The 144,179-nt window shown below is 34.1% G+C and overlaps 1 protein-coding gene, 1 long non-coding RNA gene and 1 pseudogene across 2 annotated transcripts; 1 reads left to right on the forward strand and 2 right to left on the reverse strand.

Annotated features, from left to right (window-relative positions):
- Window positions 1-1,329: 1,329 nt before the first annotated feature.
- Window positions 1,330-3,697, reverse strand: LOC149567117 (uncharacterized). Its single transcript, XR_016361604.1, has 2 exons — window positions 3,591-3,697; window positions 1,330-2,801 (listed from the first exon to the last, which is right to left on the reverse strand). It is a non-coding gene; the product is annotated as an uncharacterized LOC149567117 (long non-coding RNA).
- Window positions 3,698-4,674: 977 nt separating this feature from the next.
- LOC149567118 (uncharacterized) lies at window positions 4,675-70,546 on the forward strand. Its single transcript, XM_089820318.1, has 7 exons — window positions 4,675-5,587; window positions 44,136-44,382; window positions 44,499-44,692; window positions 44,777-44,887; window positions 44,960-46,713; window positions 47,067-47,145; window positions 70,024-70,546. The coding sequence occupies exons 1-7, from the start codon at window positions 5,279-5,281 to the stop codon at window positions 70,189-70,191; spliced, it is 2,862 nt and encodes a 953-aa protein (XP_089676444.1). The 5' UTR covers window positions 4,675-5,278; the 3' UTR covers window positions 70,192-70,546.
- Window positions 70,547-141,048: 70,502 nt separating this feature from the next.
- LOC149567119 (sulfate transporter 3.1-like) lies at window positions 141,049-143,270 on the reverse strand (annotated as a pseudogene).
- Between the last annotated feature and the right edge of the window lie 909 nt (window positions 143,271-144,179).

Raw genomic sequence — 144,179 nt, forward strand, 5'->3', positions numbered from 1 at the left:
ATAGTGGCTTGCCCACTATCAATAAGATAAGATATCTTATCTTTCCCATTGTCATAGTGGCTTGCCCACTATCAATAAGATAAGGTGTCTTATCTTCTCTATTGTCATAGTGGCTGCCAACTATCAATAATCTTATCTTCCCCATTGTCATAGTGGCTTGCCCACTATTAATAAGATAAGGTATCTTATTTGCCCATTATCATAGTGGCTTGCCCACTATCAATTAGATAAGGTTTCTTATCTTTACTTTTGTTAGAGTTGCTTTTAGTATTTTATCCATTAATTTCTTATCTTACAAGTTGTCACAATCACATATGACAATTTAAGATAATTACAAGTGTAATACAAATATGATATCAAGGTTGAGACATATTCCCAACATTCTCCCACTTGTCGAACACCTTGTAATATTCAAACTGATGAAATTATATCATCATAGCCATCCATGAAACCACATAAAGTTTAATGCATGCTCTTGCGTTCCAACTAGACACTTGTCTAAAGAACACAAGCATAGGATCTCAATGATAACAAAGGCTCCAAAATAATGCCACCAATCTACTATTTTTATGACCTATACAGAAGCATAAAAAATATCAACTTCTTAGCCCAACACATCTGCAAAGTAATTCTTTAAAAAAAAGGGTAAAATATTAGCCAAAATAACATCCAAGCTGATTGCTCCAATCTTACTGATAAATCCCCAAGATTGGAAATAACATTCATAACAAATGCTAACCCATCCAATCACTCATACCTCAAAGGTATCCAACATCAGGAAATCTCAAATCTAAAAGACCAAAGGCATATTGAGTATACCAATAACAACACAAAGAAATTGTAACCAGGTAGTACCGAGGACCATCCACAAACATATGCAAATCATGTAGCAAAAATATTACAAGAAACATCTCTCTCATCTAGTCTCCACATCTCTCCCATGTTCTCTATATCCAATAAAGAAAAGAGATAAATGAACCACCATGTTATCACCAAAAAATAATAAATTAAAAGTGATAACATATGACCACAAAAGAGTGACCACCATAGCTTCAATGAATCTCAAAAAACAATCTCTTGTGAACCCAAACATCCAAGAAGATAACCAAGACCAAAGAGAGAACCTGCAAAGCATGAGCATGTAGCCTATCCTTCTACAAATACTTCTAAATGTTAGCTCTATAAAGTATGATCTCCTTTACAACCCCAAGAGAAAAGCCACAACGACATCCAAAACTGCTCAACCTTAAGGGATCAAACATAGCATGCTATCATGAATCTATATGGATGTACGCCTTTTCAAAGAAATTCAAACAACTCCATTTGGCATTTTAGGAAATCAACCCACTGCCATCTCCTATTGTCATCATAAATGAAAATACACTTCACGGAGATAACCATGTTATCCATCTCTCATAATGAATCCTCCAAAACCATCTAACTACAACTCAAGATTCATAAATATGAAAGAAAACATAAATCACCTGAAAGTAACATTGGGTGATACCTCTCAAGTGATAAAATGTCAAGTAGACCAAGAGTGGAGAATGAGAATGCTCCTCCAAGATATGCAAGTCACACATGACTTATCTAAGAACAATCTCCTCATAGGTCTCTATTGAACTCACATCCAACCAAGGTGTAGGTTTCTCGGACTTCTTGCTAAAATCTCATCTAGAGTATCCATTTCAACTATATGTCTCTCATATCAAGACAACTCTAGCCTCACCTAAGTCTCCAAGTATCCACAAGCACCTGTAATCAATCACTCCATGCAAAACTCCATTACAACATAACACTATCATGAAGTATCGAGAAAATGATCAAAGTACTCGATACTAAGAAATTAAACCAAGATCAATGTCAAAGCTCCAACCATGGAATAAGGAACATAAACATGACATCATGATCTAAACCATATCCTCCAAAGAGATAACATGCTCTATGTGATCATATCAAATAACTGTATCATGTCACAACTCTAATTTGGTAATAAAGAGAAAACAATGACATAAAAGCCACCATGATAACATATCAAATAAAATCATAAACAACATCTCTACCAATGACCCCTTGAATCCTAAAGATGTCAACATCTCCAATTACATGAAGATACCATCTCTAATTAGCGAACCAACAAATATGAACAATTCTTCTACAACAATGGGATCTATGTCATCCTCCAACATCTATAACACTAAAGAAGATCATCCATCACTGTGTGATGAATAAATACAACCACTACTAAAGATCCCATTGAAACATGATACTGAGCTCTCCAAGCATATGACACAATGTCTTCCAAATCTGAAAATCATCCAAGTCCACACATCACATTGAGTGATGCCAAGATTTTCAAACTAAGGAAATTCATCATGTTATAGGACACTGTAACCGACTATCCAAGTACTCACTTATCATCCATTCTCTTATCCCAAAGCAACCACACTAATGCACAAGTGACCACAAACAAGGCCAGCTAACAAACCTGCACCGACACTGAATCAAATCTGGTGGATATAGATAGTCCACATCCAAGTTATCCCACTACAATTAAATGGGTGGCCTACCCACCTAATTGCATAACTTGTAGATCCAATCATTGCAACATGCAAAACCACTATCATGTTAGTGACATGTTCAAATGAGATCAAAGAGAATAATCATGTAGACAACATGACTAAAACACCAAATCAACCATAAATCTGATTTGCCATTTATGTCCACATCGAGCACCATAGTCTAGGAATCTAACACAATATCACCATAGAAATGTTGAGTGACTGATCACGTACCAAAATCTGCATGCAGAGAAAGAAATACACCTCCTTCATCATGCACAAAACAAGCATGCATGTAGAACTAAAACTATCTCATCTTGTAACATCCTGAAGAAACCAGGACTAGATAACAGCTCTTCAGTAGATCTACAAAAAACAAAATATTTTTTTTCCTTCTCAGAGTACACAAAACCGGCAAAGCCATTGTATCAAAGAGCACCTATGCATGTAGAACTACAACTATCTCATCTAGTAACATCCTGAAGAAACCAAGATCTAGAAAATAGCTCTTCAGTAGATCTACAAAATATCACAAGTTTTTCCTTAAGCATACAAAACTAGCAAAGCCACCGTGCTGAAGTTCACCCATGCATGTAGAACTACAACTATCTGATCTAGTAACATCCTGAAGAAACCAAGATCTAGAAAATAGCTCTTTAGTAGATCTACAAAATATCACAAGCTTTTCCTTGAGCATCAAAGACCAGAAAAGCCACCATGTTGAAGAACACCTGTGCATGTAGAGCTACAACTATATCATCTAGTAACATCTTGAAGAAACTAGGATCTAGATAATAACTATTCAATAAATCTACAAAATATCACAAGCTTTTCCTTGAGCACACAAGACTAGCAAAGCTACTGTGTTGAAGAAGTCTCATGCATATCCACATCCACTTCACAAATCAAGCCAACTGTTAAAGAACACTATTGCTCTGATACCAAATGCTAGGAAAAATTCAATAAGAACTAGATAACTTAATAATAAATGGATGAAAAAACATGCAAATCATAACTCCAAAACTTTACATGGAGAAACCCATATGGGTAAAAACTCCACCACCAAAGCTCCAACACTTTATTGCCTCACAATGATAGGATTACATTGCTACATTCATGCATTGCTCTAACTTGCTCTAAGTTTCTCTAATGCTACAAATACAAGCACTGAATATATAGCCACGAGAGAAACCATAAATCATTTAAAGAATGATTTCTCAATCCACTAAGATAAGGAATCTTATCATCTCTATTGTCTTAGTTCTTGTCCACTATCAATAAGATAAGGTGTCTAATCTTCTCCATTGTCATAGTGGCTTGCTCACTATCAATAAGATAAGGTGTCTTATCTTCTCTATTGTCATAGTGGCTACCAACTATCAATAAGATAAGGTATCTTATCTTCCCCATTGTCATAGTGGCTTGCCCGCTATCAATAAGATAAGGTATCTTATTTGCTCATCATCATAGTGGCTTGCCCACTATCAATAAGATAAGGTTTCTTATCTTACTTTTGTCATAGTTGCTTTTACTATTTTATCCATTACTTTCTTATCTTACAAGTTGCCACAATCACATATGACAATTTAAGATGATTACAAGTGTAATACAAATATGATATCAAGGTTGAGACATATTCCCAACACATGATTAGCTATTTTAGTCTATACATGTGTTATGCACTATAGAAATCACATGAAGAAATGACAATTATGTCAATAAAGACATCACATGAAAGAATGTTTGTTAGATGTCAATATACTCCATTATGCTCCAATGTAGATGAAGAATCATGTAAGAAAATGAAAATTGTATTTCGAAAAAGACATCACTTAATGTTTGTTAGATGTCAATATACTCCAATATGCTCCAATGTAGATGAAGAATCATGTAAGAAAATGACAATTGTATGTCAATAAAGACATCACATAAGAGAATATTAATTGGATGTCAATATGCTCCAACGTAGACTTTTCTAGAGTTGATTTTACCAATAAAACAAAAGTCACAACAGAGTTTTGTTTAAAATTCCAAAAAACAGTTAAAATTTTTGTTCATCACCAACTCACCGTCTTAACATGGTTAAAACAACAACAAAAGAGGAAAGAAATCGCAACAGGGCAATAAATCTCAATTTATGGAATGAAATCACCTTCCGCGTAAATCTCGAAAAGTTAATATGAATGCCAACCATTGCGGCGCCACCGTAGCAGTTGTCAGTTAGTGGAGTACACCAAGCTGCGCCCAAATTCTCCCCTTTATAAGTGCCGATCTTGTGAGACAGTTACTACATACGAACCAGAAGGTTTTTGAGTGCCTGTCAGGCTCTGTTAATTGGGGAAATGCCCAACCATGAAACTTTTTAAGGCTTCTTCAATGCGTTTGATATGTTGTAATAGTGAAAGAGAGATTTAAAATGGTGTATTGGGGAGGAAAAGATTTGAAACTGGTGTAAAATAGAGAGATAGAGATTTACTGGGGAAATGCCCAACAAAGAATCCTTTTAAGGCTTCTTAATGGGTTTGAAATTGTGTGATAGTGGGACGGAGATTTGAAGATTGTGTAATATGGAGAGCCAGATTTGAAAATGCTGTAATATAGGGAGAAAGATTTGGTAATGGTGTTTAATATGGAGATAAATACTTGAGAATGGTGCAATATGTAGGGGGAGAGGTTTGAAAATGCTGTAATGATAGAGGGAAAGATTTGTTCGAGAAATGACGGAGGAAAGGGAAGATGGTGTACGGTTGGAGTTTAAGTCCGGGGATGGCGCATGGTATGATGTATCTCTGGCATTAGAAGGTACAGACCTGCTTGTCCATTACCTTGGGTTCACGGCAGAAGATGACGAGAGGTTCTGCGTTGAAGATTTTAAGTGTGTTAAAGATTTGAGGGTTAGGTTCCGATTTTCATCGCAGCAGCTGCAGGACGAGAATTGCGGGAGTATCAAGGAAGGCACGATCATCTGTGCCTCTTTTTCCAGCAACAATGAGGACAACCGGTTCTACGACGCCATTGTGCAAAGGGTCTGTTAAAGTTCTCATCCAGTTGATTTTTTCTTTTTCTTTTGCATAATTAATTTCGAATGCTAATGACAGGAAAGGGGGTGATGGTTCCGTGTGTTGGATACTTGCTTCTGGTCTTAAAATTTTTTGTTGCATTTTCTCTTTTTTGACTCTGCAGGAGTTGAATTAAACACTCTATTTGTGTAGTTTCTGTTACTTCGATTCAGTTTACACGGTAAGATAAAAGCAATTGTGAACTGGGCATGCGGACATATATGTGAAAAGTGTTCCTAGGGCATTCTTTTGGGGAAACCGTTTCATTGGCCTTTATTCTTATCTCGCGCTTTCAGGCTTATATTTGTAACTTCACCCGGAAATTACTTCCTAAGATTTTGCGCTTTCAGTTTTGCGCCAAGATCATGTTATTGTTGTTTCGAGTTCATATTTCTTAATGTCAGGGTATTTCTTCGATGCCGCGAGGTCTTTGCTTCCGACAATTTATTTGCATTGAAGTTCATTTATTGTTCTGCAGGGGCTATTTTCCCTCGTTTGGGTCCAGGGTAAGCACCCTCTTTTTGATAAGCTACAAAGAGGGAAGCAGAGGGTTCACCTGAAGAACTGAGGCCCGCCTTTTTCTCGGCCCAAAACCTCGTGGGGCACCTTGAGAGGGGTTTGTCGAGGGCATCTGGAAAAACTCACCTCGAGAGGGGCTTGGAGAGGGGTTACGGAAGAAAAGGGATATGGGAAGGTCTCTACGTGTCTAACTAGTCCTTGCCTCACAAGAGAATTTCCAACCTTTTTAAAATTTGGAGCATGATTGTGAGGAAATAATCCATGAAATACTATGTTAGGGAGAAAGATCTAGAGGAGAGGAAATAATCTAAAGGAGAATCGTGGGCAATCAAAGTGCTAGAAAGACGGTTGGGGTGCGCCCTATGCTATGACGGGGTGGTAAGAGGAGGCCCGTGGCTATACAGCCACGAAAATGCACTTTCTTTACATTGCTTTTTCCAACTTTTGAAAAAATTAACTAAGTCCTCTCCTTCGTATGAAAGTGCATTTTCGTGGCTGCATAGACGTTGCCTAAGAGGAGGGTAATGGAGGGGATTCTTGTTCTTGACGTCTCTTCAATGGCTACAAAGTTCATGTACTTATTTTTTCATCTTCCTATTTGTGTGTAGCAGGTCTGCAACTTTGATTTCTCTTCAATGCTACAATAATCTTTACCTTGAATGCCAAGTGCTGATGAGAAAGTATGTGATAATCTGCAATATATAAGTCTGCCGATTCTAGGACTGCAAGTATGTTTGTTATTGATATTGCCTTGTCCATCGAATAGTTTATATTTATAATGTATGAGTCATGTTCCTATAGGGGCATGACTCTACGAGGCCAAAGTACACATTGGGTCATGACCCTACACAATCGGTTACTAAGTCAACCGATTATAATCCACGATAACTTATCATGCTCGATAATGCCATTTGATACACTATTATTTTGACTAATGCTAAACTTCAACACTCCCTCTATAGCAAGGGAGAAGTAATAAAGAAATAAGAAAACAAAATATCTACACATCACATATTTTTTGACACTACCACTCTAAAAAATAGAGACTCGTCAAATAATTTAAATCACCATGCTATGAACACTATCATAGCATATATTATGATCTCTAATTGTCCGAAACAATATCTAGAGTAATTATAATGCATTTGTTATTCATGACTTCTGGCATGTTTTGAACAAACTGTCATAATAACAGGCCTATCATTTGTAAGATCATCACCTTACAAAGATTACCTTCTGAATATATGTCTCTGAAAGATCGTCATCTGTCATTACATCTCTAACGCAACTATTCAACTTAGAAACATAAACAAACATAAATTGAAACTTAAGTTCACTATTCAAAAATTACAATTTGATCATATCTGTATGCGTGAATATGCGGCCTCTGCTAACACACACACTTCAACATGGCCATTGTATGCAGATTCATCACAGAATGAACATTGGATTGTTCATCCGAAAATCAGCCTGCAAAGCGACCTGTTGCTTTCTATCTAAAGGGATTTTGCCTGTTAATATCCTCAGAATCAAGGTGCAGGCAACCAGACCCTGTAAGAACGAAGGATTTGAATGCAATTTAAGCTATATGAATGTGCAAATAATCTAGATGAAGTACAAGCAATTAATCTAAGAAATAAAAGATATTAAACTAAAAATGTATGCATTATCAAGCTAGATGAATCTAAACTAAGAATGCAAGATGTATGTAAAAATATGAGCAAATGTGAGTATGAATTCCAGCAGCGATTCGATGCAAATTCTCCAAATTCATCCTCGAAAATGAAGAGATGAGGGTCTCTTAAATAGACTTTCCTGAAATCCATCAACGGTTGAGATCAATTCGGATCAACGGTCAGGATTGAAGATGAGGTTCAGTCATAAAGGGAGATTCCAAAATTAAAGGGAGTTAACAGATTTAATTTGAGTAAAATAAGGAGTTAACTGATTTAATTTGAGTAAAAAAAAGAGTTAACTGATTTAACTCATTTTTGATCAATAGTGAATTGAAAATTTTCCTTTTTGAACTGAAGAGAGATTTTGTTGAGATATTTAATTCAATAAAATGAGATATGCTATCATAATTATTTTTTTCTATTTAATTAAATAATTTTTAATTAATTAGAGACATTTTTCTTATTTAATTAAATAACTTCATTTAATTAATTAGGAATGACTTCCCATTTAATTAAATAACTTTGTTTAATTAATTAGAAGTAAGTACTCCATTTAATTAAATAATTTCGTTTAATTAATTAGAAATAATTTTCTCATTTAATTAAATAATTACATTTAATTAATCAAGATAGGCGTATTTATTAAATTAAATAAATTTAATTCCATAGTACATTAGCCTTAGGATATAATTTAATTTAATTAAAGTATAAATACTTAATAATTAAATTATAATTAAATCAAGTAGGTTTAATGCGACTAATATGAGTACCTATTATAGGAATTCAATAAGAAATATGATGAAAATAGATTAGGGTTTTCTGCATCTGACAATTAAGTCAAGTAGCGAATAGCAAAATGAGAATTGCCTATTAGAATAGGTCTTTAGGATTGATCAGAAATAGACCAGAATTGGTTGAGATGGCAATGAGCCAATTTTGGGGTATTACATTTTGCCCCTCTTTGAATGAATGTGCGAGCAGTACGTTCAATTCAAAGAAAATCAGAAAGTATGATGCAAAGATGAGATTGGTTCCGAAGTTGATGACACAGAGACCAATTGATAAGCTTTTAAGGATTATCTCTAAAACAGAGCTTAATCCCAAGGAATCCAAGTAGAGCACCTAGATACCTAAGATTAATAGCATTTAAAAGACTATCTCCAGAACGAAGCGTAATCTTTAAGGATCCAGACAGAACATCTAGATACCTGAAATTGATAGCATTTAGAAGATTATCTCCAGAAGAGAGCTTAACCTTCAAGGATCCAGATAGAACACCTAGATACCCGAGAATAATAGCGTTTAGAAGATTATCTCCAGAACACAGCGTAACCTTCAAGGATCCAAATAGAACACCTAGATACTTGAGATCGATACAAGATAACGATGTCTAATCATGAGTCATAGAATCATCCCCAGAACGAGGTTTGATTCTCAGGAGTCGGGGTTTAGATTGTCCCAATACATGTCTATCGAACTTTGAGAAGAGTTGTTATAAGGTTCATCAATTGATGAAAAGATAAGATAGATGGCAAAGATGCTAGATAGAAGGGAACAAAATGCCCCAAGTGATGAGATGCCCCAAGTGACTAGGACATAAGATGGGTACTAGATGCCCCGAGCAATAAGTATTTAATGATGTAATCATCTTGCCCCCGCGGGAGCGAAATCGAAAGATGACACACCAAAAATATGATGTGAGGCAGTATATCATGAGATATAGAAGAAATTTGAGATAAAGCAGAATATAGAAGAGATCAGAATGATTAGAAGAAATATAAAGAGATTAGAACGATCTTGAAGAAATATGAAGAGATCAGAACGATCTGAAGAAATATGAAGAGATCAGAATGATCTGAAGAAATATGAAGAGATCAGAATGATCTAAAGAAATTTGAAGATATTAGAATGATCTAAAGAAATTTGAAGAGATCAGAACGATCTGAAGAAATATGAAGAGATCAGAATGATCAAAAGAAATTTGGAGGTTGATTCGAAGTGATTTCGAGATCCAAAAGACCAAGTTTGAGTTGAAAAGATTCCAAGAATTGCAAAGTATCAGAAAGATTTGGATTGCACAAAAAAAAATTTAAAATGCATTTTGAGCCACTTAAGTGTGTCAGATTTCGAATTCGATCCCGAAAAATGGGTTCAGAGCAACCAAAGTAGCCAAGAGCGTGATTAATCAATCATTTGTGCAGTTCGTGAAAGAACATGATACTTTGAAGAGATCAGCAATCCCACATCAGAGAAGGTGAAAGTAGATTTGCAATTGAATCGCATGCTTATGCAAGTGAAGTATGCAATGCAAGACTATGTTAAATGCAACCCTAGGTCTAGTTATCAAGCCTCGATGATTTATCATCACTGGATATAAAAGAAAGCTAGTATATTATACAATTCTCACTGACATTGCAATCATGGAAATATATGAATATAACATACGTTATTGGTTTGTCGGGATTAAATGTAAGCATTCGAGGCACAAGAAGCCAGAATGACCAGAACATTTGTCCCTTTTAATGTAGCAAGTTAACATAAGCATCAAAGCATAGATGCTAGGATGACCTAAATGTTGCTTGCATAACAGACACACCAAACACACGGGAGATCCCTCTTATGCTAAGTATTCAGTATTCATTCTGTCCGCAACGACCTTTGCGTTCGTTACCCGATACAGAAGTATGCTAGATATACTCGCAGTGACCCGTACGTTCACTTAGCAAGACGAGTGTCAATATTTACTGTAGCATGAAGAGTTCACTCCAATAAACAAGGAAAAGAACCAACATTATTGGCGTATTCATATAAAAGGAGTCGAGGTACACACGACCATCCAATACGAGATGGAGGCTCTTATAGTGGACACCCCTCTTATAGGAATAGATCAACTTATTGGAACTAAACCGCAAACAGAAAGCAAAAAAAAAGATCATGCCCCCAGTCATTACTTCTCTAGTCCAAGATGACATCATCGAGTTGTTCGAGGGGATAAGATAAAACAAAACAAAGCAATCAAAGAAAATGCTTAGCATATCCAAACAAGTATATCATTTTTGAGTTCAATGTTTTTGGATTGATGTCAAGTGTCAATGTCCAGAACAAGTTTGAAAGAAATCTCATCAGTAGGGTGACAATAGTAGGCAAACACAGTCAGAACGACTGGTGATTGAGGACAAAGAGGAATCTTCACGATGAAGAACCTAAAGAGGACTAAATGACAGTAGACAGACATAGCCAGGACGACTGGTGACTAACGCAAAAGAGATCTTTCATAAAGGAGTCTAGAGACATGAACTTAGCAACAGTAGGCAGACACAGTTGAAACAACTGGTGACTGTTGCAGAAGAGATTCTATAAGGAGAATCTGGAAGACAGTGTCACTAGCAACAGTAGGCAGACGCAGTCAGAACGACTGGTGACTGTCGCGATGGAGATTCTATGAGAATCTCGAAAATAGTGACACTAAGTCATCTATCTGCGAGATGCTCAAAGTATCCTCCCCACCTACAAGGAATCCGTCTTAGAGAGGAGTTTCACTAGGAACCCACTCCCTCAAGATCCACGAATAGTGTTCATGGGGGCTTAATTACTATGTGTGTACAGATGTTAATTCCCGAAAGCAAATATATTCAAAAGCAATAAACAAGCACAAGGTGGTACGCTTAACGCTTTAACTAATGCGAGGTGAGTCCAAAGATGTGAAACATTTAACCCCTCACATAAGCCAAAACGAGTCCACAACTCAAAAATTAGTGAGTTCTAGAAAGCACAAAAGGGTTGCCTTGTGGAGCAGTTAACGCTTATGTCCTGTAGACCCCTCCCCTTTAACGTGGTGCTGATCTTGCAACCACAGGGTGGAACGAGGGGCGGACGGATTAGCGAGTCCAATAACCCAAGATAGCTAATTAGATCTATCACTAATAACTAAGCCTGCTAGATGAAACTAATAGAGATCACAACCTAGTATCAAATTATGCATGTGTTGTAAAATGAGAACATGGAAGGAAATACACAGAAGCTTGACACAAGAGATGTTCGTTTTAGCTCCAAATGAGGTGTTATCAGTCAAAGAGAATTACTTGGTAATCCTCGCAACGCGCTTAGTAGATGTTTTACCTGTTTTTAGCAACTTTATCACGCTTTTCCAATTGTCCTACAAACCGCTGTTATGTTGCAAAAAAAATCAGAAAAATGGAAATAAAGATGCTTAGGAGAAAACATGTTGGTGAAAACTGAAACTTAACGATGGGAAAATAAAATTTCACTTCTTTTTTTTCATTTTTATACCCATAAAAAAACTTAGGAAATGCTAAAACCTATGAAAACATCAAAAGTCAAAATTCGTTTTATACTCTTTTTTTTTTTTTTTTTTTTGTTGTATTATTTTTTTTTTATTTTTTTTGGAAAATTGGAAAAAAGCTGTCTTCAGTATTGCTGTCCCAAAAAAAACAGAAAGCATGAAAAAAATCAGAAACAGTGAGCACTTAGCAGAAAAATCAGAAAACACGAAAATCAATGCAAAAATAGTAGAGTTTCATGCAAAATTTCTGACAGAGCTGCGCGAAGTTATTTTTGTCTTGCACGAAATTGTTTGGAGCCTGCGCGAAACTGTTTTCGGCCCGCGCGAAGAAACAAGTGCTGTGCGAGATTTCTGACAGAGCCGCGCGAAGTTATTTCTGTCTCGCGCGAAACTGTTTTCGGCCCGTGCGAAGAAAAAAGTGCCGTGCGAAATTTCGCGTGCTCAGGAACTTTCTAGCGCGACCCGGAGAGAATCTTCGTGCGAAAATGAATAGTCTCGCGCGACGATTCCTGAATCTGTACGAAACAGTACGGATAGAGAACAAAAAAATGATTAAAAAAATAGAGAAAGAGGCCAAAAAAAATGATTTTCGTGCCCCACTGTGGGCGCCAGAAATGTATGCGTGAATATGGCCTCTGCTAACACACTTCAACAAGGTCATTGTATGCGGATTCATTTCGGAATGAACATTAGATTGTTCATCCGAAAATCAGCTTGCAAAGCGACTTGTTGCCTTCTATCTAAATGAATTTTGCCTATTAATATCCTCAGAATCAAGGTGCAGGCAACCAGACCTTGTAAGAATGAAGAATTTGAATGCAATTTAAACTATATGAATGTGCAAGTAATGTAGATGAAGTACAAGCAATTAATCTAAGAAATAAAAGACATTAAACTAAAAATGTATGCATTATTAAGCTAGATGAATCTAAACTAAGAATGCAAGATGTATGTAAAAATATGAGCAAATGTGAGTATGAATTCTAGCAACGATTCGATGCAAATTCTCCAAATTCATCTTCCAAAATGAAGAGATGAGGGTCTCTTAAATAGACTTCCGTGAAATTCATCAATGGTTGAGATCAATTCGGATCAACGGTCAGGATTGAAGATGAGGTTCAGTCATAAAAGGAGATTTCCAAATTAAAGGGAGTTAACAGATTTAATTTGAGTAAAATGAAGAGTGAACTGATTTAATTTGAGTAGAAAAAGGAGTTAATTGATTTAACTCATTTTTGATCAATAGTGAATTGGAAATTTCCCTTTTTGAACTGAAGAGAGATTTTGTTGAGATATTTAATTTAATAAAATGAGATATGCTCTCAGAATTATTTTTTCTATTTTAATTAAATAATTTTTAATTAATTAGAGACACTTTTCTTATTTAATTAAATAACTTCATTTAATTAATTAGGAATGGCTTCCTACTTAATTAAATAACTTTGTTTAATTAATTAGAAGTAAGTACTCCATTTAATTAAATAATTTCGTTTAATTAATTAGAAATACTTTTCCCATTTAATTAAATAATTACATTTAATTAATCAAGTTAGGCGTATTTATTAAATTAAATAAATTTAATTCCATAGTACATTAGCCTTAGGATATAATTTAATTTAATTAAAGTATAAATACTTAATAATTAAATTATATTAAATCAAGTAGGTTTAATGCGACTAATATGAGTACGTATTATAGGAATTAAATAAGAAATATGATGAGTGCAGATTAGGGTTTTCTGTATCGGACAATTAAGTCAAGTAGCGAATAGCAAAATGAGAATTGCCTATTAGAATAGGTCTTTAGGATTGATCAGAAATAGATCAGAATTGGTTGAGATGGCAATGAGCCAATTTTGGGGTATTACATTTTGCCCCTCTTTGAATGAATGTGTGAGCAGTACGTTCAATTCAAAGAAAATCAGAAAGTATGATGCAAAGATGAGATTGGTTCCGAAGTTGATGACACAGAGACCAATTGATAAGCTTTTAAGAATTATCTCTAGAACAGAGCTTAATCCCGAGGAATCCAAGTAAAGCACCTAGATACCTAACATTGATAGCATTTAAAAGACTATCTCTAGAACGAAGCGTAATCTTTAAGGATCCAAACAGAACATCTAGATACCTGAAATTGATAGCATTTAGAAGATTATCTCCAGAAGAGAGCTTAACCTTCAAGGATCCAGATAGAACACCTAGATACCCGAGAATAATAGCATTTAGAAGATTATCTCCAGAATGGAGCTTAACCTTCAAGGATCCAGATAGAACACCTAGATACTTGAGATTGATACAAGATAACAAGGTCCAATCATGAGTCATAGAATCATCCCCAGAACGAGGTTTGATTCTCAGGAGTCGGGGTTTAGACTGTCCCAATACCTGTCTATCAAACTCTGAGAAGAGTCGTTATAAGGTTCATCAATTGATGAAAAGATAAGATAGATGGCAAAGATGCTAGATAGAAGGGAACAAAATGCCCCAAGTGATGAGATGCCCCAAGTGACTAGGACATAAGATGGGAACTAGATGCCCCGAGCAATAAGTATTTAATGATGTTATCATCCTGCCCTCGCGGGAGCGAAATCGAAAGATGACACACCAAAAATATGATGTGAAGCAGTATATCATGAGAAATAGAAGAAATTTGAGATATAGCAGAATATAGAAGAGATCAGAATGATCAGAAGAAATATAAAGAGATTAGAACGATCTTGAAGAAATATGAAGAGATCAGAACGATCTAAAGAAATATGAAGAGATCAAAACGATCTGAAGAACTATGAAGAGATCAGAATGATCTGAAGAAATATGAAGAGATCAGAATGATCTAAAGAAATTTGAAGATATCAGAATGATCTAAAGAAATTTGGAGAGATCAGAACGATCTGAAGAAATATGAAGAGATCAGAATGATCAAAAGAAATTTGGAGGTTGATTCTAAGTGATTTCGAGATCTAAAAGACCAAGTTTGAGTTGAAAAGATTCCAACAATTGCAAAGTATCAGAAAGATTTGGATTGCACAAAAAAAATTAAAAATTTATTTTGAGCCACTTAAGTGTGTCAGATTTCGAATTTGATCCCGAAAAATGGGTTCAGAGCAACCGAAGTAGCCAAGAGGGTGATTAATCAATCATTTGTGCAGTTCGTGACAGAACATGATACTTTGAAGAGATCAGCAATCCCTCATCAGAGAAGGTGAAAGTAGATTTGCAATTGAATCGCATGCTTATGCAAGTGAAGTATGCAATGCAAGACTATGTTAAATGCAACCCTAGGTCTAGTTACCAAGCCTCGATGATTTATCATCACTGGATATAAAATAAAGCTAGTATATTATACAATTCCCACTGACATTGCAATCATGGAAATAGGAATATAACATACGTTATTGGTTTGTCGGGATTAAATGTAAGCATTCGAGGCACAAGAAGCCAGAATGACCAGAACATTTGTCCCTTTTAATGTAGCAAGTTAACATAAGCATCAAAGCATAGATGCGAGGATGACCTGAATGTTGCTTGCATAACAGACACACCAAACACACGGGAAATCCCTCTTATGCTAAGTATTCAGTATTCATTCTGTCCGCAATGACCCTTGCGTTCGTAACCTGATACAGAAGTGTGCTAGATATACTCGCAATGACCCGTACGTTCACTTAGCAGGACGAGTATCAGTATTTACTGTAGCGTGAAGAGTTCACTCCAACAAACAAGGAGAAGAACCAACGTTATTGTTGTATTCATATAAAAGGAGTTGAGGTACACACGGACATCCAATACGAGATGGAGGCTTTTATAGTGGACACCCCTCTTATAGGAGTAGATCAACTGATTGGAACTAAACTGCAAACAGAAAGCAAAGAAAAAGATCATGCCCCCAGCCATTACTTCTCTAGTCGAAGATGACATCATCGAGTTGCTCGAGGGGATACGATAAAGCAAAACAAAGCAAACAAAGAAAATGCTCAGCATATTCAAACAAGTATATCATTTTTGAGTTCAATGTTTTGGGATTGATGACAAGTGTCAATGTCCAGAACAAGTTTGAAAGAAATCTCATCAGTAGGGTGATGACAGTAGGCAGACACAGTCAGAACAACTAGTGACTGAGGTAAAAGAGGAATCTTCACGATGAAGAACCTAAAGAGGACTAAATGATAGTAGATAGACACAGCCAGGACGACTGGTGACTAACGCAAAAGAGATCTTCCATAAAGCAGTCTAGAGACATGAACTTAGTAACAGTAGGTAGACACAGTTGAAACAACTGGTGACTGTTGCAGAAGAGATTCTATGAGGAGAATCTGGAAGAGAGTGTCACTGGCGACAGTAGGCAGACGCAGTCAGAACGACTAGTGACTGTCGCGATGGAGATTCTATGAGAATCTCGAAAATAGTGACACTAAGTCATCTATCTGCGAGATGCTCAAAGTATCCTCCCCACCTACAAGGAATCCGTTTTAGGGAGGAGTTTCACTAGGAACCCACTTCCTCAAGATCCACGAATAGTGTTCATGGGGGCTTAATTACTATGTGTGTACAGATGTTAATTCCCGAATGCAAATATATCCAAAAGCAATAAAAAAGCACAAGGTGGTACACTTAATGGTTTAACTAATGCGAGGTGAGTCCAAAGATGTGGAACATTTAACCCCTCACATAAGCCAAAACGAGTCCACAACTCAGAAATTAGTGAGTTCTAGAAAGCACAAAAGGGTTGCCTTGTGGAGCATTTAACGCTTATGTCCTGTAGACCCCTCCCCTTTAACGTGGTGCTGATCTTGCAAGCACAGGGTGGAATGAGGGGCCGGCGGATTAGCGAGTCCAATAACCCAAGATAGCTAATTAGATCTATCACTAATAACTAAGCCTGCTAGATGAAACTAATAGAGATCACAACCTAGTATCAAATTATGCATGTGTTGTAAAATGAGAACATGGAAGGAAATACACACAAGCTTGACACAAGAGATGTTCGTTTTAGCTTGAAATGAGGTGTTATCAGTCAAAGAGAATTACCTGGTAATCCTCGCAATGCGCTTAGTAGATGTTTTACCTATTTTTAGTAACTTTATCATGCTTTTCCAATTGTCCTACAAACCGCTGTTATGCTGCAAAAAAAATCAGAAAAATGGAAATAAAGATGCTTAGGAGAAAACATGTTTGTGAAAATTGAAGCTCAACTATGGGAAAATAAAATTTAACCTTTTTTTTTCATTTTTATACCCATAAAAAAGCTTAGGAAATGCTAAAACCCATGAAAACATCAAAAGTCAAAATTCGTTTTATACTGTTTTTTTTTTTTTGTATTATTTTATTTTTATTTTTTCTTAAAAATTGGAAAAAAGCTGTCTACTGTATTGCTGTTCCAAAAAAAACAGAAAGCATGAAAAAAATCAGAAACAGTGAGCAGTTAGCAGAAAAATCAGAAAACATGAAAATCAATGCAAAAATAGCAGAGTTTTGCGTGAAATTTTTGACAGAGCCGCGCGAAGTTATTTCTATCTTGCGGGAAACTGTTTTGAGCCTGCGTGAAACTATTTTCGGCCCGCGCAAAGAAACAAGTGCCGTGCGAGATTTCTTACAGAGCCGTGCGAAGTTATTTCTGTCTCACGCGAAATTGTTTGGAGCCTGCGTGAAACTGTTTTCGGCTTGTGCGAAGAAACAAGTGCCGTGCGAAATTTCGCGTGCTCAGGAACTTTCTCGTGTGACCCGGAGAGAATCTTCGCGCGAAAATCAACAGTCTCGCACGACGATTCTCGAATTTGTACGGAACAATACGGACAAAGAACAAAAAAATGATTAAAAAAATACAAAAAGAGGCCAGAAAAATTGATTTTCGTGCCCCACGGTGGGCGTCAGAAATGTATGCGTGAATATGTGGCCTCTGCTAACACACACACTTCAACATGGTCATTGTATCGGATTCATCCAGGAATGAACATTGGATTGTTCATCCGAAAATCAGCCTGCAAAGTGACTTGTTGCCTTCTATTTAAAGGGATTTTGCTTGTTAATATCCTCGGAATCAAGGTGCAGACAACCAGACCTTGTAAGAATGAAGAATTTGAATGCAATTTAAGCTATATGAATGTGCAAGTAATCTAGAGGAAGTACAAGCAATTAATCTAAGAAATAAAAGACATTAAACTAAAAATGTATGCATTATTAAGCTAGATGAATCTAAACTAAGAATGCAAGATGTATGTAAAAATATGAGCAAATGTGAGTATGAATTCCAGCAGCGATTCGATGCAAATTCTCCAAATTCATCCTCGAAAATGAAGAGATGAGGGTCTCTTAAATTGACTTTCTTGAAATCCAGCAACGGTTGAGATCAATTCGGATGAATGCTCAAGATTGAAGATGAGGTTCAGTCATAAAGGGAGATTCCCAAATTAAAGGGAGTTAACAGATTTAATTTGAGTAAAATAAGGAGTTAATTGATTTAATTTGAGTACAAAAAAGAGTTAACTGATTTAACTCATTTTTGATCAATAGTGAACTGGAAATTTCTTTTTTTGAACTGAAGAGAGATTTTGTTGAGATATTTAATTAAATAAAATGAAATATGCTCTCATAATTACTTTTTCTATTAAATTAAATAATCTTTAATTAATTAGAGACACTTTTCTTATTTAATTAAATAACTTCATTTAATTAATTAGGAATGGCTTCCCATCTAATTAAATAACTTTGTTTAATTAATTAGAAGTAAGTACTCCATTTAATTAAATAATTTCGTTTAATTAATTAGAAATACTTTTCTCATTTAATTAAATCATTACATTTAATTAATCAAGATAGGCGTATTTATTAAATTAAATAAATTTAATTGCATAGTACATTTGCCATAGGATATAATTCAATTTAATTAAAGTATAAATACTTAATAATTAAATTATAATTAAATCAAGTAGGCTTAATGCGACTAATATGAGTACGTATTATAGGAATTAAATAAGAAATATGATAAATGCAGATTAAAGTTTTCTGCATCTGACAATTAAGTCAAGTAGCGAATAGCAAAATGAGAATTGCCTATTAGAATAGGTGTTTAAGATTGATCATAAATAGACCAGAATTGGTTGAGATGGCAATGAGCCAATTTTGGGGTATTACATTTTGCCCCTCTTTGAATGAATGTGCGAGCAATACGTTCAATTCAAAGAAAATCAGAAAGTATGATGTAAAGATGAGATTGGTTCCGAAGTTGATGACACGGAGACCAATTGATAAGCTTTTAAGGATTATCTCTAGAACAGAGCTTAATCTCAAGGAATCCAAGTAGAGCACCTAGATGCCTAAGATTGATAGCATTTAAAAGACTATCTCCAGAACGAAGCGTAATCTTTAAGGATCCAGACAGAACATCTAGATACCTGAAATTGATAGCATTTAGAAGATTATTTTCAGAACAGAGCTTAACGTTCAAGGATCCAGATAGAACACCTAGATACTCGAGAATAATAGCATTTAGAAGATTATCTCCAGAACGGAGCTTAACCTTCAAGGATCCAGATAGAACACCTAGATACCTGAGATCGATACAAGATAACAAGATCCAATCATGAGTCATAGAATCATCCCCAGAACAAGGTTTGATTCTCAGGAGTCGGGGTTTAGACTGTCCCAATACCTGTTTATCGAACTCTGAGAAGAGTTGTTATAAGGTTCATCAATTAATGAAAAGATAAGATAGATGGCAAAGATGCTAGATAGAAGGGAACAAAATGCCCCAAGTGACTAGGACATAAGATGGGAACTAGATGCCCCGAGCAATAAGTATTTAATGATGTAATCATCTTGCCCCCGCGGGAGCGAAATCGAAAGATGACACACCAAAAATATGATGTGAAGCAGTATATCATGAGATATAGAAGAAATTGTAGATATAGCAGAATATAGAAGAGATCAGAATGATCAGAAGAAATATAAAGAGATTAGAACGATCTTGAAGAAATATGAAGAGATCAGAACGATTTGAAGAAATATGAAAAGATCAGAATGATCTGAAGAAATATGAAGAGATCAGAATGATCTAAAAAAATTTGAAGATATCAGAATGATCTAAAGAAATTTGGAGAGATCAGAACGATCTGAAGAAATATGAAGAGATCAGAATGATCAAAAGAAATTTGGAGGTTGATTTGAAGTGATTTCGAGATCCAAAAGACCAAGTTTGAGTTGAAAAGATTCCAAGAATTGCAAAGTATTAGAAAGATTTGGATTGCACAAAAAAAAATTTAAAATGCATTTTGAGCCACTTAAGTGTGTTAGATTTCGATTTCGATCCTAAAAAATGGGTTCAGAGCAACCAAAGTAGCGAAGAGGATGATTAATCAATCATTTGTGCAGTTCGTGAAAGAACATGATACTTTCAAGAGATCAGCAATCCCTCATCAGAGAAGGTGAAAGTAGATTTGCAATTGAATCGCATGCTTATGCAAGTGAAGTATGCAATGCAAGACTATGTTAAATGCAACCTTAGGTCTAGTTACCAAGCCTCGATGATTAATCATCACTGTATATAAAATAAAGCTAGTATATTATACAATTCGCACTGACATTGCAATCATGGAAATATGAATATAACATACGTTATTGGTTTGTCAGGATTAAATGTAAGCATTCGAGGCACAAGAACCCAGAATGACCAGAATATTTGTCCCTTTTAATGTAGCGAGTTAACATAAGCATCAAAGCATAGATGCTAGAATGACTTGAATGTTGCTTGCATAACAGACACACCAAACACACGGGAGATCCCTCTTATGCTAAGTATTCAGTATTCATTCTGTGCGCAACGACCCTTGCGTTCGTAACTTGATACAGAAGTGTGCTAGATATACTCGCAGTGACCCGTACGTTCACTTAGCAAGACGAGTATCAGTATTTATTGTAGCATGAAGAGTTCACTCCAACACACAAGGAGAAGAACCAACGTTATTGGCGTATTCATATAAAAGGAGTCGAGGTACACACGGCCATCCAATACGAGATGGAGGCTCTTATAGTGGACACCCCTCTAATAGGAATAGATCAATTTATTGGAACTCAGCTGCGAACAGAAAGTAAAGAAAAAGATCATCCCCCCAGTCATTACTTCTCTAGTCGATGATGACATCATTGAGTTGCTCGAGGGGATACGATAAAGCAAAACAAAGCAAACAAAGAAAATGCTCAGCATATCCAAACAAGTATATCATTTTTGAGTTCAATGTTTTGGGATTGATGTCAAGTGTCAATGTCCAGAACAAGTTTGAAAGTAATCTCATCAGTAGGGTGACGACAGTAGGCATACACAGTCAGAACGACTGATGACTGAGGTGAAAGAGGAGTCTTCACGATGAAGAACCTAAAGAGGACTAAATGACAGTAGACAGACACAGGCAGTACGACTGGTGACTAACGCAAAAGAGATCTTCCATAAAGGAGTCTAGAGACATGAACTTAGCAACAGTAGGTAGACACAGTTGAAACAACTGGTGACTGTTGCAGAAGAAATTCTATGAGGAGAATCTGGAAGAGAGTGTCACTGGCGATAGTAGGCAGACGCAGTCAGAACGACTGGTGACTGTCGCGATGGAGATTCTATGAGAATCTCGAAAATAGTGACACTAAGTCATCTATCTGCGAGATGCTCAAAGTATCCTCCCCACCTACAAGGAATCCGTCTTAGAGAGGAGTATCACTAAGAACCCACTCCCTCAAGATCCACGAATAGTGTTCATGGGGGCTTAATTACTATGTGTGTACAGATGTTAATTCCCGAAAGCAAATATATCCAAAAGCAATAAAAAAGCACAAGGTGGTAGACTTAACGCTTTAACTAATGCGAGGTGAGTCCAAAGATGTGGAACATTTAACCCCTCACATAAGCCAAAACGAGTCGACAACTCAGAAATTAGTGAGTTCTAGAAAGCACAAAAGGGTTGCCTTGTGGAGCATTTAACGCTTATGTCCTGTAGACCCCTCCCCTTTAATGTGCTGCTGATCTTGCAACCACAGGGTGGAATGTGGGGCCGGTGGATTAGCGAGTCCAATATGCCAAGATAGCTAATTAGATCTATCACTAATAACTAAGCTTGCTAGATGAAACTAATAGAGATGACAACCTAGTATCAAATTATGCATGTGTTGTAAAATGAGGACATGCAAGGAAATACACACAAGCTTGACACAAGAGATGTTCGTTATAGCTCCAAATGAGGTGTTATCAGTCAAAGAGAATTACTTGGTAATCCTCGCAACGCGCTTAGTAGATGTTTTACCTGTTTTTAGCAACTTTATCACGCTTTTCCAATTGTCCTACAAACCGCTGTTATGCTGTAAAAAAAATCAGAAAAATGGAAATAACGATGCGTAGGAGAAAACATGTTAGTGAAAACTGAAGCTTAACTATGGGAAAATAAAATTTAACTTTTTTTTTCATTTTTATACCCATAAAAAAGCTTAGGAAATGCTAAAACATATTAAAACAGCAAAAGTCAAAATTCGTTTTATACTCATTTTTTTTTTTTTTTTTGTTGTATTATTTTATTTTTATTTTTTCTGGAAAATTGGAAAAAAGCTGTCTTCTGTAGTGCTGTTCCAAAAAAAACAGAAAACATGAAAAAAATCAAAAACAGTGAGTAGTTAGCAAGAAAACTAGAAAACACGAAAATCAATGCAAAAATAGTAGAGTTTCGCGCAAAATTTTTGATAGAGCCGCGTGAAGTTATTTTTGTCTCGCGCGAAACTGTTTTCGGCCCGCGCGAAGAAACGAGTGCCGTGCGAGATTTTTGACAGAGCCGCGCGAAGTTATTTCTGTTTCGCGCGAAACTGTTTGGAGCTTGCGTGAAACTGTTTTCGGCAAGCGCGAAGAAACAAGTGCCATGCGAAATTTTGCGTGCTCATTAACTTTCTTCTGCGACCTAGAGAGAATCTTTGCGCGAAAATGAACAGTATTGCGCGACGATTCTCGAATCTGTACGGAACAGTACGGACAGAGAACGAAGAAATGATTAAAAAAATACAGAAAGAGGCCACAAAAATTGATTTTCGTGCCCCACGGTGGGCGCCAGAAATGTATGCGTGAATATGTTTCCTCTGCTAACACACACACTTCAACATGATCATTGTATGCGGATTCAACCCGGAATGAACATTGGATTGTTCATCCGAAAATCAGCTTGCAAAGCGACCTGTTGCCTTTTATCTAAAGGGATTTTGCCTGTTAATATCCTCGGAATCAAGGAGCAGGCAACCAGACCTTGTAAGGATGAAGGATTTGAATGCAATTTAAGCTATATGAATGTGCAAGTAATCTAGAGGAAGATCAGGCAATTAATCTAAGAAATAAAAGACATTAGACTAAAAATGTATGCATTATTAAGCTAGATGAATCTAAACTAAGAATGCAAGATGTATGTAAAAATATGAGCAAAGGTGAGTATGAGTTCGAGCAGCGATTCGATGCAAATTCTCAAAATTCATCCTCCAAAATGAAGAGATGAGGATCTCTTAAATAGACTTTCCTGAAATCCATCAACAGTTGAAATCAATTCGGATCAACGGTCAGGATTGAAGATGAGGTTCAGTCATAAAAGGAGATTCCCAAATTAAAGGGAGTTAATAGATTTAATTTGAGTAAAATAAGGAGTTAACTGATTTAATTTGAGTAGAAAAAGGAGTTAATTGATTTAACTCATTTTTGATCAATAGTGAACTGAAAATTTCCATATTTGAACTAAAGAGAGATTTTGTTGAGATATTTAATTTAATAAAATGAGTTATGCTCTCATAATTACTTTTTCTATTTAATTAATTAGAGACACTTTTCTTATTTAATTAAATAACTTCATTTAATTAATTAGGAATGGCTTCCCATTTAATTAAATAACTTTGTTTAATTAATTAGAAGTAAGTACTCCATTTAATTAAATAATTTCGTTTAATTAATTATAAATACTTTTTCTATTTAATTAATCAAGATAGGCGTATTTATTAAATTAAATAAATTTAATTCCATAGTACATTAGCCTTAGGATATAATTTAATTTAATTAAAGTATAAATACTTAATAATTAAAGTATAATTAAATCAAGTAGGTTTAATGCGACTAATATGAGTACGTATTATAGGAATTAAATAAGAAATATGATGAGTGCAGATTAGGGTTTTCTGCATCTGACAATTAAGTCAAGTAGCGAATAGCAAAATGAGAATTGCCTATTAGAGAATGTCTTTGGGATTGATCAGAAATAGACCAGAATTGGTTGAGATGGCAATGAGCTAATTTTGGGGTATTACATTTTGCCCCTCTTTAAATGAATGTGCGAGCAGTACGTTCAATTCAAAGAAAATCATAAAGTATGATGCAGAGATGAGATTGGTTCCGAAGTTGATGACACAGAGACCAATTGATAAGCTTTTAAGGATTATCACTAGAACAGAGCTTAATCCCAAGGAATCCAAGTAGATCACCTAGATACCTAAGATTGATAGCATTTAAAAGACTATCTCCAGAACGAAGCGTAATCTTTAAGGATCCAGACAGAACATCTAGATACCTGAAATTGATAGCATTTAGAAGATTATCTCCAGAAGAGAGCTTAACCTTCAAGGATCCATATAGAACACCTAGATACCCGAGAATATTAGCATTTAGAAGATTATCTCCAGAACGGAGCTTAACCTTCAAGGATCCAGATAGAACACCTAGATACCTGAGATCGATACAAGATAACAAGGTCCAATCATGAGTCATAGAGTCATCCCCAGAACGAGGTTTGATTCTCAGGAGTCGGGATTTAGACTGTCCCAATACCTGTCTATCGAACGCTGAGAAGAGTTGTTATAAGGTTCATCAATTGATGAAAAGATAAGATAGATGGCAAAGATGCCAGATAGAAGGGAACAAAATGCCCCAAGTGATGAGATGCCCGAGGTGACTAGGACATAAGATGGGAACTAGATGCCCCGAGCAATAAGTATTTAATGATGTAATCAGACTGCTCCTGTGGGAGCGAAATCGAAAGATAACACACCAAAAATATGATGTGAAGCAGTATATCATGAGATATAGAAGAAATTTGAGATATAGCAGAATATAGAAGAGATCAGAATGATCAGAAGAAATATAAAGAGATCAGAACGATCTTGAAGAAATATGAAGAGATCAGAACGATCTGAAGAGATATGAAGAGATCAGAACGATCTTGAAGAAATATGAAAAGATCACAACGATCTGAAGAAATATGAAGAGATCAGAACGATCTGAAGAAATATGAAGAGATCAGAATGATCTAAAGAAATTTGAAGATATCAGAATGATCTAAAGAAATTTGGAGAGATCAGAACTATTTGAAGAAATATGAAGAGATCAGAATGATCAAAAGAAACTTCCAGATTGATTCGAAGTGATTTCGAGATCCAAAAGACCAAGTTTGAGTTGAAAAGATTCCAAGAATTGCAAAGTATCAGAAAGATTTGGATTGCACAAAAAAAAAGTTTAAAGTGCATTTTGAGCCACTTAAGTGTGTCAGATTTCGAATTCGATCCCGAAAAATGGGTTCAGAGCAATCAAAGTAGCCAAGAGGGTGATTAATCAGTCATTTCTGCAGTTCGTGAAACAACATGATACTTTGAAGAGATCATCAATCCCTCATCAGAGAAGGTGAAAGTAGATTTGCAATTGAATCGCATGCTTATGCAAGTGAAGTATGCAGTGCAAGACTATGTTAAATGCAACCCTAGGTCTAGTTACCAAGCCTCGATGATTTATCATCACTGGATATAAAATAAAGCTAGTATATTATACAATTTCCACTGACATTGCAATCATGGAAATACGAATATAACATACGTTATTGGTTTGTCGGGATTAAATGTAAGTATTCGAGGCACAAGAAGCCAGAATGACCAGAACAATTGTCCCTTTTAATGTAGCAAGTTAACATAAGCATCAAAGCATAGATGCTAGGATGACCTGAATGTTGCTTGCATAACAGACACACCAAACACACGGGAGATCCCTCTTATGCTAAGTATTCAGTATTCATTCTGTCCGCAACGACCCTTGCGTTCGTAACTTGATACAAAAGTGTGCTAGATATACTCACAGTGACACGTACGTTCACTTAGCAGGACGAGTATCAGTATTTACTATAGCATGAAGAGTTCACTCCAACAAACAAGGAGAAGAACCAACGTTATTGGCGTATTCATATAAAAGGAGTCGAGGTACACACGACCATCAAATACGAGATGGAGGCTCTTATAGTGGACACCCCTCTTATAGGAATAGATCAACTTATTGGAACTAAACCACAAATAGAAAGCAAAGAAAAAGATCATGCCCCCAGTCATTACTTCTCTAGTCGAAGATGACATCATCGAGTTGCTCGAGGGGATACGATAAAGCAAAACAAAGCAAACAAAGAAAATGATCAGCATATCCAAACAAGTATATCATTTTTGAGTTCAATGTTTTGGGATTGATGTCAAGTGTCAATGTCCAGAACAAGTTTGGAAGAAATCTCATCAGTAGGGTGACAATAGTAGGCATACACAGTCAGAACGACTAGTGACTGAGGTGAAAGAGGAATCTTCACGATGAAGAACCTAAAGAGGACTAAATGACAGTAGACAGACACAGCCAGGACGACTAGTGACTAACACAAAATAGATCTTCCATAAAGGAGTCTAGAGACATGAACTTAGCAATAGTAGGCAGACACAGTTCGAACAACTGGTGACTGTTGGAGAAGAAATTCTATATGGAGAATCTGGAAGAGTGTTATTGGCGACAATAGGCAGACGCAGTTAGAACGACTGGTGACTGTCGCGATGAAGATTCTATGAGAATCTCGAAAATAGTGACACTAAGTCATCTATCTGCGAGATGCTCAAAGTATCCTCCCCACATACAAGGAATCCATCTTAGAGAGGAGTTTCACTAGGAACCCACTCCCTCAAGATCCACCAATAGTGTTCATGGGGGCTTAATTACTATATGTGTACAGATGTTAATTCCCGAAAGCAAATATATCCAAAAGCAATAAAAAAGCACAAAGTGGTACACTTAACGCTTTAACTAATGCGAGGTGAGTCCAAAGATTTGAAACATTTAACCCCTCACATAAGCCAAAACGAGTCCACAACTCAAAAATTAGTGAGTTCTAGAAAACACAAAAGGGTTGCCTTGTGGAGCATTTAACACTTATGTCTTGTAGACCCCTCCCCTTTAATGTGGTGCTGATCTTGCAACCACATGGTGGAACGAGGGGCCGGCCGATTAGCGAGTCCAATAACCCAAGATAGCTAATTAGATCTATCACTAATAACTAAGCCTGCTAGATGAAACTAATAGAGATGACAACCTAGTATCAAATTATGCATGTGTTGTAAAATGAGAACATGGAAGGAAATACACACAAGCTTGACACAAGAGATGTTCATTTTAGCTCCAAATGAGGTGTTATCAATCAAAGAGAATTACTTGTTAATCCTCGCAATGGGCTTAGTAGATGCTTTACCTGCTTTTAGCAGCTTTATCACGCTTTTCCAATTGTCCTACAAACCGCTGTTATGCTGCAAAAAAAATCAGAAAAATGGAAATAAAGATTCTTAGGAGAAAACATGTTAGTGAAAACTGAAGCTTAACTATAGGAAATTAAAATTTAACTTTTTTTTTCATTTTTATACCCATAAAAGAGCTTAGGAAATGCTAAAAGCTATGAAAACATCAAAAGTCAAAATTCGTTTTATACTCGTTTTTTTTTTTTTTTGGTTGTATTATTTTATTTTTATTTTTTCTGGAAAATTGGAAAAAAGCAATCTTCGGTATTGTTGTTCCAAAAAAAAAGAAAACATGAAAAGAATCAGAAACAGTGAGCAGTTAGCAGAAAAACCAGAAAACACGAAAATCAATGCAAACATAGCAGAGTTTCGCGCGAAATTTCTGACAGAGCCGTGCGAAGTTATTTTTGTCTCCCGCGAAACTGTTTGGAGCCTGCGCGAAACTGTTTTAGGCCCGCGCGAAAAACAAGTGCCGTGCGTGATTTATGACAGAGCTGCGCGAAGTTATTTCTGTCTCGCGCGAAACTGTTTGGAGCTTGCGTGAAACTGTTTTCGGCCTGCGCGAAGAAACAAGTGCGGTGCGAAATTTTGCGTGCTCAGGAACTTTCTCGCGCGACCCCTAGAGAATCTTCGCGCGAAGATTATGCATCTTCGCGTGAAAATGAACAGTCTCGCGCGACGATTCTCGAATCTGTATGGAATTGTACGGACAAAGAACAAAAAAATGACTAAAAAAATACAGAAAGAGGCCAGAAAAATTGATTTTCGTGCCCCACGGTGGGTGCCAGAAATGTATGCATGAATATGTGGCTTCTGCTAAGACACACACTTCAACATGATCATTGTATGCGGATTCATCCCGGAATGAACATTGGATTGTTCATCCGAAAATCAGCCTGCAAAGCGACCTGTTGCCTTCTATCTAAAGGGATTTTGCTTGTTAATATCCTCAGAATCAAGGTGCAGGCAACCAGACCTTGTAAGAACGAAGGATTTGAATGCAATTTAAGCTATATGAATGTGCAAGTAATTTAGAAGAAGAACAAGCAATTAATCTAAGAAATAAAAGACATTAAACTAAAAATGTATGCATTATTAAGCTAGATGAATCTAAACTAAGAATGGAAGATGTATGTAAAAATATGAGGAAATGTGAGTATGAATTGCAGCAGCGATTCGATGCAAATTCTCGAAATTCATCCTCCAAAATGAAGAGATGAGGGTCTCTTAAATAGACTTTCCTGAAATCCATCAACGATTTAGATCAATTCGGATCAACGGTCAGGATTGAAGATGACATCATCGAGTTGCTTGAGGGGATACGATAAAGCAAAACAAAGCAAACAAAGAAAATGGTCAGCATATCCAAACAAGTATATCATTTTTGAGTTCAATGTTTTGGGATTGATGTCAAGTGTCAATGTCCAGAACAAGTTTGAAAGAAATCTCATCAGTAGGGTGACGACAGTAGGCAGACACAGTCAGAACGACTGGTGACTGAGGTGAAAGAGGAATCTTCACGATGAAGAACCTAAAGAGGACTAAATGACAGTAGACAGACACAGCCAGGACGACTGGTGACTAATGCAAAAGAGATCTTCCATAAAGGAGTCTAGAGACATGAACTTAGCAACAGTAGGCAGACATAGTTGAAACAACTGGTGACTATTGCAGAAGAGATTCTCTGAGGAGAATTTGGAAGAGAGTGTCACTGGCGACAGTAGGCAGACGCAGTCAAAATGACTGGTGACTGTCGCGATGGAGATTCTATGAGAATCTTGAAAATAGTGACACTAAGTCACCTATGTCCTGTAGACCCCTCCCCTTTAACGTGGTGCTGATCTTGCAACCACAGGGTGGAACGAGGGGCCGGCGGATTAGTGAGTCCAATAACCCAAGATATCTAATTAGATCTATCACTAATAACTAAGCCTGTTAGATGAAACTAATAGAGATCACAACCTAGTATCAAATTATGCATGTGTTGTAAAATGAGAACATGGAAAGAAATACACACAAGCTTGACGCAAAAGATGTTCGTTTTAGCTCCAAATGAGGTGTTATCAGTCAAAGAGAATTACCTGGTAATCCTCGCAACGCGCTTAATAGATGTTTTAACTGTTTTTAGCAACTTTATCACACTTTTCCAATTGTCCTACAAACCGCTGTTATGCTGCAAAAAAAATCAGAAAAATGGAAATAAAGATGCTTAGGAGAAAACATGTTAGTGAAAACTGAAGCTTAATTATGGGAAAATAAAATTTAACTTTTTTTTTTTCATTTTTATACCCATAAAAAAGCTTAGGAAATGCTAAAACCTATGAAAACATCAAAAGTCAAAATTCGTTTTATGCTCACTTGTTTTTTTTTTTTTCTCTAAAAAATTGGAAAAAAGCTGTCTTCTGTATTGCTGTTCCAAAAAAAATAGGAAACATGAAAAAAATTAGAAACAGTGAGCAGTTAGCAGAAAAATCAGAAAACACGAAAATCAATGCAAACATAGCAGAGTTTCGCGCGAAATTTCTGACAGAGCCGTGCGATGTTAATTTTTTCTCGTGCGAAACTGTTTGGAGCCTGCGCGAAACTGTTTTTGGCCCGCACGAAGAAACAAGTGCTTTGTGAGATTTCTGAAAGAGCCGCGCGAAGTTATTTCTGTCTCGCGTGAAACTATTTGAAGCCTACGTGAAACTGTTTTCGGCCCGCATGAAGAAACAAGTGCCGTGCGAAATTTCGCATGCTCAGGAACTTTCTCGCGTGACGATTCTGGATCTTCGCGCGAAAATGAATAGTCTCGCGCGATGATTCCCTAATCTGTACGGAACAGTACGGATAGAGAACAAAAAAATGATTAAAAAAATATAGTAAGAGGCCAGAAAAATTGATTTTCGTGCCCTACGGTGGGCGCCAAAAATGTATGCGTGAATATGTGGCCTCTGCTAACACACAGTTCAACATGGTCATTGTATGCGGATTCCCCTCGGAATGAACATTGGATTGTTCATCCGAAAATCAGCCTGCAAAGCGACCTGTTGCCTTCTATCTAAAGGGATTTTGCCTGTTAATATCCTCAGAATCAAGGTGCAGGCAACCAGACCTTGTAAGAACGATGGATTTGAATGCAATTTAAGCTATATGAATGTGCAAGTAATCTAGATGAAGTACAAGCAATTAATCTAAGAAATAAAAGACATTAAACTAAAAATGTATGCATTATTAAGCTAGATGAGTCTAAACTAAGAATGCGAGATGTATGTAAAAATATGAGCAAATGTGAGTATGAATTCCAGCAGCGATTCGATGCAAATTCTCCAAATTCATCCTCGAAAATGAAGAGATGAGGATCTCTTAAATAGACTTTCTTGAAATCCATCAACTGTTGAGATCAATTCGGATCAACGGTCAGGATTGAAGATGAGGTTCAGTCATAAAGGGAGATTCCCAAATTAAAGGGAGTTAACAGATTTAATTTGAGTAAAATAAGGAGTTAACTGATTTAATTTGAGTAGAAAAAGGAGTTAACTGATTTAACTCATTTCTGATCAAAAGTGAACTGGAAATTTCCCTTTTTGAACTGAAGAGAGATTTTGTTGAGATATTTAATTTAATAAAATGAGATATGCTCTCATAATTACTTTTTCTATTTAATTAAATAATCTTTAATTAATTAGAGACACTTTTCTTATTTAATTAAATAACTTCATTTAATTAATTAGGAATGGCTTCCCATTTAATTAAATAACTTTGTTTAATTAATTAGAAGTAAGTACTCCATTTAATTAAATAATTTCGTTTAATTAATTTGAAATACTTTTCCCATTTAATTAAATAATTACATTTAATTAATCAAGATAGGCGTATTTATTAAATTAAATAAATTTAATTGCATAGTACATTAGCCTTAGGATATAATTTAATCTAATTAAAGTATAAATACTTAATAATTAAATTATAATTAAATCAAGTAGGTTTAATGCGACTAATATGAGTACGTATTATAGGAATTAAATAAGAAATATGATGAGTGCAGATTAGGGTTTTCTGTATCTGCCAATTAAGTCAAGTAGCAAATAACAAAATGAGAATTGCCTATTAAAACAGGTCTTTAGGATTGATCAGAAATAGACCAGAATTGGTTGAGATGGCAATGAGCCAATTTTGGGGTATTACAATATCAAGTTTACCTCTGAAATATTCCAATTTAATATTGGCAAGAGGTTCAGTGAGAATATTTGTTGTTTGCTCATCAATCTTGATATATCACATCTCTGATGCAAAAGCTGAATCTATAGATAACTGATTTATCTGAGGACAACATTGCATATGTCACTTTATGTATTCGAACTTTGAGAATGTATCACCCTCCCTTTGATTCCTCACTATGAGATTCTTGTTCCACTTTATCTATTTGTTCAACAACTTAAAATGTAAGATTTTCATCCTTTTCATACTTAACTTCTGCTAGGGCTGCTTGAATTTTCTCCCGTTTTGGACATAATGAGTGTGATTGAATTTATCACATTTTAAGTATTGTACTTTGGACCAATCTCTTTTCTTGTATGATTTGGTAAATCTCTTGTTGTCTGGATGAATTCCCTTTCTTTTTTCCTTTATTATTGGTATTGGCTTGAAGAGCTTAAAATTCTCCCGCTTGATTTGAAATGATTCCTCTCATAATTAATCTTGACTCTTCTTGAGTGCGTTCATTTTTTGAGTAGTTCAAACTTAGGAAGATCTGATCGAGAACTTAGTCCATGAATAAATGTCTCCCAAGACAATAGTAGTCCTTTTGGGGCTATAATGCTAAGTTCGTTGTCATCTACTTCATTTCCAATGGTCGCAAGTTGATCTTTTAATTCTGAGATTCTTAGGAAATAGGACGTAACAGTTTCTCCATTATTCATCTTGACGTATAGTAGATCTTGCTTCAATGTCAACAATTAGCTAGTATTATTGATTTCAAAGGTGTTCTTAATAGTGGAGAACATCTCAAATGCTCTAGAAAGACTAGAAATAGAAGGGAGAATATGATCTTTAACGGAGTCTATAATAATTTTCATGGCCTTATTGCTGAGCCTTTTTCATGTCATTTTGTCTGGATCATTCTCAAGAATCGCTTTGTTTGATTCTACATAATCTTCTAATTCCATTTCTCTTAGAAATATCATGACTCGAATTTTCCATGAAGAAAAATTTGATGACCCCTCCAATCTATCCTCTACTCTTACGTGGTTGACCATTTTAATTTTGAGAATGAAATTCTAAAATGGCTAAGTCTGAAATTTTATATTAATTTTGAATAATAAAATTTCTTATCAATATGACTTTGATACCATGTTAATGCATAGGATCTCTGATAGAAATTATATCAGACTTCTATATCAGACTTGTACTTTTTCTTCCTATTTGTGTGTAGTGGGTTTGCAACTTTGATTTGTCTTCAATGCTACAATAATCTTTATCTTGAATGCCAACTGCTGATGAGAAAGAATTTGATAATCTGCAATATATAAGTCTGCTGATTCTGGGACTGCAAGTATGTCTATTATTGATATTGCCTTGTCCATTGAATAGTTTATATTTATAATGTATGAGGAGTCATGTCCCCGTAGGGGCATGACTTTACGTGGCCAAAGGACATGTAGGGTCATGACCATCGGTTACTAAGTCAATTGATATAATCCACGATAACTGATCATGCTTGATAATACATTTGATACATCGCATGATATGTTGATGGTAATAATAAGATGGAGCCCGATACTTGATCAGTGATAATAGATGTTTCAATATCAATATCAATATCAATGCACCCGATATGAATCGGTGATAGTGATAAGAGAAGCCCATTCTAAATCATAAACATGTAACTCTTATATATATGCATATCTATATATGTATACATATGCATATAATCATGTGTGTGTGTGTGTGTGTTTGTGTATCAGTTTGTTTACAACATATTATAATTAACAAGTTTCAGATGCTCTGTATTACTTTGACTGATGCTAAACTTCAACATAGTGAACAAACACAAGATCATTCAACTTTTTTGTTGTCACTTGTTGCGTTTCTTTAAGTGTATATGTTTGAACATTCTCCAATTGTGTTTTGCATCTTAAAGCACTAGATAGCTGACTCAAGATACAAATTACAATTCTTTGTAGATTTGGCACATTATTGCTAAACATCTCCCACCATACATCTGTAATAAGAAATTTTTAAATCAGTTCTATAACTTTGACTTTATCAATCTAGATTCTAGATTCTAAATTGGTAAAAAAAATTAGAAATTAAAATTAGAAATCATAAATTTTTACCAGGCATCAATTTTGTCCGAGATTTCTTGCATAAGTCCCATGCAAATAGGCCTCCTTGTGCTTTCTTATACATCTTTATCTCACAGACTATAATTTTTCTAAGAGTTTCATTGGGTGACATTCTCTCTATAACATCATAGAGTCCACTCCACACCTTGTCATTAGGTTTTAAATTTGGGCTAAATTGGTATGTTGGATTAAGAAAGTGGGTAGCTGCATCTATAGGTCTATGAAGTAGATTGTGCCATCGGCTTTCAATAACATCCCATAGAAGATCATATTTATTTTGATTCCCTACATAAAAAGCTTGAATGGTCTCTTTTGTCCTATTTGTTCTCTCATAAATGTAACCCATTGAGGGCTTCTCTCCATCAACAACCTGTAGGATGATAATAAGAGGCTTTATGAGCTGCAATCATTGTGAAGAGCAAAACATTAAGCTTTAAGTTTTACTTTTAAAATTGAACAATGTGAATGTCATTGAAGTTATAAACATAAACAAATGTTTAAAACTTTAACAAAAGTGGTGAAAACCCGATTAACCACCTTAGTAGTTGCATTGAGTTTTGCATTTCAATCCAACTTTTGATGAAAGCAAAGATTATAACGTGAGAAAAGTTGTTGTAAATCTAGTAACCCCTGGATGGGACAACTATTTTTTCTATGTGTTGCCTCATAAAATTAAGAATCCAAGTATGATGATATATGAATTTATAAATATTTCTTGCTTGCTCTACACATTTTTGTATCCAAGGAATTTTATCTAGATCTTCTAACATGAGGTTAATGCAATGGGTAGCACAAGGGGTCCAAAACAAGTGGTGGTGCCTCTCTATAATAAGTTTACCAACAACAACATAATTTTTTGCATTATCTATCATAAGTTGCAGTATATTCTTCTCATGCACCTCCTTCAACACTTAATTACCTCACAAAGGTACTCTGTATTTTTGGTCTTCCTCAAGGCATTAATTGATTTCAAAAACATTGTGGAACCTGAGAAAAGATAAAGAAATTTAGTACAATCACAATGATAATTCAATTTACTATTAACTTACTATCTAACTTTTAAAGTACAATATTGAATTACCTGATGAGGAGACAAGAAAATTCAACAATGTTCTATTTCTTCTATCCATCTAGCTATCGGTCATGATGGTCCAACCCTTGCTGCCCATACTTTATGTTGTTGCTCAATTTCAACTTTTACATCAGCCACCAAAGCACTTGGTCAATACTAAACAACTCAACAAATATGGAACAACTTGGCAACCATTGGAACTCAACACTAACAGGTGGAATGAACAAAGATGAGTAGAATAGCAAGGCAACCCAAGATGCTCCTGTGTCAAACAATCGGGGTTGAAAGAAATGATTCTCTTGAATCATGTAGGTGTCACAACTTGAATTGAATCTAACTCAAATTGAGAAATCCATGTAGCCTCTTCAACTGGTTTGTTCTTCCACTTTTCCTTCATCACTTCTCTTCTCTTCACCAACATCCCTCTAATCTGATACTTCTCTGGGCTGCATTCTAGTAACAATCTTAGAAGGTGTTTTTCTAGTACTCTTATTTACAAAATTATTATATGCAAACTCAGCTTGTGCCAATACCATATTCCAATTACTCGGCTTATCTTCAACTAAACATTTTAACAAATTACCCAAGCTTTTATTCACAACCTCTGTCTGTTCATTTGTCTGTGGATGGAATGTAGCACTAAACTTCAACTTAGTATCCATCTTTCACAAAGTCCTCCAGAAATAACCAACAAATTTACTATTTCCATTAGAAATAATACTTTTTGGTAATCTATGCAATCCAACAATCTCTTTTAAGAAAATCTCAGCAACATGCACAACATTTGATGTCTTCTTACATGGTATGAAATGTGCCATCTTAGAAAATCTATCCACAACAACAAATATGGAATCATACCCTCTTACTGTTGTAGGTAATCAAAGAACAAAATCCATATTGATGTCACTCCAAGGTTTCCAGGAACAAAAATAGGTGTATACAATCTAGTTTTCTAATTTACTCCTTTTGCAACTGGACAAATTCTACAACTCTTTACAAACTTTTGAACATCCTTATACATTTGTGGCCAATATACTTATCCTTAAGCAAAGTCAATGTCTTATCAATTCCAAAATGTCCAGCCAATACACCACAATGCTTTTCCTTAATTAATTCATTCTCATAGAACTTCTTGGTAAGCACAACTGAATTCCTTTGAACAACATACCTTCCTGGATGAAATGCTCATCATACTTACTCAATTGACTTGATAGATTTGGTGCTTTGCACTCTCTCGATGCCTCAGAGAAATTAGGCTCAATATCATACAACTCCATCTCATCAAAACCAAGAACTTCAACCTTCATCTCGATCAACAAATAACGTCTTTTGCTCAATGCATCTGCAACTTGGTTAATAACTCCACTCTTATGCTTTATCACAAATGTGAAACTCTGCAAATACTCAACCCACTTCATATGTCTTTGATTCAACTTATGTTGACTTTCTAAATATTGTAAAGCTTTATGATTAGTGTACAGCACAAATTCTTTTGGAAACAAATAATGTCTCCACTTCTTCAAGGCTTGAACAATAGCGTAAAACTCTTGTTCATATATAAAATATTTTCTTTTAGCATCATTCAACTTCTTATTGAAGAAAGCAATAGATTTACCTTCTCGAGTCAACACAACTCCTATTGCACTACCATTTGAATCACACTCAACTTGAAATACTTTATTGAAATTAGGCAAAGCCAATACAGGTAACTTAGCAACTTTTTATTTCAAAGTCTCAGAACTCTTATCAGCTCCATGCATCTATTTGAAATCATTTTTTCTCCTCTCATAGTTTTAGTCATAGCATTACAAATAGTACTGAAATTCTTTAAAAACTTTTTGTAGAAACTAGCCAAACCATGAAATGATCTTACCTCACCCACATTCTAAAGTGTAGGCCATTTTAAAATTGCTTTAACTTTCTCAGGATCCATTCACAAACCATCAGTTGAAATCACAAATCTAAAATACACAATCTCGTCTAGCATAAAGGAGCACTTTTTCAAATTAATCAGCAGCTTTTTCTCTTTCAATTTTTGCAATACTTTTCTAATATGCTTAAGATGTTCTTCCTTAGTTTTACTAAGTATTGGAATATCATCCAAATAAACAATCACAAACTTACCCATGAATCTCTTGAGAACTTCATTCACCAATCTCATGAAAGTACTTGGTGCATTAGTCAGACCAAAAGGCAATACCGACCACTCATACAAACCGTCTTTTTACTTTGAAAGTAGTCTTCAATTCATCACCTTCTTTGATTGTGATTTGATGATTACCACTCTTCAAATCAGTTTTGGTAAAATACTTTGCTTCACTTAAACAATCCATTATGCCATCCATCCTTGGCATAGGAAACCTATATTTCACTGTTATCTGTTTACCGTACTGGAAAATAAATGAACGCATACAGACAATGGAACACGAACAGCAAAATTCTTTAGATTATTCGCATATGCCAGAACATTACATTATGCTTCATAAGATGAATGATTAATGATAGGAGATAGAAAATGATTCACAATGATCCCAAATGGGATATAAATACTATCTGCCGAACCTTCCCGAAGGAGTCCGTCGGCCACAATCATTATGTCCACTGCAAACTATTTACCTGTCGGCTACAAAATACAAAACACCGACGACAGTCATTCCGTCGGCTACAGAAACACCGATGGGACCATCCAGTCGGCTGACACCATCCCCCCCAAAAAGAAAAGTCGTCTCCTGACGACTAACAAAATATCTGAGACAATTTAACAAACAAAATACATTAACGGACTAATGACAACAAGATAAATCTGCTTCTGACACATCACTGTCACCTTCGTTCTGTGCTTGTAGCCTCTGCTAACACAACACTGCCTCCTTAATGAAGCTGACCTTGCTAGCCACCTGTACTGCTTTCTCTATTTTCAATTCCTCGGTACCCTGAGCCAAGTGTTGCTGCACTGCCTCCAACTGGATGATTAGCTCCTCCCGAGCTCTCTACGCATCCTCCAAGACAGCCTCTCGGCCAACACGTACTCCCAGTGACTCTGGTACACAGAAAGTCCATGCCCGCAGCAACTTCAACTCTTCTCAACTGGTCAGACTCCCACGACTGATATCCGCAACGACTGGGGGTCTAGGGGGCAACACCCTCGGCGGGGTCGAGGGGCAGCGCCCCATGTGGAAGTGATGTGACAGAACCAAATTTTTCTTGTTGTAGTCACTTTGTTAATGTATTTTTGTTGTTAATTTGTTTTAGATATTTTGTAATTGTCGTCTGGAGATGACTTTTCTTTTTGGGGGGGATGGTGTCAGCCGACTGGATGGTCTCGTCGGTGTTTTTGTAGCCGACGAAATGACTGTCGTCGGTGTTTTGTATTCTGTAGCTGACGGGTAAATAGTTTGTAGTGGACATAATGTTTGTGGCCGACGGACTCCTTCGGGAAGGTTCGGCGGATATTATTTATATCCCGTCTGAGATCATTGTAAAGGATCATCTTCTATTATTCATTGGAGGAAGCATAATGTAATGTCTGGCATATGCGAATATAATTTTGCTATTCTGTTCCATTGTTTGTATGTGTTGATTTCTTTACCAGTACGGTAAACATTATCTTGTTAATATCCTTGGAATCAACACACATTTTCCATTCTTCATTCTTCTTAGGTGCCAATATAGTAGGTACATCACATGGACTTGAGCTTTCTCTGATCAAACCTTTCTGCAACAACTCCTGCACTTGTTTTTTAAGTTCTTCATTTTCCATAGGTGTCAATCTATATGCTGCTTTATTTGGCAAACTAGCTCTAGTAATCAGATCCATACAATGACTTATACTTCTTATTGGTGACAAACCGTCAAGTATATCCTCAACAACAATCTCCTTGTACTCATTTAGCAAGTTTTCAATTTCTACTGGCACTTGGCTAACAATGTTAACTTATGCTGTTACTCAACCTTTATTGTCTTCTTTCACTCGACCTATATCTGTCGCTCGATTATTACTATACCTTGATGCTTGGCCATTACTACCACAACTGGGCCCTCTAGGAATGATAGCAAAATAGACTTGGTTCTTTTTCATCTCCTTCTCAAATTGTTTTCCATTAACCATGCAAACTCTAACAGTAGTACAATTCACTTCACCAAGATCTTCAATCGAAGGCAACAATATTTTCTTTTCTTCATTCACCCAAATTGTATATCGATTTAATCTACCATAATGTACAACATGTCTATCATACTGCCAAGGTCTACCCAACAGAATATGACAACAATCCATAGGCATAATATCACACAAAACTTCGTCAAAATAGTTTGTAATCTTGAATTTCACAACACATTGCTCACCAACAATTTATGCTCATCCTTGACCCATGAAACATGATAGGGTTTAGCGTGTCTCAACCTCTACAATTGCAACTTTGTAACTAGCTCTTTTGATGCCAAATTTGTTGAACTGCCATTGTCAATAATCACTTTGCAACATTTTCCTACCATCTTACATCTGGTCTTGAAAAGACTTCTATGAATAGGTTCTTCATCAACTGTCTTATTACACAAATTTCTTACCATCAAGTTTTCTCCAACATCAAGTCCACAAGGTGAACCCTCGAGATATCCTTGAATGACAACAGTTCTATTACCTTGTTCATTTTCACCAGAGTACCTACACTCAAAGGATCTATGCTCTTTGTTGCCACATCTTAAACAATTACCATGAAAACCTCCTCTGGAATAAGAATTACCTCGTCCTCGGAAAGAACTACAACCTTTTTACTCAGTCTTGCCTTTATCCTCATTTTTCCATTCAGATTTGCCCTTATCTTGCACAGAATTGTCAGATCTGCCACCTTCTCCATAAGATCTATCTCTTCCTCTTTGGAATCTACCATCCCTCCTTCTTTGTCTTTGCTTACGCTTCTTGGAATCTTTCAAAGCATATTGATATGCTTCTTCCACACCAATTTCACAAAACTTATCTCATTTTGAATTTCAGATTTCAATCCATTTAGATACCTATTGACTTTCTCAACTTACATCATCCCCATGTTCAGATCTGATGTCCAATCTATAGAATTCCTCAGTATACTCTTTCACAGTTATGGTTTTTTGACTCAAATTTTGCATCTTTCTCAACAAGCTAACTTGGTAATCAGTAGAATAGAACTTTTGCTTCACTTTGTTCACCATTTTCAACCATGTCCTAATCTTCTCTTTTCCTCTTCTTTGTCTATCAATTTGCAAATGCTGCCACCACATTGAGGCATGACCTTTCAACTTAGTGACTACAATCTTCACCTTCCTATTATCAAAAGTGCCTTCAAACTCGAAAAAGTTCTCCATATCAAAGATCCAATCCAACACAATATTGGTGTCCAATTTTCCATCCTAAGGAACAACTTCCACAACAAGCTTTGAATGTGCCCTAGACAACACTCGCAACAATCTTTCCTCATCTTGATTTTCCTTGGGTTCTAGATTAAGGTTTGGTGCCATTGCTTCATCATTACTCACATTATCCAGATGTGCTCCTCTCCTCTAGGCCGTCTCCACAATGTGTAATCTGGCTGCAATTTTTCTCAACATGTCCATAATAGCAGTGTCAACATTTCCTCTATCTTGTACCATCTTGACAAACAAGTTCTTGCAAGATCGTAACCGCGTGTAAGTTATAGGTCAAATCTACAGATCTTCCACCCTACAACCAAATCCAACTTAGGGTTTTACATGATCCAATCTCTTTAAGGACGAACCTCAAGCTTTGATACCACCTGACACAGAGTGACCTAAGCAACTAGGGCCAAAGGCACACCTAACTATCCAATCACCTTGTTGAGTAAACACAAGCAACCAACACAAAGAACAATGCCAAAGAGAGAAGAAACAACAATTACTTTATTGATTCATCCAATTATCAACATACATGCCCAACTGTAAGGCCTTTTGGGTTACGGCCAATACAAAGATTCAACTTCATGATCCATGATCTCTAGTAACCCAACTCTTAATTCGCTCCACCAAAATCATTTGCTTGAAACTCTCTCTAAGTGACATCTAACCTAAACTTAAACACCCCTATTTATGCTTGCCAAATCGGCCTACAGAAGATTCTAGAGCTTTACATCATAGAAGGCTGACCTCAAAACGGTCTGCACACATCCTAAGACAAGATCCTTATATTAAATTCACGATCCAAATTAAATACACAAGTCAACTTACACTAAGAACTAATCACAGACGAACTCGGTCAAAGAAGGAACTGAACATCAACAAACATTGGATTCAGTCGGCACGTGAAGGAACACTTGACCACCAAAGCACTTGGTCAATACTAAACAAGTCGGCAACAACTGTAGCTCGACAACCACTGGAACTCTGCACTAATAGGCGGAATGAACAAAGATGAGTAGGATAGCAAGGCAATTCTTGATGAAACTAGATGTAGGGGCAAGGGTTACAGATTTGATAAGGTAGTTTAAATGCATAGAAGAAGGAATACACACTACAATCGACACTACTCGTGTGGAATTGTAAGCACTAGTTAGTTGTACATTTTATGATGTTATACTCTCCAAACAAACCCAAACATTTTTCTATTTTTTGTGTAGAGGTATTTGGAAGCATCCAAAAACAAGTAGGTTGGCATGTCCTTATGTACTTCATTTTTTTATATTTATAATTTTATTATTTTGCATTAGTTTTTACATTTCTAACTTCTGGGCTAAACCAATTATTTGAAGAAAAGAGTTGGGTATTTTCCTTATTCTAAGTATTCTTTGTTGTGGTGCATTTGAGATGCCAATGCGCTGACTAACATCTACATGGCACAATGGTAATCTTGCTTGAGATGCTTAGACTTGATGAAAAACTCCCTGTCGTTTGTACTCTATGTTTTTGTGAACTTTATTTAGATATCTTCACTAGTTTAACTTGGTCGAGATATTTGAATGTATGTTGTGAAATTGGTTCTCAAAGGAACATGATTTCTTTCTGTAGTTGGGTATTTCACATATTTTGAGCATTCTTTATTGTGGTCCACATGAGACTACAATGCGCTAACAAACATCTACAAGTTGCAATGTCAGTCTTGCTTGAGATGCTCAGATCTAGGTGAAAAACTCCCTGTCGTTTGCACTTTATGTTTGTGTAAATTTTTAATTAGATATTTTCACTAGTTTAAGTCATTGGAGACATTTGAATGTATGTTGTGAAATTGGTTCTCAATTAACAAATTATTTGAATGTAGGTATGTGAAATTATTTGTAGAGTTGTTTTTCCTTCATTACATGATTATTTGTGCATTTTGTGTATTATTTTAATTTTATAATAGGGAGGTCTTTGCATTTTTTTCTTTTTGATGATTAATACTTGTTATCTCTTGTTAGATTTGTTTTGGAGTTTAGTGCTAACCGATGCTATGCTTGTGAATACCTTTGGATGTGTATTATTGTCATTTGTAGGTTGTTTGAGATTTAATATTGATGACTGTGGATTGTTGAGGATGAATGACATTGTTTTTGTAAGCTAATTTAGTTTCCTCTCTATTTTAATCATCATATACTCTTTGTTTGACTCAACTAAGGTATTCAAGTTGTGGAAGAGCTAGTGTTTTGATCAAAGATGAAATTTATGCTTGGTTCTATTTTGCAAGAAATGACCTTTTCTATTCCTGTTCTAGGTGTGCTTTAAGTTCGTTAAAATAAACAAATGAAAATATGGCGAGCTGACCAAGTTAAAAGGAAGATTGACATAAACACAATGCACAATTTGTTTTTCTCTACAAAGTCTCTTGTTTCAGTTTGAAATGCCTTAACCATTGAGCCTCTTTTGGGAGGTCTTCTTCTTCGATAGAGGGTGTGCTAATTGGAATTCACACTCATTATAGTTCCTAAAAAGGCTACAACTCTTGGAAGTAGATGAAATATTGTAATATATTTCTGTAGAGGAGATTCTTGATCATATGAAAATTGCTTGTTTGTTTCAATACCCGCTAAAGTTGAATTAGTCACCATTTCAAATAGATTGCTACCTGTTTTAAAAAATCAAAAAGTTTTGAATAAATAAATAACTGCAACTTACAATAAGTATAAATTAATAAAGGTCAAAACAAACATTAATAAAGCGGGATTCATTTTAGTTGATTTTTTTGAAATCCTGAAACAATTCATCAAAAACTTAATTTAATTTGTTAAAAAACAAAAAACATTAGCCAAAATATGTACCTTAAGAGGACTAGATCTCCTTTGAGCAAGTTCTATTCATCCTTGTGGCATTTTGTGATTGATCTCCCTGGGAAACACCAACCACCTTTAATTTTCTCGATTTGATTGTGTATTTGTTTATAGTTCTGTGATCCAAAACGTTGATGCTAAAAATACATACACAATGATGATGGTTCATGGAGTGTGATCCAAAACTTTGATGCTAAAAATACATACACAATCGAATCCAGAAAATTATGTAATATTTAGAATGGATTGTGGAAATCTGATATCACTGATGAATATAATAATGGCTTAGCAAGAGTGTGTTGTGGAGAAATGGTATTATCCTTTCTGTTTATAGAATGTGAAGGGAGAGTTTTAGGTTTAGGCAACTTTTTCAGGGTCTTATTTTGTGTTTCTTTTTTCTTTTATAAAATTGTGGCTTGTCATGTCTTGATTCATGTGTAATTGCATGAGCAGCTAAGAAGCAACCTGCTCACCTTTGGTAACCCATGGGTGGCATACCAATAAGGAAGCTGGTGCAGCTAGGGTACTTCTTGTTTGCTCTTAGGGTGGTCCCATTGTGACTGCCACTTTTTGGGCAACTCGACATATGTCTGGGACCCAAAACACAATTACTGGGCAACATAGCCTAAAAGGCTAAGACTATAATTTATAATTCATCATCGTATGCAACACAAAGGTTTTCTAGTATATGAAACCTTGAGATGTGCAATCTGCATGCATTATAAGGCATGATATGTTAAATACCTTCTTCTTTTAATCTTGCAATTAATGTACAGAGGGTTGTTGCTTATAACATCAATAGCCTGAATTTGTTTGCAGATTTCGAGGTCTAAGCATCATCAGAAAGGTGGAGAGGAAGTGTGCAGGTGCACTTTTGAGGTTTTGTGGAAAGATGGCCCTTCTGTAAATGATATTACTAAAATCAAATGCGAGAACATTTGCCTGCTGACATCGGGAAGCATTGAAAGGCATCCAACAATTAAGGCATTTCTGAAGCTAATAGAGGAAAAAGATGCTCAATCTTTTCGCAAAAATATTGTAAAGAAAAAGGCAGCCAATGTCAAAGGTTGTTTTACCTTAACTTGCTATTATTGCATTTACTTTCAATGGCTGAAAATTATATTTTGTTGAAATATGACTGGAGTAAGAGTGTTTAACATGTTGCTTTTTAATGTATTGTAGGAAACAGTGCAACAAACTACAATGGCAAACCAGGAGAACATGTAAAGACAGCAAGTAATTTTGTAAATATTAACGGTTTTGAAGGTAGTTGTACCATATCAGGACAGGAGAGACTAGAAAATCATTTAGACTCATTTAAGCAAAATGTGGGACCCAAGACCACAATGGAGGCAGTATTCTCTGGCGTAAATGAGGTATACTATGTTTTTTTCATTTGTGAATTTGTTCTATAGTAGTTCTCATAAGTTTTTGTAATGCATGTTGTAAAAATTGTTTAGGCAGCTGCTAGCACTCCTTATATGCCACCCATGCAATCACAATCTTGCAATATGGAGGAGCTGACTAATGACAGGTTAAATGCTGTAGATAATGATGCCATTGATTGTGAGGTATTTCTTCAAGAACATATTTCTAGTTCCAAGGTTACAAGCTCTCAAACTAATATATGTAGGTCATTGCAGGCAAAAACCAGGGAAAAAGTTAAAAAAACTACTGTTGAAGCCCCTCTTTGCGAAGCTAGTGAAAGTGCTAATGAAGCTTCTCACTGTGAGATGATTTTCATTGAACAAGAAGAAACACAGGTAGATTCATTGCACACAGAAAGAAAGGAAGAAAAACTTAACGTGGATCTTAATTCAAAAATTGAAATGGAGGGAGATTTGTTTGACATTCCTTCTCAGAGTGAGGCATATCTTAATCAACAGGAAGATATGCATGCATATCATGCAGTTTCTGCTTGCACAGGTATCAAAAGACCTCCATGTTATAAATTTGTAAAGATGGATGAACAAGTTATAGTGGAAGAGAGTAGAAACGATGAAGAAATTAGGGAGAAAAAGAAAGTCCTTGCTTCTTCCTGGGGTAAGGGTAAGCGGCAGAAACATATAAACAATGAATTATATACTGGTGACAGAAAAGTCCAGGACCATAATCAGACAAGTGAAAATATAAATACTTCAAAGAAGATACAAGATGGTAATGATTTTAATGGAGTCGATTCATTAAGCTCCAGCTATTTGACACCACATCTGAAAAACAGTGCAAACCATGTTCCAATAGAAACTCTCATCTTCTCTGCAGGTATGGACAAGGTGGATGCCTTGAAGGGTGTTATCAACCATGTGAAGCTTCACAAGGAAGAGGAAAGCTTACCAGTATTTTTGTTTGTTGAAGAAAACAACCATGACTCTTTGAGGAAGAAAAGCGATAAGGATATTCTGGACTTAAATAGGCAACCTGATAATAATGTAATACTTCACAAGCAAGAGGAAAGCTTACCAGGATTTATGTCTGTTGAAGAAAACAACCATGACACTTTGAGGAAGAATTGCGATAAGGATATTCTGGGCTTAAATAGGCAACCTAATAGTAATGTTAAACTTCACAAGCAAGAGGAAAGCTTACCAGGATTTATGTCTGTTGAAGAAAACAACCATGACTCTTTGAAGAAGAAATGTGATAATGAAATTCTGGACTTAAATAGGCAACCTGATAATTATGTTCAGCTGCAGGAAGGTTTATCTACAGCAGAAGAAATAAATGAAGGCTGCAAATACAGAGTCAAGTTTGAAGGTCAAAAGAATCCATCTCCCATTGACAAAGATCACAACAACCACTATGCCTCTGAAAAGAGCAATTTTTGCTATTGTTATTTTTCACATGTTACTGATATGCCCTCATGTGATTGTCAGCAAGATTTTGAAAGGTGCCAATCTCGTTTGACTTCCAAAGAGTTTGAAGCACATCCTGCAGAGTGCAAATGCTGTGATCTACATAGTTGCGATATAAATACATCTTCAGAAGATGAGTCATTTGATGTGGAGGTAACCAGCTGCAATTGTTGTGGAAATTATTTGAAACCAATTGTATGGAGCAATAGACCAAGCACAAGGACTCACAAGGACCCTCAAGAGGCTATATGTGGAAGCAAAGGTGCTGGACTTGTACATTGTAGTGAAGATATAGGAGCTGAAGATAGACTTTTCTATCACTCAGAAGTTCTGCTTTTGGATAATCTGGAGAAGGATGTGAGGCCTTCTGATGTGAAGAAGGTTGTGGCTTGTGTGACTTGTGCGGTTCAAGTCTATATTTTTCCAAGCCTAAAATTTGAACAGTTCACAAGAGGGTTTGTATGGTTCCAAGATAATTCAAGTTTGATGAAAGCTCTTGCCTTGTTGCAGAATGATGATTTTTTTTTCGTATCGTCAAAAGGAAGGTATGCAATCTGTTACTGGTAACGACTTTGACCTGCATTGCAATGCAAACTATAAGAAGAGTTTTCTTGTTTCAAGTCTAATGCATAAACATAGATGCCTGAATTACGCTTTGATATTATCTGCAAGTTTGAACTGGTGTCTGAAGATATTTTGCAGAATTTAATGAAATGTAATTTTGATATTCTTGTATATAAGTTATTACGGAATCAGCATTTTTCAGCTGGATAATGTATGGAATTGAAATATCTTTTGTTGTATCATTCTAACATATAGATGTGTATTTTGTTTGCAACGAAGTTGCTTTTGAGCATTGAAAAACAGTTGCATGTTATATCAATTCTGTGTTTTGCAGGCCTTGGGTTGCCCTACTGATACATATAGACGATGAAGTATGCAAAGACATCTTTGAGGGGTATGATATAGAACCAGAGGTAACTATGACTCTCTTACTCATCTTTTTCACAAGCAAGGTGTAGTTTTTGTTTAGATTAAAGTGCTTGCTAATTACATGATAGTAATGGCACACTCTTTGACATTTAGCAAACTGAAATTCTTTTTGTACGAGATATTGATATACATGTCTTTTCTTTCAGAATCAAATTCAGTTCAGCAAATTCCTTTGTTGTTTTTATCTTTGTAATATTTGTGTTGGGTATGTTGTGAGCATGTTTGAGTTTTGGCCATAGGACATTACTTAACAATGCAGTAGTAAGAATATTTAGGGCATTGATAATCCTGCATAAATAGGTTTAGTGGCTTTATCAAGCCGCTGTAGTAGAATTGATAGACATGTCATGCCAAGGAGGGTAGACCATCTTTATTTCAGATAGGGTGCTTGACTTTTCTGTATGCACCAATGTCCTTTAGATGTGAAATGCTTTGCCAGAATGTCCCTATGGCAGCATGACAATTGAAGAGTGCTCATGTTGTTAAGCCATCACAGTGCATGTTCTCTCTTTAGCTGCCATAAATATGAGTGTATATGGTCATTGAACAGGAGCTTTCTCACATTGCTTATAATGGAAGGAGGGTCACCTCTTCTTTGCCTTAACTTGAACTACCGGTGATAGCAATGGTTTTGGGACTTGAATAATTTGGAAACAGTTCTGTAATGCCCCGTCAAGGGATCCAAAGAATTAACCTAGAATTTCACTAAGATTGGTAGCAATTTTTTATTTTTTATTTGTTTAACATGAAAGTAAATACCACATATAACTTATGCATAATAACGGAAGCAATAGCAATGCCCATATGAAATTAAACATAACATACATAACAGATTACATTCTTTAAGATCCCTTAACGTTGAATTACATCTAAACAACTAACATTAATGAATCCATCTAGTACAACATCCGCATGAAATAATAATGATAAGTCCAATGTTCATACATTACATTTCAAATGCTCAATCATCCATTGTACATGTCACAGGGTATGAAAAAGCTCAAAAGAATATACATATGTGAAATAAGATACATCATCCTATTCTAATCCATGATACATCAAAGTAAAGATAATCACATGATACACATGATACATCATCATAGAAGATATACATCCATCATAAGGATCAAACATAATAAACTAAGTGCACGGTTCCTCCCAACCGTAAATAGCATCATTAGACCATCGTGGATCCTAGCCATTCCTCCGTGCGTAACATTCCAAATCACCGAAGAGATCATCAGTATTAACATAGTAGGAATGTCACTCCTAACATATACTATATCATATGCAGAAAGTAATCTAACATGCAAATAAAAGCATAAGATAACATCATCTAACATATGCTAATCATCAATGAAAGGTTACATATCCACCATCATGAAGGACGCATCAGTCATGATGTCTCAATGAATCTCAAATGATAAGAGTGGAAAAACACTACCATCCGACCGCATGGTACCTAAGTGGTCCACTCTCACCATGCTGAGGAGATAATCTCAAGTCCCAAACAGGCTATCCAAAACACATAGCATAAATCTCTGCAAGTCCGGGAATCCTAAAAGTATACTAACTCAAAGGTTCCAGACCCAAAATCCGACATCTAATCCCAGAGGCACACAATGATATGTAGGAACCTACTATGCAAGCAGGAAAGTGTCATTGCATTTATCACGTACAAGTTACTCTGGCAGTTAGCTAAACTCCATGGATCCATATTGATCTCATGCGGCCACCAGTATCCTCTCATACTGACAAGGCATACTATGGAATGCAAGGTCGTAACCATGCGTTCTCACTACTCCCATCCTAGTCTATACAAGCACTCAAGGCATGGGCGAGAACCAAAACACTTATCTTTTTAGGTTCATTTAGTTAGTATTAGGTGTGAATGTCATCACTTATTAATCCAACTTACAATGAGTTACCTTGGCAGCCTCTTAGGGCCTCGGCCCCCATTGCAAGCCATTTCCCAACACTACATGCAGATATCCTACCCTAAGCTCATGGAATCATAAATCTCAAAATCACAAAAGATAATCCATAATAAAAATCATCAAATATGCATAAAAGCATCAAATCTCCATGAGCAAGCAATCCATAGAAAATCATGATCACAACAGCTCTCTATTGGCAACTGAAGTATCACTGATAATCAAAAAGTATCCATTGGTTCTCAATAACCAAAATATATCTCAATCATACTGATCGAAGACTCCAAAATGGTTGAGTCAAGCATGTCACAACATGACATTATCAAGAGTAAATCCACATTTCAGTCCCATCATGGTGACTAGAAAATAACCAAGGATAACTGATCGATGACCAAAAATGGTTAAGTCAAGTGTCTCATACATAAGAATCTCAACTATAACAATCAGTAATTACAACCAATACATAGAGCATTCCATCACATAACCATGGTTGGGTTTATAAAGATCGAGATTAAACATCATTATGACATCACAATCACATAACCCCCAAGTCTTTGGTAGATGTCCTATAACTGGTCAACACTAGTCAACCCAAAAACCCACAACAATAGCATAAAAAATACACAATGCAAACACATGTTTTGGTTTTGCTAAATTTACAAACTTGAATTTAAATGTAAAGGTCTCAGTTTACGTTTTCCAATTTAAATATCAAGTGGAGAAATTTCACGTTTTACTTAACCCATGTATTGTATCGACAGATAAAAGTTTCTCCCCAAAAACCGTTAAACTCAATTTTCTAAATGTTCTAAATGTCTTTTGTATACGCATCTTGTTGATAATGACCCCCATCATTTTCAAAATAATAATTGAAATTCTTTTCATATTCCTCTTTCCAAATTAAAAGATTAAATTGATCCTATATTGCTCAACATTATAAAATAATTTGTTATTGAAGAATTACTCTTTAAATTCCAATCATCTATCAATATATTAATTATTTATTATTAATAATGTATATACATATATATACTTCTATATATATATATAAATTTACAAAACGAATTATATAAAAAATCGAATTAATAAAACATATGATAATCGCACATTACACACGGCGAGTTTAATAAGTGTCGATCACAACACAGACACACACACACACACACACACACATATATATATATGACCTGCGGATTGCAGGGTACACTGCGGTCGCAGGTACACTGCAGACCGCATAGGCATTGCCGTCGGCGGGGGTGGGGAAATAAGTCCCTCTCGCCCATTCCAATTTTTTTATTTTTTATTTTTATATTGCTTTTTTTTAAAAACGCTTCCCTCCAATGTAAATCGCAATGCGTTTAACATTCGCTCGTTGTGAAATATATGTCATTCGACTTTTATATATATATATATATATATATATATATATATATATATATATATATATATATAGTTTAATCAAATATCACAACATATAGACACACACACACACACACATATATAAAATTGTATATATATATATATATATATATATATATATATATATATATATGTGCATATATGTATTCAAATTTTAAAAATATAAACATACATATACACAGTATATAAATTCCAATTCTCAGAGTTTTTCTATAAACTTTTGATTTCAAAATTTACTCAATAGTTGATCTAATGGCTTGGCTGCAATTTAATCCCTAGCCCCGTGTTCTTTTCTATGCATATAAGATTTTCAAATAAATTTAACTACCCATATTGAGAATGCATACAATAAAAATAAGAAAATCCTCAGAAGACATATGGAAGACACGAAGAAGACAGGGAATGCAAGATGCGGAAATAGCATAATTAAAATCACAAGAATCTACTCGGATTCTGATGCCAATTTGCTCTTCCTCAGAAAACTCGCAGAGCAAGCTCCTCCCTCTTTCAGAATTCTCGAGTCCTCCAATGCTCCAATTGCTCTCCAACGCTATGTCTAAGCTTCTAGGAATGCTTGAATATAAAGAGCTCTCAGGAAACCTCTAGAATGCTTTTAGAAACAGCTAGAAGGTGTCACCAACTAAGCATGGGTCTTTTCCAACCTTCGAGATGAGCCATAGGGTTGTAGACACCATGTGCTTAATTGATGCACTAACCTCCGTGTTGTTGACATATGAGAAATGAAAAGGTGCGTTAATTCCCATGCAAGCTTATAACTCCAATTTACTTTTTTATATAATTTTTATTTAAATATTTATAACTTTCATTTTAATTTTTTATAACTTTTATTATTATTATTTATTTATTATTTTATAATTATTATTAATTTTAATTTTTAATTTTCTTTTATTTAATTCATTTTTCCTTAATTAATTCTCATTTAATTAATTATAAACAAAATATCAAATATCATGATATTTTATATTAATTTTCTCAAATAATTAATTAATTAAATCTATTTATTAAGACTTAATTAATAGAAAATTCACCATAGACCTCCAAGATAAAATATGAAAACCCATCATAGAGCAATTCACACAAAATCAGTCTAAAGGGTTAAAAATCACGAATTATGTCATCCGACACATTCGGTAGGTAAAATATCCAGATACTTGTCCTACCTCACTAGGACAATTGGCTTAAGGGTTTGGGATTTGGACTTGAGAATTTATCTCTCTTCTCTTATCATTGAGATAGTATAATAGGGTACGCTCATCTTGGGAATTCAGGGAAGTCGATACCTAGTACCTGCAATCTGCAGAAAAATCATGCATGTACATACAATATATATAATGCTAAGCTAAACAGACAATGGCAGGAAGTGGTGAATCGTGTAGATCCCGACTAAGCAGGTGACTACGACTCCCTTCTTTAACCATATCAGAAATGCCATACAATATGAAAACACGCACACCATACACATGCAAGTATGGGGTAAGTATCCATAATAAAACACATGAGATAATAAACCATCTAACTAATCATCAACAATAACTGAAAGCAATGTAATGATCATCATGCATACATGAAATGTAAACTCTAAATGATCTCATCATATAACCACTAAATCCATAACATAATGTCTGATAGTCTCAAAACAATACTATTAATCCATCAACATAAAACTAGTCCAACATAGTCTGATAATAATAGCAACAATGTCCGAAAAAGATGTGAACGAGGGCAGGCACTACATCCACCCCCCCTTGGGTTAGGCTTATTCTTGGAAGCCTACAAACAAGTAGGGATATGACTCCTGTAATCTAGCTGCATCCTCCCATGTAGCTGAAGAATCATTAGTAGGGTCCCATTGGACCCTTACTTGCTCGATGGTTCGACCCCTGAGGGTCAACTCCCGCTGCTCCAGAATACGAACCGGCTCCAAAGCCATCTGCCCGTCCTCTACTTGCAACGCATTCCAATCAAGAACATGTACAATATCAGGAATATACTGCCGAAGCATTGAAATGTGGAAAACATCATGAATACGAGCTAGGCTGGGCGGTAGAGCAAGGCGGTAAGCAACTTGGCCAATCCTCTCTAGAATCTCGAATGGTCCCACAAAGCGAGTTGCTAGCTTAGAACCCTTTCCATAATGGATTGGACTCTTTTGCGGACGCACTCTCAAGAAAACCTTATCACCAATAGCAAACTGCTTATCAGTGCTATGAGCATCAGCATACTTCTTCTGTCTATCCTGTGCCGTAGTCAAGTGCTCACGGATACGCACTACCTGTTGCTCCATATCACGAAGCATCTCAGGACCCAACAGGATGCGATCCTCAAAGCTGTCCCAACTCAATGGTGTACGACAGGGACGTCCATATAATGCCTGAAATGGTGCCATGCCAATAGAACTATGATACCCGTTATTGTAAGCAAACTCCACTAGGTAGAGATAGTCCTCCCAATGTGTCTACCTATCCATCACATACATCCGTAACATATCCTCCAAAACCTGATTCACCTTCTTTGTCTGACCATCAGTCTCTGGATGATATGCCGAATTGAAGTTTAACTGTGCTCCAAGCTCATTGCAGCGATGTCCAGGATGTGGATGTGAATACAGGATCCCTGTCAGAAATAATCTTTCTAGGAATACCATGTAATCTCACAATGTCACGCATGAAGACATTAGCTACAGAAGCTGTTGTGTAGGAAGACTTGATCGGTGAGAAATGCGCCACCTTAGTCAACCGATCAATGGTGACCATGATAGCATCATGATGTCGAACAGTCATAGGTAATCCTACTATGAAGTCCATGGAGATGATATCCCACTTCCAAGAAGGAATGAGATTTGGCTGCAAAAGTCCAACCGAGTGCTGATGTTCTGCTTTAACTCTCTGACACTCAAGGCATCTAGCCACAAAATCAGCATTGTCTCGCTTCATCCCTGACCAAAAGAACAAACGTCTCAAATCAGCATGCATCTTCTTGACATCTGGATGTGCTGAGTAAGGTGTACGATGGGCTTCTGCTAGAATCAAGGTGCCAAGCTCATCCAGTAATGGCACATAAATCCTCCCCAAATGTCTTAAAAGACCATTTGATTCTCGAACGTAACCTGCAAACCTACCTTCCAAAGGTCTTCTTGAATCAATCTCTGTGCACACTTCCCGATACCAAGAATCCATAGGAAGTGCTTGAAGAATCCGACTCCTCAAGTCCACACTAAGAGTCATCGATGATACCACGTCTCCTGCGACTCAAGGCATCCGCCACCACATTCTCCTTACTTTGAATGTACTTAACCTCAAAATCATACTCGCATAGAAACTCCATCCATCGCCTTTGGCGAGCATTCAAATTAGGCTTAGTGAAAATGTATTGAAGACTACGATGATTGCTATGTAGCTCGAATCTGTGCCCCAACAAGCAATGTCTCCACCTTGTCAAAGCATGAACTATTGTTGCTAACTCAAGATCATGCGTAGGATAATTTAACTCATGATCCTTGAGCTTGCGTGATTCATACGCAATCACTCGTCCATTCTGCATCAACACTGTCCCAATCCCTTCAAGAGAAGCATCTGTACACACCATGAAATCACCTTTTGGATCCGGTACGACTAAAATCGGTGCACTGGTCAAAAGCCCTTTGAGCTTCTAGAAAGCTTCCTCACATTTCTCTGTCCATACGAACTTCTTTCCTTTCCTCTGAAGAGAAGTGATAGGATGTGCTATCCTAGAGAAGTTTTGGACAAATCTGCGATAATAACCAGCTAAACCTATGAAACTATGAATCTCTGACACATTAGTCGGTGTCGGCCAATCTATTATCGTTTGAATCTTTGCAGGATCCACTGAAATACCATCACCTGAAATGACATGCCCTAAATACTGAATCTCCGATTTGAAGAATTCATACTTAGTTGCATTGGCATAAAGCTGATTATCTCTCAAACACTGCATACCAACCGTAGGTGTTCCTCATGCTCCTTCTGAGTCTTAGAATATATCAATATGTCATTAAGAAACACAAGTACAAACCTGTCCAGATAAGATCGAAACACACCATTCATCAAACTCATGAAAACCGATGGAGCATTAGTCAACCCAAAAGGTACCACTGTGAACTCATAATGCCCATAGCGAGTTCGAAAAGCGGTCTTGTGAATATCTGCTTCCTTGATGCGAAGTTGGTGGTATCCTGACTTAAGGTCAATCTTGGAGAATACTGTAGCTCCCTTGATCTGATCAAATAAGTCATCAATTCTAAGCAAAGGATACCTGTTCTTAATCGTCACCTTATTCAACTATTTGTAGTCGATACAAAGGCGCAAAGCACCGTTATTCTTCTTCACAAAGAGCACTGGAGCTCCCCATGGTGATACGCTAGGTCTGTCATGTCCCCATTTTGGAGGCAATTTGATTTAATTAATTTAATTAATTAGGTTCTCCAAAATAATGAATATTTTATGAGGATGACTAATTAATTATTTTAATTAAATAAATAAGTGGTATTAAGTTAATTATTTATAAAGTTATCAAATAAATAAATATTAAAAGGTAACTTTATATTTAATTAATTTAATAAAGTGACTTGAATTATAACATATTTTATAAAGTCACTTAATAGATAAAATAAAATAATGTTCTAGAAGCTTCTGGAGAAAGTGGAGGAAAAAGAATAAATAGGCACCCCGGGCTTCATTCTAATCATCCAGATTTGTTGTTGTTGATGTTGATGTTTGTTGATGTGCATTGTGGAGCTTAGGGTTTCTGCAGTAGTCACAACTGGCCATTGAGAACGAAAACTCTCAATTGGTACGCAATTTTGAGGGTGTGAAATATCACTTGAATTATTGCAGCTGGGAGGAAGATACTTCAGTCTTCTATTTGTGCTACATTGAGAAAAAATATTTGAGTACAAAAAGCAGTTCAAAAAAGCAGGCCGAAAAAGCAGTTTGAAAAAAGCAGGCCGAAAAAAGCAGGCCGAAAAAGCAGTCTGAAAAAAGCAGGCCGAAAAAGCAGAACCGGAAAAGCAATCCGAAAAAGCAAATTCGAAAAAACAAAGAAAATCATTACAGCGATCTACAATCAGGGGCGGCAGCTAGAGAGGCACGACTTGGGCACTCGAGGAGGTTATTTTCTGTTCAGTGGTATTGCAATACATCTATTCTCTAAGGCGGCTTCATATGCCAAGTCTGATGTGTATTTTCATAGTTGCCTTTTACTATAGAGTGCTGTTGTAACTGTCATTTCATATCAGACCTATCATTCATTAATAGATACATCATTCATTTTTACATTTCTCACAATGGTATCAGCAATCCATGGCTTTAGTTGTATTTAATCATGCATGTGAATAGCGTACTGCTATAGGGGAGTATTGAAGTTAGACATTTAGTATTGCATTAGTTTTCATTGGCAGCTGTAGGTGCATATTACTTTACCAACAATCATCATATTTTGATATCTTTGTAAATGCCAAGAGTCTTGGCTAACTTAGTATGAATATTGTATTGGATACTCATTCTCAATCAAGGAGATACAATTGCTGGTCATTAATAGTTGTCTTTGAGCGTTAATATATCATTTTTTATCAGCCAGTTAGCTTGCATACCAACTGTTTGTTAAAATACCAATTGGCTGTAGGTGATCATTTTCATGATTAGAACTCATATATGCATTCACTATTGCCAAAATTAGTTGCATATTTATGTTAGGTCATTGCTTAGACAATTTGGAGTCTTTTGTAAGCATTCTCTTTGAGGCAAATCCAAACAAGAATCATTGCAGCAATCTAGAAAGTTATATCAGTCAGAGGACCCTTGCTTGCAAAGTGTTTGACAGAATGTCAAACAACTGAAATATAAAGTTTTTTGGTGTTTGAAGAAGTTATAACCTATTGGGGTTATTACAAGGTCGAATGCTCCCTTTGGCTAGAAGTTCCTCAAGCTGAAGACGTAGCTCACCCAATTCCTGTGTAGTCATGCGATAAGGAGCTTTAGAGATAGGCTCCGCTCCAGGAATCAGATCAATGCTAAAGTCAATGTCCCTCTTCGGAGGCATGCCAGGAATCTCACTTGGAAAAACATCAGCGTACTCCTGTAAAATCGGGTGATCTAAAGTCTTCCTTACAGGATCTTCCTTATCAAGATCATTTACCATAACAACAAATATCTGACATCCCTTACGGAAACTTCGCTTGAATTGCATAGCACAAATCATCCGCAGAGATATAGGCCTTGGTATCCCAACTATCTTCACATCATTCCCTTGGTCATCTTGGCACATAATAGTCTTCTTCCTGCAATCTATACTAGCTCTATGAGATCCAAGCTAGTCCATGCCTAAAACCATATCATAGAAACCAAGGGGTATGACTCGAAGATCCACTGCAGTATCAAAGCTTCCTAAGCTAAGCCCGCACTTATGAACTACAGAATTTGTGGAGACCTTAATGCCCGAGGCTAGTTCCACTTGCCAACCATGATCTTGCTTCACTGCATCTAGCTTACACTTAGAAACTATAGATGGTGAAATAAATGAATCTGTAGCTCCTGAATCAAACAATACTGAAAGAGATATACCTCGAATAGGACTTGTGGTCTTAACCACTGTTCCCTGCTGATTTTCTTGACGGTGATCAACTGCTGCAAAAACTCTATGGGCTCTACCTGCATCACCCACTGTAGGCTCTGAAACTGTAGGCCTAGGTCCTGAAAATTGAGGTGCTCGTTGTGGACACTGAGCTGCATAATGTCCAATCTGACCACATGAAAAACATTCTGTATTCCTGCCAGATCCTCTACCCATAGGTGGTACATTTGATTGCTGGCGACTGTTCCTGCTAGCAAAAGACTGGCTACTCTGAGCTGGCTAATTGGGCTGATTTTGTTTATTGCGTTGAGCATTGCAGTTGTTCTTGGAATTAGAACCTTTGCCACCACCTTGAGTCTGAGAATTCGATCCCTTCTGTTGCTGTGTTTGTTGAGACTGTTGCTGATACTATTTCCCCTTAGAAAAAGAAGGCTTCTTGTTACCACTTGAATTGTAATTGCCTTTAGATCCTGAAGCTGTTGGCGCTCCTACAAAACCTCCTTGACCAAGGTTGACACTTTGCTCAACAAGGATAGCTTGGCGTACCGCATCCTTGAGGGTTTTTGGCTCAAATACCTTGACACCTCCAATTATACGGTTGTTCAAACCCCTAATAAAGTGTTGTGTCAACTGAGCTGAATTTTCAGTGAATCCTGAAAAAGACATGAGCTCATAAAACTTACGCTCATACTCGGTCACTGACATAGTGTACTGTCTGAGATTATGAAATTCATCTGCCCTTCGCTGTTTCCATTCCTTTGGTAGGAATCATTCACAAAAACTCTCTAAGAATAGTTCCCACGTGACACTGCTCATATCAATTCCCAGCTTCTTCTCCTCAATTGTCCACCAAGTGGCCCCAAAATTCTCTAAATTTGTGATCGCAAATCTTGCCTTAACATTGCTGTCGAAATCTTGCATGGCAAAAATCTTGTCAAGGGAAATAAGCCACTGCTTGGCCACATAACCAGAACCTTGCCCATTGAAAGGCTTGACCTTGGATCTTGAAAGATCTTTCATCTGAGTGGACACAATGGACCTTTGACAATCCTTCCGAGGACTCCTAGACCTAGGTCTATGCTCTTGTTCAGTCTGATGCACTTTGGGCTGTTCTTGAACAGGAGGTAGATGTTCTAGAATAGTCTGCATCATTTGTCTCAAACCAACCTCTTCAGACTCAGCTTGGTCCTCTCTACGGCTCTCTTCTTGCTGCCTAGTAGTGTGCTCTTCCCTGCTCTCTATATGAGTCGATCCCTCGTGGGCAGACTCATGGACACTGATAGCTCTGCCACGACCACAGCCTCTAACAGAAGACCTAGTCCCAGATACCATCCTACAACAGTACAAAGTACTATTACAATCAAAGGCACATGTTTGCAATAGACTAAGTTCAATACTATGTTTAGGTTTAAGTAAGATTTTCCAGATTTGAAACTAAGTGTTGAAGTATGAAAAATATACAAGTAACAGTTCAAGTTCTGTTTCGGTTCACCTAGTTTCAAGTTTGAAAAAAAATACACTTAATAGTTCAAAGTTTTAGTTGTTCCAAAATATACCCAGAGCTCCCAATGTAGAAACTTGGGCTCTGATACCAAATGTAATGCCCCGCCAAGGGATCCAAAGAATTAACCTAGAATTTCACTAAGATTAGTAGCATTTTTTTTTAAAATTTTTATTTTTAACATGAAAGTAAATACCGCATATAACTTATGCATAATAATGGAAGCAATAGCAATGTCCATCTGAAATTAAACATAACATACATAACAGATTACATTCTTTAAGATCCCTTAACGTTGAATTACATCTAAACAACTAACATTAATGAATCCATCTAGTACAACATCCACATGAAATAATAATGATAAGTCCAATGTTCATACATTACATTTCAAATGGTCAATCATCCACTGTACATGTCACAGGGTATGAAAAAGCTCAAAAGAATATACATATGTGAAATAAGATACATCATCCTATTTTAATCCATGATACATCAAAGTAAAGATAATCACATGATACACATGATACATCATCATAGAAGATATACATCTATCATAAGGATCAAACATAATAAACTAAGTGCACGGTTCCTCCCAACCGTAAATAGCATCATTAGACCATCGTGGATCCTAGCCATCCCTCCGTGCGTAACATTTCAAATCACCGAAGAGATCATTGGTATTAACATAGTAGGAATGTCACTCTTAACATATACTATATCATATGCAGAAAGTAATCTAACATGCAAATAAAAGCATAAGATAACATCATCTAACATATGCTAATCATTAATGAAAGGTTACATATCCACCATCATGAAGGACGCATCAGTCACGATGTCTCAATGAATCTCAAATGATAAGAGTGGAAAAACACTACCACCCGACCGTGTGGTACCTAAGTGGTCCACTCCCACCGTGCTGAGGAGATAATCTCAAGTCCCAAACAGGCTATCCAAAACACATAGCATAAATATCTGCAAGTCCGGAAATTCTAAAAGTATACTAACTCAAAGGTTCCAGACACAAAATCCGACATCTAATCCCAGAGGCACACAATGACATGTAGGAACCTACTATGCAAGCGGGAAAGTGTCATCACATTTATCACGTACAAGTTACCCTGGTAGTTAGCTAAACTCCACGGGTCCATACTAATCTCATGCGGCCACTAGTATCCTCTCATACTGACAAGGCATACTATGGAATGCAAGGTCGCAACCATCCGTTCTCACTACTCTCATCCTAGTCTATACAAGCACATAAGGCATGGGCGAGAACCAAAACACTTATCTTTTTAGGTTCATTTAGTTAGTATTAGGTGTGAATGTTATCACTTATTAATCCAACTTACAATGCGTTACCCTGGCAGCCTCTTAGGGCCCCGGCCTCCATTGCAAGCCACTTCCTGACACTACATGCAGATATCCTACCCTAAGCTCATGGAATCATAAATCTCAAAATCACAAAAGATAATCCATAATAAAAATCATCAAATATGCATAAAAGCATCAAATCTCCATGAGCAAGCATCCATAGAACATCATGATCACAACAGCTATCTATTGGCAACTGAAGTATCACTGATAATAAAAAAGTATCCATTGGTTCTCAATAACCAAAATATATCTCAATCATACTGATCGAAGATTCCAAAATGGTTGAGTCAAGCATGTCACAACATGACATCATCAAGAGTAAATCCACATTTCAGTCCCATCATGGCGACTAGAAAATAACCAAGGATAACTGATCGATGACCAAAAATGGTTAAGTGTTTCATACATAAGAATCTCAACTATAACAATCAGTAATTACAACCAATACATAGAGCATTCCATCACATAACCATGGTTGGGTTTATAAAGATCGAGATTAAACATCATCATGACATCACAATCACATAACCCCCAAGCCTCTGGTAGACGTCCTATAACTGGTCAACACTAGTCAACCCAAAATCCCAAAACAATAGCATAAAGAATACACAATGCAAACACATGTTTTGCTTTGCTAAATTTACAAACTTGAATTTAAATGTAAAGGTCTCAGTTTACGTTTTCCAATTTAAATATCAAGTGGAGAAATTTCACGTTTTACTTAACCCATGTATTGTATTGACAGATAAAAGTTTCTCCCCAAAAACCGTTACTCAATTTTCTAAATGTTCTAAATGTCTTTTGTATACACATCTTGTTGATAATGACCCCCATCATTTTCAAAATAATAATTGAAATTCTTTTCATATTCCTCTTTCCAAATTAAAAGATTAAATTGATCCTATATTGCGCAACATTATAAAATAATTTGTTATTGAAGAATTACTCTTTAAATTCCAATCATCTATCAATATATTAATTATTTATTATTAATAATATATATATATATATATATATATATATCTATATATATTTATACATATATATAAATACATATACATATATAATTATTAATTTACAAAACGAATTATATAAAAAATCGAATTAATAAAACATATGATAACCGCACATTACACACAGTGAGTTTAATAACCGCCGGTCACAATTTATATATATATGACCTGCGGATCGCAGGGTACATTGCGGTCGCAGGTACACTGCAGACCGCAAGTACTCTGCGGTACAGCAGTCCGCATAAGCATTGCCGTCGGCGGGGGTGGGGAAATAAGTCCCTCCTGCCCATTCCAAATTTATTATTATTTTTTTAATATTATATTGCGTTTTTTTAAAAATGCTTCCCTCCAATGTAAATCGCGATGCATTTAACATTTGCTTACTACGAAATATATGTCATTCGACTTTTAATTATGTATATATATATATATATATATATATATATATGTATATATATGTGTGTGTGTATATATATAGAGTTTAATCAAATATCACAGCATATAGACACACACACACACACACATATATATATATGCATATATGTATTCAAATTTAAAAATACAAACATATATATACACAATATATAAATTTCAATTCTCAGAATTTTCCTATAAACTTTTGATCTCAACATTTACTCAATAGTTGATCTAATGGCTTGGCTACAATTTAATCCCTAGCCCCGTGTTCTTTTCTATGCATATAAGATTTTCAAATAAATTTAACTACCCATATTGAGAATGCATATAATAAAAATAAGAAAATCCTCAGAAGACATATGGAAGACACAAAGAAGACAAGGAATGCAAGATGCAGAAATAGCATAAGTAAAATCACAAGAATCTACCCGGATTTTGATGCTAATTTGCTCTTTCTCAGAAAACTCGCAGAGCAAGCTCCTCTCTCATTCAGAGTTCTCGAGTCCTCCAATGCTCCAATTGCTCTCCAACGCTATGTCTAAGCTTTTAGGAATGCTTGAATATAAAGAGCTCTCAGGAAACCTCTAGAATGTTTCTAGAAACAGTTAGAAGGTGTCACCAACTAAGCATGGGTTTTTTCCAACCTTCTAGATGAGCCATAGGGTTGTAGACACCATGTGCTTAATTGATGCACTAACCCCCGTGTTGTTGACATATGAGAAATGAAAAGGTGCGTTAATTCCCATGCAAGCTTATAACTCCAATTTACTTATTTATATAATTTCTATTTAAATATTTATAACTTTCATTTTAATTTTTTATAACTTTTATTATTATTATTTATTTATTACTTTATTATTATTTTATAATTATTATTAATTTTAATTTCTAATTTTCTTTTATTTAATTCCTTTTTCCTCAATTAATTCTCATTTAATTAATTATAAACAAAATATCAAATATCATGATATTTTATATTAATTTTCTCAAATAATTAATTAATTAAATTTATTTATTAAGACTTAATTATTAGAAAATTCACCATAGACCTCCAAGATAAAATATGAAAATCCATCATAGAGCAATTCACACAAAATCGGTCTAAAGGGTTAAAAATCACGAATTATGTCATCCGACACATTTGGTAGGTGAAATATCCAGATACTTGTCCTACCTCACTAGGACAATTGGCTTAAGAGTTTGGGATTTGGACTTGAGAATTTATCTCCCTTCTCTTATCATTGAGATAGTATAATAGGGTACGCTCATCCTGGGAATTCAGGGAAGTCGATACTCGGTACTTGCAACCTGCAGAAAAACCATGCATGTACATACAATATATATAATGCTAAGCTAAACAGACAATGGCAGGAAGTGGTGCATCGTGTAGATCCGGACTAAGCAGGTGACTATGACTCCCTTCCTTAAACCATATCAAAAATGCCATACAATATGAAAACACGCACACCATACACATGCAAGTATGGGGTAAGTATCCATAATAAAACACATGAGATAATAAACCATCTAACTAATCATCAACAATAACTGAAAGCAATGTAATGATCATCATGCATACGTGAAATGTAAAGTCTAAATGATCTCATCATATAACCACTAAATCCATAACATAATGTCTGATAGTCTCAAAACAATACTACTAATCCATCAACATAAAACTAGTCCAACATAGTCTGATAATAATAGCAACAATGTCCGGAAAAGATGTGAACGTGGGCAGGCACTACTTCCATATGATAGGATGAGTAGAAGTGCAATAACTATTTAAATATCATTTAATGGTCCATACAATGCAGATTCATAGGGCCATTCCTTATATGTCAAGTGAAGATGAGTCAGAGGGCTCCACCTCCACCTCTTTGCTGTGCTATATCACGTTCATGATATGATATTTGTACTTAGAATTGGTTAGCAACATATTTATTTCAAATCAGTGATGTATGACATATCCAAGGTTCCTATTCAATCTTTAGTTGATGGTGAAACCATTGAATCTCCTCTTATCATGAGATTGTATCTACACAAGTTTTGAATCATAGACTGCATGAAAAGGTGATAAAATGCACAGCTTGAAAAAATATCAGCGATAGTAAAATAACCATTTATGTTGATGGGCATTTAACTTTCCTAGTTTAGGGTAGTTCTGTGCTACACGAGGAAATAGTAGGATTTGCACAATGAAGTAGTAGGATTTGTTAAATTTCAAACCAATCAGAAATTAGGGACACAATGTGAGAAGATCATACAACCATCATCACATTTCTAGTTGCCTTTTACTTTCTAAATAATTCAAATTTATTTGTCAATCTTCAATATGAAGAACAAATATGCTAAGTTGCTGGTTTGGGCCAAAAAAAATCTGTTTGGTTTGTGAGAGTGTGTGTGTGTGTCTATATATATATATATATATATATGCATTATATTATATAAAAAAATAAAATAAGAGAAACAATATTTAGGACTTGGCTTGACTGCTAATGTGGTTTCCAGTTATTCAATATATATTTCAGTTGTGTGATATTTTAAGTCATCTTTGTGTTGGATTAATTCAATTGCTATTGATATTTAGTATCACATATTTTACTTAATTAATGTTAAGCTTGAATATGTGTGTGTGTGTATTTGTGTGAGCTGTACCATGTAATTTCTAATTATATCAAATTGCAGTTTACTAATGATACTGTTTTACCGTCTTGGTTGATTGCATCTTATAACAGTACCATTAATAAATTACAATTTGATATAATATATAGACAAATAAATTAAGGCCTTAATTAAGGCTCATGTTGGCTTAAATTGCGGTGTGTGTGTGTGTGTGCGCGCGTGTGTGCAATAGAATAATGAAAAAATATAGTTGTTTGTGTTTCTAACATACTTTGTGGTCTCATGGGCTGTGGGTCCACACGGGGTTCTTGAGGGTCCTCCTGGCTTTGTGGAAAGTCTGGGCAAGGTCTGCGCCACGGACTTGATTGGATGATCAAATCAACATGCTAATGACATTATCAACTTATTGACCACGATGATGGATTTTGCACCTTAAGCACACAACTTCCTATAGATGGAATTGCATTGCTTCTTTAATAGTGCTAAAATTTAGATATAAAGGCAAATAACAATATCTTCCTATTATGTTTGTGACCGGGAATACAATCATGAAGTAGCTGAGTTACATTTTTACACTCCACTTTGCTCACTGTTCAATAGTTGCTGATTTTAGCAACTCTCCTGGTATGCTCATGACGTGTGCATCTTTTCTGTACCAGCTAGGGTGGTTGTCCATGGGCAGTTCTATATGATTGCATATCATTTTATTTTTTCCAGTCAGAATATTTGCCTTCAAGAATTAAGGCTCCAAATCTTTAATTCTCTTGGTGAATGCTTTGAAATGTAATTTGGGTGTAGCCTTGTTCATATTCACCCATGCTCTGGTTTAAAATGTCATGTCATATCCATGCGTGGCTCTGTTCCTGCATCCCAAGTGCCTTAGTGAGTAGGATTGTCTTCGCTGTGAGGGTGCATAATTTTTTTTCCTTAGTAAATTTAACTTTTAAATTTCCACCTTTATTGTAGTAGGGACGTTGCATTGTGTTTACTTTTAAATATGTTATTTTTTGGTCGTTTTAGTTGTGCTGATTCCAGCACTTCATTCCTCTTTAATCCAGCACACTTTCACCATATTTGGAGACTTTTCAGCTTTTAAAGTTCCTTTCTAAAGACTAATCCTAATGATTGCAATGATCTGTTTCAAAAATGTTTTTTGGAATCTTAGAGAGTAGAGATTAGATAGGTTGGTAAAGTTAGGAACACATATTTGTGAAGTGAATTCTTCCTTTTAGTCTTAGGGATCTATCCTTTCAAGATGCTAACTTTGTTTCGGGCCACTAATTCCCACCATATAACTATGTTCACGTCTCCCAAAGAAGGGGAATGTGAAGATGTTCACTAATTAGAGACCTTTTTCATTTCTCTCTGTATTGCTACACAACTTACATCGTTAGAAAATTTCTTGGGTTTGTTGCATTGAACCTTTAACTTTTGCAGACTCATCTAAAATCTATTTGATAACTTTGGGTTTTCCAAACATACATGTGCCATTAAAAAGTTGCTTATGGGTCTAGGTGTCCACCTTGGAGATGTTTTTATGGCCTTGAATCATCGTGGGACTTGGATGTTGTTAGTGTCTGGCCAAGAGACTTTGTGATTATACCTAAGAGGTAATCTGAAAAAGGATTTTCTTTCCTGATGTCTTTAGAGCCTTGGAGAATCTTGTTGGGTTAATGTGGATGCGACAATCAGATGCATGGGTGCACAAAATTGTTTTTTGGATTTTGGATACATCTATATATATAATATACATATAATATACAAAGAAATGCAATAAATATACAAAACTAAATCATTTGATTTTGGGTTTGGAATCAAAAAGTTCAAGTACCTCAGTTACCTAAGCTAGGTCTTAGAAACCCAACAAGCCTAGCTATTAATACATTTGAAGGACAACGACTTTAACCACATCTTTTCACAAATAATGGGTTAGCAGTGAAAGATGATTCCTCACCTCAGAATGGAATTCCTCACCTCAGAATGGAAGACTTCACAGTTTCAAATGGTGGGACAACTCAACAGAATCAGAAATTAAATTTGAAAACTACACCTGACATGCATAAATCAATATAACATATAATTTCATCAGACAGTTGGGATTCTTTCCTGCATCTCCAAACAATGATAACATAGTTCATTTGGGTAAACTTGACTGCCCAGGTATTATGCAGTCAACTTGTGGCTTTCTCGATCTGGCCTCGAGACTTGCTTTTGACTAGATAGCAGAAATATTTAAATTGATGATGCTAAAACTCCGCAACATGGTTAAAGATTGTTGCCAAGAAATAGAAAAGATAAAATAAAATGCTCAAGATCAAAGAGTTTTTTTATTTATACTTCAGCGACAAATGTATGCAATATGGAAAATTATCAATCAAGTTTGATAATCCTATTTGAGATGAGAACTGTACAGTTCTTATAGAGACCAAGTAAGTTCTTCATAGAGGCATTCTTGATTGAATGTTGGAATTCCAAAGTGGAACCTAGAGAGATTTTTAGAGAATCTTTTATATATATATATATATATATATGGTCAAACATATGCATATCTTAGAAATAAGAGACTTTGTCAAAGGTGGGATCTCTACCAAGTAGTGTTGTAAGAGCATAATCAGAGATCCAAGAGGCCTTAGGAAAGGCACTCTTCATATTACGGTTGCCTAATTGAGAAGTAATTCTCTTAGATGGTTAGGTGATTTGAGAAGATTCTTTCTGAAGGATTGGGAGGGGTTAGTAAGGGATAGTATTTAGATTGATATTTAATGATCTCATCATTTTTTAGCCGATAGGCTATATCTTAAAATTACTTTTTGGGCCGGAAAATTGTCAGCCTTTACTGCAAAATTGTCAGCCGTTACCATTAATTATTTAATTATTTTCCAACAAGTTTTATCTCACTCCAATTTTAATTCTTGTATTTAATTTATAAATTAATTTATCTATACTTTAAACTCTTATTTTTTCTATTTATTTAGAAAATTAATTAGTTGTTATTTCCACTTTTAACTCATGTTTTTTTTTAAAAAATTTAATTTTGATTTTTAAAATTGATTGAAGTTTTAGTTTTTAAATTATTATTTTTAGTGTAGTTTTTTTCGCTTCAAATATTAATTTTTAGTTTAACCAATAGGATATTTGTGGGAGTTTCTATTGTTTTACTATATTTTTAAATATTTCTCATATTAATTTTATATTAATTTTTGAAGATTTTTTAAAATAATTATTTTATTCTAGACTTTAAATTACGATTAGCAAGATTGAAGTTTTCATTTTTAAATTGTTTTAATTTATTTTTTAAATTAGTGTAATTTTTCATTTAAATATTGATTTTTAATTGAGTGAATATGATTTGATATTTGTGGGAGCTGGAAATTAAAATTTTGACCGAAAATTTGCACGTGTGGTCGAAAAATTGAAAATCCTTCTCGTTAATTATTTATCGGCCAATTTTTATCTCACTCCACTTTTAGCTCATATTTATTAGTTGTTATCTCCACTTTTAACTATTGTTTTTTTTTCTTCTATTTATTAGTTGTGATCTCCAAATTAAGTAACTTCTGATTTTTAAAATTGATTTAGATTTTAGTTTTTTAATTATTTTAACTTATTTTTTTATATTAGTTTAATTTTTTTTTTAAATATTATTTTTTAGTTTCTATAATTTATTTAGTCAATAAAATATTTATTAGATATATTATTATTTTTATTTCTCTTATTAATTTTTCATAATAGAGTTTTTGATGAATTTTTTTAAATGATAATTTTTTTCATATTTGATAAATTTAATTTAAATAAATAATATTTAAGCCTAGAGGTTTTCTACTGTGGCAATCTTCAATGTAAACATTTTTCATTTTGAAAAAAAATTGACGTTCATTTACATGTCAGAAAAACAAAATAGAAATAGACTAAATATAATTATAATCAAAATCGTGAAAATTACAGAGAGGAAATGGAAGTAAAAATTTGGTAGATCAAGAGTCTTGAATCATTTCCTCATGCCTCTTAGACTCACATAAATATGCGATAATGAAAATTATGGGATTATGGAAATAGGTGCCTCGAAAAGGATGAATATCTCTTGGCTTATTTTATATATGCGATGATGAAAATCATGGGATTATGAAAATAGGCTCCTCGAAAAGGATGAATATCTCTTGGCTTATTTTATATATATATAATATATATAAGCTAGTTATTAATCGATTTAAAAGATTTTTAGTAAATATTATGTTATTTAAATTAAAATTTATTAATAATTGAATTTGTTAACATAAGATTATAATTTAAATATCTACTTTTAACTTTTTCTTTTCTTTTCTTATTTATTTAAAAAATAATTACTTGTGATCTCCACATTAGATTATGTTGTGATTTATATTTATTAAACTTTTGATTTTTTAAATTGATTTAGGTTTTAGTTTTTTAATTACTTCAAATTTTTTTTTTATTAGTTTAATTTTTTTTTTAAATATTTTTTTTTCAATTTTTATAATTTATTTAGTCAATAGAATATTTGTTAGAGGTGTTGCTATTTTTCATTTTTTTTTTTTTGTATTTTTCTTATTAATTTTTCGTAATAAAATTTTTGAATTTTTTTTTACAATGATATTTTTTCATATTTGATAAATTGAATTTAATTGTAAAATATTGAAATTATTGAACACGTTTCTTAAACAATATTCAAATTTCGTAAATATTGTAAATTTTAAATTTTATATCTATGTTTTAATCTTCAACTTCTTTAAAAAAATATTTTCATTTTTAAAAAACTTATATTTACATTATTTAATGTTCATTCTACATTTTTCTTTTAAAGTTCATCTCCTATCGGTGCAAGTTACTTTATTCTAGACTTTAAATTACGAATAGCAAGATTGAAGTTTTCATTTTTAAATTGTTTAAATTTATTTTTAAGTTAGTATAATTTTTTATTTAAATATTGATTTTTAATTTAGCGAATATGATATGATATTTGTGGGAGTGGCTACTTTTAAATATATATTTTTAAAATATTTTTCATATTAATTTTTCATTAAAAAAAAATTACGGAAATTGTTTTTAATGTATTATTAAATTCTGTACATATTTTGTGTGTGTTACAGACAACCCAGGATTTTGGGAAAATTGTTTGGTCTCTTAAACCCCATCCTCATTATTGAATTGAATTTTTTTATCATTTTAACATGACTGGTAATACTGGTACAATACACGCTTGTGAAATGTTCTTGACCCGGAGCTATGAACTGCCAAGGTCACAGGTGGGGGGACTTCATCCCCATATAACAAAGCCGAGACTGAATCAGTGACCAAGCACTACTTAACCAAGCAAGTGGCGAATCCCCCATCCCCAAAACTCTTAGAACACTTTTGAACCAGGTTCTTATAAAAATATCTTCTACCAAAAGTAATTCTTCCCATATCTCACCCCTACTAACTTATTTGTTCAGTTTCTATTGGTGCTAGTTAAAATTCTCATATTCGAATGTCTTCACAGACCTCTGGTTCAAAGATAAAATTGAATTTCATTAAAAGTATAAAATCTAATTTCGAGGTCCATTACTTTTGTTGCATTTTTTCATTGTGGGTATAGTAATTGATATTGTGTTTTTAATGATAGATACGTAGAATTAGAAGTTTTGTTCTAGAAAAATTTCATTTGTACGATAATCCTGCTGCACATGGATTTTCTGGTTCTAGCATTTTTTAGCGATAGGTATGTCTGCTTATGTAGTGAACTTGTGTTTTGAGATATATTCAGAGAAACTTTGATTTTCATCACGAAATAATTTATTTGTGGAGAATCCTCTTTGTTCAAGTAGAAATCCATGTTTCTGAATGTAATTCAATGTTCAGTCACGTTTGCCATGTGATTTTAATGGTGAATTTTAATATCATATTATTTATGTTGTAATTTTTTAAAGTATGTGTTCCTCAAGTCCTTTGTTGGTGGTGTTGTTGCAGGACTGTCAACACTGTTGCTCAAGGACGTTTCCTAGTAAGATTTTGCGTGTGAATAGAGGGACAGACGAATATGAACAAGCAAAGAAAAGGAAAAAGCTGTTTCTAGAATTTAAGGAACATCTTGCAATTCTTCATAAAAGATTAGGGTTTGAGGAGTGCAGCTTATAGCGTGGCATGGCAAGAACAAGAAATGGTGGTCTGAACCACTGAAATTTTGACTGCGTGAAGAAGGAAGCCAATGTACATTATATTTCTGTACAGCGATGTGGATGGATCAGTCTCGGAAGAAGGTGGGCATTTTGAGCTCTGTTGCTTTAGCAGAGGTGGACATTAAAGACCAGTTTCACTTTCATTTCTCCTCAGAAAACGCTCGCTTCAGATGTGCATTATTTAAGTTAAATTTTAGATTAGTAATATAATTCGAGAAGTTGAAATATCTTGGGCGAGGTTTTGATTACGGTTATGATCACAGATTGATTTGTTTGATATTTGCAGTAAATTCAGGAGAAAACATTTAAAAGCATACCAATTTTTAATTCATGATTTTTTCACAGCTCATATAATCAATTTCCATGGCTTCTGGATTAGACCCTGCAAATTTTTGCTCCAATGATGGATCATAGCATTTGATCCAAAATGTGGGCATCGAAAGTTCAAAAATTCACATGGCCTAATCCAAAAGCAAATTGCCATATAAATCTGTTAAAAAAGTCTTAATTTAAAAATATATATAATTCACTTTAAAAAAAAGGTGAGCTAGTCCTTTAGAAACAAACACCAAAACATTTGAATAGAAAATTTAAGAACAATTTGATCTATAAAAAAATAAAAAATAAAGAACAAAATATTTGAAAAGAAAATTTAAGAAACAATTTGATCTATAAAAAGAATAAAAAGAATTAGAGGGATAAGTTGGTTTTGGATGAAATTAGATGGCTTTGACCCCATCCTACGAGTTAGATTTTGATGCTATTGAGAATATTTTGAAGTTAAGTTTGTATAGTTTAATCGAATAGTTTTTATCATAAGAATAATAATTTGAAATTTTTATTAACATATGTTTATCCACTTTATTATTTTTTTAACGATAATTTGAGAAAATCTTTTTGATGGGGACTTTGTTAGTTCGTGCTATGGGTAGGAGTACTTATGCATTCATGAAGAATTTAAAAGTTTATATGCAACTTACAATGTGTATAGCTATTTCTCATTTTTCCTTATTTTATAAATGACATTTTGTACTTATTCTATTGCTCCATACTATTTTTGGTAGGGAGAAAAATTAATTTTCTTACACAAAAATTACATACATTTTTCAATAACAATGATGTCATGCATCAATGCTAGCTTTATCTTTTTCACAATTGTGACAAATTGATTAGTTTCCAAAAAGTAATTATTTTATCTTCCACCTCACTATTAAGACATAAATGCATGTTTAATTATTTATCGAAGATTGTAAATATATCAATTTATTATTTTTAACATTTTGTCCGTCTAAGTTTATTTAAAATCTTACTTAAAAACTAATTATCATATCATTTTAAAATATATTTATTTAATTTTTTTAATAATAATTTAAAATTATTATTATTCTAATTTTAAAATAAATTTTTAATTCTAAATTATAATTAAATGAATAAATAAATAAAATATATTTGTAAAAATATAATTATTTGATAATTTTTTACTAAAATTATTTATAAATTTTGCTAAAAGAAAAAAATTAAAGTTTTTAATGTTTTATATTTTCTATTTTAAATATACTTATTAGTTTTACATTGTTCCTTTTGTCAATTGTAAAATGTTAACTTTTTTCACACTATGTTTAACTAGCTATTTTTTCATCTTGTTTTACAATTTACTTTTTAAAATAATATATTTGAATTTATATTTTTTATTTAAATATTTCTTAAAATAACATAATCTTTAATCTTTTTTTTTTAAATTCTATTTCAACTATCTCTATTTAGTGTTCATTAAAAAACATGTTATTCTCTCTCTTTTAAATTTTCTCATATCTTTCATTTCTATCTACAAATCTCTGTTATCATTATCTCTCTTTTCAATTTGTCTTAATATATATAAATTTCCATTTTCCTTCTTTTCTAACTATTATAACGAATATATCTCTTTCCATTTTCCTTCTTTTCTAACTATTACAACGAATATATCTTTTTTCACTCTCTTAATATATTTTACTCTCTAATTTCCTTCTTTCATAATTAAAAAACTTTGACACAATGCGTCTTTTGTTCTCTATTGTCATTAGTACTTTGTTTTTTGGATTATACACTTGTTAATTTATACATTTAAAAATAAATAGAAATTAGGATAAATAATAAATTAATATGTTTTCTCTTACAAAATTTAAATTTGGTTTTGATTTTTTAAAACTAATCTAGTTTGTATATTTTAAAATATTTTAGTTTTTAATTTTAATTTTTGTTTTTGCATTGAACTAAAGATTTTTTAGGTCATCATTTTTTTTAATCAATAAGAGGCAATTGCTCTTTTTATTAATACTCAAAATATTTACAAAAAGAAAAAAGAATGGGGTTAAATAAACCTGTGGTGTAGTTCGAGACCTAAGTCTTGTCCCAATTTTGGACTTCAAGAGGGCATGCCCTATTTTACAATATTTTGAGGGCATACCCTCAATTACAAAGTTTGAATATATATTTACATAATCGAAAGATGACATGTTGATAGATTTTTAACAAATTATTCTCATATATCCATTAACAAAGAAAATGGAAGTTGTGGGATCCTTCACGAAGGTGATCGCCTGCCAATACATTTGCTACAAAACATCCAAAACAAAGTATGCACTGAAGGAAATTCAGAGTATTCTACAAATTGAAGATAGTTAAGGATAATCCAAATTGTAAAGTATAGCTACCCAAAACTAGTATATATGGTCATTTAAAGAAAGAATAGAGCAATGATGCCTCTAACAGTTTACAACAACTCCTTATTTCATGCATTAAAATTAATCATAATTTAAATTGAATATATGAAATCTAGATCTTAATCACATACCTTTGCCAACTAAGGGAGAGATCAAATACTGTTCATCTATTAAAATTGAATCTTACCAACCACAGTTTGTATCCAGTTTAGATTGGGTTCTATCAAAGCTCAACATAGCTTGATAAATTGAAAAATACCTCTTGGAAATAAAAGGGCTTGAAAGAAATTAGTAGCCTGGGATACCTAAAACTCAAAGTAAAATAAACTAGAGTCCATATCCAAGGACAAAAAGTTTTTCAAAGAGACAACCATAGACACTATTTTCCTTAAAATTCTCTCAAAGGTCTTCAATGGCCCCACTTAGGGTTCTTTTGTGTAGAATAACCTCCTCTTCGAAGTAGTGCTCCAACCAATCTACATCAATGGGGTCCAAAATAGAAAAGAAGAAAAGGAGGAACCTTATGTTCCTTTGGTAAACTTCCCCATCCTCGTAGAAGCTGGTCAGATCTTCAATGAAGATTATTGGATAGGTGGGGACTAGTTCTCCCCTAATGTAAAGCAAAATGTAAAGCAAATTGTAGTTGGTCGCCAAGGGAATTGTAAGGTCCCCTCTAATATTCATGTAAACATTTTCTAGATCTCGTAGTAGTTGTTCATCAAACAATTCACGATAGAGATTCGCTATGAGATCATTATCAACAACGTAGAAATGACGAACGACTATTATAAACAAAGTCACAATATCCACATTAGAGTGGAACCTGTTGGGTGAATTAACATATTGAGTTCCCAAGCATTGGAGAACAACACTCCAAAATACTTTATTCCTAATAGAGAAAAATCACATGATTCTTTCTATCTTAATGGGCTTGTTGAAGGCCATGAGACAAGCAAGAGAAGTGAGATTAGTTGGCATATTCATGTTTTCTCAATGCAAAAAGAGGCCAACATTCCTCAATAAATAGAAGAAAGGAATGATCTAAATCCTAGCATTTCTTGGGTAGATAAGCGCAATTAAGGCAAGCACAGAGGGAGGAGTGTTGCATAGAGGGTACTTGCCACCTTGCCCAAGAAATTAATCAATATGTTATAAAAGTACATCCAAAATTATATTTAAAGAATTATTAAGATCAAAGACATAAGATAGTAAGGGTTAATGGAAAGTTTCCAATAAGAAATAACATACACACATTGTCTATTGCTATTGAGGTGTTTGAGGAAGTTGATGCTAATAAATGATAGGCTATACCATGATTATGTATGACAATCCTCCTAATTTTGTTAGCTATTAAAATCCTTTTCTATAGGGCAAGCCAAGAGAAAGCTCCAACTTGAGGAAAGCAAAGGGAGTCCCACCATAGGGAATAAGGTAGATCTACCTTAGGATGGAACCTTAGGTTAGAGATATAGTTATAACCATCTTTTGAATTATATTCGCTAGTCTTGGATCCGTCCCATATAAGAATGCCTTCCTATCCTATAAAGGTGATAGTTTTGTTTGATAAAATTTTGGTTAATTCCTTCTCTTAAGGGAGGGGGGTGTTAAAGACAGATAAATACTTCCATCTCTATCCAGTCGAGATTTCCTTATATTCTTCAACATAGTTAATGAGGAATACACCTAGATTCGCCTCCAAAATGGCTCGAGTTGAGTGAAGGTCACCCATTTTGATAATGATTTGCCCCCCCAAGAATATGACGAGAATATTACCTTGTCTCCCTTACCAATTTTCCACGTGGCTTTGTTTCGGATGCTAGATTTGTAGTTTAACATAAAGTTCCATAAGTTGGAACCTTTAGGGAGTTACTTGTTCCGAGAATGCTGAGTGGGTCATTAGATTGGAGATATTTGTTAAATAGGGTCCTAACTCACTTGAGGGGATATGATCATCCTCCAAATAAGCTTGGCACCAAGAGCTATAGCTTGATCCTTCAAATTTTTAATATCAAAACCCCCTCCTTCCCTTGGTTTTCAGACCTTATCCCAGGCTAGAAGGGATATTTTCCTTTTATCTTCCAAACTTTACGAAAGATAGGCTTTTAAATTTCTATTAATGTTGTCCCTTTTTTTGGCAAGCAGATCCATAACTGATAGTTGATAAATGGGTCTACTATTGAGCATGGTTATCCTTCCAACTAAGGATAGTAACTTTCTTTTTCGGGATTGGATCCTAGCTTTAATTTTACCAATGTGCCAATCCCAGCTAGCAGAATTCCTCCTTCCTTGTTCTAGTTGTATTCTCAAATATTTACAAGGAAGGGAACCTTTCTTAATGTTTAGGATAATGACAAATATCTAGTTCCAAAAAAAACCTTGGTGTTGAAGAAGAAGATTTCAGATTTAGATAAATTAACATATTGTCCAGAGGCAGCCATGCAAGTTTGAAGGATGTGGTTCAATGTTTTTGCTTCCCTAATATTGGCTTCCCCATATAATATGATGTTCTCCACAAATTGTTGATGTGTAGTGGCATCCTCTTCTTGAGAAAGTTGGCTACCTTTGAGAGAGTTGTTGGATTTAAAATTGCCCAAAGTTCTTCCTAGAGCCTCATACATAATGATGAACAAGAAATCCTATTGAGTACTATTAGCCAATACTGAAAATTTTGGGGTTGAGATACATTCAAAGATCAGATTAATCCATTGCTTTGAGAATCCAAATACTTGCAGACATCTGCAATGAAACCTCCAATCAACCTTGCCAGAAGCCTTACTAATATCTAAATTGATCATCATACTTGGGGACTTGTTATAGTTAAGGGTGTGGATTGCTTCTTGGGCTATAACAATCCCATCATAAATAGATTTGTTTGAGACAAAGCCTGTTTTCTCTTCACTGATCAGAGCTGGAAGGAGATTAATAATTCGGTTGGCCAACATTTTATAGAGTACCTTATAAAGAGTATTACATAAAGCAATAGGCTAAAAGTCTTTAAAGATCTCAACAGGGTCCTATTTTGAGATCAGAGCAAGAAAAGTGTGATTGATCTCTTTAAGGAGGCCCCCTAAATTTCTAAAGATTTCAAGCGCCTTAGTAATCTCTTCTCCCATAAAATGCCAATATTTTTGGAAAAAACATGTAGGGAAGCCATCCGACCCAGGAGATTTGTCCGAGGCCATATGGAAGAGTGTCTTTGTCACCTCTTCCTTAGATATTTTCTGTAGTAAAGCAATGTTTTGATCCCTGAAATGACTTTGGGAATATTGTGTAGAAAATGATTTTGAAAAGAGAGGATCGTTCCATATGATTAACATATTTTCAAAGTAAGAGACCACCTCCTTCGCAATTTCAGAAGGATTTTTAGTTCTGATTTTGTCTTTATTTTTTATTCTAATCACTTTGTTGGTGGCTCTTTTCAGTTTGGTGCTATTGTGGAAGGATTTGGTATTTCTATCACCTTCCCTTAACGAAGTTTCTCTAGATTTTTGCTTCCAAAAGATTTCCTCCTTGGCTAGGATATCTTCCAGTTTAAGTTTTAGGTCTTTTTCCTCAGGGTACAATTTTTCATCCATACCTCTTTTAATAACTTTTGAGTTTATATTAGCTAGGTCATATTCAATAGTTATTTTAATCTAAAAAATATTTCCAATTTTAGTTTTGTTCCAATAGATAAGGTTTTGTTAAATTATCTTTAGTCTCTATACTACCTTGTATAGCCTCTATCCTTCCAATTTTATCCACCAGTTTTCAATTAAATTAATCAAGGATTCATCTTTAATCTACATCATTTCAAATTTGAATGGGTTCCTAGTCGAGATACCTTCTAACTTAATGTTTAAAAGGACCCAATACTAAACAAAACCAAATAAGAGAAAAGTCTCAAAAAGCATTTAAGATACTTCATTACGAATCTTGCCTAAAATAATAAATCTATCTAACTTTTCCACAATTTGACTGGAACTTTGTCTCCTATTATTCCTAGCAAAAGAGTTGTCTTTAGATTTGATCTCTAATGGAGCAGATCAGTAAATCTAGTTATTAAAATCCAATGATATGAGAGAAAGTTTGGATAAATCTCCTATCATTTCAGAGGAGGTTGAAATTGCATTGAAATCCCTCCTGCCCTCGCTACCCCCAAATGTAGGGTGAAGCCACAAGATGCATGGAAATGTTTAGTTCCATCCAAAGTGTCTTTTGTCTGCAAATAAAGTTGGCCCATATATATCAAACAAGTTAAATTGTATATTATAATTTATACTTCTAATGTATTTCCCCACTTAAGGGAGTAAGAAGGACAAAACAAGGATTCCAGGTCATAACCAAGCCTTTGGATGTCCCAATTGCTGGACTCCCATATACGTTTCTAAAACCCAATTTCTAACCTACGGAGATTAGCTCCTCCGGATTCATTTTAGTATCTTGTAACATAATTATATCAAGTTTATATTGAGTGAGACGACACTTGATTAAACATTGTTTGCTAGGGGCATTTAAGTCCCTAACATTTCAAGTAATGACATTCATTTGTCCATGGGAAGGAACTTCCTGTTCCATACATCAAATAGTTTAGTGAGTTTCATTTGGCCTTTAGCCTCAACATCTTGAGATCTAAGCTTGTTCGAAGATTTTCTGCATCTTTTCTTGGGGATCTTACTTAGGTTAGTATTAGCTTGAGGTTTCTGGGATTTTTCGAAGCTTCATAAACTGTCCTCGTCTTCTAATCTAATTGAATAATTCCTTGAATCCTCATGAGTACAATCATTACCCCCAAGTTGTAAGAGTTTGTTAATAATTTTTTCTTTTTCCACACCGAGGCCCTCTTTTACTGATTACTCTGTGCAAATATTAGTAAGATTCTCAGTAAGTTGAGCACAAAAGGCCTCTTTATCTTCCTTACTTATACCCAAGCTAAAGCAACTCATACTATTTTGTGATAGATCATCCTCTTCCACAAAAGGAGCCAAAGGGGCTAAAGGGGGAGGTTTCTCAATAGTGAGAATGCAAGGAGAAATGAGAGAAGAGCCCCTACCAAGTTCATTTGCTGCTGAAGGGTTTCTCCCAGGAACAATGAGGATCCCCGAGGTAGATCTTAAGTCCTCACAATTTATTGCATGAGGAGTAGAGGGAGCCACTTCCTCTTCCTCCATCTCTTCCACAATTTCCCCTTCCTCTATAATGGGCTCTAGAGGAGCACCAACTCGACCTTCTGCAAGAGGGGGTGAGCTATTCGAAATAATAAAACCTCCTCCAAATGGGTTAAAGGAAATGTCCAAATTCAGAATGGGGCTAGGAAGCTCCTAAGATGTAAGAGATTAAATTTTTTTATTGAATGTTGCATTTTGAGCAAGGAGGGGATTTCAAGTAATATTATCAGAGATCTTACTAGAAAAGATTTCTTATTCTAAAAAATATAAAGAATTGTTTTTGATAATTCTTATCTTTTTAGAAGACTTTTAAAAATTCCATTTCAACTAAGAGTTTCACATTGTTGGATGAAACAAAATCATCCTCAAATCCACTGAAATCTCCCAAATAATTAATTGCCTATTCAATTGAGAATAGAACTTTGGAGTAGTTCCGCCGAGACATCTTTAAGAATTACCCATTTCATAACTTTAATATTATCAAAAGCATTTGAGTAAAAATTTAGTTCCCATCTAATACTTTTTAAATGATGACCTTTTTTAAAAATGGGATCACCATGCAGTAAATTTTGCCTTAATTCTAGTGAAGAACAATCGAAGAAAATCACATTATTTTTAAGGATAGGGATTCTTACTTGGTCCCCTTAGGGGGATTTGAGCCATTCGCGAACTAGAGTACCCAAGGGGTTGTAATCGCTCCATTTGACAAAAAGTCCTTTTGATTTACAGTAATTCCAAAGCCCATTGGTGTATTTGTCATTAATAATAAGGGTTTCAGCTTCATCAGAATGCCCTACCCAAAACCTATTTAGGTAGGTTCGATCCCTAATTAGGGCTGAATGTTGAGGATTTACGACCTCCTGCTGTCGGGAGGGAGCCGAAGGTGAACTACTATGAACCATAGAAGAACCAAGCGAGATTGCATTGGCTTCCGAAGTGTAATTTGATGAACTAATTGGGACAACTGAAATTTGTGTGCTGGCAGAAGATTTCCTAGGGTTTTCCATATGGTCGTCTAGTCGCTTCTCTCTTCTCTGCTTGGTTTGTGAGTCTGGCGGAAGGGCGATGAAAGATCGCCTCTTCGTTGAAGCTGGTCGGTTTTCCATCAACGCAGAAGATGGGTTCTTGGATTCAAAGATGACCGGAGGGCCAAAATTTAAAGTTGTAGCCCTGGATGGAAGATGATCGAACAGAGGAGCTGAAGAGGCAGCCTTCCAGACATAATCCCTTCGAAATTGTTCGCAGGAAGTAGGTTTTCGCCGAGCAGAAATTCGTCGAGAGCCATAGTGTAAAGGACATTTTTAGGTAATAATTTAATTCATATACGATAAATTAAAATTAAAATAAATAATTTTTTAGTCAATTCAAAATATATTTTTTAATTTTATTGTAGTTAAATTGAAAATTAACTATAGTTATAATTTATTCATATTAAATTATATTTCAAAATTAATTTATTATTAAACACATATCAGGATTCATCTTATTATATTACAAATTTACTCTTATTGTTGGTTTTCTACAAATTTGGAGAGCATTTATTTTGATTTATTCACGTTAGTTATCTTTCTTCTTGAATGAGATTTTTTTTTTTGTTTTTTGTCTTTAAAACAATAATCTTAGATTGACATAATAATTTTTTTATTTTCAAACTATAATTTGAAATTTGTGTACACTCTACCGACAAGGTCTTTGTGCTTATAAATTTCAATTTGATCTATTATGTACTTTACACTTTATTTTATTATTAATTTAAAATACACATTTGTCATTTTTTGCAAATATAAGTTTCTATTGAAATATAATAAGAATCAACAAGAGTGAGTATTTAATATCGTTTTTAGAAGCAGACTAATGCATTAGCAAATCACAAATTTGATTAGGTTTATATAATCAAATTTTTAGTGCATTACACATTGTGCTATTGTTTTGGTGAATATTTTGATTAGATGTATATACCTTTTTTTAATGATTTTCCACATTTTTAGAACAACGTGCATTTTGATTTGTTGAAACATTGGATGAATAGTAGGGAAGATTGTAGTAGGCAACTTATATTACTTTATTAGATTAGAGCTTTTAACTAAATTAACTTTCTATAGACCTTATAATAAAATTATATGAATTTGAATTAAATACAATAATTTATTTCTAAACAAATAAAAATTATAGTTTATATTTCATAGATATGATAATAAAATTAACTTTAGATTTGATATGGCCTTCTAAAATCATATATGAAATAATCTTTAATCATATACTAAAAGGAAAAAACAAAGAAGAAAGGGAAGGAGAAGACAACAAAGGAGGTGAAGGAGAAGACCAAGAGTGAGGACAAGCGGATGATGAAGAAGGAACACAACAAAAAGTAATAAATTTAGCAAATAAGAGAAGATGGATAATGCAAAGGAGAAGGTGAAGAAGGAGAAGAAATAGAAGAGGGAGCAGAAGAAGGTGAATCCACATGGTTTAGCCTCCAAAACCTTACTATATTAAAAATGCATCTTATATACTTTCTTTGAAAGTGCAAGCTACAACAAGATTTTGGTTAGTAAAGGACCTTCTGCCACATTATGAAGAATATATGGCAACTCAAATTCGCAAAGGGCTTCTTGAACTAACCTTGTATTATGTGGGTGACAAATATAAAATATAAAAATAGGCAAGTCAAGTCAATTAGATTTGTTCATTACAGAGGGAGCATAGTTGGGTTCCTAGCCTCAAGCTTCTTTCACAAAGCATTTAGGGATGATTGGTGTCCTATTGATGGTGCTCTAGAAGTATCGATGTTGAATTATCTCCAAAGATTTTTTTCAAAGAGAGACAACAAGTTTCTTATGGAATACAGAGTGCTATTTGGTCTCTCTTCCACTTCTTCCTTTATGGGGATTCCTTATTGTGTATATATAATTCCTCCTTTATGGATCTTGTTTATTTTCATCTCTCTCTTTTTGGGATGATTTTTCCCATGAGGTTTTCCCTCTTTCTTCATTTTGTGAAAGATTGGATTTCTTTTGCACTTGTATATGTACATTTCCCATGAGGTTTTCCCTTCTCTATTTTGTGAAAGATTGCATTACTATTGCACTTGCATCTGTACATGGGTACCTAACACGACCTAGTAGTCAAGACTCATCATGGATTATTATCTAGTATTGTAAGCTTAATTTCATTCCCCCAAGTTGCACTCAAAGCGGGTGTTGGTGTAATTAAATATCCAATAATTACACTTTACATAAGTTTACTTAGGAATAGGGTGAAAATAGTGCCTATCCTCAACCCTAATTTCCAATAGGAATGATTTAAATTGATTAAGCACAAGAGAGTTATCAATGCATAAATGGATCATGCAATAGAAAATAAGGAGAAAAAAGGTCTTATGATATTCCTATTTGAGAAGTATATGCTTAAATCTCAAAATAGACAAAAGACAAATACTAACCTTAAAGTAGAATAATTCTGGAAAATGCTAATTTCTAGTGTTTGTGTATAATTTTGGGGATCTCTACAACTTGTTATCGACTGGAAATGTCGAGACAGAGAAAACCCATAAAAATTGTCCTTTTAAAGGGAGGTCAACCTTGACCTAGATAGAGGGGCACAATCTTACCCTGGGGCACAATTGTACCCCGAAAAGTTGACCTTGACCTGCACTACTTTGACAAAAAATTTGTTCACAAATCTTGCAAGTTTGAGAAAAAGGGTATCCAAATTTTCTCTTAAATTCACTATTCTATACTTGTATCTGCAAGAAAAATGGTTTTGTTTTTTGGATGAGGGGTTTGCCTTTGTCAAACCCCAGTTTGGAATCAACCTTAATAATGGAATTGAAATAAGGAATGCTAGTGAGTAGTAGAAGTAAATCTAACAATGGAGCTATGATATTCAATAGATATGCAATTCTAGTTGAAATGTAAACAAGTATATTGATATGAAAGGTTAAACATAACATTAACAAATGTAAGTCAAAACCTTCATGATTGTATGCTTGGAATTCACCTTGATAAAAGAATGAATAAATCTTGAACATGAGCAAACGATCTTGAAGGAATATCACACCACCATGATGGATTGATTTAGGGTTTTGAATGATGAATCTTGAATGCTTGAACCAAATCCCTTCAAAGGCTTGAATGCTTCAATCCTTGATCTTCAATGGAAAACTTGAATGCTTGAATTATAGAATGCTTGATAATATCTCTTTATAAAAAGTAGGCAGCTGCTCATAGATCATGGATAGTAGATAGTTCATAGAAAGTGGATTGTAGATGTCAAAATGAGGGAAGAAGGCTTCCTTATATAGAGGTCTAGGGTACAAATTCCTAGAGAAGGCCGACATGGGAGCATTAAATCCCATTTAACCTTAACCCCTAGAAGTGGACCTAAATTAAATCAAATTTAAGAGTCTACCATTTCAAAACCCCAAAACAACCAACTTGGAAGCGAGAAAATGAAACTTTCCAAAGCCCAATGTCTCGAAACTCCTAAAAATTGAAAATTAGACCTTGGGTCAGGGACGAGGTCAACCCTGCCCTAGGTCAAGGTCGAGGTCATCCTTCACCTAGGTCATGGTCGAGGTCAACCTTGACCCTTTAGGTCATCCTCGACCCAAAAAGTCAAAGTCCTCAGTTTCATAGAGAAAATTGCCAGAAATAGGTTGGAAATGAAGAGTGAGAAGTAGAATAGGGAGAACTACCAGATCCATGCAAAAACCTATTGAAGGCGCTTGACATGACCCCAAACCACTTACTCAGAGGTCTAAATACTCTTTAAATGGAAGTGCTTCCATTTTAAGATGATATATTTAGCCCCCACTTTAGCAAGAGTATGAATTGAATGCAAACTCTTAATAAAGGAGAAGAAAGAAGAGATCCCAGTGGATTCATAACGAGATAAAACAACACTTAACTAAGGGCATAAGCCCCCAAACTAAGGATTGTAACTCAACATACACACACGAGAGTGCGAAAACAAAACAAAGACAAAACAACATCAAAGAAAAGGTTAGTACTAAACAAACCCAAATCAACTAGCACAAGAAACCTCGCTAAGAAATATTTCTCATACTAATATCATATTTGGAAAGCTATCATAAAATCATAAATGATTACATAAGAAAGACAAGAACAACACTATAAATAACATAGCTTCATGATTTAGTTCTACTAGCATGAAAGCGAAAAAGAAAGAAAAAGGAGTGATTACCTCACCCAGTAAGATGCCCAACTTACCATGAATCACCAAGGGAGAGGGAGAGCCCAATAGGTAGCCAAACCTGATAGTTCACCCAAAAACTGTGCTTGCAATTGTAAATACATCTTCTAACAACTTCTAGAATATTTATAGATCTAACTTCTTGTATCACTATGAATATGAAATGCGTGTCTTCTTAGGATTTAGTAACTTATGTGAATTACCTTTAAAATATTTAGCATATTCAAAATTTGAAAAGTGTGTATCTCTTCAGGACTTAGCAACTTATGTGCATTATCTTCAGAGGATTTAGCAATGTGTGTCTCTTTAGGATTTAGCAACTTATATACATTACCTTTAGAGGATTTAGCATATATATAAAAATGAAAAATGCATGTCTCTTCAGGATTTAGCAACTTATGTGTGTTACCTTCCAAGATTTAGCATAAAATAAAAAAATTATAGTACAAGGGAGACCCTATATATGCCCCCCTCCTTATCATTGCTGTCCACGAGATAGGATAAGGAAGAGGAAGAGGACACTTGCTTCTGAAGGCAACGAGATACCATGTTTAGCAACAAAGTATACCATATTCTTAGCGAGGGATTTTGGCCCCTACATCCAAGAGCATAGATAATCATGAAAAGGATATGTCACTTATGGAAAAAAGGATCCTCAAAGAAAGAGATCTTATTAACAAGACCCCCAACATAAAGGAGAACTTTTAGATAAAATATCATCTTTCAAAGATAAATCAAATGAGAACAAAAATTCAATCACCAAGCCCCTATAAAGAAGAGGAAAAAAGAATCTTTGGAATGAGGAAAACAACTCTAACACCAAAGAAAAGGTAAGAGTTTATAAAGAACATAATTTACAATATAGATAAGAGGTAATGACCTAGGAAAACAACCTCTCATATAGAAAGATTATCCATAGTCAAAACATCTGTCAATATGAAGAGATAATATTGCGATATAAACAAATTGCCACTAAGCTAAGGAAAGCACTCCCCTAGACAAAAGGAAAGAAGAAAGAACCTTTCCCCTTAGGGAAGAAGACAAGGGACATCCTCTAGAAAAAAAATGTCTTAGAAAAGATATCTTGAATAGAGCATAATACAAAATCATAGAAAAATAGGAGGAAAGAATACCAGTTAAGCCTAATAAAAGACCTAATGGATCCTAGGAGACTGGATGAAAATAACCTCTTTCCCCCCAGTCCAAAGACAAGAGGAGAAGATATCTATATTATATCAGCAGGAGGGGAATCCCCTATATAAAAATTATGAAGGAATTGTAAAATTGTACAAGAGTGAGATATAATTCCTAAAGCAACTCGTCCATGAACATACAATTTAAAATGTCTACAATTAGCAAGTAAGTGTGTATTACGATAATGAAAATGATATTTGTACTTGGATAAGGCATCTTTCAGTATAGGTTTAAAGATATCTTTTTTGGAATTCATTAATTCAATATACACCTGTTTAGACACCTCTTGACGAATATCAATGTTATCTCAAATAGGTGTAGGGAGAAATTTATGAAGAGGAGGACGATGATTAACATCACCTTCCCTAACTTGAGATTTTGAACAACCAACACCATGCAAATCCAATTTAGAGGGTATATGATTTGGATACTTAATACCATGCTCATTAACTCCAAACCCTAAATCTTTATAACCTTGTTTAGTGATCATCATATATCTTGTACTATACATATCATGTAAATCTTCTACAAGAGATTATTATTTATCATGTTCATGAGAAAAGGTTGTATAAGGTGGAATAATAGATTTGGAAGAAGTGTCTTTACCCTTTCCTTTAATATCATCATGAATTAAAGGAGAAGGTAAATCAAAGAAGTCTTACACATTTGTTTTAATAGATGGAGAATTAGGCATAGGAAGATTAAGAGATGGTGTATCATCTACCAAATCCTTCACATAATCCAAAAGAACAATAATTTTACCACATGAATCCTTAATAAAAGTTTTGAATGTAGGAAGATTAGTATTAGTTAAATTCGTGAAAGCATAAGCGGGAATAAAATGAAAGATCATGAACATAGTAAAGTGAAGATACTCTCATAAACCTCATAATTATGGTAAAGAGATGCTAAGAGAAGGGTAATAAGGAACATAACCACACACCAAAGCATCTTAGTAATCTTCATAGTCAATGAAATGTAAGAAATATGTTTTGTATTTTTATTGAATATATAGATTTTTTTGTATTTTTGAATTTTAAAATGCAAGAGCATGAATTAAATCTAATCTTAATGCAAGAAAAAACCTAACAAATATGAAATGAAATATAACACCACAAATCACAATAGGGCATCTAATTCCACAAAAGATAGCGGGTAAGTGTGTCAGGTTCACCAAAATGAATAGGGTGAAAATAACACCTATCCTCAACCCTAATTTCCAATAGGAATGATCCAAATTGATTAAGCACAAGAGAGTGATCAATGCACAAATGGATCATGTAATGGAAAATAAGGAGAAAAGATTTCTTATGATCTTCCTATTTGAGAAATATATGCTTAAATCTTAAAATAGGCAAAAGACAAATACTAACCTTAAAGTAGAATAATTCTGGAAAATGCTGATTTCTGGTGTCTGTGTACTATTTTGGGGATCTCTACAAATAATTTTGGACTAGAAATGTCGAGACTGAGAAAACCCAAAAAAAATTTTTCCTTTTGAAGGGAGGTTGACCTTGACCCAGATAGTGGGGCACAATCTTACCCTAAAAAGTCAACCCTCACTTGCATTGCTCTGAAAAAATTTATGTTTGCGGATCACACAAGTTTGACCAAAAGGGTATCCAAATCTGCTCTTTAATTCATCATTCTACACCTGTATCTGCAAGAAAAAATGGTTTTGTTGTTTGGATGAGGGCTTTGCCTTGGTCAAACCTCAGTTTGGAATCAACCTTAATAATGGAATTGAAATAAGGAATTCTGGCAAGTAGTAGAAGTAAATCTAACAATGAAGCTGTGATATTCAATAGATATGCAGTTGTATTTGAAATGTAAACAAATATATTGATATGAAAGCTTAAACATAACATTAACAAATGTAAGTCAGAACATCCATGATTGTATGCTTGGAATCCACCTTGATAAAAGAATGAATAAATTTTGAAGATGAACAAAGGATCTTGAAGGAAGATCGCACCATCGTGATGGATTGATCTAGGGTTTTGAATGATGAATCTTGAATGCTTGAACCAAATCCCTTCAAAGGCTTGAATGCTTCAATCCTTGATCTTCAATGCAAAACTTGAAAGCTTGAATGATAGAATGCTTGATAATATCTCCTTATGAAAAATAGGTAGTTGCTCATAGATCATGGATAGTAGATAGTTCATAGAAAGTGGATTGTAGATGTCAAAATGAGGGAAGAAGGCTTCCTTATATAGAGGTCTAGGGCACAAATTCCTCAAGAAGGCTAACATGGGAGCATTAAATCTCGTTTAACCTTAACCCCTCAAAGTGGACCTAAATTAAATGTAATTTAAGAGTCTACCATTCTGAAACCCTAAAACAGTGGACCCAAAAGCAGGAAAATAGAACTTTCCAAAGCATGACATCTCAAAACTCCCAAAATTTGAAAATTAGACCTAGGGTTTGGGATGAGGTTGAACCTACCCTAGGTTAGGGTCGAGGTTTTCCTTAACCTAGAAAGTCAAACTCCTCAGTTTCATAGAGAAAATTGTTAGAAATAGGCTAGAAATGAAGAGATACAAGCAAAATAGGGGGAAACTACCAGATCCATGCAAAAACCTATTGAAGGTACTTGACATGACCCCAAACCACTTACTTGGAGGGCTAAACACTCTTAACAAGGAAGTGCTTCCATTTTAAGATGATACACATATTAGTTGTCATGTAGAAACATAGGTGTTTTCCTTTTAGTTTACGACATGTTGTTGTAGAAATTCACTTAAGTTGGAGTTAGTTATCATCTCATTCACATTTAGTGCTTCTATCACACTATCATCCTCTCATTGTTGCACATGTTACACATACTTAGTTGTACAATGGAGGATGATCCACCTTTTTTGAACATTCAATTACACCTAGTGTAATTGATAAATATCTCTTGCATCACGCCTAGTTATCATGCATTGCCTATATATTCATGCACATCTACTTTGTATTTATTCATTGGCTATATGTTATCATTTGATCAATATTGAATCAATCTTTTGATCATATCATTTTGTCCCTCTTATTTGTGATATCAATTGAGCTTCTAGATCTTGCCATTTCATTATTTTTCTTAGATAAATTCTTATAAGAATGATTCTTCTTTCCTTCTTATTGTGCTTAGAAAAAGAGGATAATAATAATAATGATGGATATGATAAGGCACTGAGCTAACCTCACAAAAAGCCATCCCGCCATACATGAATCATACAAAATGAAAAAGATATGGTCATCAGATGGAAGTCCATGCCATTCGTGAGCTTTGTGTGTCTTTTTTGTGTGCGTGTGTGTTTGATGCATTTTTTTACTGAAAAGACAAGTGATTTGTGATATTTTTATTAATTATGCAGTAATACAGATGTGAAGTAAATGAAGGAATGGAGTTCCACTAGAATTGTGACCATCGACTCTTTTTTTACGAATACTTACATGAGAACCAATCTTATTTGATGTAGTTTTGTGGGCCTATGTGGAATTGTATCCATGGGATTCATGAATATGTGGAAAATTATCCTTTAGAATTTGAATCATGTGCTTTGAAACATTGAGCAATGTCACCTTTTCCACATCTTTACTCTCTGGCACAACATGTACTAATCCCTACCCTGTAATGTTGAGTGTAGGAGTGGTTGCATCAATAGTTGGGATGTAAACCCCTTCCGTTTGCACACCTATCTCAATTGTATTAGAATATGACAAACATCTTTGTAATGTATCTAAATTATTAATAGATTGAAAGGACAGTTATGATGATTTAAGATTTACAAAATATGTCAAAAATTTTCACATAATGTCTTTTGTAGATTATGAGGCACAAAGGGGAACACAGTTGTCAACTATGTATACAGAAGGTTCCTACACAAAATACATTTAGAAATGAAAAGTCATACTTATGAATTTTGTATACTTTCTATTCGTTGCTAATGATCAGTTCGTCAATTTTTAAATTTTCTTCAAAAGGTATTATTTAATTGATTCTAATATGGTTTCTGTCCACAAAGCAAATGTTGCCTTAATTGTATGTTGATAACATTTAATTGGAATAACTTTAATTGTAATTTTCACTGGTGTAGAAGAAATCTTCCATTTCATGTTACTATTATTGGTTTGTTGTAGCCTCATAATCATGCAAACATTTTTAAAAATGGAAAATAACCTCTACTTTCAACCAATTATAGAAAACAAAACAATGACACATATCAATCTAATAGAAAACAAATACTTCATTCACAATTACTTACATCCATTCATGACATTTATTTCATTAAGTAGTGTATTAAAAGAAATGAGCAACAATGCACCTCAATTTTATAAATTGTGCTTCATAGGACATTACAATTGAAAGTAATCTAATATGAAAGAATTACTTAATTAGAAAATACTTCAATTCACTCATGACATTTATCACATTAAGTAGTATTTGAAAAATAAGACCAATAATATGTATATATAAAATTGTCATTCCATTAACATATTGAAAAAAAAAACTAGATCCGTAATGATTTATAAATATTAAGAGCGTACGAAATATATTTCAGATATCAATTATCAAGGCACCAAATAGAAAAATGTAACTGACAATGGTCTCCTTTTTTTCAATGGACCTCAATTTATACATCAAAACAATAGGCATTGCTTCATATGACATTGCTCACTACAACTGGGATTTTACATTGAAATCTAAATTAGCTAGATATAGGCTCAACATATTAAATTACATATGTGTGTCTAAGCACATTTTGATGCACCTTCACATCCACGTGTAGAAGACATGGTGGAAGTTGGTTGTTGGCCTCTATCAGAAGGCAAACCAACTGCCTCATTGTACTTCACCTTCCATCCTTCGGTGTGACCTCTCAAAATAGCTAACATCTTATCGTACTTATGTATCACTTCAGAGAACATCTTCTTGTTCAAAGCAAGTGATTCCACCAGATTACGAATGATTAGATGGTGTTCATGCAATTGAAGATTGTACTCCAGATTGTTCTCCTTAACCTCTATAAGCAATCTATCCAGCTCTTTATTTATCATCTCCAATTTTGCATTCTGCAACTTTAGGTGTTTCTTATCTGCTTCACATGTAGCCAAATTCTTTGCTAACAAAGATACATTTTTCTCCTGAAGCTAACTATGTTTCTGCATATGTTGAAGTGAGCTATTCAACTTGTCATCCAGGGTGAGATCGTTTGAGTCTACATTCTCATGACTATTGCCTGATCCCACCAAACCACTAGTATTTGATACACCCAACAGAGGTACTTCATCTGAACTATGTTGTTCCCTCCCGATGGATGACTCATTGATCTTCCATGCTTCCTAGAGATAGAAAATTTTGACAATCCTACAATTGTAGTGATGAGGATATTAGATGTTGATTCATGGGGAACTTCTTTTCTACATAAATCTTTGTGACTACCCACAAACTGCATCAACACATAAGAAATACACTTACTTTACCAATAATGAAGTTTAATTAAAAGGCCCGTCAAAAGAAAAAAAAAATTGCATTTTTCCCAACAGAATGAATAGACATGAAGGTGAAACAAAATTGTAGAATACTCCTTCAATATTGATGAGTGGAAGTACTAGTATCTTCTTAATATAGTGATAAGATAAAATCATTAAAATCATTAAAAAATCCATCAAATTGAACAAAAGTATTGAACATTTTATGATAGATCTTACTGTACAATTCATTTAAGCATTGTATACACTATAAATTGACTTAATATATTGATTTGCATGGATTTCCTTATTTTTTGTGTTTCAATGTTGCTAGTTTTGCAGAGAAGTAAAATAACCCCTTTCAATTAGTTGATTAACTAGATGGCTAAAATGAGTCAAATGAACACCACTACAATTACTATCTAGCAAGTTACAATGGTCATGCTTTAACAATTATGACAATTTTTAAAACCATTTATGATGTGATATTTCAATGAATAACATAAGCATAAGACATTAAATTGAAAAAAATAAGGATTTATAATATTAAATACATTTGTTCATGGAATTTTTCAATTACCATATGACTACAACTTGTTACTTAACATGACCTAACTTAATTATAAACAAAAAAGGCCACAACAACTCTATGAGTGCAGATATTCCTTTGACATTTTTAGTCCCTTGCACATTGTCCAGTTAAATCACATTTATTGACAAACCATAACTACAATTCCAACTACACGTGTTAAAGACAACCATTGTTTAATTATAACACGCTATGAGCTACATTGGTGTAAACTCCAAATATGCATTTTTAAAAATTTGCACTATCATTTTGTGTCCCTGATGCGTGCAAATGAGCCAACACATTGGTGCAGTACTCCTTTGAGAAAACCATGATCTTTGTGATTTCTCTTTTTCTTTTTCCTTTTGTCTACCATTTTTAATCTACGCACAATCTGGAAGAGTTAATGTGCATGACCGACATCAACGTAAGCAATTTAGTAATCACCAAAACCATGCAATTAAACAATATGTTTCAAAGACTAAATCAATTACTATACCCGATTTAGTAAATGTTTTATATCATAGAGTTTCCATAATTGAATGGGTTTGTCAACTTTTGGAAATATATCTTCAAAATCCAATCCATCAGCATAAGGAGGTATAGATTTTTTCAGAAGGACTTCTTTAAAATGAACTTTAACAAATCCTATTGGGATATCCATCATGAAAGTATAGTCATATGGAATTGTATAGTTTGTTAATACTACACCTCAACCAATGAGCATATTACCTTGATAAATATCAACATAGTCTCCAAGGTTAATGACTAAGTAATCTGCATCATGGGAAGGGGATTGTGGATTTTGTGACTACAAGCCAGGTGTCCACATGTTCTTCAGATATTGATACCAACAAAATTATAAAAAACAAAAAACAACTTAAATACTATGGTAGACATTGAGTAAAGGAAATATCAATTTATTAACATGTACAATTTATCCCTCCTACACAACACAAGTATTTCATCTAACATCCAATACCTATGTAGCATCTTCCAAGGATTCTTACAGGGATTGTAAATTTACTGACTACAAACCTAGCATCCAAATGTTCACCAGATATGAAACCCAACAAAATCATACAAAACACAATTTAAGTTAAAGGGAATATATTCTACTGCAATTTGAATTAATCTCACACAACCACACAACATAAAATACACATCCATAGATGGAGCTCATAAAGATCACTATAACCAAATATTTTAATATACATATACATGTTTGAAGATAAATATACACATATATATCTAGATTCTTTATATGCTAATTATAATAAAAAATATATTTATGTATGTATCAATAAGTATAAACATATATGTGCTTACATATAAAGATGAATTCATATAATACAATATATACCTCACATTATACAAATAGTTTTGTAAATCAGTTTCTGGATTAGATTGTGTGAAGATTTTTACCACTTTGTTTGACATCTCTTGCTCTCTCATCCTGATGATGGATCACGTAGTGTGATTCGAAACGTTGATGGTAAAAATCTTCACACAATCTAATCCAGAAATTGATTTACAAAACTATGATGGATTGTGGAAATCTAATCACATTAATTATACAAATAATTAGACATAAACTAAATTTATGTTTAATTACATAAAGGAGTAGAGGCTGAGTGAAGACGTAGGAGTAATTGTGAATGAAGGGAGTCTACCTTTTCACTTCAATTACAATTTGAATAAAACCACTCATTTGAAGAACATAGGTATATATGAATAAAATATAACAAGCCCTTGAAATAAAATACAACCTGAAGAAAATAGGTGGTCCTATTCACTCATAATAAATACAGTAAACACTACTAAATAGACAATAATTATAACTAAAGTAGAATCACTATATACAACAACCACAATATAATAACTTCTCCAATGAAAAAAAATTATAACAAAAAGAAGAATTTGGCTTCATTACACGTGCAATGAATTTGTCATACATTGCCATTGATTAAGTGAACACTTACTATTCTACACAATTGTAGAATCATACAACATTCACTAATTATGCCAGACAAATTAAGATTTCCCTTGTTGCACGACAACAACAAAGTGCCACAAATCAACATGCCTAAAATATGCACCGCATATTTTATGCATTAATCAGAAGGCATAGTTTCAACTATCAAACTCAACTAGAAATAAGGATTTAAGATGGTAACAAATTAAACAAATATTAAGTAAATGATTGCACAATATGAATACACATAAAATCCAATAGAATTAAACTAGGGAAGATATTGAGTATTGGCATCAACAATTCTTAGTAACCATACTAGCGATGTTGCCTAGACTAATCAGATGAGTGAGACCCCCCTCATTTCCTCCTTTGTTTTCTATTTTGTGCAAGTGATAAAATGCTTGCATAAAATCTATGATGCCTCTTGGGGTCCTTCTGCACTGTTGGAGGGATGATACCTAAGAATTGAATTCTCAGGATACATCTTTTAAGGGTACAAAGGGGATCATTGGATTCTTTAACCACCTTCAATGTGTCCAACACTTTAGCCTAAAGTTATGCACACAGGTTGAATGAGTGTAGCCTCCAAATAAATGACATCAATTTATGTAGAGATTAAGAAACTATTAATGTAGGCAAAAATAAAAGAGATAGAATAACATCTTATGATGCATCAAAGGTGTATTAGAGGACATGTCAGAGATGTTACACACTTCAAGATAATTTAATGAGTCACTTAAAACTTTAGAAAAAGAATGAGGGTAAGGCAGCCTAAAATTTGACTCAATAACCTGTACAATTTAAACTTTTGTAGCCCCCACACAAAGTCATTTGTTGTGGCACATCACATCCCCGTCCACACCTTCAATGATGCCTTTCCCTACCAATTTACCTTGAGATCCCAAATCTACATGATCATCAATACCATATGAGAAAGTCACTTCCTCTTTGGCTCGCTCATCATCATCCACTCCCTGCAATTGTTAAATATGCTTAGAGAAAACCTAGGTTGTCTGTATGAATTATAATTATATTGTTGTTTGCAAATAGAAAGAAAGGATACAACTATGAAATTTACTAATTCACGAGGACTCTATGAATTATCCAATAAGCCAAACTCGTTCTTCCCAGCTATCTCACTTTCCATGCCCATTTTCATAGGTGCATCCTTACCAATCATGTCAATGCCTAAACCACTATTTGAATATGTCATTTCTTGTACACCAAAATCCTATACAAAGACAAAAAGTGAAGGAATTATTTCCATGCTTTGAAATATATAGAGCTCAGTATAACACAGAGAGGGCATTACATTTTTTAGAGTATCTAGTGGTACAAATTTTGGATTCTCTGATGGGATTGAGCTTATTGTTCTAACTAGCCTTATCAATCACCTAACCAAACAATCATGATACATCACAACATCTATCCTCACTATATCCTTTCCCACAAAAAATAGAAATGTGTTTTCTCAAATTACACTAACTCAAAATTGATCATACTTTGTGCTTTAATCCAAAATACATTACGTACATGTCCATCTGAGGCCCCCATCATGGATGGAATGTTAAAGGATAACCCAACACTATTGAATTGAATTACATATAACCAAACAATATAGGTATTAAATCTTATGGACATGACTATCAATAGTCCTTACAAAAAGTCTCTATCAATCTTTAAATCGTATGTAAACATACCAATTCTTCAAAATATTCAATTCTAGGCTACTCTTCTACACACCCTCGAACACCACCATTACCATTAAGAGTTGGTTATAATGGAATTAAAAACACTCAATGTGCTTAACTAAAAACATATGTGCCAAATAATACACAACCTGTGGCAACCAGATAATACTTACCCTGTCTTCAATCTCTTCTTTTATCAACTATTGCTTGTCTGTGCTTTCCTAACACTAACTTACATTCACTCCTAAATTTCACTGATGTGGAATTACCACCCTAACTTGTAGTAATTGGGAGTGTAAGGACATTCCCATCTTAACCATCAAATACTCTTGCAACATTATCATTCTCCACAAATTACTGATGTAGAATAAAACATTCGTTCAAATTTTATAGGTATCAAACCAACAAGTTCAATACCACAAAACACACGAGCGGTGAAATTTAAAAAAATAATACTAATACATTGTTCAATCTTCCAGAAACAAAAAATGAATCTTTTGTGTTTCTCCTTACCTCAACCCTCTCATTTCTCCCAATAGAGGGGATTCCCCTTTTATCCTCCTCAAACTCATTAATATTTTTATTGTAGTCATCTCTTACAAAGGTTCTTTTCCTTTTACCAAACATTTTCTATCATCCACGAGATTGTTGTGTACAACTCTTGTCACCTCCAATTGGGGTAGAAGGTGACATATGTTACTCTTCGAAGAGCACTATCCACACAAACCATATTAGGTAAAGATATTGAAGTTCCCTATCACCAACATATTTATTTAATATCAACATATTGCTCTAAAGTGGTAGAGTTTTGTGTGCAGATTTGTCACATAAAGAACACACTATTATATCAAATTGATTATACCTTGTAATCTCTTCCCTTCACCAATTCTACCACCCTTTTCAATCTCTTCTTCCTCAACTTGTCGCTCTCATAATAACACATTTCCTCTTCAATCTTGGCCTTTCCCTCTTTCAGAAGGAGGTCAACTAAGGAGACCTTGTAGAGTTTGGATATGTGTTGCTCTAAATACTTTCTTTGCACTTTAGACCTGATCCTCATATAGTAATCAATACTTTTCACCCTTCTATAGACACACCCACTTGATTTGGACTCATAACGACATCATTTTCTATTTCTTATGATAGACTGCCCATGACTAGGTGCCTTAATAAATGAGATATTGTGAATTTGCATCCTATGCAAGTTCATCCTTGCAATGTCCCAAAACTTCTTTCCTCCATCAACATAACACCTTTCAACTAACTAGTTGTTAGAGAAAAAGGTTAATTTAATTTCATTAATTAGATTACCTTTTCTCCCTTCTTAAGATTTCACTTTATGCATTTTTTGTTTTCTTTATTTAATAATTAATTAGTAATTATTAAATAGCTTTTACCTTTTAGGTTACCCTTTGTAACTTATTAGGTTACCCTTTTTGGGTTTCAATCTCCTTTTATAAAGATTGATCTCATTGTAATTCAATATATTTTCTTTATTTGAGAATACAATTTGCATATTTTCAGAGTAAACCCTTGCCTCTTCTTGTCTTTTTCTTCTCTGTGATAGGTTTTCTACATGCAAGTATTTGAGAGCTTTGTGGATTTTTTTTGCATAGTTGCTCAAATCTTTCATGGTATCAGAGGCAGATCTGTTGTAGCTTGTTCGATATTTGGAGAAAAAGAGATAATGAGAGTTTGACGGATTGGATTTGGAGTTTTTTAGGTATTTCCTGAGAAAAGAAAGGGTTTTCTCTAAATAACATGCAAACTGTATTCTTAGATAAAGAAAAGATAAAGAATTATAAAGAGATCAATCCTTATAAAAGGAGATCAAAACCCAAAAAGGGCAACCTAATAAGTTACAAAGGGTAACCTAAAAGGTAAAAGCTATTTAACAATTATTAATTAATTATTAAATAGAGAAAGAAAAAAATGCATAAAGTGTAATCTTAAGAAGGGAGAAAAGATAATTTAATTAATGAAATTAAATTAACCTTTTTCTCTAACACCCCCCCTTAAGATGAACAACAATGTAGAAAGAGCAAGGAAACTATAATGCAATGCTGAAAGCAAACTTGGGTCCCAACAACAAGGCCTAATGAGGTACCTAATCACAACAAAATCTCTATGAAATGGAGAAATAGAGAAAACCCAATGGGAAAAACTCTACACCAAAAAGAGATAGCTGAAAACCTAGTGAAGGACTGCAAAAGTCTCCAACTAGAGGAATTGTTTCAGAAGATAGGAACAAGAGGAATCATGAAGAAAACTACTAAAGCAGGTAGAAGCTGCAAACTCTGTCAAAAAGAAATTACTGATTTGTGGAAACTCCTTTGAAATAGAACCTGACTAGGTAGAGAATACTATAATCTACATTGAATAAGGAGGCAAACAAAGGCAAATAACTAAACTCAAAAATACAGATGGCATGAAACACCAAAGCTTGGAAAGTTGATCATTCGAACCAAGGAAGCATGACAAACAATAGAAGAACCCACCCTAATGCAGACAAGGGTGAGGTAATAGGAAATTGAGAAAGTGGGCCTAAAAGAACTGCACGTCAAGGAACCACGATCAAGATGCATGAAAGAGTACATAAGTGTGTACTGAGGTGATCAATTTCAAACACGTCATGAGGCTAATGTCACAGAAGTGACACTCACTGGACAAAGGAAGATGGAAAATAAAGGCAAAACATCAACCCCTACATGGAACTTTATTAGAGTAGTGCATGTAGAATAGGGCACAGGACATAATGAATCCCAAGAATACAATAATCTATATGAGTGTCCTCAGATGACACTACTTGAATTAGAAGGCAAACAAAGGCAAACAACTAAAATGGAAATACAGATACAATATTGCACTTTATCTTAGTATGTTTGTAAGAATGCATGCAAATGGTATCAACAATGATCAAAAAGTACAAAGAGCTGATACAATAGATAGTACAACCCAAAAGAAGAGATCCCATGCTATGAAAATGATCCCCGGACCTGAAACATCCAAGATATCCACCATAGAGCAATAAAAAAAAATACATGATAGAAAGAGCATGGAGTAGAATCTAGAAGAAATTAAAGCATTTCTGAAAAAAGGATTGAACCAACTTTCCAAAAATATAACGTTTTTGAAAAATAGAGATTGGACACTCAAGATATGATGTCTGGAGTGAAAAAATGAATATCCAATTTTGAATGCCCAAACAAGAAATCAAACTGCATCAAAAGCAAAATAATCCTACACCACTATCTCCATCTTAGAACCAGCTTTCTAATGCTTCTTTTGGATCAAAAAATTACCTCTGTATGCTCAAGTTACAACCAAAAAGCCTATAGTAGTTTAAAAAATACTTGAAGGGCATGTAGGAGTGTTGATGCAGTGCTGATGTTGGCATTTCACTGCTCTAAATTTGATGGCCTGCCAATCGTTATAGAAAAAAAGATTTCCATGTGGCATCCACATGGTAGTGGGCCCAAAATAGGTGACATGGCACCTAACATGTGGTAGGTGTTAATGTGGCACCAGTGCCATGTGCCCAAGCAACCACATGAGTAGGGAGGAGGCCAGGCAGAGGTAGAGGTGGTAGGTGCTAGAGGAGCAGTAGTGGAGGTCCCAATGGGTGCAGGGGTGGCGCAACTGCGATAGCAGCGATGATGGCAGGTCAACAGCATTTGACGATGACAGCGATCAGAAATAGTGCCCAACTATGGTTGCCAAAAAAAATTTTGGGTGCCTTGAAATGTCGTAGCAGGTTGGAAGAAGTGTGAATGACACCAGGAAGGCACAACGGTACCAAAAAAAAAAGTGCAATGCCAGAAATAGGTCCACAGGACCAAAAATGGCATGTAGTTGTTTTAAATTTTTTTATCACCTCGTAGTGCATGCAGAGGGCCATACGACCTTTTGGGAAAAAAAAATTTGCCTCCTGGATCAATGTTGTCCAAAATGGACAAACTTTATAAGGAAACAGGGGTTTTGACACATTTTGGATTGATCCATAAAGTCTATTTGGCCTCAAACTGCTTTGAAAATTAGTGACCCCCCTATTTTCTTAGGAAATACCTAAAGAACTCCAAATCTAATCCGTCAAACCCTTGCCTCCTCTCTCATCTTTGTCTTTTGTGACACGTGTTTGCATGCAGGTGATTCTTGGGACTTGTGGGGTTGATCTTTCATCAACTTCAACATGGTATTAGATCCAGATCTATTGTAGCTTGTTTAGTATTTGGACAAAAAGAGAGAATGAGGGTTTCCATTACCTTTTTGGTTGTTTTCCTTTGTTTTCCTCCTGATTTGATGTGGATTACAATCTTCTCTACCTAGTCAGGATTTATTTCAGAGGAAGTTCTATAGATTAGAAATTTCTTTTTGATAGTGTTTATAGCTTCTACATGCTTTAGTGGTTTTCTTCATTATTCCTCTTGTTCCTATCTTCTGGAACAATTCCTCTAGTTGGAGGCTTTTGTAGTCCTTCACTAGATTTTCTACTATCTCTTTTTGAAGTAGAATTTTTCCCACTTGGTTTTCTCTATTTCTCTATTTCATAGAGATTTTGTTGTGATTGGGTACTTCATCAGGCCTTGTTGTTGAGACCCAAGTTTGCTTTCAACATTGCATTGTAGTTTCCTTGCTCTTTTTGCATTGTTTGTAACCACATTGTTGCTCATCTTAAGGGGGGGTGTTAGAGAAAAAGGTTAATTTAATTTTATTAATTAAATTCTCTTTTCTCCCTTCTTAAGATTTCGCTTTATGCATTTTTTGATTTCCCTATTTAATAATTAATTAGTAATTATTAAACAACTTTGACCTTTTAGGTTACCCTTTTTGGGTTTCGATCTCCTTTTATAAGGATTGATCTCTTTGTAATTTTTTATCTTTTCTTTATTTGAGAATACGATTTGCATGTTTTCAGAGCGAACCCTTGCCTCCTCTCGTCTTTTTCTCAAATACCATGTTTTTTACATCCACCATAGAGCAATAAAGCAATATTTTCTAAATACTTCTAACTTTAATAATTAAAGGATTGTATTTGCTCAAATCCTTCATGGTATCAAAGCTAGATTTGCCATAGTTTGTTCGGTATTTGGAGAAAAAGAGAGAACGAGGGTTTGACAAATCAGATCTAAAGTTTTTTGGGTATTTCCTAAGAAAATTAGGGGATCACTAATTTGCAGAGGAGTTTGAGGCCAAAGGGACTTCATGGATGGATCCAAAAGGCCTCAAAACTCCTGTTTCCATATAAAGTTTGTCCATTTTGGACAACATTGATCCAGGAAGCAAAGTGTTTTTTCTCAGAAGGCTATATGGCCCTTTGCACGCATAACAAGGCAATTTAAACTTTTTAAAAAATGGTCGCCGACCATTTTTTGGCCTGCAGACCTATTTTCAGCATCACACTTCTTGTTTTCTAGCACTGTTGTGCCTTCCCGACGGTGTTCACACTTCTTTGGCAACTCCTGGCCCATTGCGGCATTTCCAGGCACCTAAAATTTTTTTTTGGCAACCACGACTGGACACTGTTTCTGACCGCCGCTACGCCACTACTTCATGTTGCCGTTACTGCCGCTGTCAGGACATCCACCACTGCTCTGCCAGCACCTGCCACGTCTACCTTTTCCTGGCCTCCTCCCTGCTCACATGGCTGCTTGGGCCCCTGCCACGTGGCATTGGTGCCACGTTAGCACCTGCCACATGTCAAGTTCCACATCACCTATTTTGGGCCCACTGCTACGTGGATGCCATGTGTTAGTATTTTTTTGATGTGACGGCTAGCATGCCATCAAATTTAGAGTAATGAAATGCTGATGTCAGCATTGCATCAGTACTCTAGCATGCCCTTCAGGTCTTTTTTTGACCTACTATTTTTTTTTTTTGCCATAACTTGAGAATACAATGGTCTTTTGTCAATATGAAAGAAACCCCCAAAAGCAGGTTCCAAGATGGAGACAATGGTGTAGGAGTGTTTTGGTTGTGATGTAGTTTGGTTGCCTATTTGGGTAGTCAAAGCTGGATATTTAGTTTTTCACTCTAGAGGATATATCTTGAGCATCCCATCTCCATTTTTTGAAAATGTTATATTTTTGGAAAGTCGGTTCAATCCTCTTTTCAAAAATGTTGGTTTTTCTTTGAGATTATACTCCATTCTCTTTCTATCATAATTTTTTCTTTATTGCTCTATGGTGGATATCTTGGATGTTTTAGGTCTAGGGGTTATTTTTGTAGCATGGGATCTCTTCTTTTGGGCTATACTATCTATTGTATTAGCTCCTTTCCCTTTTTTATCATTGTTGATATCATTTGTATGTATTCGTGTAAACACACTAAGATAAAGTGCCTATTTGCATTTGTATTTTTGTTTCAGTTGTTTGTCTTTGTTTGCCTTCTAATTCCAATAGTGCCATCTGAGGAAACTCATATAGATTATTGTATTCTTGGGATTCATTATGTCTTGTACCTTATTGTACATGCACTACTCTGATAAAGTGCCATGGGGGGTTGATTTTTTGCCTTTGTTTGCCATCTTCCTTTGTCTAGTGTCCCTTCTATGACATTAGCCTCATGATGTGTCTGAGATTGATCACCTCAGTACACACTTATGTACTCTTTCATGCATCTTGATTGTGGTTCCTTGACATGCAGTTCTTTTTGGCCCACTTTCTTAGTTTCCTGTCACCTCACTCTTGTCTACATTGTGGGGGTTCTTCTATTGTTTCACATGCTTCCTGGTTTGATTGATCAACTCTTCAGGCTTTGGTGTTTCATGCAATTTGTATTTTTGAGTTTTGTTGTTTGCCTTTGTTTACCTCCTAATTCGATGCAGATTACAATCTTCTCTACCTAGTCAGGTTCTATTTCAGAGGAAATTCTACAGATCAATAGTTTCTTTTTGATAGAGTTTGCAGCTTGTACATGCTTCAATGGTTTTCTTCATGATCCCTCTTGTTCCTATCTTCTCGAATAGTTCCTCTAGTTGGAGACCTTTTTAGTCCTTCACTAGGTTTTCAGCTATCTCTTTTTGGAGTAGAGTTTTTCCCACTGGGTTTTCTCTGTTTCTCCATTTCATAGAGATTTTGTTGTGATTGGGTACCTCATTAGGCCTTGTTGTCAGCACCCAAGTTTGCTTTCAGCATTGCATTGTAGTTTCCTTGCTCTTTCTACATTGTTTGTAGCTACATTGCTACTCATCTTAAGGGGGGTTGTTATAGAAAAAGGTTAATTTAATTTCATTAATTAAATTACCTTTTCTCCGTTCTTAAGATTTTGCTTATGAATTTTTTGCTTTCTCTATTTAATAATTAATCAGTAATTCTTAAATAACTTTTACCTTTTAGGTTACCCTCTGTAACTTATTAGGTTACCCTTTTTGGGTTTCAATCTCCTTTAATAAGGATTGATCTAATTGTAATTCAATATCTTTTCTTTATCTGAGAATACAATTTGCATATTTTAAGAGCAAACCCTTACGTCTTCTTGTCTTTTTCTTCTTTATGACAAGTTTTCTACATGTAAGTCTTCGAGGGCTTCATGGATTTGTTTTTGCATATTTGCTCAAATCCTTCACTAGTAATATATCCTTCTTTGGGTGTACCTCTCAATTCTATATTGCCCCCCTACTACACAAACACAACCAGAATAGAAATATAAAAAGTACCATACAAAGAAACCTTATAGCATGTAACTAAAAAATATTAAATTATATATGAGTGTGATCTTTGTATAAATCACATCATTTATCAACATTGAATACAAAATTCAAACCTCAACACTAGTCATGGATTTTTTACTAGGGACATCACTATCATAGTTGACACTGTCATCATAATCTCTATCACTTTCAATTTTAATTATCTTGCTAGATCCTTGAGCAATTGCAATATCTCCCACTACTTTCCTCAATGGAATAACCACTGCAGCAGATGTCTTACTTTCTCTCTGAATTAAATTGTAAGTCGATAGAACTATCCACACACCATTCATTCAAACTATACGATGTTGAAATGACTATAAATGATAATCATATTAATTGTTACACTCACATGGCTAGTTCTAGAAAATGAGGGAGAAGTCTTTGTCATAACAACCTTGCTCTCTTGAGAAGGTGAATTAAAAGTACTAGAGATTTTGCAAGCTATTTTCTATACTTGGAGGATAAATTTTTTGGGGGTGCATTCAAACCACGACATCTTACTAGCATCTTTTTTGTATCCACATAAGGCATCACTCTTTCCCCAATGTAGTTCACCTCTTTCATATCCACATAAGGCTTCACTCTTTCCCTAATGTAGGGCACCTCTTTCATATCCACATAAGGCTTCACTCTTTCCCCAATGTAGGGAGCCTATTGAACCTTTGATCTCTATTTGTTTGCCACTTAATTTTAGCATCATATAGAACTAATAATAATATAAAAAGAATTTTACTGTAACCACAACTTCATTATACATTCAACGCTTTAAAAATCCCAACAGTTTCATGAAGTTTTTCTTTGAACATAACACACTACAAATTATTGCTCCATGGTCTAAAATTTTTTTGGAGTGAATCCTTGTTAGAGGATTAGGCCTTGTTAAAAGCCTCAACCTTATTAGGAGTTTTTATTAGAATACAAAGTGCTAGATGATCCCACCACTCAAACACACAAATATAAGTTTACAATGTTGTCAATAGAGATAGATACACAAACCTTATATAGTGTTGATATCTTTAATATTTGATTTGCACTTTTAGTTCCTTCTTGGCTACTTTGAGGATATGAAGGTGTACAGGTTGTTTTATCCTCATTTGAGAGGGTCTTGTTTGGGAAAGATGTCCAATTTGATGAGTGTTATCCTCATATAGGTTATCCATCACCATCTTCTCCCTCATTTCCCACTACCTCCTCTTCACCTCTTGAGGATTCCATATCCTCTAAGGATGATGTAGATGATCACTCTCCTTCACACCACTAGATACTCTTTATTTTCTCAAGTAGGTTAGTGTTATTGTTGAGGAAGATGATACTTTGGTAGGTGATCCCTTAGATACTCATTACACTCATGCTTAGACATCTCGTATTGGTCTTTTGAGTCATGCTACGTCAATCGATCCTTGAATTTTTTCAGAGCTGACAGGTCACCTTGAATGGGATAATGCCATAGATGAGGACTATTCTTCTTTGATGAAGAATTAACTTGAGATCTTGGTTCTCTTCTAGAAGGAATAAAGTTGATCTAGTGTAAGTGGGTCTACCATACCAAGTATTCTATAGATGGTTTAATTGATAGATATAAGGAACATCTTGTTGTGAAGGGGTTTTCTCATGTGGATGGTATTGATAACTCTGAGAACTTTGTTCTTGTCACCAAGGTGAACTGTATTCACCTTGTACTCTCCCTTGTAGCTTCTTAGGGATGGATATTGTTTCAGATGGATGTGAAGTGTGTCTTCTTGCGTGTAGACCTACATGAGGAGATCAATATGGAGAAACCTCAAGGTTTTTTGTAGGACACATCTCTAATTTCTAGGACATTGAGGTCATTATATGGTCTCAAACAAGCTCCTCAAGCCTAGTATGAGAAGATGGACTCCTTTTTTCTTACTTCACACTTTATCCATTGTCATTATGATCATATAGTATGCATTTAGTGTCATGGGGTACTTGATCTTTTGATACTTCTCCTATATGTTGATGATATCATTACTTTAGGTATCTCATTCTCTATGATTTTCAAAGATCTTTGATGGAGTAGTTTGAGATGATAGATCTAAATCTCTTGCACTATTTTTTGGGCCTACATGTTATTTAGTCTTTAGATGGGAAATGCACAGTCCAATATTAGTGTGCTCTTGACATGCTTTAACATTTTTGCATTCTTTGTTTCAAGGCTACTCCCACACAATTTTAATCAAGTGTTGTTTTGTCTACCATGTACACTAGTCCTTAGTAGATCCCACATTATATAGACAATTGGTTGGAAGTTTATTGTACCTGACACATACTCATCCTAATATTTCCTTTGAGATTGGACTTGTCTCTAGGTTCTCACATGATCCTCATAAGAGTCATTATCAAGCAACCAAATGTATTTTGAGGTACATTCGGGGAACTACACATTATAGAATTTACTATACATCATTATTCCCTCATATTTATGGCTTCACTAACTCATATTAGCCTATGATGTCAAGATCAAAAGTCTACTTTTTGGTTTTCATCCTATCACATGGTCTTGCAAGAAGCATACTTCTATTGCATGATCATCTACAAGGGATCAATACCAAGCAATGGTTTTAGCTATTTAGGAGATTTTGTATCTTTGGTAGTTGATGATAGAGCTTCGGTTTCCTCTAGATAGTCCCACTATTCTTTGGTGTTACAACCAAAATACCATTCACATTTCCTACAACCTTGTGGAGCATCAGTGGAATAAGCATATTGAGATCCACATGCACTTCATTAGATAAATTATTTAGGATGCTTCTCTCATCTTGGAGTACATTCCTATAAAGGATTGGGTTGTAGACATATTCAATAAAGCTTTTGCATCTCTACACTATCTTCAGTTGCATTCCATTCTTGGGATGAAGGAAGTTGTCCTTGGGGGTCTTAGTGAGGCCTTCCTTCATACTCTTTTTTCAACATTCTTTCCATCTCCTTTTGGAGTAGAGTTTTCCTCATGTAGTTTTCTCTATTTCTCCAATTTATAGATATTTAGTTGTGATTGGGTACCTCATCACACCATGTTGTTGAGACCCAAGTTTTCTTTCAACATTGTACATAGTTTTCTTGATTTTCTTGCATTTTTTGTAGCCTCAATATTGCTCATCTTAAGGAGGTTTTTGAGTAATGTAATAACTTAATTATTAAGTTATCATGACTTGATCATTAAGTTACCTTTATTTCATTCTTAAGATATCATTTTATGAATTAGTGACATTTAGTAATTATATTAATTATGAATTTTTTACTTTTTTAGAGTTTCATATTTTAGGCTACTCGATCTCCTATATAAGAATTCATCAATGTATATTTTATTCATCATTTGATATGATAATATAATTTATCATATTTTTTGAGCCCATTGAACCCTTTCTTTGTTATTCAATTCTTCTCGGTGATAGGTTACCTTTACATGCAAGTGATCTTGGCTTCATGAAGTTGGATTGACAACTTCTATACCTTAAAGCTTTCGATAGTTAAAAAAAAATCTACCTTTTTATTTTAGTACCAAAAGTGTCTGTCATTAATCTTTTCTTTGAGGATTTTTTTGAGCTCTTAGGGTTATTTTGCATAGGTTGAATGCAAACAAACATGTATTTTCTCCTCTTTATTGACTTGAACAGATACATGAGATGCACAAATTATTCTCTTCTTCCATAGGCCTTGAAAAATTTATTGTTTCAATACAATTTGTAATTATTTTGAACTTATCATCTTCACCACATTCATGCATACAATTACCTACATTTAAAACCTAAATATTAGTTCTCTATGTAAAAAAATGATACTTGTGGAGATACAAAAAATATAGACTATTGATATAAGCATCTACAATGGTAATAAAAGAAGTGATATTTATATTAGTGAATTGATATTGATTGAGATTGATCACTTCATTATAAACAATAAATCATATTAAAAGTTAATCCATTCTCTTAGAGATTAATAGTATTGTGATTAACTTTCATGAATAAGAGATCAATATTTTGTGTCAACATATTATACTTATTGTGAAGATCAAAATATATGTATAAATTTATAGTGAATTGATATTGTATTTTTAAATAGAAAATAAGAGTTGAAGATTAAGATTAAAATTTAAAATACCATAAATTCAATCTGATCTAACTTTAACCTAGCATCAAAGCATGTTTAAGAAAGATTCGATTAGATTTGAAACAAAAAGCTATCTATCATTTGATTTTTAGAAATACACAGTTGTTCTTCAAATATAAAATATTGTCAGGTTTGAGGATTGTCTTGAAGGGCCCTTCGACATTGTCTCATTGAAATGCATGATCATTCTCACGTTAAGAGAGCATGTATTAAAAGCATTTGTAGAAAATGAGATGGCTATACCAAATGAAGATAATAAGAAATTTCAATATAAAGAACATCAAAAAGGCCATGAAGCTATTGGTGGATGTAGTTAAAGATCACATAGGTCCCATTATCTCTAAATTGGATACAATATATGAAATGTTCTCAACATTAGAAAGTATGTATGATATAAACACCATGAGTAAGGCTCTATCACTTAAATAGTAACTTCATCATGTAAAGATGAATAAATGAGAATTAGTAACATCATACTTTATGAGGATCACAAAATGAAAGGACCAACTTTCCACCATTGGTCATCTAATTGAAAGTAAGGAGCTAACTTTGTTGGTATTGAATGGGTTACAAGCCTCGTGTGAAGCATTTATACAAGGGATTAGTGCTTGATCAAAATCCCTAAATATGATTAGTTGAAGATAGACTGTATTCAAGAAGAATCTAGGCTAATCACAAAGGGGTTTTAGTCAAATCCACGTAAATGAAGATATTCATGTGCTAAACTCGCATTCTCACAAAAGGGATAAGAAAGGGAACTTCAACATGAAGAAGGAAAAATATGGAAGAGGAAAACACTCATCCAAAATAAAGAGGGATATGACCAAAGTGCAATGCATCCTATTTGAACAATAAAGACATTATGCCATAAACTATATAGGCAGGACAAAACCTCAAGCCACTATTGCAAAATTTGGTAAGGTTAGATAATGATTTAGAGAAATTAGTGTTCTACTCAACCCTATCAAGCCAAGTATCAACCATTTCTAATACATTGGTGATTGGTAATGTGGCATCACATCACATTACAAGATTCAAAGACCATCTTGATAGTCTAGTAGAAAACTCTGTTGAGGAAGTAACTATTAGGGATGACTCAAACTATCTTATAAAAGGAATTGGAAATTGTATTATAAACTTTAAATCCAGAATTTATTTTCAAATCACAGTTATATTATGTGTTCCATGGATAAAAAGGAATCTAATCAACATCTTATCTCTTTAAGATAAAGGGAATAGGCTCAACTTTATCTAAGGTAAGGTCTCAACATGGCTGAAGCACTCAACCATCAAGAAGGCCCACACTATTGGAGTGACACGTGGGTTCCTCTACAAACTTTTTACTTCTCCTTGTCAAGCCCTAATAATAAATGAGTCAATAAATTATATATGTGAAATTTGGCACATGAGATTAGGACATCTCCTATTTTGGGCTCTCTCTTCAATTGAAAAAAATGGTGATTGATCTACCAAAGCTTAAGAAAGATCATAAAGGAATATGTAAAGGATGTATCACAAAAAAATCTAAAAAGGAAATTTTTACACTAATGTAAACAAATATAAAAGTGTACTAGAAATTATTCATTATGATCTATGTAGACTGATGTCTATAACCTCTATATGAAGATTTATGTATTATGTTATTTTTGTAGATGATTTCTCTAGGAAGATATGGATATAATTATTAAAATGTAAAGAGTCAGAATAAATCCATATGAGTTTTAAGAAATTCAAGTCTCTAGTAGAAAATATATCAAGGAAGAGAATTAAAATACTAAGAACAGATTATGTGGGGGGCGGGGGGTTTGGTACTTCAGATAACTTTTAAAACTTTCATATCAATTATGATATGAAGAGAGAGTACACAACTCCTTGTAACGCTCAATAAATGGTGCTGAAAAAAGGAAGAATTAACAATTTTTGAAGATTCTAGGGCTCTGATATATGATCTTAGAAACCTCATTTGGGTTGAAGCTTCTAGTATTGTTGTCTATATACAAAATATATTTCCTCACTCCCTCCTAGATAACAAAACCTTCGAAGAAGATTTCTTTAGAGTTAAACCTGACATAAGTCACCTAAGAATCTTTAGTCGTATTGTCTACATTCATTTATGCAAATAGAAAATATCCAAATTAGAAACCTCTTGAAGAAATGACGTATTTGTAGGATATAGTGGATCCTATGAGATTTACATACTTGGACAAAGACAAATCAAATTAAGTAGTGATGTCATATTTGAGGAAGACATTTCTTTTAGAAAATCCAAAAATACTCATAAGATAGAAGACCAATAATCTCCTCTAAATATGGAAGATGGTCATACTCCTGAGATTCAGAGGGATACTCATAAAAATAAAAGTCAAAGTACATCCATGGATACTACTAGTGAACCTAAAGACTCTAATAAGAATCAAAAGAAACTACTTTGGAAAATAAAGATGATTCAAGAAGCTAATAACTATGCAACACCAGAAGGGACTTGTAGGGAAATCACCAGTTTCTCTAGCTATGTTGCCTTGATGAGTGAGATCATCAAATCATAGTTTTCTAGTGTTAAGGAAGCCATCAAATTTTAAATATGGAAGGATGTAATGATAGATATTAAGAATGACATTTGGAACAATTTACCTAGGCCTAAAGATAATTTAGTAGTTTCTTCAAAATGTCTCTTCAAATCAAGCATGTTGTAGATGAAAGTATTGAGAAATACAAAGCAAGATTTGTAGCCAGAGGTTTCTCTTAGAAGGAAGGGATTGACTATGAAGAGACATTTTCCCCATTTTCCATATATACTTATGTTAGATATGTCATTTTCAATGCTGAATCTAAAGGTTGGAAGATTCACCAAATGGATATAAAGACAATCTTCCTAAATTGGATAATAGAAGAACATGTATACCTAGAGGAACTCACAGGATTTTTCATACATGAAAATGGTTCACATGTATGTATATTGATGAAAGAATTATATTGGATTAGATAGGATCCTCAAGCCTTATATGAAATAATAGATAAATATCTCTTGGGTTTAAGCTTATTCAAGAATAATGTAGATCTTAATATGTGCTTTAAGGAAATTAATAGTAAAATGTTGATTCCCATTTTACATGTTGATGACTCATTGATAATGGATGAAGGTCATCTAATTACCAAACATGAAAAAACATCTTGTATTGGAGTTTGTATGAAGGCCTTGGGTCCTTTATATTATTTTCTTCATTTAGAAGTTTGGCAACAAGATAAAATTATCCTAAATCAAGTAAAGTACACTATTGACATTCTAAAAAGGTACAAAATGGAGTGTAAGCCCATGTATACCGCTATGGAAACCAATTTGCACAAGTTAAAAGAAGCAACAACAAATTAATAATTTGTAGATCTCACTTTATACAAGAAGATAATTGGGTCCTTAATGAATTGCACCAATGTAGAACTAAATATACATAGAGACATTGATTCAAAGTAGGCTAGAAGTGTTGAGATATGATTGAAAAGATCATTTTTGAGAGATTATCGAAACTAGATTGAAAGAGGGAGATTGTCGAAGAAGATTGTTTGTCTCAATCATTGTTTTGTCACTGATGTCAAACCTACTATTTGTTGGTAAGACAACTACTTATGAGATTCAAGTACTATCTCTTATTTGATTGATGAAGAGGATTTGATCAAAAGATGTAACAATGGCACCTAGAGGAAAGGTTGAGTTATGATTATGTAATGAAGTACAAGGATCAGTTAAGATAGTGATGACATGATGTATTGATAATCTACTTAAGGTTACAAAGGCTGGTTATACTAAGAAATATTAGAAGAACAAGTTACACAAAGTTTGTCTGCTAAGCTTGATCGAGTGGATAGTAGGTGTTGGGCAAAGTCAGTACAAGCTGAGAAGAAAATCAATTGGAGTCAAGTAAAAATTTATTCTAGTGTATGCCGAGCAGAATAGTAGATGTCGAGTAAAGTTTAGTTGATGTCAAGCACCAATAAACTTTAGTCTGTGCTAAGTAATTTCACAGTGGATGCCAAGCAACACACTATGTGCTAAGCATCAGAAGGTTGATAATGCTAAGCTACTGCATTATTTAAATGATTGTGGATTCAATGAATCTAAGATAACAAGTTTGTTTTCTTGGATTGTGTGAACTAGGTGGAAGATAAGGTTGATGAGCTGTGGCACAGACTTCAAGGTAAACCATTTTTAGGAAAATTCAAAATAGATTCTAGGAGAAGTTTCTAGAAGAGATATGAGATATGGGGTAGATACATTCTATCCTACCTAATCCATCTGAACCCTAAATTTGACAATGGAGAATGAGCGAAAAAAATCTTATTTTCCTATTTATAGGAATGGATGGTCATGAAGCAAGGTTGTCATGTATGAGAACCTAAGGGAGATTAAGGAGTCAATGGTTTTGCTTCATCAAGTGACCTAAGAGAAGAGTTTGCAATGACATGTTAAGCAAGAAGGCTTAAGGCTGAACAAGCTATTAGAGCTACAAAGTATGAAGGCCAAGTAGAATTGAGGACTGAACATAGATCTATAATCTGCAAGAAAAGTTGTAAGTTGTATCAGATCAAAGCCTTACTGTTACTCTCTAATAATTTTATCAGTCTAGGGTAAATCCTTTGGGTTAAGGTTGACCTAACAATCATTTATAAATCCTTTAACCAGGTGACATTCCAAGTGAATGGTCTAAAGTCCTCTAACAAGGCTCACTCCTAATAGGGTGATTGAAATCCTTTAACAGGGTCACATTTAACAGTGTTGGCCTTTCACAAGGCATCACTTTAGAAGAGTGAAAAGAGTAGCATGTTATTGGTGATTTTTCCCAAATTGGGTTTTCACGTAAATCATTGTGTCAAGTGTGTTGATGAATTTGTTATGTTTCATGCTTTACGTTTATGCAAGTTGATTTGACATTAACCTACAAGTTTTTAGTGATTGCATAATCTTATGGATGAATGCAAGAGTATAAATATTTTATGGTTTCACTAAGCTGTGAAAAGTTTTATTTATACATCTAGGCCAACATAGGGTTAAAGCACAAACCTGTGTCACCTTTTATAAAGAAAAAGGATCCCAAAACGCAAATTGTTCAACTTTAATGACATAAAAATGATATTTGTGTTTATAATTTTAAGATGATGTAAATTGATGAATGTGTAAACTTGGATGAATTATATGCCTATAATTTTTTTAAAAAATTGAGTAAGAATTTATTCATTTCAAAAAAAAATTTGACATCCTTTTTTTTAACTGCAAATAATATAGGGTGTAGTTCTCCTTAAACAAGTATATGCAAATCATATTTCTTCTCTAATTTGATAATATGATATGGATGACATGTATAGCTAGGGTAAAATAATTAATTGGTTTTTGATTTATATTTCCTTTGTTATAAATACTCAAGGTCGACCTTATCAGAAACCAACAATTATTTCCTCTTGTCAAAACTTCCCTATCAAATCTATACCTTTTTGAAAAAAATTACATATTCTTGAAGAAAACTCTCTCCTCTAGGGCTAAATATGAATTAAAAAATTTCTTGATATGGTTTACTATATTTTTTTCTTTTTTGAGTGAGCATCTTCTCAAATGGTAAAATATCAACTTATAATATTTTGAAATTATAACATATTATAACTAATCAAAACTATATGAAATTTATATAATGGTGATATTGACTCTGAGATCTATAAAAGGGTATTTTTAGTTTTTGAAAAAAGTTGAGTTTTGATAGAGAAATAATATTTGACAAAAAAGGGTTTAGATGTCCTAAAAGGTGACATAAATTTGTGCCTAGAGAGCAGGGTGTTGCTTCATCTTAGGATCATATATGATCTCCTAGATTAGTAGGAAACAATCCTCGATAGCACAAATTTCTCCAAAAGTTCGGTGCATTGCAGCCTCCATGGGAGGAACAAAAGTAGTATGGCTAAAAAAACTCCTTGTAGGGTTGTTTGTTCGATTCTTGGATCCTACTATCATCCATTGTGACAATCAAAGTTGTATAAATATTTTAATGAATCTAGTATTCCATGATAGGTCAAAGTACATTGAGATTCCTTATCACCATGTTAAAGACTCGGTTGAAAGGAATGTGATTCAATTGAATTATGTTAGTACAAGTAGAAAAATTTCAAGATAAACTTGGTATGGTTGGAAATGTAATTGAGATTGAGTCTAAAATTGTTTAATTCAATTTTATTGATATTTCTAAAGATGTTTAATGTGTAAACTCTTTTTTGACGCATGCGAGTCCATGACTTCATGGGCCCTATGAACATCCTTGGAAGGTGGTAACTTTTGAAAGATGAACACTTGTACTTGATTGGTATTATAAAGAGACAACTTCACATTATTTAAAATCATTCAGATCTATTAGATTTCCATAATCCATGTAAATGAGTTTTTAAATTTCTAGATTTGATTGTGTAGATTTTTTTTACCATCAACATTTTGGATCATACTACATGATCCATCATCAGGATGCAACAGAACAAGAAGAACAAACAAAAATTCTTGTTCTTCTTGTTCTCTTGCATCTTGATGATGGATCATGTAGTATGATCGGAAACATTGATGGTACAAAAACTCTACAATATCAAATCCAAAAATTAAAAATCTCATCATGAGACTTGATATCCATGGACATGACATGATAGTTTTTCATTAGCGATTATGGTGGATATCATGAGACTTGATATCAATGGATAACCATAATAGTTGAGATAATCATAATGGATATTATATTACATAATATCCATGTATATGTCATGATTTAATATCCCTATAATAGGTATCATGTGACATGATGTCAATACACATATCTTAAGTTGTATGTGTTATATTTGTGTGTGTATGCATGTATGTGTGTGTGTGTGTGTGTGTGTGTGTGTGTGTGTGTGTGTGTGTGTGTGTGTGTGTGTGTGTGTGTGTGTGTGTGTGTGTGTGTGTGTGTGTGTATTTATGTATATGTATGTATGTATATATACACATATTGAATAGAATAAAATATGTGTGAGGGGGTAAATATGATGTAAGAGGGGGAATACATGACCTATCACTAATCCAAATTCCCAAAAGGAAAGATCCAAATGGATTGATCATAAAGAAGTGATCAATGCACCAATGAATCAAATGATGGAGAATATGAAGAAAGAAGGAAATCCTATAATCTACTATAGAAAGTATGTACTTGAAATATTGAATGAATAGAAGATAAATACTAACCTCAAAGTAGGGAAAATTTTGAAAATGCTGATTTCTAATGTCCATGTACAGTTTCAGGGAATTCTGCAACCTACTCTAGCTTGGAAATGTTGAGACAGAGAAAACCCAAAAAACTTTTGTCTTTTTGAGGGTAGGTCGACCTTGACCTAGATAGCAAGGCACAATCTTACCCCAAAAATTCAACCTTGACCTGTACTTCTTCAAAAAAAAATTTGTTCATGGATCTCAGAAGCTCGCTAAAAAGGGTATCCAAATTTTAACTTCAATTCATTGTCCTGTACCTGTACCTACAAGAAAAATGGTTTTGTTATTTGGATGAGGGATTTTCCTTGGTCAAATCTCAATTTGGAATCAACCTTAATAATGGAATTGAAATAGATAATGCTAGCAAGTAGTAGAAGTAAATCTACCAACGAAGCTATGATATTCAATAGATATGCAATTATATTTGAAATGTAAACAAGTATATTAATATGAAAGCTTGAACATAACATTAGCAAATATAAATCAAAACCTCCATGATTGTATGCTTGGAATCTACATTGAGAGAAGAAATGAAAAGATCTTGAAGATGAACAAAGGATCTTGAAGGAAGATCACACCACCATGATGGTTAGATCTAGGGTTTTGAATGATGAATCTTGAATGCTTGAACCAAATCCCTGCAAGGGCTTGAATTTTTGAATCCTTGATCTTCAATAGAGAACTTGAATGGAGACAATGTCTTGGATACTTCCTTGAAAATTCTTTATGGAATGCTTGCTTGATTGTGAAAATAATGAATCATTTGATATCTTCCCGTTAGAGAAGATGAGAGGAGGAGGCTTCCTCACATAGTGATCTAGGGTAAACACTTCTAGAGAGGCCGACATTGGAGAATTAAATCCAAATTAACCTTAACTCCTAGAAATGGACCTAGATTAAATGTAATTTAAGAGTTTACCATTCTGAAACTTGAAAAAGCTGACCCGAAAGTGAAAAAATGAAACTTTCTAAAGCCTGATATCTCGAAACCTCTAGAACATAAAATTTAGACTTAGGGTCAGGGTTGATGTCAACTCTACCCTAGGTTAGGGTCAATATCATCCTTGAACTAGGTCAGAGATGAGGTTGACCTTGACACTTCAGGTCATCATTGACAAAAAAGTCAAAGTCTTTAGTTTCCTAGGTAAAGTTGTCAGAAAGAGGCTAGAAACAAGGGGAAGAGAAGCATAACAAGGGGAAAAATCTAGATCCATGCAAAGATCTATTCAAGGTGCTTAACATGACCCCATACCACTTACTCAAAGGGCTAAACAATCTTAACATGGAAGCGCTTCCATTTTAAGATGATACATTAAGGACTCATATAGCAAGAGTATGGAATCAATGCAAACTCTTTGTAAAGGAGAAGAAAAAATAGATTTAAGTGGATTTACAATGAAATAAAATAGCACTTAGCTAAGGACACAGGGTCTCAAGCTAAGGATTCTTACTCAACATACATGCATAAGGGTGTGAAAACAAAAAGAAAAACTGAAACAACACAAAAGAAGGGTTAGTACTAAACAAACCCAAAGCAAATAGCACAAAAAACCTTGCTAAGGAATATTTATCATACTAATATCTTATTTGGAAAGATATCATAAAAACATAAATGATTACATAAGAAAGACAAGAGCAACACTATAAATAACATAGCTTCATGATCCAATCCTACTAGCATGGAGTTGATAAGAGAGAAAAGAGGAAGTGATTAATTACCTCACCTAGTAAGATGTCCACCTTACCGTGGATCACCAAGGGAGAGGGAGAGCCAAACAAGTGGCCAAACTTGATAGTTCCCCCATAAATTATGCTTGAAATTGTAATGCTTCTTCTGACGGCTTTTGGAATACTCATAGACCCACCTTCTTGTATCACTATGAATATGAAATGTGTGTCTCCTCATGATTTAGCAACTTATGTGCATTACATTCAGAAGATTTAGTATATTGAAAATGCTTGTCTCTTTAGGATTTAGCAACTTATGTGTGTTGCCTTCAGAGATTTAGCATGTTGAAAATTTGAAAAATGTGTTTCTTTTCAGGATTTAGCAACTTATGTGTGTTACCTTCGAAGGATTTAGCATATTGAAAAATTGAAAAATGTGTCTCTTCAATATTTAGCAACTTATTTGTATTACCTTTTGACATTTAGCATGTAAATACAAAACTATAGTATAAGGGAGACCCTATATATGCTCCCTCCTTATACTGGCTATCTACTAGATAGAATAAGGAAGAGAAAGAGGATACCTACTTCATAGTGCAAGGAGATATCTTGTTTAAGAACAATATATACTATATTCTTAGCAAGGGATATGGATCCCTACATCCAAAAGTATAGATAATTATGAAAAGTATATGTCACTCATGGAAAAAGGATCCTCAAAAAAAGAGATCTTATTAGACACCCACCATGGAGGAGTGCTTTTAGATAAAATATCATATTTCAAAGATAAACCAAGTGGGAACAAAGATTCAATCATCAAGCCCCCTATAAAGAAGAGGAAGAGGAACCTTTGGAATGAGGGAAACAAATCTAACACCGAAGCAAGGGTAAGAGTTTATAAAGAACATAATTTGCAAGATAGAGAAGAAGTGATGAGCTAGGACAACAACCTCTCATATAAAAAGGTTATCCATAGTCAAAACATTTTTTAGTATGATGAAATAATAATGCAATATAAATAAGCACTAGTAAGCTAAGGAAAGTAGTTCCCTATACAAAGAGAAAGAAGGAAGAACCTTGCCCCCCTGGGATGAAGACAAGGGATACCTTTGCAAAAAAAATATCTTAGAAAAGGTATCTTGAATAGATTCTATAAATGAGTATAAACATAATACAAAATCATAGAAAAATAAGAAGAAAGAATACCAATTAAGCCCAATAAAAGACCTAATGGATCCTAGGAGACTGGATGGAAATACACCTCTTGCCCCCTAGTCCAGAGACAAGAGGAGAAGAGATTTATATTATATCATAATAAGGGGAATACCCTATATCAAAATTATGAAGAAATTGTAAAGCTACATGAGAGAAAGATATAATTCCTAAAACAACTCTTTCTCAAACATATAATTTGAAATGTTTACAATTAGCAAGTAAATGTGTATTACGATAATGAAAAGGACATTTGTATTTGTGTAGAGCATTGATCGACATAAGTTAAAAGATTTCTTTTTTGGAATTCATTAACTCAACATACACCTTTTTATCTATAGCTTGATGAGTAGCAAGATTATCTTTTTTAAGTGTAGGGAGAAGAATATGAAGAGGAGGATGACGATCAACATCATCTACCTTGACTTGAGATTGCAAACAACCAACATCATGTAGATCCTATTTAGGGGGTATATGAATTGGATACTTGATACCATTCTCATTAACTCCAAGCTCTAAACCTCTATTACCTAATTTAGTTATCATATTATATCTTGTAGTGTACATATCATGTAAAGCTTCTACAATAGGTGATTTTTTATTATGTTCATGGTTAAAGATTGTATAAGGTGGAATAATAGGTTTTGAAGAATTTTCTTTACTCTTTCCTTTAATATCATCATAAATTGAAGGATAAGGTAAACCAAATAACTCTTGCACATCTGCATCCTAAACTATAGGTTGAATTCCATCATAAGTATGGGAAGAACTAGGATTAATAGATGGAGAATTAGGCAACAGATTAGGAATAATAGGATTAAGATTAGGAAGATTAGGAGATGGTGTATCATCTACCAAATTCTTCACATAATCCAAATGAATAATAAGTCCACCACATGAATCTTTAATGAAAGTTTTGAATGTAGAAAAACTAGTATCGGTCAAATTCACAAAAGCATAAGAGAGAATAAGATGAAGGATCATCAACATAATAAAGTGAATGATACTTTCATAAAAATCATAGGTATGGTAAAGAGATGTTAAAAGAAGGGTAATAAGGAACATGATCACACACCAAAGCATCTTAATAATCTTCATGGTAAATGAAATGCAAGAAATGTTTTTGTATTTTATTGATTATATAGATTTTTTTGTATTTTTGAATGTAAAATGAAAGAGCATAAAAGTAAACAACAGATATAACACCTAAAAGAAAAATATTTCTATCATGTGTTCACCAAAATTAATAGAAGAAAGTGAACACACAAGATAATATAAAGGGAAATCTAACACCATAAACACAATAAGGTATCTAATTCCACAAAAACAGAAGAGGGTAAGTGCATTGGGTTCACAAAAATGAATAGAATAAAATATGTGTGAGGGGTTAAATATGATGTAAGAGGGGGAATACATGACCTATCCCTAATACAAATTCCAAAAAGGAAAGATCCAAATGGATTGATCACAAAGAAGTGATCAATGCACCAATGAATCGAACAATGGAGAATATGAAGAAAGAAGGAAATCCTATAATCTACTATAGAAAATATGTACTTCAAATCTTGAATGAATAGAAGATAAATAGTAACCTCAAAGTAGCGAAAATCTAGAAAATGCAGATTTCTGATGTCCGTGTACAATTCCAGGGAATTCTACAACCTGCTCTGTCTTGGAAATGTCAAGACAGAGAAAATCCAGAAAACTTTTGTCTTTTTGAGGGTAGGTCGACCTTGATCTAGATAGCAAGGCACAATCTTACCCAAAAAGTTGACCTTGACCTTCACTTCTCTGATATAAATTGTGTTTGCAGACCTCAAAAGTTTGCCGAAAAGGGTATCCAAATTTGAACTTCAATTTGTTGTCCTAGACCTGTACTTGCAAGAAAAATGGTTTTTTTGTTTGGATGAGGGATTTTCCTTGGTCAAACCTTAGTTTGGAATCAACCTTAATAATGGAATTGAAATAGATAATGCTAGCAAGTAGTAGAAGTAAATCTACCAATGAAGCTATGATATTCAATAGATATGCAATTGTATTTGAAATGTAATTAAGTATGTTAATATGAAAGATTGAACATAACATTAGTAAATGTAAGTCAAAACCTCCATGATTGTATGCTTGGAATCCACCTTGAGAGAAGAAATGAAAAGATCTTGAACATGAAAAAAATATCTTGAAGGAAGATCACACCACCATGATGGTTAGATCTAGGGTTTTGAATGATGAATCTTGAATGCTTGAACCAAATCCCTTTAAAGGATTGAATGCTTGAATCCTTGATCTTCAATAGAGAAATTGAATGGAGACAATGACTTGGATACTTCCTTGAAAATGCTTGATGGAATGCTTTCTTGATTGTGAAAATAATGGATCGTCTGATATCTTCCTGTTAGAGAAAATGAGAGGAGGAGGCTTCCTCATATAGTGATATAGGGAAAAAACTTCCAAAGAGGCCAACATTGGAGAATTAAATCCAAATTAACCTTAACCCCTAAAAATGGACCTAAGAGTTTACCATTCTGAAACCTAAAACAACAAACCCAGAAGTGAGAAAATGAAACTTTTTGAAGCCCGATATCCTAAAATGTATAGAACTTAAAATTTGGACCCTGGGTCAAGATCAAGGCCGACTCTACCCTAGGTTAGGGTTGAGGTCAACCTGACCCTTCAAGTCATCATTGACCCATAAAGTCAAAGTCTTTAGTTTATTAGATAAAGTTGTCAAAAAGAGGCTAGAAATAGGGGGGAGAGAAGCAAAATAGGAGGAACAAGCCAAATCCATGCAAAGACTTATTCAGGGTGGTTGACATGACCCCAAACCACTTACTTGGAGGGCTAAATGCTCTAAACATGGAAGTGCTTCTATTTTAAGATGATACACATACATACATACGTACGTACATACATACACACACACACACACACACACACACACACACACACACACACACACACACACACACACACACACACACACACACACACACACACACACACACACACACACACACACACAAACACACACACACATACATACATACATATACACACACATATCATGTGACTTGATATTCCTGCATGTCATTTCTCTCTAAATATCTTGGTGAGGTGATATTTTCTATTCTACACAATATATGGATCTATTATGTTTCTAGGATAGAATATATCGTCCCTAGCTAAGAGGGGGTGTTAATTTTTTGTAGCTTTGGTCAAATTATTCTAATCAATGATATCAAATGCTTAATTGGCCCATTGGCCTTGAGCATTTGATATCTATCCTCCATAAGATATCATCTATTCTTTTCTTTATATGTTAATTAAGTTTACTTGCTTTAATATATTAATTAATATATGAAACATAATTATGAAAAAATCTTTATGTATGTACTTATTAATGTATATTTATATATTATTAAATACTTACATATAATTATAATTATACAACTTATAGTTAATCATGTGTTAATAGATATTGAGTATCGATCTAATTATGTATTTAAAGTAAATCAAAATTGATAAAAGTGTATCAATATTAAAGGAAATCATAAATTGATATGTATTAATTAATCACATATGATAATGCAATCAAAATCAATACTGTGTATCTATTAGCTAATAAATACATTACTATTTAATTGACAAGTTATTGGAAGGTCAAAATAATAATTACAGAGACATGCTCACAAAGAGTCATGTCTCTAGATGGAAATGCTCCATGTAGAGGCATGGTTCTACTTCATTGAGATCGATTACTTCATTGTAAACAACAAATAATATTAAAAGTAATTTTCTTCTCTTAGAGATTGAGAGTATTATGAATAAATTTAATGAATAAGAGATTGATTTAATAGATTTTTTTTTTTGTGAAAGAAAATTATACTTATTGTGAAGATAAAAATATAGCTACCAAACTATAGTGAATTGATATCATATTAAATATAGCAAATAAGAGTTGGAGATTAAGATTAAAATTTAAAAGACCACACATCCAAACTTGATCTAACTATAACAATTGAATATTGATCAAAGACATGATTTACAAGTATAATCAAAATATCATTTCTCAAATTGTAAAGAAAGTGTTGAAAGAATTCCACTTTGTTCATTTGTTTTTGATTAAGTAAAATAGGTTTTGAGGGGCCCCTGAAACCTTGCACAAAGTAGCTGAATATTTATACCATTAATGTCCACATAGAAAAACATACCAACAAAAAATAGCGCCAACCACAAAACAAAATCCAACCACAAAACGAAAACAACCAGGCATACAACCAAAAGACACAAAATGAAAACATAGTTAGGAAAAATAAATACAACAAAATAATTATCCTATATTCTTGAGGAACTCTGTAGCTGATAACTCTAACCGATTTGTCTTCTCAACAACATTTTTTATTTGCTTCATGTCAATAGAAATATTAGTGGCCATCTTTTTGGTACTGGCCCTTGTCCTCTTCCAAAGCCCATCCTAACTATCTATGCCCCCCCCTAATCATTAGGGACTTTAATGATGGCCTTATCTCTAGTTGAGCTCTTCATCTTGCTAATTAGAATTTTAATGTGCTCATTGGATGCCTTGAGGATTTTGTAACTCTGATCAACAATACCTTTCAAAGTTTTACCTATGCTTGTCACCCTGTTATCCACCCCCAACACCTTAGCTTCTAGATTATAAAAGACATTCATGTCAATTAAGGAGCTCGTATTTAGGTTCTCCTTACTAGCCATCTCTGACTCCTTTTGAATACTAACCTTACCCTTCATGACCACCATCCTACATTGATGTCACTTATCTTATGATACAACTATTTGATGAATCTGAAATAGTCTAATAGACTATTCCTGACATTGTTAGGCACATCCATATTAGGCTACTTACTAGAATCAGCAAGACTCAACATAGAGGGATAAATTAACTCTTTGAGATCAATTTTTCCAAGATTCTCTCCACCAACCATCAAGTTAGTTTGTTTCCCTTGCAATACATAACCTCATAGTGTTTATGTCCATATTTTTCCAAAAAATCTTTCTCATCTTAAATGGGGTTGCCTATCACAAGGGGGTGAATAGGGCAGTCTCACACGTGTAACTGAGTCTTCTTGAAAGGAGGGATATTAGTGTCCTAATTATCCTCACCACCCAGGGAGTTATCTTTGTGTTGATCTTGTATGAACTTCAAAAGAGAATCTAAAACCTACATGTTAGCAAACATGTCTTGTTTCTTCTACTGGTGCCAACCTCTTCATTCTTTATGTCCATATCCTCACCCTCATCATAATCATCATAAGAAGAGATAACCACCTTCACCTACCTATTAGTTATTGGAAATGTTCCTTCCTTTGTTCTTACCATAATTAAATAAGAGTTTCGTATTGATTGGGAAAATTAATAATTTCAACCATGAAAGTGCATAAATGTAATGATTGATTTTCATTCTATCTATTTTTTGATAATAAATGAGGCTTTGGTACTGATCAAGACACCAATAATCTTCTTCTTTGGTAGATTTTGATGATTACCTTTATTGTACTACTTTTTAAATAATATTGTGGTAAGTGTTTATAACCGATGTGGGAAGTCAACAATAATGACCAATTAGTAGCATTTTGAGTTTTCTTGTTATCTATAAATTTTGATCCATTACAGTTTTCTTTTTTCTAGAGAACAATGTTTGGAAAATATTGCATTTCAATAAATTTTATCCTTGCTTATGGTAGGAAATTATATTTAAGTTAAATATTAGGTCAATCAACTCAACATCATGAAACAATGTGCTTACAAGAAAATAAATACGTGTAAATGTCTTTACTAGAATTGTAAATATGTTTGTACAAAATATAAAGGGAAAATATAGATCTATTGTCTAAAATTAAGGAAAAAATGTTATAATGTATTGCTTAGATGATTATCAGTTACTTGTCATCATATGATATATCAATGCAAATTGCTCGATGTCTTTATCCTTCTGGGGTATCTCATACATTTTGATATCCATAATAATTGTACACCCATGAATAGAAATATGAATCATAATTTCTTGCACCTATCTACCACTAAACAAATGTTTGTCTTTTGTAGGAAAAAAAAAAATCTAAATTCTAAAATTGATAAAACAAAACACCAAAAAAATGGACAAACATAGTCAATAGTCAAACAACACAATAGAAGGTAAGTTTTCAATTCCATACATCCTTGGACTTCTTTCTATTGGTCCCAACCAGTACTAAGAGAGGGGGGGGGGGGGGGGGGGGGGAGGTGGGGGGGGTGGTGAATCAATACACCCAATTATACAAACTCTATCAGTTAATGCATCTAGCTTAAACATAAACTTTGTCACTAACACCTTTACTGTTAATGAAATGATAAAATCCATACAATAAAATCGTACAAGATCACACATAGATGCATACATCAATGACATATTTTTACATGGAAACCATAGGTGTGAGGGTGAAAACCATAGTAGGAGTAATATACCTACTAACCATTCCTTGCAAGTAAAATGGTGTCATAATAAAAGCTTATATATGTTCCTTCTAAGAACACATCTTGTTAGGAACACTTATAATCTATTAGGATTACAACAACATGTCAAGGCTACCTCGCTAGAGGATTTTGATCTCTTTTTGAGTATTTAAGAGACTTATTACAAGTCTTCCATGTCAATGACTTACAATAGTTACAATGGTTAGAAATCAAACTAAATATTAGATCTAGATACTTGGCATACCTTGCTTGGTAGATCCTTTGTGAAGACTCCTTGAAGATACTATGATCTTCTTCCTCTATTCTGGCTTGGTGAACTTTCTCTGTTCACTTCCTCTTCCTCCTTCTCATGCTTATGTACTGGTCTACTATAATTCTTTCTTCATAAAAATTCTTGTCTACCTTCATAGATCTTTTCTCCACATAGTTACAATAGCAACAACAAAAATAACCATTTCTTTGATAACAACAACCTCTTCAAAAAAATAAGTCTTAGTAAACTTAAATCATATTCATTATTCACAAATAGAAACCTTAAACTTTATCCCACTCAAACTGAAAATTTTAAATTTGAATCAAATAGTGAGCATAGTCAAAAGATACACATAACTACCTATATGTAGATGTATATACTTGTAGTCTAGCATGTTAATCCACAAGTCTACTTTTGGACCTGATTCCTCACGTGCTTCAGTCACATTCTACCACTTCTCTATGTGCACGTCACATAACTTTCAAACCTTCTCTTGCTTCATCACATCCATGGTGACTAGGTCATGACCATCAAACTTTCACATCTTTCTTCTTTCTTCTGTCTACACTAGTATGCTAGTCTACCTGTGGTTGGATTTGGAAGACTTTAACACTTCTTATTACCTAGTTGTTAATGAATGACAACACTTTGTAACTTACTTGATGCATGAGTTATTAGCTCATGATTTTTTCCAATTATCAATGCCAATGTAATTCAATCCAACAAACTCCCCCTTTGGAATTGATGGAAAAACCTTTATACTTGTATATAAATTTGTAGGTTAACAAGAGTTACATTGGTTCAAAGGTTAGATAACCTATATCCTTTCTTCATGTCCATGGCCTTAGAATTTTAAAGTCTACTCCCTCTTTCTAATTGCTTCATTTTGTGTTCTTGTCTTCATCTCTGTCTTCTTCCTTTTCTTTCATCATTTGCCCTTTTCTTTGTCCTTTATCTTCTTCCCCCCCCTTTCTCTTTGAATCTCCTTTTTTTAAAATTTACTATCTCCCCCTATTTTTTAATTTTACTATCCCCCTTTTTTTCATCAATGACAATAAGTATTTCTGAGGTATATGTAGGTTCTCTTTCCTAGGCATATTATCTCTCTGTGTTGTTCATCTTCATCTCCAGTTTCATCTTCCTCTCTACAACGTCACAAAGATATCCTTGTATCTTTCTTGTATTGTGTTCAATAGAGTCTATCATGACTCTTTCATATGTTTGAGTTCCAATATTGTTAGAATATTTAGAATAACTAGGGGGGTTTGGGGTGGGGGGGTGAATTAGTCATGCACAGGTATAGATGTATCAATTCAGATTTCATTAACTTCAAACAAGTTAAACAACTCATAAAACCACTCAGTCCATATAGCAACTTACCACCAACTTATTGTATTCATTCATCACTTAACTCTCTATTCACAGATGTATGACACCTGGATTTAATGTGGAAACTCAATTTGGGAAAAATCACCAAGTAACATGCTTCCACTTTTCACTCTTATGAAGTGAGCTTGGTTAAGAGTCAACCTTGTTAAAGGTTACAAAACACACTCTTAGGTGTGACCCTGTTAAAGGATTTAATCACCATTTTAGGAGTAGCCTAGTTAAAGGACTTTGTATCATTCTATTAGAATGTCACCTTGATTAAAGGGTTTACAAAATGACTATTAGGTCAACCTTGATTAAAGGATTTTGACTGCCACAATGGTTAGAAAGTAATAAAAGGTTTGATCTATCAAGATACAAATCACTTTGAAAATTTAGATCTTCTTTCAACTTATTGGTCATTTCATTGACTGGAATTCATTATCATCTTCTTCTTTGATCTTCTTGGCAACCCTTCAAGCAATCATACTTCACCAATCTTCTCAATTTTCCATTGTTACTTTTTGCTTCATAGGTTCTCCACAAAATCACCAATCAATAATGAACCAACCTTAGAAAACATCTCTTATGCCTCCTTAAATAGGTAGCTTTAATATTTTTCCTCTTAAACATCACCATAGATCTTAGGGTTTGATTAGATTCAATGAATTTATCCATCATTTAATCCTTCTACTCGTTTCTTGACACTTCTAGAAACTTCTCCTTAAATTGTCTTTGATCGGATAAAAAACTCAATTCATACATTAAATATGCCATCTCATCAATCCTTATCATCAACATGTTTTGACTAATCATAAAATTTAACTATGTCGGCCTCAAACTTGATTCTTTCACAAACTTTCATTTTGCTAACACTCAGTCATCATTGTGTTCTTCTATGCAATCATCACTATGTAGCTCGATCTCTATTGTTTTGTCTCACTCAACTTTTTTGGCTCACTCATGATTCTTTAATATGTTTATAGCACTTGTGTTATCACAATACATCACAACACATTTAGTAATATCTTCCTTCAATCAATCTCTTGCCTATAAAGAATGTGCCACCATCTGTACTCCTTTTGTCATCAAGATTCCTTCCCAATCAACATTGGTATAAACTTTTAGCTCAAACTTGTAACTCTTCTTGTACCATAATCTATGGTCTTTTTTTCCTTCAAGAAATTCAATATTATTTTCATAGCCATCATGTAATTTTCTCTAGGATTAGCAAAAAATGTAGCATCAATACCAACCGCTAATGCAATTTGAGGTTTTCTATGTACAACATATTGTGATTTTCATATAATTGATATGTACAATATTTGATTCACTTCAAAAAAATCTTCATTCTTTGAAAGTTTGTGACTAGTAACCATACATGTTACAACTGGTCTTGAGTCTTCCATTCCAAAGGTCTTCAATATCTCCTTGATATACTTTGATTGTGTAATGTAAATACCTTTCTTCATCTGAAAAACTTGCAAACCAAAAAAGAACTTGTTCTCTCCAAGCATTAACATCTTAGATTCTTTCTTTATCTCATTAGAAAATGATTTACACAACATATCATGTCCTCCAAATATGATATCATTGCAAAAATTTCAGCTAGCTGTATCTTGTTCTCAAATTCACCTTTCAAGTACAAATTTATATCATCATTAGTTCTTGCAAAACTAATTTTCACTAAATAATTGTGTAACCTTTCATACCAAGCTCTAGGGGCTTGCTTCAAACTATATAAAGCTTTGTGTAGTTTACATACCATATTCATCTTTCTAGGGTCAACAAATCCTTTAGGTTGATCAATGTAGACTTCTTCTTCCAAGATTCCATTCAAAAATGCATATTTGACATCCATTTGGTATACCTTGAAACCTTTGTAAGTACCATATGCATGCAAAATTCTCACTCCTTCCAACCTTGCAGCTATGGAAAATGTCTCTCCATAGTCAACTCCTTCATCTTGTGCATGTCCATTACAAACTAGTCTTGCCTTGTTCCTTGTGACTTCGCCTTTCTCATTCATCTTTTTTCTAAATACCCACTTGGTTCCAATCACACTCTTTTCATTTGGCTTGGATACCAAGGTCTATGTCTTGTTCTTCCCTATTTGATCAATTTCCTCATTCATTTCCTTAATCCAATGTTCACTCTCCAGTGCATCTTTAACTAATTTAGGTTCAATCTCACATAGTAAACATGTATCATTCTTCAACTTACTTCTTTTTGTGAATCTTGAATCTTTTCTTCTAATGATTTGGTCAAGTGTATGATTCCTCCTCACATACTTTGCAAAGACATGTTTGGGTCTTCTTTCTTCTTCATGTATTTCACTCAGTTCTTCTTGTTCATCTCCTTCATGTATCTTTGGTTGCAACTCGACATGTCTATCTTTTGTCCAATTCCCTCTCTCTCGTGTTCAATGTCTTCTATCTATGGCTCGACTCAAATAGTCTGATGCTTGATAGAGATTTTCTACTAAACCTTGACAGTGCTTGACTGCTAATTCTTGGAAGCCTCTTTCTCTAGTTCAAGTAAAGTACTAGATTCTCCTCATAGATGTAGACAAAATTTCTCTAATCTTTAGGTTCTTTCTTGTATTCCTCTTCATTCTTTTATGCAAATTCATCAAGTCTAACATTTTTACTTTTCAAAATTTTGTTAGTGTTAGAATTCAAACACTTATATGTCTTACTTTTAGTGGAATATCCTAGGAATATGCCTTTACCACTCTTTGCATCAAGTTTTCCTTTCCTTTCATCTTTCAATATGTAAAATTTTCTTCCAAAAAAATTGAAATAATTAACATTAAGTGCATAGCCATACCAAAGTTAAAAGGTGTTTTGTTTGTACCTTTCTCAACTTGAACTTAGTTCAGAGTATAGACTGCAATACTTATAGCTACTCTCTAGTAACTCTATGAAACATTGTTCTCCATCATCTGTGTCCTTGCACAATCCATTATTGATCTATTCCTTCTTTCAGCTATTCCATTTTGTGGTGGAGTCCTTGATGCACTCATTTGTCTCTTGATTCCTTTGTCATTATAGAATATATTGAACTCATCTGATATGAATTCACCTCCCCTATTTGATCTCAAGAACTTTAGACTCTTTCTTGTTTCTTTCTCAAGTCTAGCCAAATACCACTTAAACATTTAAAATGTGTCAGATTTTACTTTAAGAAACATCATAATCATCATTCCTAGAGAAATAATCAACAAATAAAAAGAAGCATTTGTCACCATAAAATCTTTGCACTCTAATAGGACCACATAAATTAGTATGAACTAATTCCAAAATTTCATTAAAATAATAAGGCTTGCTCTTGAAGGTAGACTTTTTCATTTTTCTCATTTGACATTGTTTGCAAATCACTTTACTAGATTGTCTTAATCTTGGTAATCCTCTTACTCTTTTCATCTTACTAATGCTTACGAAATTATCAAAGTTAACATGACATAGCCTCTTATACCATAACCAAACATCTTCAAATTGTGAAAATAGACAAGTATCTTTAGATAGGCCTAGATAGAAAAAATTACCTCTTGTTTGATAACCACTTCTAATTAGTTCACTAGTAGAATCATAAATATTTGCCTTCCTATTTTGGAACTCTACTTAGTAGCCTCAACTATTCAATTGTGCCAAACTCAACAAGTTATACTTTAAGTTATCAACCCAATATGTATTTTCACATATGATCTTATTATTCAGTATAATTAATCCTTTACCTTTCACATAACATGGTACATCATTTCCAAACTTAACACTACCATTATAATGTTCTAGCTTTTCAAACTTGTATCACCAGTCATATGATATGAACAATCACTATCAATCATCCATCTTTCATTCTTTTTCACATGTGAAATCAATTTAGTTTTCTCATCTTCATCAGATTCATCTTTCATTGTAGCATAAAAAACTTCATCATTTTCATCAAAACCACTATCAAAACCATCTTCTTTAGAAATGTAACGTGATTTCTAACCTTTGCCTTTATAGTCTTTGTTACCTTGGTTGTCTCTATTGTCTTTCCTTCCTCTGTATTTTCTTTCTTTCTTGTTAGGACATCTTGCAACAATAAGACCAACTTCATTGCATGTAAAATAGATAATAGGGAATTTAGCTTTGTATTTTCATTTTCCTCTAGGTAGCCTTCTTGCTAGTAATGCTTCAAGATCATCATCTAAATTACTATCATTGGTCACATGCTTTCTCTTTTTCTTTCTCTTTGATCCATCAAGGATTAGTTGAGACCTAAAAGCACATTCAACACTAGATTGTGTATAGTTATCAAAATTTGACAATTCAAATGTTGTGAATCTAACAATAGACTCTCCAAGGTCAGATCATTACCAGGTGTACATCTCTATTCTTGGATTGTAGATACTTTAATTGCATAAATAGGAAATAAAGTCTTGAATACCTTATCACAATTTCATTAGATATGATACCTCCAGCTCCTCTAATACAAGTAACAACCTCCTTGATTCATCCACAATACTCTGCAATAGTTTTACCTACTTTCATTCTCATGTCATCAAGTTTGCCTCTCAAACTTTCAACTTTATCTTTCAACATATTTTTGTCTCCTCCATGGATTTGTGTCGACTTGTCACACATTTTATTTGTAGTAGTACATTGCTTCACATAATAAAATTTAGCATATCTCGAGGAAGATGTCAAATTTATCATCATTTACATTCTTCATTTATTCAATAGTCATGGATCTAGGAACTTCAATGTATTCATTTTCTAGATAGTACAATGCAAAATCTCCAACTCTAGATAGATGCAATGTAATTAGTCTTTTCCATACTAGGAAATTCTCCCTTTTTAGCTTAGATACCTCTCTCTTGTACGTCTTAATATTTAGCTCAAGTCCTTCAAGCTTTACCTACAAGCACTAAATGCTCTGATACCAATTATTAGAATATTTAGAATAACTGAGAGTGAGGGGGGTGAATAAGTTATCCTCGGGTCCATATGTACCAATTCAGCTTTCACTAACTTCAAACAACTTAAACAAACTCATAAAACCACTTGGTCCATTACAAACTTATCACCAACTTATCATATTCATTCATCACTTACCTCTTTGTTCAATATATACTGACTAATAGTAAATAAAATAGTAGTAACTAACATGCATCACACATAACATTTATACATATATGACATTAGGATTTAACATGGAAACCCAATTTGGGAAAAACTACCAAGTAACATACTACCACTCTTCTCTCTTCTAAAGTGAGCTCAGTTAAGAGTCAACCCTATTAAAGGTTACAAAATACACCATTAGGTTTGACCCTGTTAAAGGATTTAATCACCCTGTTTAGAAGTGGCCTGGTTAGAGGACTTTGGATAATTCCATTAGAATGTCACCTCGATTAAAGGGTTTACAAAATGATTGTTAGGTCAACCTTAACTAAAGGATTTTGATTGCCACAATGGTTAGAAAGTAATAGAGGGTTTGGTATGTCAAGATACAAATCACTTTGTAAATTTAGATCTCCTTTTGGCTCATTTTTTAGTTCATTAATTGGACCTCATTAGCATCTACTTCTCTAATCTGATTTGCAAGCATTCAAACAATCATACTTCACCAATCTTCTCATTTTCAACTGCTACTCTATTCTTTATAGGTTCTCCACAAAATTTCCAATCAACAATGAACCAACATTATAAAAATATCTTATGCCTCCTTAAAAAGGTAGCTTTGATCTTTTTTCGCTTAAAAACCACTATAAATTTGAGGGTTTAATTAGATTCAATGAATCTATCCATCATTTTGTCCTTCTACTCCTTCCTTGACACTTCGATAAAATTCTACTTAAGTCCTTTCCTTTGATCACATAATAAACTCAATCCATGGATTAAATACACCATCTCATCAATCCTTATCATCCACATATTTTGACTAATATAAAAATTCAACTATGTCAGACTCAAACTCGATTCTTTCACAAACTGTTATTTTGTTGACACTTAGTCATCATTGTGTTCTTCTACTCAGTCATCATTGTGTATATCAATCTCTACTATTCTATCTCACTTGGCTTCTCTAGCTCAGTCAGTTGTCATAACGCTCAATCTCTACTACATTTTCTTTATCATCTTGCTCGACCATAACCAATACTCGGCTAATACTATTTACTCGACCAACTCTTAAGTTCCTTAATCTTCTACTTCATTAGCCTTCATTGACCGACCACAATTCACTAGACTCTACTTGTGTTTAAATCAACACTTCTATATTTCATACACTGATTAAACAATACATCATCTTGTCAAAGACTAATTGATAAGGTGCCCATTATAATTTCATCATACTTACTCCTCTTTACACATCAACTTCACTAGTTCATCTAGTTATCTCTCTTTTCAAACCCTCTTCATCAATGAACATATATGGGACTCTATAGTGTTAGAAAATATATCTCTAGTAGGTTTGACATCAATGACAACATAACAATTGTTACAATTGTAGTTTAGAACAAGTACTACACTCCTAAGATCTGTCAGTTGCTTGTAGAGTACATCTTTTGTCTCTGTTGGTAGCATGGATATATGAGTATCCACTTTCTATAGATGTGCACTAATGACTCATGGTGGTGGGGTTAGGAAACATTAAAGTATCATTAGATTAATAGCTCACTAGTAAATTTGGACTCAATTTTTGACAAATGTTGGTTGAAATTTTGACCAAGCAGTTGGTGGCAATTTTTCTCGTCGAAATTTTGACCAACTTGTAGGTGGTCAAAATTTTGACAAATACATTCATCAAATTTTTTTGCCTTTGTCAACTCTGATTTGTCATTTTTGGTCAAAATTTTGACCAATTCTTTGTCATAAACTTTGAAGAATTGGTGGAAATTTTGACCAATTCTTGGTAGAAAAATTTCAAGAATTGGTAGAAATTTTCACCAATTCTTTGTCAAAAACTTTGAAGAATTGGTGGAAATTTTGACCAATTCTTGGTAGAAAAATTTCAAGAATTGGTGGAAATTTCCACGAATTCTTTGTCAAAAACTTTCGAGAATTGGTGGAAATTTTGACCAAACTAAGTTGTTTAAAAAAAAAATAGAGCGGGTGAATCCCCTAACAAATGCCTAGTAATGCTTCTAAAGTGTTGTTGTTGGCATGAATGAAGCATCAAAATTCATTGAAGAAATCAAGGAAGTATTTAAATATATGATAACTTGAATTAACTTGGATTTGAGAGAGTCCAGTTAAATTAACTTGGAACACTAAACTTCAAATATCATACAAGTCACTACCCATAGCTATGTTTTTATGTAAAACCTATCTCCATGATGATGTCTTTTATTTCACCTACCACAAACCATAGTGTATAGGGACATCTGGCAAGCCTCCATGTAAAAAAGATAAATTATCTAAGAACTAGAAATGATCAAATTAGAGCTCTTTTTTTTTTTAAATCAAAAGAAACAAAAATTCAATTGAAAAATGCTCATGACAACGATAATACAAGTGGAAATAATAATGTTTGGCTGTTGGGCTTCTTTCCATCCATGTTTGGCTTCAAAGCCTCTCACAACCAAATCCATTGCTTCTCTTTAACACATTGATATCTCTAAAATTTCAGCTAACAAAAAATCAACTTAAGTTTAATAAATACAACATATTTACTAAAAGGAATGGCCTTTCATTTTCTTCAATGCAATGGAATTTCTACCATTAGAGAGCTTTAGCTCAATAGACCAAATGGAATTTTAGCCAAATGGTAAAAATCTCAAGATTTCACCAATGATCTCTCCCTCCCTGCATTGACTCACTCCAATTTCCATGCCTCTTTTCTTTGAGTATACTACTCTACAACAGTTTCTTCTTGGTGACTTGTTTGCCAGAAATGTATTAGGTTTCTTCACAACCTTGATCCAGTCTATGGTCTCAAGGGAAGTCATCCTCCATCTGCATTCGGGTGGAGCAACCTCATGTTTGGTGTAATTGCCAATGATATGACTTCTAGGACCATCAAACTTCACATTGTTCATGTATAAAAAAAAGGGTTTTTGGCATGGATGCCTAGTTACTGGTCTTGTATTGAATGCATAGGCTGTGAAGTCGTCTCTTTTGTATCAATTCAGGAAGGTTCTAGAGGGCATTTCTAATTCTTTAGCTAAAAAAATGCCCCTATAAATCTGCACCGCGTAACCCCAAGATATTGAAATAGACCATTTCCTCTCATCATCATAACATATGGATTGTTGCAGGGTCCATCTTGATTAGTTTGAAGAGGTGTTGCAGAACATTTACTCTGGTGAGGTTGGGAAATATAGGCTCTGCAACATCAAGGTGGTGAAGGCTCACCAGGGGTTTCACTAGGTGTGCAGCAAGCAATCCAAACAGATTCCCACAAAAATTATCATTAACAACTAATAGACTGGAAAAAGATACCTCTAATGTATGATTTGTAATTGCACTACTTGATGCAACAAGAATTGTGGAAATTACAAAGAAAGAAATGAACACATAAAATGTATTTTATTCCAAAAAATATTAGGAACCATCTCATTACTATCTCAATATTCCCACCAAAACAACAGAAAATGGCCTTTGCATACTTGTCGATGAACAAATGCACCTTCAATTTTTTCTCCAGTTTTGACAGGAAGATCATAAGTTGCACATCCTTGAGAGTATACCACAACTTCTACCAAAGGTGGAACAAAGCCATGGTTTTTTGCAGTAGAACAGTTGATACAAAGTCTAGAACACATATGTCTGTACATATGCCTACAACTAATACTTGGATTGACAAATGCCACTAGCATAACAATAAAAACCAAAGGAAAAATGTATATGCAAAGCTTAAAAGATTTCTAAAACAAGAATTAAGAAAAGAAAGCAAGAAGAGGCCAGATTTCATAATTTCTTTTAAAATTTGCATATCATCAAAAGAATTTAAAAAAAACCTTTGGACTACTCCATATTACCATTGGTATATCAAAGCAAGTATATTCAACACTTTGGATGATATTAAATTTTACCTGTGCTTATTTAAATTCAATCTAGCTATTTCTCATAGACTGCCATGATTAGGAACAAACTGATTAAAAAAGCATTTGAGAAAACTTGTTCACAAATTTGAATGGTTGGCCTATTTTGCATGAGGTGAAACAAATGCTAGAAGGAAAATACAAAATGAACCTGCCATACCATCAAAAACTATAATAATCAGAGAGTAAGAATTCAATGCAAGAATCAAAATTAAATATGACAATGTTAAATATTGAAAATTCAAAATCACCTTTGCTTGAAATACGATGATTTCAAATTCTTTAGCTATTATTGAGAAGGATGATAGCCGTGTATGGACCAGTGCTAAGTCTAGGGCTATAGATTCAAATGATAAATCATATTAAATTAATAAAAGTATACAAGGCACAAATCATTGAGATCACAATCTATCAATTCCTGAAAGTGATATATCCCTCTTATACCGATCGAGAACTATTACATTGTCATCCATATCATATACACAAATTGCTATTGTCTACACACTATTTTAACTTTGTTCTTGAAGGAGAGAAAATGAATAAACAATACAAATCACACTAAGAAGGGCAAAGCAGAATTCAAAGAAAACCCTTAGCTTGTTGAATTCAAGTAATTAATGTGCATGCAATGGAGATAGCTCCATGTCATTTACAATATGATGCACAGAATGGAACACTTGTATTCATTGAAAATAAAATACTACTACATTTGAAGTCTTGCTCCCAAAAACCAGGATACTCTTGCACTATCAATTTCTGGATTTTATTGTGTATAGTTTTTTAATCATCAATGTTTTGGATCATACTACATGATCCATCATTAGGATGCTAGAGAGAAAAGGACATAAGATGATCGATCATGTAGTATGATATGAAACATTGTTGATAAAAAACTATACACAATCAAATCAAGAAATTGAAAGTGTAGGAGCATGGATTGTGGAAATCTAAGATCTCATAGGATACTCTTACATACATGCTATTTCTGCCCAAATTTTCTCAGCCCCTACACTTTGGCCCTAGAATTGATTTTTACAACACAAGGGATGCAACAAGTTGCAGGCTGACAATACGTTCCCAAAAAGCATCTTCAGCTGCCAGCAGTTATTTGCAAAGAAATTCTTTCATCCCCAATGATGGTCCACTCATTTTTTCCTTTAGCATGGTTGTTGGGTTGGCTTGCTGCTAGCCAATAAGCCCAAGTGACTTAGTGTCCCTGGGAGGTCTTTGAGCCTTGCCACTATCACACTTGGTGGGTAAGTGTGGCAACAAAACAATACTTGGATGATGTGCATACTCATGTGAGCAAGAGGAGGCCCTTGAAAGATGATTCTCATGCTTTTTCCTTTGAGGGAAGTAGGCTTTTGATGATTTTTAGGGACTGCTACATGCCCAAGAGCCCTTCTGCATTATTTCAAAATGAGATCAATCAAGCAAGTGATGGGACAAAAGCAGCTGAGTTTTCTAAATGGAAATGGATGCAAACCAAGCAAGTTATTGAACATATGAGACATCTAGAGTTTAGATGGGGAATGGCTTGTGGTTGATCTCTAATTGGCTTAATTTGAAGAGTACTAATATTTCTCCTTTGTGTTTTGGATCAGGCTGTAGATAATAAGAGACCAATTTATGAGCAAGTTTTTAAGAAATTTGCTCCATATCTAAATTCATAATCAGTTGCACTATGTAAAATATAGGAATTGTGTAATCTACTTTCCTTCGTATGCCACTTGCATCATCGTGTATAAATATTTGACACCACATGATAATGTTCTTATTGCAAATGGGATTTTGTCATTTTGACAAATGAGCATATCAGTTTCAAAGTTGTTTCTATCTTCTAAAAGCATTTTATCAATATTTTCCTTCCGAAAAGGGGAATTTCATAATTTTTGAATGCTAGTTATGATATGAGGAAATGTTTATAATATCTAAGACATAAATTTCTTCATCTTTATTTATTTACTGGGATCTGAACAAGACTCATACATTCAAATAATTGTCTTTTTCCTAAGAAAATCTTACCATTTGTCCTAGATATTTGTTAATCACATATGGTGGTATCAGGGACAAGGATCATTCTTAAGCATCCTTTGTACACGGTCTTTAAGTTTAGGATGGGTAACTATATTACAATAATTTTATGGATTTCATTCAAGCTTGTGGTTTTCGTCAGTCCCATTATTTAGTTTTTCAATTCTTTTTGTTTCAAAGTTCTAACCATAACATTTATTATCCAGCAACTTTCTAATTTTCCCTTTTTGTTTTAAGATTCCATGCAAAATATTACTTGTCCAACCCTAAGTGTCCACAAACATTGTCTAGAGAAATGATTATGGTTTGGTATACATGTCAATTAGCTAGTCTAAGCCCTATACGCTCAATTGGAAGTGGACCAAGGAGAGCTTCCAAAGAGTGGTAATAGCTTAGTTGGCTATAAAATTTGGAAGATCTACAAACCTATTGACTACATAAAAAATCAACAGCCTAATTGGCTGTAAAATGTCAATGATCTAACAGGTATGTGCACCAAATTCACATGGTCAACTTTCCTCTCCTGCAAAATATATCCAACTAGGCTTCTCTAGGGCAAGTTGTTTTTGAACAGCCAATCCTCAAAAAATTGTTTATAACCCTTGAGAGTTCCATGATATAAACTTCATTTAGTCCATTCATGGGACTTCTAAGAGAGATGATATCACCTAACGAGTCAATTGCCTAGTTGGCTACAATTTTCCAACAATGTTAACATCCATGTGGTAAAGCAAAAAGATCAGATCAAGTCAATAAAATGGCTCATGCACTAGTTATTTTGAAGGATCCAATAGAAGAAGTGTTGAAGGATAACAAAGGAGGATATATAGATGAGAATTGGAGTAATTGTAGCTGAGTCAAATTGTGTTCAATTTTTTTACCATCAATATTTGGAATCACACTCCAATTGATTCTTGTGCGATTCAAATCATATGCTTGCCAAGAAATTTCCCACCTGCAAACTGGTGATTGAACATAACAAAGTCCCCTACCTCCATTTTATTTCCCTTATTTTTGTTAATCATTAGAGTTAACTTGATTTCCCATAATTAAACACTATTAATGATCAAAGTTAAGCAATTAACAAATGTCAGAGAAAGCATGAAGAGATGGAGATGTTGATTGCTTCAGTGCATGACATCACTTACATCCAACATTTGAGAGAGTCTAGTTGAATTAACTTGGAACAACTTCTCAAGATTAAAGTAGAAAAAAAGGCTTCTGAAGTTTGAAAGTAAATTGAGTGCATGTATCTGAAATAGGGGGGATGATTAGATGATGTCCCCACATGGGTATAGGTTAGAACAATTGGAGTAATAGGTTAGAATAGTTGGAGTAATACTAGCCACTTTCATGTTTAGAACATATGTCAAGGCCCCACCTATTTCACCAATTTCACAATGGGCATCAACCAGACAGTTATACAAGTTTTACATCCTTTGGCATGGAGTTCTCTATTCATAAATATTCGTACTCTATATCTGCTAAGAAAAGTTAAATGTATTTGTGACTGCATTGCTGTCTCCCTTTGTTATAGAACACAACCAATAGTGAGCAACGATGAAAATAAGTGTACAAATAGCCATGGCATGCCACATTTGTTGCAATTATTGTACAACTAAGGATTTTGTATTTCCCTTATTTAAATTGATAATGCAAATGTACTTTAAGAGTTTATGTAGCTTGAAAAGCATAAATGAACTACTTTTAGAATTTGCAAGAACAACCAAAAATATATGCACCAAATACATATTTATTGTGAGAAAGTTTAAATAAATATTCAACATCTATAAACACAAAAGCTTACTAAAGATTTATTAGTTTTAAAAGTATTAGTGTCATTGATGACATTTTAAAATTCAATACTCAATGAGTTGTCTGAAATTCAAATTCAAAATATGTACTAAAAAAATAAGGAACTAGATCCCCACAAATATTGAGACATTTGATCTCTGTTAATAAAAAAATGAATCAAGTCACTTGGATCGATTCCATTAGTATTTGGTGAGTGCGATGGAGCATGGATGGTTACATCTTTAATGTGCACATTGATGCATTCACTATAAATGTCATTCAAATTAGAATATTATAATGATATTTGATTAAACAAATTATCAAATAGATAACAAGATTCTACAGAGAGATTGGTGAATAGCATATGCTAGTAATGAAAAGTTTTCACAAGCATACATAAACCATCCATAGTACAAACAAAATAACTTGAATGCAAACCTGCAGTACACTAGATGTATATTCTAGAATGGTGAATTCAAGAATGTTAGATTTGAGATGAGGACATCAATTGAATCTACCACCTCAACAAGGTGAAGGCGGGTGTAACCTAGAGTATGATTATGGTACCAATCCCACCAAATAGATCCCTGCCCATCAATAGTACCATTTTCACCTGTGAAAATGAATATGCGAAGAAAAATATTAGAAGTATAATAAACTAACCAAACACATATAAAAAATTTGAACCAATGGCCTCCACAACCATCTAATAGTAGCACCTTTTGATAGTTGATTGCTCATTCTAAGCAAGAGGGTAAATTAAGCATCAATAAAGATAAGATTTCATGATCTAGAAATTTAAGATCATGCTATAGAAAGTACATCCCACCTGTTATTACAACATTTGTCACATTGAATGCAGTTATAAGGGCACTATGAAATCAGAAACCATAGAAAATGAACATGAATTATGTTTGAGTAAGACCATTCTATTGAATTCTATAAACATATATGCATACCTAGAAAGGTATTTAAAATTAAATACAAAAGTAACAAACAAAACTAAACATACCACAACAATGTTATCAAATGAAGGCTACCTTTAAACATCAGATACTCACACGCTGCTTTCTCTGCTACCATCTTTGAATAGCAATACCAATTTTGAGCACCAAAAGAGATAGAGGAGAAATTAGTTTAATAAAGTTGGGATATGGAGATAAGTTTACAAGTCTTTCTATGGTATACAAAAACAAAGTAAATGGGTTACCTTGGTTTGGATGCAGTAATGAAGGTTGCTCCGGTAGTCCTCATCCACTATGGTTTGTGGATTTCTTATAAGGTCGAGGTTGTTCAGAGAAACTATCTAATGACTACTGCAAACTAGAACACTAAGGAGGGCTATAATTACCTAATTACAAAATAGCTAAGACCAATGACAAACATCTATTCAAAATAAGGATTGTTGTTTGTATGGTGGCTTGTGGATTGCAACACCATCAGTTATGATAGGAGAGAAATAGACACATTTTAAAAAATAAAAGGATAGGATAGGAACAACTTACCAACAAGATGGAGGCTGCCATTATCGAGGCTACCATTATTGTGATTCCTTGGTATGTTAGTTTGAGCTTCACTTGGTTTTGAGAATACTATAATATTCTCTACTTAACAAGGCCAACCACGTGAAGGTGGAATCTCATCTGGCCTCACCCCCGTCCCCATAACATCAATTTAAATTACCCATTATCATCTAATTACATACTTCATTCATTCATTCATCCATTTATGAACTATAACATTCAATCAATACAATCACATAACATTCATTAATATGATATAAAATTCATTAATATAGAATACTAACATTCATTAATATGATATAATGCTTGCAGGTAAACAAAATAGGGGTGAGTCAAGGTTTGAATGTTTGAGTCAAATAGTTGATGACTTCTTCTTATGATTGGTAGGTCAAAATGTCATGAATTTTCTCAATGTTAATCTAAGAAGGAAAACCTAGTGATCTCTCATGAAGAAGAAAAATGAGTAAATGGGCACTTGACATCTACAAAAAGTGTTGCATAGTGAGTTGGTTGGAAATGTTGCATAGTGAGTTGCAAAGATTTGGATTACACCACATTGAATTATCTTGTACCACATCAAGTTGCAATGGTCTAGTTCTCAAAACTTCAAAATCAAAGTCTGTCTTAGAATCAAGGATGACTATGTACGTAACTAATGTTGATATGATCCTTGTCCCATTCTACCAATCAGAGGAAGCCATGTACACGACCATGCAAATGCCTTTTAATATTCGTTGTCATGTGATGTTTTAACAATTAGTTGAGAAGTAGTTTTCATTATTATTTTTTAGATCTACCAGTTACAACAACTTTCCAAAAAAATCATGTTGAATGCATGTAATGTTATCAACTAGAATTATATTTGGTAATCATTCATTTAGTAGGAAAGAAAAATTTGTTTACAAGGCTGCAACCTTTATAATGCAATGCATTATTGTGCTATATAAAATATTATGAGTCTCTAAATTACTAAAATGTAATCAATCTTGGAGAATTTGAATGGTATATTTATTTTTTGTTTGTTTTTACCAGTGCTATGTTTTCTATAAATGTATGATCTTATCATGTGTTTGTTGTTGCATTTTCAAAATCTACACAGAATTTGATTTCACTTTTCTAGTTGATGAGATCTTTGGGTTAAACCACCTGCCTCTTCCCCCAGCTTCCTCTCCTCCATCAATAGAGCACAAATTAAATAGACTCTAGATTCCAAAGGGGAATTCACACTAAACTTTAAATGGAACTGCAAGAGGCAAATCATTACATTTGAGTGTTGGTAGTGTTATTAGGGATAACCATAGTACAATAATAAAGGTAGCTTCCAAGAAACTCCCATCTCAAACAAACCATAAAAGAGAGGCAAATACTCTTCTCCATGTTCTCCTTTTGGCTAAATCATGTATCATTCAAAAGATTTATATTGAAAGATACTAATTATTATCATCCTTTGTATGCACAAAAGGCATTCAACAAGTTGGAGGCTTAATAACATTATGGGAAAAGCTTGGGATATTTAAGGTAGCTTTCTCAAATAAAATATTGCCAATTGCTACCTGTAGAGAAGAAGGTGGTAGACCTTTTATCTAACATTGGTATCAATGAGAGAGGATCTAATTACTAATGAAACCATGCAGCGTTAGTCTCACTAAATTCTTTTCCATTCACTGAGTCTGAGTTTAGATGGTTAGCATTCTTAGAGACAATATGGGGGCATCAAGGTAACATTAAAGGTATTGATTAGAAAGATATTGAATATAGAGAACTTCATTAATGATTTAGGTGACAAGCTAGCAAAAGCCACTAAGGCCATCAAGTTCCTATGACATTGGGTTGACTAGTCAAGTTGGAGAATGGAGAAAATACCACCTCCTTCTTTAGTTCAAATAGCATAATTATAACATAGAAACTTTTGAAACTTTTGTTATTTATTAGTTGTGGAAGATACACACTCAACCTCTCCAATACACACGAGCATACAACAAACAAAATTACTCACTTTGATTGCCTAAATTAGCATCAATTTTGAAGAAATAAGACCCAAATTGTTGCATGGAGTTAGAAGAAAAATATGAGTCCTTCCATTTGATTCTCAATAGTTTACATTATGCAAACAAAGAAGACTTCGCCCTCTTTGAAGTTATCAACATTCCTTCTTTAACATTTAGACTAGTAAGGTACTTTTGTATGATAGTGGCAATATAATTCATCTAATCTTCTGGTAAGGTCCATGAAAATTGAATGTAATGCTTTGGAGTGCCTTGTTATCTCAACTATTTTATTTCCTTGTCTTTAAATAGACAAAGAAAAACTAAAAAGTCTCAAAGATTATCTTCCTTTGAGTTTGGATCAAGTTTTATCACTCAAGCTGTTGTTGTATTAAGAACATTTAGTTCATCTTTGCCTCCATGCATTTCTTATTTAGGAGCATTTAGGAGAAAATTGCAAATTGTCACACCATCAAAAAAAGTGACAAACAACCAGTTTTGGCCTAGAAACTCTATAAACTTTTCCTTATTGAATTTTTCCATCAAATTCACATGAGGATTGGTCAATGCTAGCTGAAACCCATATAAGCTCAACTAAGTAGAATATTGTCTTATATAAGGACATACTTCTCCTATGAAAACATTGTCTCTTTTGAAAAAACTTATTTACTGACTTTAAAATCAATTGTATGTTTCTTATGTAATTCCATGAACCTTGTACCAATGATATATTAATTGAAGTTAAAAATAGATATGATCTGTCACCTGAAGATGCTTGTTATCAAGGACCCTCTTAAGCTCTTGCAACATTCTAATTCTACCAATGTCAATGTTGGCCATAGCTTCAAGAATGAAAATAGAGGAGTCCATCAGTTGAATGTAGTTTAAACTCAATGTGCTAGAATTTAGAGTATGTAGAGTTTATTAGATCGTCTGAAATCCCCATCAAAAGGTAGATCGTGCTGAAAAAGTTAACATATTTTCATATGAACTATTTAAACATGTTTTTATTGGTGCAAGTAGATCATTTGGGATCACATAAAATGGTAGATGAAGATTTAAAAATTAATATAGTTTCATATGAACTACTTAAACAAGGCAATTAAATCTGACCCACATGACACTAAATATCAAATCGGGAAATTGATTCATCTGAAAGCAAGCTCTTTCATGGGGTGGTAACAAATAATGAGATTTATACAAGTAGAAGAAATGAATGGATTTCACAACTTAAAGGACATATCCAAAATAACATACTGTAAAATATCTTCTTTAACCCGAAGATCCTTTTCATCCTCTATCCATCTCATTATAGCCTGTGTTCATTGGCAGATCATGATATGTAAATATGTTTGATATGGCCATTTTTTCTATAAATATACTTTATGAAGATAAAATGTGTAAGATCATGTACTATGTTTTATTAGAAACTTGTGGGTGTAAACCATTACTATGAATGATTAAAAATTTTCTTAAAATGAATTGATTCTTGAAGATGTTATTTACAATGTTTGATTGATAAATAGATAACTAACCTTTCTCTTAAGTAGTTTGAGTTGGCAAAATATATTGTAGAATCCATGCGTAGAATGATAATTCGTGGAACTCTTATGGCATCTGTATACTACTCAGCATCTCTGTATATTGTGGTGTTTGGGATATTTCCAAAAGCTACAGTACAAGGCCTTGAAATAGTCATTATCAATCTTAGTATAGAAATGACCACCTGCAATGAAAGGATGTAAACTTTGTTAAGTAAAGCAAGCACTTCATTAATTATTTTACCAGTTTATTTTAAGAGGTACTAAATTCAAAACTAATACTGTCGAAACAAATGTAATGTATACTTCTTTTTTCGTGGGTCCCTAGCAATGAAATAATAAGAATTATCAGCATACTGGCATGATAAGACCTATCTCAATATCTCCAAAGAAAGGTCCCATGTAGACTAAGAAATCAATTTTGTCCACCTGCCAGAGATGATAAGCTCCAGGGATATCAATTAAGCCAAGCATGGCTGAAATTGTAATGGAAGAAAGGACTACAAGGGGAGTGTAGTGAAAGAGTGGAGTCAAGAAGAGGAGAGTTAACATCACTCCAATGTCCATCACAATGTTTGATACTACTGTCTTGTAGCTAGCATTGAAGTTAAAAGACACCTGCACAAACCTCACGTATAGTAAAGCAAAGCTATTCAGTACTAAAAACACAAAAACTTTAGTACCATGCTAAGTTCAAAACCTAAAGCTTTAGGAGTCCAAACAAATAAGAAGCCCAAAGACTTACCCGTTGTGAGGTAGCAAGAGAAACATGGACCTAGAATGTTCATCATGCCAATTGCAATCATCTCCTTATTGCCATCAATATGGTAGTTCTTAATGAACCCAAAACTTCTACCAATTGCTATTCCTTCCTATTATTTATGTCACCCAAATCAACCTAAATGAATAATCAATTGTAAGTAAATATAATAAGAGAGGAGTAATGGTTACACTAAGTGTGACAAGCCCACTTATCAGTCTTGTTGTTACTATAGTCTTTAGATATTTTCCATCAAAGACAAAATCATTGATAGTCACTGGATTTAACCCACTTTTCAAATGACCAACCTGCTCAAGCCAGATAAAAACATTAGATGTGGCCCAGCACATAAAAACTATGCTGTCAATATTTAACTAGAAATGGCATATTAGTATTGTCACTAAAATTAGGGTGGTTGTTGCATCAAAAGATCAATGCCCAATAATAGATTCCTTAGACATGAGTTGCTCCTCTTAAACGACCACAAAAGATGGCAGCATTGTTCTTAATAAACATATGCAGTCTTAAAGTGGTTCATTGGGAAGACTATTAAAGGTAAAATCACTATAAGGAAGTAGTCAACAAGAAGTCATGAAGGACTGCTAGAGCACAATACAATCAAAAAGCACCATGCACGTAAGGAGCAATGGAGGTGAAAGGAACAAAGATTTAAAGCTATGAGCAAAATTTAAGAGCCCCATCATTTTTTCCAATCAAGGTCACAACTAAGAAACAACTTTTCTTGAGAATAAGATGGATCAAGTGAACAACATGCCAAAACACTAATTTTTGAATGTTAGAGGAGCAACAATTTGGAGGGTAGCACAAAAACAATGTTTATGACAGTCATATCTCAAAACGAGGATCACCTATAGGCAAAATAATCAAAGACAGAGAGGATCATTACATGACATTCATCTTAACACAAGCTTGACCTATAGGGCCAAATTGCCATAAAGATGGAAAAGATTATCAACTATTGATAGACCATCTAATCAATACTAGTGCATGAAATCTATAAGGAGTAGTCATTATGCTTTTAATACCATGAAACAATATAGAAAAATAAGTGATAGACTTTTGTAATATGATGCATCGATGTACAATAGTGGCAAGCACCATGATTGAGTTTCAGTGAAGGGGATCATTCAATAGGTAGATAACAACCTACTAAGGTTTTGTATGAGCTTTGACAAGGTAAAAGAGAATAACCAACTGACATCCCACAAAAAGAGGATTTGTGACAGTGGTAGATCATG

The sequence above is a fragment of the Cupressus sempervirens genome, chromosome 3 (genome assembly GCF_028749045.1).
Source record: "Cupressus sempervirens isolate cs-2001-9-10 chromosome 3, ASM2874904v1, whole genome shotgun sequence".
NCBI lineage: Eukaryota > Viridiplantae > Streptophyta > Pinopsida > Cupressales > Cupressaceae > Cupressus > Cupressus sempervirens.

Bases quoted from the DNA above. Each gene is read 5' to 3' on its own strand.
- LOC149567118 (XM_089820318.1), top strand. From the start codon at position 5,279: ATGACGGAGGAAAGGGAAGATGGTGTACGGTTGGAGTTTAAGTCCGGG. The intron at 44,693-44,776 runs GTATACTATGTT...AAAATTGTTTAG, and splicing joins TATTCTCTGGCGTAAATGAG to GCAGCTGCTAGCACTCCTTA. The intron at 47,146-70,023 runs GTAACTATGACT...GTGTTGTTGCAG, and splicing joins GGTATGATATAGAACCAGAG to GACTGTCAACACTGTTGCTC.